This window comes from Schistocerca serialis, chromosome 1 (genome assembly GCF_023864345.2).
Source record: "Schistocerca serialis cubense isolate TAMUIC-IGC-003099 chromosome 1, iqSchSeri2.2, whole genome shotgun sequence".
NCBI classification, from domain to species: domain Eukaryota; kingdom Metazoa; phylum Arthropoda; class Insecta; order Orthoptera; family Acrididae; genus Schistocerca; species Schistocerca serialis.
The window spans coordinates 385,251,259-385,391,237 of NC_064638.1; the positions used below are offsets into that span (position 1 = coordinate 385,251,259).

At 41.5% G+C, this 139,979-nt stretch overlaps 2 protein-coding genes across 2 annotated transcripts; one reads left to right on the top strand and one right to left on the bottom strand.

Moving 5' to 3' along the window:
- Positions 1-29,719: 29,719 nt before the first annotated feature.
- On the top strand, positions 29,720-31,463 carry LOC126470979 (ataxin-7-like protein 3). Its single transcript, XM_050099028.1, has one exon. The coding sequence runs from the start codon at positions 29,879-29,881 to the stop codon at positions 30,881-30,883; it is 1,005 nt and encodes a 334-aa protein (XP_049954985.1). The 5' UTR covers positions 29,720-29,878; the 3' UTR covers positions 30,884-31,463.
- Positions 31,464-38,883: 7,420 nt separating this feature from the next.
- On the bottom strand, positions 38,884-118,644 carry LOC126457540 (carbonyl reductase [NADPH] 1-like). The gene is made up of 6 exons (XM_050093927.1): positions 118,555-118,644; positions 96,239-96,367; positions 96,011-96,142; positions 60,875-61,113; positions 40,433-40,638; positions 38,884-39,267 (listed from the first exon to the last, which is right to left on the bottom strand). The coding sequence occupies exons 1-6, from the start codon at positions 118,567-118,569 to the stop codon at positions 39,143-39,145; spliced, it is 846 nt and encodes a 281-aa protein (XP_049949884.1). The 5' UTR covers positions 118,570-118,644; the 3' UTR covers positions 38,884-39,142.
- Positions 118,645-139,979: the final 21,335 nt, after the last annotated feature.

The following is a 139,979-nucleotide window of genomic DNA, read 5'->3' on the forward strand; positions in this document are numbered from 1 at the left end:
GCTGAAATCGTTATAGGTACAGAAAGCTGCCTTAAGCCAGAGATAAATTCTGCCGAAATTTTTACAAAGGTACAGACGGTGTTTAGAAAGGATAGATTGCATGCAACCGGTGGTGGAGTGTTCGTCGCTGTTAGTAGTAGTTCATCCTGTAGTGAAGTAGAAGTGGATAGTTCCTGTGAATTATTATGGGTGGAGGTTACACTCAACAACCGAACTAGGTTAATAATTGGCTCCTTTTACCGGCCTCCCGACTCAGCAGCATTAGTGGAAGAACAACTGAGAGAAAATTTGGAATACATTTCACATAAATTTTCTCAGCATGTTATAGTCTTAGGTGGAGATTTCAATTTACCAGATATAGACTGGGACACTCAGATGTTTAGGACGGGTGCTAGGGACAGAGCATCGAGTGACATAATACTGAGTGCACTATCCGAAAATTACCTCGAGCAATTAAACAGAGAACCGACTCGTGGAGATAACATCTTGGACCTACTGATAACAAACAGACCCGAACTTTTCGACTCTGTATGTACAGAACAGGGAATAAGTGATCATAAGGCCGTTGCAGCATCCCTGAATATGGAAGTTAATAGGAATATAAAAAAAGGGAGGAAGGTTTATCTGTTTAGCAAGAGTAATAGAAGGCAGATTTCAGACTACCTAACAGATCAAAACGAAAATTTCTGTTCCGACACTGACAATATTGAGTGTTTATGGAAAAAGTTCAAGGCAATCGTAAAATGCGTTTTAGACAGGTACGTGCCGAGTAAAACTGTGAGGGACGGCAAAAACCCACCGTGGTACAACAACAAAGCTAGGAAACTACTGCGAAAGCAAAGAGAGCTCCACTCCAAGTTTAAACGCAGCCAAAACCTCTCAGACAAACAGAAGCTAGACGATGTCAAAGTTAGCGTAAGGAGGGCTATGCGTGAAGCGTTCATTGAATTCGAAAGTAAAATTCTATGTACCGGCTTGACAGAAAATCCTAGGAAGTTCTGGTCTTACGTTAAATCAGTAAGTGGCTCGAAACAGCATATCCAGACACTACGGGATGATGATGGCATTGAAACAGAGGATGACACGCGTAAAGGTGAAATACTAAACACCTTTTTCCAAAGCTGTTTCACAGAGGAAGACCGCACTGCAGTTCCTTCTCTAAATCCTCGCACAAACGAAAAAATGGCTGACATCGAAATAAGTGTCCAAGGAATAGAAAAGCAACTGGAATCACTCAATAGAGGAAAGTCCACTGGACCTAACGGGATACCAATTCGATTCTACACAGAGTACACAAAAGAACTAGCCCCCCTTCTAACAGCCGTGTACCGCAAGTCTCTAGAGGAACGGAGGGTTCCAAATGATTGGAAAAGAGCACAGATAGTCCCAGTCTTCAAGAAGGGTCGTCGAGCAGATGCGCAAAACTATAGACCTATATCTCTTACGTCGATCTCTTGTAGAATTTTAGAACATGTTTTTTGCTCGCGTATCATGTCATTTCTGGAAACCCAGAATCTACTATGTAGGAATCAACATGGATTCCGGAAACAGCGATCGTGTGAGACTCAACTCGGTTTATTTGTTCATGAGACCCAGAAAATATTAGATACAGGCTCCCAGGTAGATGCTATTTTCCTTGACTTCCGGAAGGCGTTCGATACAGTTCCGCACTGTCGCCTGATAAACAAAGTAAGAGCCTACGGAATATCAGACCAGCTGTGTGGCTGGATTGAAGAGTTTTTAGCAAACAGAACACAGCATGTTGTTATCAATGGAGAGACGTCTACAGACGTTAAAGTAACCTCTGGTGTGCCACAGGGGAGTGTTATGGGACCATTGCTTTTCACAATATATATAAATGACTTAGTAGATAGTGTCGGAAGTTCCATGCGGCTTTTCGCGGATGATGCTGTAGTATACAGAGAAGTAGCAGCATTAGAAAATTGTAGCGAAATGCAGGAAGATCTGCAGCGGATAGGCACTTGGTGCAGGGAGTGGCAACTGACCCTTAACATAGACAAATGTAATGTATTGCGAATACATAGAAAGAAGGATCCTTTATTGTATGATTATATGATAGCGGAACAAACACTGGTAGCAGTTACTTCTGTAAAATATCTGGGAGTATGCGTGCGGAACGATTTGAAGTGGAATGATCATATAAAATTAATTGTTGGTAAGGCGGGTACCAGGTTGAGATTCATTGGGAGAGTGCTTAGAAAATGTAGTCCATCAACAAAGGAGGTGGCTTACAAAACACTCGTTCGACCTATACTTGAGTATTGCTCATCAGTGTGGGATCCGTACCAGATCGGTCTGACGGAGGAGATAGAGAAGATCCAAAGAAGAGCGGCGCGTTTCGTCACAGGGTTATTTGGTAACCGTGATAGCGTTACGGAGATGTTTAATAAACTCAAGTGGCAGACTCTGCAAGAGAGGCGCTCTGCATCGCGGTGTAGCTTGCTCGCCAGGTTTCGAGAGGGTGCGTTTCTGGGTGAGGTATCGAATATATTGCTTCCCCCTACTTATACCTCCCGAGGAGATCACGAATGTAAAATTAGAGAGATTAGAGCGCGCACAGAGGCTTTCAGACAGTCGTTCTTCCCGCGAACCATACGCGACTGGAACAGGAAAGGGAGGTAATGACAGTGGCACGTAAAGTGTCCTCCGCCACACACCGTTGGGTGGCTTGCGAAGTATCAATGTAGATGTAGATGTAGATGGCTAGAGGACAAATGTAAGGATGTAGAGGCTTATCTCAGTAGGGGTAAGATAGATACTGCCTACAGGAAAATTAAAGAGACCTTTGGAGATAAGAGAACCACTTGTATGAACATCAAGAGCTCAGATGGAAACCCAGTTCTAAGCAAAGAAGGGAAAGCAGAAAGGTGGAAGGAGTATCTAGAGGGTCTATACAAGGGCGATGTACTTGAGGACAATATTATGGAAATGGAAGAGGATGTAGATGAAGATGAAATGGGAGATATGATACTGCGTGAAGAGTTTGACAGAGCACTGAAAGACCTGAGTCGAAACAAGGCCCGCGGAGTAGACAACATTCCATTGGAACTACTGACGGCCTTGGGAGAGCCAGTCCTGACAAAACTCTACCATCTGGTGAGCAAGATGTATGAAACAGGCGAAATACCCTCAGACTTCAAGAAGAATATAATAATTCCAATCCCAAAGAAAGCAGGTGTTGACAGACGTGAAAATTACCGAACAATCAGTTTAATAAGCCACAGCTGCAAAATACTAACACGAATTCTTTACAGACGAATGGAAAAACTAGTAGAAGCCGGCCTCGGGGATGATCAGTTTGGATTCCGTAGAAATGTTGGAACACGTGAGGCAATACTGACCTTACGACTTATCTTAGAAGAAAGATTAAGGAAAGGCAAACCTACGTTTCTAGCATTTGTAGACTTAGAGAAAGCTTTTGACAATGTTGACTGGAATACTCTCTTTCAAATTCTAAAGGTGGCAGGGGTAAAATACAGGGAGCGAAAGGCTATTTACAATTTGTACAGAAACCAGATGGCAGTTATAAAAATTGAGGGACATGAAAGGGAATCAGTGGTTGGGAAGGGAGTAAGTCAGGGTTGTAGCCTATCCCTGATGTTATTCAACCTGTATATTGACCAAGCAGTAAAGGAAACAAAACAAAAATTCGTAGGTATTAAAATCCATGGAGAAGAAATAAAAACTTTGAGGTTCGTCGATGACATTGTAATTCTGTCAGAGACAGCAAAGGACTTGGAAGAGCAGTTGAATTGAATAGATAGTGTCTTGAAAGGAGGATATAAGATGAACATCAACAAAAGCAAAACGAGGATAATGGAATGTAGTCGAATTAAGTCAGGTGATGCTGAGGGAATTAGATTAGGAAATGAGACACTTAAAGTAGTAAAGGAGTTTTGCTCTTTGGGGAGCAAAATAACTGATGATTGTCGAAGTAGAGAGGGTATAAAATGTAGACTGGCAATGACGAGGAAAGCGTTTCTGAAGAAGAGAAATTTGTTAACATCGAGTGTAGATTTAAGTGTCAGGAAGTCATTTCTGAAAGTATTTGTATGGAGTGCAGCCATGTATGGAAGTGAAACATGGACGATAAATAGTTTGGACAAGAAGAGAATAGAAGCTTTCGAAATGTGGTGCTACAGAAGAATGCTGAAGATTAGATGGGTAGATCACATAACTAATGAGGAAGTATTGAATAGGATTGGGGAGAAGAGAAATTTGTGGCACAACTTGACCAGAAGAAGGTATCGGTTGGTAGGACATGTTCTGAGGCATCAAGGGATCACCAATTTAGTATTGGAGGGCAGCGTGGAGGGTAAAAATCGTAGAGGGAGACCAAGAGATGAGTAGACTAAGCAGATTCAGAAGGATGTAGGTTGCAGTAGGTACTGGGAGATGTAGAAGCTTGTACAGGATAGAGTAGCATGGAGAGCTGCATCAAACCAGTCTCAGGACTGAAGACCACAACAACAACAACATTTTATGGAAAGAAGTAATTCACACGTTTACATGGAGTGCATGTAGATTAAGGTGTGTGTGTGATTTTATACTAATAAAAGGTAAAATAAAGAATCTTATACAAGATATACGTGTTTATTGAGGAAGCGACATAGATGGCGACCACTTTCCTTTAGGCAGTACGATAAGGCTACTATCAAAAAGGAAAAAGACAAAGAAACTCCAAAAGAGGCCACGACATGAGTTGTTCAAAGCATGTCTTCTTTCGGAATATAGTATTAGTAAACTTTATCAGTACAGTCTCCAAGGAAAGCTTGCTTCGCTACCAGTCAATAAATGCGCTGATATAGAATGGAATGATATAAAAACCTGCCTCAAAACATTTGGTAAAAGCGAAAAAAAACATGAAAAATAAAGACTCAGAATTTGGAGCACAGAAATTAAAGAAGCCATAAAGAAGATAACTAGCTTATTTGGGGCTTCTACAGACAAAATCATCAGAAAGCTCGAAACACACAAAACAAAAAGGAATTATGTGAAACAAAGAGTGACCAAAGAACACCAAGAGTCATGGTACTCATTCATAAGCATCTTAGAATGCAATGTACACGGAAGACAGGAATGTGCATACAAGGTCATGAAAGCCCTCAACAAGGAAGAAAAGACACTGCCTCACTGAACATTATACCCAGTGAACAAAGGATAAGAGACACTTCATTGTTATACCCTGACTGATTACCATGCCTGTTTTGTTTGTTTCCACTGCTATCAGCGTGGTACTCATTGTCTCTCGAGAGCCCGTTCTTTTCTGGGCTACTCCCACTTTGGTTTCATTTCTTATGATTGCTGTTTTGTCCTCTGCCACCATTTCCAAACACATTCTGTTTTGCGTCTTCCTGTATCAAATCGAGTGAGCCTATGGTAGCCATAAACTGCTTGAGGCCCATATCAAGAACTTGTACCAGTTTCTTGCATGTTGGCAACTATCCTTTCAATGTACACAGATGGGTCAGGAGTATGACAGGAAAATCTTTTCTACTTCACATACGTTTGACACATATAAGGACGACGCCCCACTCTGCATTGTTGCCAGATTTATTCAAGATGGCGGTTTCAAGATGGCGGTGTCAGATGTGACAATATCGCAATGACGTCTGGGCGGGAAGTTCAAATTTTAGCAGGAAAATAAGTCAATTGGGCTACTTCCACTAACCTGACCCCCTCCTCTCCCCACCCCTTCCCTCCCCAAGAAAACGGTGAGAAGTTCAGATTTTAGTAAGGAGAAAAGGTCACTTGTGCTACCTCCACTAACCTAAGTCATCTGATTGCCACCTCTTCCTTGGAATCGGTGGGAAAAGGATTCAGCCTATGCTGGGCAGCTGGATAGGATGGACGTAAGTCTTTATTTTGCATGTAGTCTTTATTTAAACAGTTTGAGGCAGTAGCTCTATCCAGCGTGTTCACCATGAGGCGCTGTCGTCCCATGCCGGTCTGTGGAGGGGGGGGGGGATGGTGGGATAGAGACTCAGTCTGTGTCCAGCTGCTGGGGGCGATGAAGGAGCGCACTTTGTTTATTTTGGAACAGTTTGTATCTTATAGTTTATTAATACACTGTACAAAATAATCGCTCTGACGTGCTTGGGGGTCACACTACATAGCCTACAGACATGCAAACTACTCGTAAGGCACCGAAATAATGCAGTAAACTGATGCACAGACCTGCAAACCACTTGTAGATCACTGAAATAATGCATGTAAAACGCTCTGCAAACACACTCACTCATTTTAAACTGTTCAAATAATGCGCTACGCAGGACACTGCCCTGTAAACATGCTCACCAGTTATGAACTGTCGAAATAATGGATTCACAAAATAATGCAATAGACACATCCACTGCTCGTAAAATTATCAAAATAATATATGTAAAAGGCTCTGCAAACACGCTCACAACGCTTAAACAGCTGAAATTAATGGAGTGTACAAACACTCAGTGCACATAAAAAACGCTTTAGAACTATCGTCAACCGCAACATATCACTGAACTGTCCACCAAAAAGGTTCCAGCGCATGTACGCGCCGATGCCGGACGTGAGCCACTGCTGGAGAGACAGCTGCAGGGGCGTGAGCCAATGTTGTCAAGGCTCTGCCACCTACAGCCAGCAGGTGAAAGTCACGTTTATTTTAGAGTTCTTCGAGTGTTATACTGATGTCACACGTCTATGCAAATAAGAACCAAGTCACCCTTGCACCCAACCACTGTGACTGAGATGTACCTGCCAGTCCAGTGCTCAGAGAGATGTTTGCATAGTGTCTCACCCTCGCAGATGCAGCTAAGAGGTTCTCAATGTTATACTGATGACGCAGGTCTATGTAAATAAGAGCCAAGTCTCCCCTGTGAACACAATTAAGTAATCTGTTGCAATGCTTCCAAGAATAGTACAGGTGCATACTCCCTAGCGATCCGAATGTCATTATTATATTGATGTCTCATGTATATGTAAATAACAGCCAAGTCCCCCATCTAGACGCGCTATAGAAATCTTCTGCAATGCTTTCAGAAACTGTTAACGAAAATAATCCAGAATAACGTCAAATGCATTCTTCCTGGTGCATTCTTCCTCGCAGAGCCCATCCATCACATATCAGCCACACATATATTTCTGCGACACTTAACGATTTCTTTGAGTGGCTGATGTGTGGTGAACGGGCTCTGCTGTTAGGAGCATCAGGAAGAATACATTTGGCATTACTCTGGACTATTTTTTCGAACAGTTTCTGAAAGCATTGCACAGATTTCTATAGAACACCCAGAGGGGTGACTTGGATGTTATTTACACAGACATGAGACATCAGTATAACACTGACAATCTTTTAGCTGTGCCTGCATGGGTGAGTCACTACACAGACATCTCTCACTTAGCAATTAGGCCTGCACTTTACCAGCAGATACATGTGTTGGCTGGGTAAATATGTAGGTGGCTGGAAACGTTTTGCATGTCCCATTAGGATTGCTAGGGGGGGGGTATGCACCTGTGCTATTCTTGGAAGAATTGCAACAGCTTTCTGAAATGCATTCAGAGAGGAGACTTTGCCCTTATTTACATAGACCTTTGACGTCAGTATATCATTGAGAATCTTTTAGCTGCATCTGCAATGGTGAATCACTATGCAAACATCTCTCTCAGCGCTGGACTGGCAGGTACGCCTTAGCCATGGTGATTATGAGAACACATGCGTGTCCAGAGCGTGAGTTGGCTCTTATTTGCATATACATCTGACATCAGTATAACACTTGAAGAATTCTAACTGTATACCTGAAAAGAGATGCGACTTTCACCTGCTGGCTGTAGGTGGCAGAGGCTTCAGAACAATGGCTCATGACCCTGTGTTCGTCTCTCCAGCAGTGGCTCACGTCCGGTGTCAGCACGAGCACATGTAGGGAACAGTTTGCTGATATATCGTGGTTGATGATAATTCGAAAGCGTTTTTACCTGTACTGAGTGTTTGTGCACTGCATGACGGCGCCCTCTGGTGGTAGAACTGTGTAACAGGTCGGTTGGAATCGGACCTCATGGTGAACACACTAGATGGAGCTACTGCCTCAAATTGTTTAAAAAGAGGCTGCATGCAAAATAAAGACTTATGTCTGTCCTATCCAGCAGCTGAGCACAAGTTGAGTCCTTTTTCCACCAATTCCAAAGAAGAGGTGGCGGTCGGATGAGTTAGGTTAGTGGAGATATCCTAAGTGAACTTCTTCCCCACCAAAATTTGAACTTACTGACATTTTCTTGGTGAGGGGAGGGGGAACGGAAGGGGGTTAGGTTAGTGAAGGTAGCCCAATTAACCTATTTTACCGACAAAATTTGATCTTCCCTTCATGACCTCATTGTGACGTTGCCACATCTAATGCTGCCATCTTGGATCCGCCGTCTTGAATAAATCTGGCAACAATGCAGAGCAGGGCGACGTCCTTGTTGTCCTACTACTATCTGCATCCTCAATTTCCCTTAAAGCGGCATCACAAGTTATGAAAGAAAACGCAAATTGCATTTTCTGTCGTCCCATCCATGAAATATGTAAAAAATTCATGAAGCTTTTGGTGAATATAATGGGATGCACTGATTTCTGCTCCTCTGCGAACGTTTGGAACTGTCTATGTTTAATCAGTGATAATTCATAATTTACTTGGACAACAGCTGATATCACACCAACTTCCATGGCACCAACAGTACCTTACGAACTGCATGAAAGTGGTGGAGCAAAGAAGAAATGAGCGCATTTGGTTAGTGCGGATTGCCTACATCAGGAGCAAGTATACATTCAGGTGCAAATCTACTGTTCTCTTTAGGTTGACAGATCCTTAACCTATTGTTCTGGTAAGTGAATTTTGTCTCCCTGTGGATGATCCGTTCTTCCAAGGAACCCCCAACTTCCAGGCTTCAGTTATTTTCCTGTTCTCCACTTCCCCTCACATCCCCCATCTGGAAATTGGCGGGAAAATGACTCACTCTTTGCCAGAGAGGAAGCGTATCATGACAGGATATTCATATCAGTGTCAATTACATAGCAAAGGAGGTACTGTTTATTTACAAAATTTTGTTTATAAGGGTGGATCTCACTTTTATTTGGTGGAAAAAGCTCATGTCTAGTAACTATATGTCCTAATCACAAAATTACACTGCTGCAGATTGGAGGTGTTAGCTTGATGGAAAATTTTTGTGTAAGTGCTCACCTTGATGTACATGTATCAACTGAGCTAGGACACAATGCCACCACCAGCAGACGTCCCTCCCCCTACCCCTCGCACTCTTCCTCATCATCTCTCCTAGAAAAAATTGGTGGGAAGCAGACTTACTCTGTGCTGGAGAGGACTGATCTCACAACACGAAATTCAAAGGAAAATCAATAATACATTCATGCATATTCTTTATTTAATCAGTCTGCAGGAGATAGGGCTCCCCCAGTTAGGTATAACACACGTCTACACCCCCCCCATGCCACTTCCTGTCATGTAATAGCTGTAATCACTGAGGAGCTGAATGAGTTCCGATGTAGCAGCCATCGTTTTGAGTCTCCCACGTGTGTGTCTATCGTCAGGGCGTTGCCATGGAGGTCAAAACCACCCAATGTCCTAATTATAGATCATGTTCCTTAATACTACCAACCACAGATTAGATTCTGGCTTGCTTTGATCTCGCAGCTCACTAACAAAGCAAACTGTGGTGGCATTCTTTTGATTGGGAAATGCCAGACACGCTTCCTATCTCTGTCTCTCTCAAGAGACCACTCCCTTTTTGCCTGTGCCAACCAGTCTCCAAACATATAGAGATTCTCATCTGTCATCAGAATAGTGTGTTCCTATTGCCTAATGTTGGAGACAAATGGAGATCTGACACAATTTCGGTATCAAAAACAGAGGGAAATAATGCCTTTGCAGTACCCTATCAAATTAATTGGTTAACAATTTACAGGAGTCAAATAGGTCGCTTAAAACACTCACCTTCACCTTGCGATGATCCCTCTTTATAATAAAACATATTTTCAACATTTGAGTATCACATGCAAACCTTATGGATACCAAGTAATGAAACTTCCGCACAAATAGATCGTAGTGTTAAATATAGATGATGTCTTATATGCACCAACATTTGAGAACACAAACACCCTCATCAACTACAACGTTTCCACTAACCATATCTGGTGAAAAAGGACCTACCGATCACACAAATTCGCGATCGCAAAGAGCGCGCCACGCACCGTCGGCAGGGACATCGCATTGTCTCGCGAGCGCCGGTGAAGAGAGACGCCCACCCGTGCGGGCCATGCCGGCAGCTGCAGGCTCAACCACCAGCATCCACATGCCTGCCATACCGAACGTTCACAGGTTATGGAGAGACTGTTACAAGGCAAGTCACCCCTCAGTTTACATGGGGGGAATAATCGCCCAGCGCAAACATCCATCAATTTGAATCTTCTCATCCAATACACACACAACTGCTTCTGTCGCCAGTCACCCAGCTCACTGGCCACTTCGACAGCCCCTGCTGTTGTAAACAAGATCAGACAGTTCGGCGCATTCTTTGTATCTAACCGCCCTTCGCAGGTGAGCTAATCCGAAACTTTCTGTCGCCAAAGCCTCATAACCACTCCTGTAGCCAGGTGCAATTCATTGTGAAACAAACAGCTGTGACTTGGATGTACTCAGTACCTCTAACTAGTTCTACCCTGACATAGACCCCTGGTTAAAAAGATGACCACTTCACCCAATCCAAGACAGCGAAGTTGTTCACCATACACCTAGAATTTCTCTCACAAAATGTAGATTCCTCCCATTTATATAAGCTATTTTCGAAGAAAAAGAAATTGGGGTTTACACGTGCTTTCACATCGCCAAAGTACCGCTACTTGTGGAAATCCTGTACAACTCCATGACATAGGCTATACTTCCTCTAAGTATTCTCTCATCAGGTAGAAAAATGTCTTTTCTTATGTGCCACGTCCTACATCTTAGGACTACAATATTAACCTCACTTTTGGCATGTGACAGAGCGCTAAGATCTACATCTGTCACAGGATGCCTCCTCACTTTCGAACTCTGACTTAAAGTAACCAAATGCTTCGTCACACACATAGTTCTCTTAAGGTAACAGCACAGAGAAGTTGTAAATATTCAGGTTTATACTATGTATCACTTTATAAATTCTATAATATATCTGATTTTATTATGATGATCATTTTGTCCCGTGGAGGTTCCTTTAAAAGATCTCACTGTAATGAAAAAACGCCTGATTGAAACCTCCTCACTTTCGAACTCTCACTTAAACTAAACAAATGTCTCTTTACATTAAAGTCGCTGAAGGTAACAGCACAGAGAAGTTTTAAATATCAGATTTATATGACATGCACTCTATAAATTCGATAATACAGTTGATTTTCTTACGATAATCATCACGCCCTGTGTAGGTTCTGTTAAAAGATCTATCGCAACGAAAAAAGGCCTATTAACACTCCAACTCTCGAATCATATCTGTACTCTCACCCTCAAATCCACCCACCTGGTGACCCGTCATTGATATCAGTTTGATAGGCTGATTAATTACATTGATCAAGAGAGTCATGTTGTGTAGGGAGTATGTTTTTTTCAGAAGTCAGAGTGTTCAAAATGGTTCAAATGGCTCTGAGCGCTATGGGACTTAACATCTGAGGTCATCAGTCCCCTAGAACTTAGAACTACTTAAACCTAACTAACCTAAGGATATCACACACATCCATGCCCGAGGCAGGATTCGAAGCTGCGACCGTAGCAGTCGCGCGGTTCCAGACTGAAGCGCCTAGTACCGCTCGGCCAGTCAGAGTGTACTCACCAAGTAGCTCAAATGGGAATCCCTATGATACTGTCACCCTGCATAAAATAAGTCTTGGTTCTACAGGCACACACAAGAGCTGCTGACGATATTCATGTTAAAAACTATACATAGTTTATAATTCAAAGTATGGTATTGCTTCCAAATGAAGTGGTCTTCCACACAAATACCGCGACATTGAATATAGACGGTAATTGTGGGGTGTGTATTAACAGACTGAAAGTGTGGTGCATGTCCCCAAGGTAATAAAATCATCCTTATTACCGAACTTGGCTAAGTAACGTGGTATTAAACCGATATTTCCATCTCCCTCTTGCTGCTGCTAGATATTTCCTGCACTAACAAACAGTATCTGTACTGCATTCTATCAGTGCCACAGAGGTTCTGCAATTATCCATGGGGTTATAGGCAAGCTAGGATGATGGTTGACTGAGAATGATGCAGTAGATGGTATGCTATATGGGGAAGCCCACAAAAATGCAATTCTAGAGTCAAGTGATAAGAAATGTACACAATATTGTAACCAATATACTGGCTTCTCAAATCTATAGTGTTACACTTTCTGGTAGAAACACTGTCTACGATTTGGAATTGAGCATTATCCATTCAACCACATACTTGCATTGGATCCTATGGAGATATCTTTTAATAATTACAGCTACTGGTGAAACATATTCATGGTACTCTCATATCTCAAAATGAGACACCGTTTTCGAACCAGTCTGCTAAGGACCCCATACAGCAAAATTCCAGCGTGGTTTCTGAGACAGTCCATCTGAATCTTGTAAGACTTCCTCAGTCTCTGTCCCACCATCCCTGCAGCTTTATCCACGAAATCGATCCAGATTAGGACGGAACTGAGCAGAAGACAGAGAGCACTATATCTAAGATCTTCTACACCCTGTGGAGAAACAGGGTGAGCTGAGTTAATGTGACAGAACATGTTGTCATAGCTCCACCAGCAGTGTACAATGTGGAAGGCTAGCGCCATACGAAGCTTTCTTTTGCACCACAAGATAGTAGAAAAAACAGTTCGAGCAGTTATGGTGTTGTTCCTTATTGGGAAAATTAGGAAGACTCCACATCATACGGGAACCAGAAGAAGGACAAGGATTTTGCTACTGCATTGTAGTGCATCTCCAAATTGTATACAGGTACTGCCATCCAAACGAAGTCTACGTACCTGAGGGTGTATTCATGTCTGCCACCTAAACATTCTCACTATCCCTATTATTTCGTACCATTCAACAGAAAAAAGCTATAAACTATAAAAACTCAGCTAATGTCACCTGGTAGACAACTTGATATTACCATGTCACTCTCTTCAGATATATCGAAAGCAAATACCGACTGATTGCTGGCATCGAACATACCTGGCAAGCCTATTAAATATATAGGTATTGATCCAGTGGAGCAGGTAGCCAGTGATCGAAGTCGCTTGAGAGGGTCTCTGTGTTGCTCTTTCATAAGCAATTTGATACATTTTTTTCTGCTGTAACACATCCAAGCACTGTATGACTACACCTTTGTACACCACCAAACATCTGGTTTTTTTCACCACAACTTCGATGTCTGTGTCAGGTACTAAACCGACATTAACACCTTTCGATTCAATGGCTCTCACAGAAAGCTGGACATCACATCGTATAAACTATCTTGCTCTCACATAACGCAGGATGATCGGAATAAAAGACAGAGACAGTGTTTCTTGTTAGCAAAAATGTGGAAGACATCATAGTGTATGGAAACTGGAAGAGTTTGCGATATTGTGACGTGTTTCTAAACAGTTGCCCAAAGGTGATGACCTCTACATTTAATCTCATCTTTCACAGTGACGGGGTGGCAGATGTGTGGGTGTTCCAGTTTGAAGGGACCAAGAGCACTGATTCCATGTATTGCACACATGTACTCCATGACTGTTTTGGTGTTGGCCATCCCCAGAATGTGTTGCTCCTATCAAGACTCTCTCACCTCAGACAAGTGGTGTCAGTCAATCACTGTGAGGTAATGAACAGTGTACCAATGGACAGATGGGACAGAAAAGACACTGGCGATGTATTGTAATAAGCACCACAGTTGATCAGTTGATACCGTGATCAATTTTAGCAGTTTTACCAGTTTTTCCATAATTTCAACACTGACCAGTGACACAGCAGCATGCTTCACAATTTCTATATTATCCCTAAACCACCCCTCCACTACTTTGCTTCTACCATATACTAGACTGTGAATGTAAATACATGACTGTTCAATATGTTCATTCCTGGTTAATTCTCCAACATACACACCAAAGTATACTAGACAGTGTCCTATACTGATGTAATTAGATTATCTACATATTTTTAGTACTTGAATCATAGTGCTCAATTTGCGATTACATTGTCCATCTTTCCCTATGTGGATGTGAGTCATAGAATATTCTCGCATTCTTAGGATAGAGTTGGTGATTGATCTCTCCACATTGTCTCTGACTAACCCTCCCTACCGCACTGTCGACGATTTAATTTGCAGCTGACCAGAAGTAGACCACTACATTTCATGTCCCGTGAAGGAGTAGAGCGAGCCGAGTCTGTAACTGTTATTCAGCACTATTCTTACTCGTGGCATCCATCCAAGTGCACAAGATCTCTCCAGATGCGCGCTTGTCGAGTAGTTCAGCACCCTTTATCGGAGTATAATAGATATGAGACTGTTGTGATGATATAACAGACAGTTAAGGAGAAAACGTGTGATTTATTTGTGATGGAGCTCCAGACAGACATAGTTTAGAATGTTTTACGTAATTCAACTGTGCTCTCAATTGTTCCAGTGTTTGGTGTTCCTATCAAGAAGATGTCAGGAAGAGAGACATGATCATGGAACATAAACACATTCCAAGGGCTACACCAGTCCGCATGCTAGAGTGGCGCAGTTTCCAACCTTTTAGTCATGTGGAATACAACGCAGTTATTATTCCATTATTATTCCTCTTGGTGTTACTTACAAGTTCCCATGTACAAGAAGTTTGTTGCTCCCAAAAAAAGAAATGCAAGAGCTCCCTCATTCCCCCCAGTTTCCCCCAAGTTAGTAGTTGCATGTGGTTACCACCATGTGTTATATTTGGAACAATGTTTCGATGTGGATCCATCTTCAAATGCTATCTCGAATGTGAAGTATAGTGGAACTGCATCCGACATCGCTCCAGATACAATGCATTGCACATCCACACTTGAATACTAACTCAGGTCATGGGAGCCATCCGCAACACATGCACAGATACAGATATACAGAAAACAGAGCAAATGCACTGCAACTGTACAATATGTGGTTGGAAGTCACTGGATGCTTTCGAGTACAGTGCTTCACTATACCATATGACCATAAAAATAGTGCATTTGTACTACCTGCTGACACCTGCACTACATTTACAAGCTATTTTAGCATACGTGGTGAGAAGTGATGTCATGATCGCATGAGCAGAAGGGACATAACATCGATAAGATTACAGAAAATGTCGGAAAATATGTATAAATTGAGGGGAAAATACGCCAAAATGTGGGTAAAATTGAGGGGTAATGAGGAAGTACTTGCATGTCTTTTGCTTCAAGCAGGAAAAATCTTGTACATGGGAACGAATATGGGACAACAAGAGGAATGCGAGAAAAAATAGACATGGAAGCACAAGGAACCAGGGAAACAGTCATTTTTCGTCAACAGCGATAAGGCAGTTGGAATAGAATGTTTAATGTGGATGACTACCAGATGTAGTGTAATAAATTTACATGTATGCGATCACAAGCCCATTTATGATCCCAAAGATATTGTCAACCACCTTATAGATTTTTATAAAGCGTCCTTAGCTAAAGAGCGTTCTATTGCCAGCTGGGGTGACTGCAATATACCACTAAAGTATGGAACACGTGTTTGACGCTGCACAAGACTGTTTAGATGTTTTAAACCCTAACAATTAGTATTTACAATGTGCTTCTCTGTACTCTCCACCAATCACAACCATGCAGTGTCAGCTAACAAACATCTTACAGAACAGTTGCTGTATGGCTCCTTTAACAACATTCTACTGTATGCTGTTGAGGTAACAGCGATACCAGCAAGCTGACTACCATCTTTAATGCTTTCCTGGAAATAGAACCGTCTTCCTCTAAATTGAGATGGATCTACATTGAAGGATGAGATGGAGTGATTCGTTGAGTGGGGTTGTAATGAGGTATCATTTAATGATAGACTGACGATGCATTATAGAGAGAGGGAGATGTTGTTGCACGTCATTTATTACGCATTTTACCATTTTTCCCCACTGTTCTGTCGTGGTGCATCAGTTGTGTGGTATAACTTGCGATCTACTTGTATATAATTGCATGTTCTGTGTGTGACTATGTACTTGCAATCGTTAACAGCCAATGTCTCCATACAACTGTCAGCAAACAGCTTCCAATTCATGTGTGATGAACTATATTCATGGATGGAGAACGTATTCCAATACCATCTTCTAGTCAAATGAAGATGCATGCAAAATACTCAATACCTAATAAAATTACAGAAATTGACTGAGAATAAATAAAAATGAGAACTGAGCGAAATCAGCAAAATTGCGTGTTCTAGAGAAGAAGAGAAGACTCATGCTACATATCCACACCTTAATAGTGGAAAGAGCAGGCATTCTAGAGATGTGGCGTCAACGTGAAATGGCAATATTACCTTACACATGAGCAATACAATCTAACATCGGACCATGACTTCTGTGTGGAAGAGGTAGGTTATCAGGGATGGGGGTAAACTGTGGTAAGACTGTTACATCTCCTCTGGCTAATGATCGCGGTGTTTATTTCTTTGTAAGTAAACACGGTTTCTTCATATGGATTTTCGGCTGCCAACTATCATTTTATAGGGCTGTTGTGAAGGTATCATAATTTTCGAACTATAACCGGGCTTCAACTTTGTAAACAGCAGGCATCAAAAACCTCCGAAAACCTACATAGTGATTGTGTTACAATCAATCGATAATTTCTTTGTTGTGTGAGGTAGATGCTTACCATATTACAGTTTTTCAGCACAGTTTATCGCAGAACACCTTGTGGGGAGAATGTGTGCCACACGTTGCAAAAATATCTCTTACATCGGAATATTACAGTGTTGAATTCCACATGACTAATAGGTTGAAAACCACACCACAGATAAACTAAGATGGCGCCTAATGAAAAGTATAACGACACGTCTGTCTCTACCAAAAAGGAAAAAATCGGCGGTACTACATGCAAGCAATGCAGAAAACGTAAAGCGCAATTTTTGGCTTCATGAGAAGTGCACAAAAGCGAACGCGAAATTCATTAGTGACGAAGTTCTGTGATCATGTACCCACTGTTTGCAGTGGGGAACATCAGAACTTGTAAGTACCATAAAGTCGAAAGAAGAAATAATTAAAGTGCTACAAAGTGATATCGGAACTCTCAAAAAAGAGAACCAGTCTCTGGAAGAAGAAAAAGCAAAGCTAAAAAAGCGAATCGGCAAGCTGCGTATGTGGAAACCCATTACATAACAAACAAACAAATGTGAGGACTCTTGTGTGCTAACTCCGTTACCGAGCAGAAAACAAAACCGTGAAAACTTATATGTGCATATTCCAGCAAAAACAGTGGCAGGAAGCGAAACATGTGGTAATTCCGTAAACTCCCGCGTGCAAACTCCGTTACTGAAAAGTAAACAAACCTGTGTAAACTCTCATGTGCAAATCCCAGTGAAAACAGTGGCCGAAAACGAATTGTGCGGTAAATCTATAAGGAAATATAACTGGAAAACTGTGACGTATAAGAAAAAAGATAAATGTGAAAGCAATCCAGCAAAACAGATCGACAAGCGCCAGAATTGTTATCAACGGAATTCTACAAAGAAGATAGGTGAGTAACGCGTATATAAACAAAATAAACACTGGCATCAGGGAACAGTGCGACGAACTTGGTGTTGTATTTGTTTATCCCAATAAATTTCTTGATGACAAATGCCTTGGTAGGGATGCCTGCACCTAAACAGACTAGGTGCAATGACTTTCAGCAAAATGCTCCTGGACTTATGTAAAATTATAAAAAATAAGGGAAACTGATACAGTCTGCAGGGGGTGACTATCCAAGAATACCATATGCAAACACAAAACGCGAGTGTAATCGTAGTAAAGAAGCAGTTGAACCAACACAGAAAGACATTAAAACGAAAAAAATTACTGTTGGCAAAAATTACTTAACAGTTGTTCACCAAAATATATGTTCCCTAGCAAATAAGACCCAACAGCTAGACGTGGAGCTGAAGTCTACAGAGTGCTCAGTTGTTTGTCTCACTGAGCATTGGTGCAATGAGGCTGCAATTAGTCTTGCAGTCTTATAATTTAGCGTGTGCATACTGTAGGACTTCTATGAAGTGTGGAGGGTGTTGTATTTATGTAAAACAAAATTATCAGTATAAGACCAGAAGCGATTTAGGTGTAATCAGTGAAGAGCAACATTTTGAACTGGCAGCAGTTGAAATTAGGGACCAATACAGGTGTAGGAATTTGATTATCTTATGTATATACAGATCTCCTAGTGGAGACTTCAACAACTTTTTCTCCAAACTTAATCATGTTCTTGACAAGATATCCACTCCAAAGAACCACATTCTCATATGTGGAGACCTAAATGTAGATAAACTGAATCCTGATGCTACATGGGACTCATTACTAAGTCTTGCTCGAAGTTTCAATCTAGTTCCAATGGTTAACAGTGCAACAAGAATAACAAAATACTGAAAGACAGCTGTTGATCAGGTATTAACAGATTTAGGCAAAGAAAACTGTGAGGTGGTGGTAGCAGAACTAGAATTATCTGATCATTCAGATCAAATCATTAATATAAAAGTGGCTCCAGAAGAAACAAAGAAAATGCATATTTACAGACGATTTTTTCTAAACAAAATAGATATGAGTTTGCTAAACAGATAGCAGGACAAACATGGAACTCAATATACTCAGAGGTAGATGCAAATGAAAAATTCAAAAATTTCATTACATTGTTTCAATTAAATTTTGAAGAAACGTTTCCTAAAGTGTTATGACCATTATCAACAGCAGGAAAAAACAAGTGGGTCACAAAAGACATCAAAAAATCGTCCTAAACACTAAAGTACCTGAGCTCCATTAAAAACAGCCAAACTAACACTGCTTTCTCACTCTTTTATAAAAGATATAGGAAAACATATAGGAAAATATTGCTTGTAGCAAAGAGAGCTCATAACTCTGCTGAAAACAAAAACAAGGCAGTATGGAAGATTGTAAAGCAGGAAACTGGTACCAGGAAAATGAATCTACCAAACTTGAAAGTCAAAGAGGAAGGGACTCTAATTAAAGACCCAATATATTTGGCAAACTATATAAATGATTATTTTAGTAGCATAGGAATAAAATTACAGGAAAATTTCTAACAGCCCCTCAGGTCAAAAAGCCAAATAATGGTGTATCACACTCAATGGTGTTATTCCATACAACACAGGAAGCAGCCTACAAAGCAGTCAGCAAACTGAAAAACAAAAACTCAGCTGGTCTGGATGAAGTCCCCATTTTTATAATTAAGGACTGTATCAAGAGCCTACTTCCACCTTTAGTTGATATTATAAATCAGTCTTTCAAGCATGGCTACTTTCCAGACTATTTAAAATATGCTCAATTACTACCTCTCTTCAAAAAAGGTGATGCAGGAAAAATAGAAAATTATAGACTAATTTCTCTACTCTCATGCTTTGCAAAAATATTAGAAACTATTATGAAAGATAGGCCAATGAATTATTTAAATAAAAACAACTTACTGCCTGTTGACCAGTTTGGATTTCGATCAGGGAAAAGCACAGAATCAGCAACAGCACACCTCACAAAACACATTCTAGAAGCATCAGATAAAGGGTATATTTCTCGATCTAACTAAAGCGTTTGATACAGTAGACCACAACATATTGTTAAAGAAGCTAGATGAACTGGGAATAAGGGGACTTGTGAAGAAGTGGTTCCAGTCATATCTAAAAAATAGAAGACAGGTAACTGAAATCTCACATATTTCAAGTCGCTCAAACTATATTGTAAAGTATACTTCAGACCCAAATTATGTAAATATAGGTGTCCCACAGGATAGTGTCCTTGGCCCAATACTATTCCTCATTTACATAAATGACTTCCCACAGAGCATCAAGCATAGACAAACAATATTGTCTGCAGATGACTCAAATGTTCTAATCAGTGACAAATCACCAGATGCACTGAAAGAAAATGCCGAACAAACACTAAACAGTGTACGTGAGTGGACATACAATAATAAACTAACACTAAATTTAAAAAAAAAATGCTATTAACTTCTATGTCTGCAAAAAACCACACTATAACAACTTTAAGTTAAACAATGAAACTATAGAATGTGTAGACTACACAATATTTCTTGGTGTGCGTGTTGACAGTCAGTTAAAGTGGGAAGAACATATTAAAATACTTAGTAACAGAATCGCTACAGCATGATATGCTCTTAGAATTCTGACTGCAGTGTGTGGTACTACATGTGTCAGATCTGTATATTTTTCGTATACCCACTTTGTTATTACCTACAGAATAATATTTTGGGGAGTCAACAGTAAAAATATTCAAATATTTTTCAAATTACAGAAAAGAGCAATTCGTATAATAACGAGGAGTGGCAGTAGGGCTCACTGCCTTGAACATTTCCTAAAGCTGGAAATCCTAACTGTCCCCTGTGAATACATTTTCAGAGTATTATGTATGTAAAAAAAATATTGACTGCTATGTTAAAAATTCGTTAGTATACAGCTATGAAACTAGAAACAAATACAATCTGCATCTAGAGAGGAAAAATAAAGTTAAAACGCAGCAGAGCTTGTTGTACAATGCCGTTAAAATATATAATAAATTACCCAAAAATATAAAAGATATTAACACAATTGGACAGTTCAAAACAAAACTAAAAAAATTTTATTAAATAAAAGTTATTACGCAGTAACAGATTACCTGAATTAAAACATGTAGTGTAATTAAAGTAGCCTGCATTGTAATGCATGAGGAAATAATTATAATAGGAAATCCAGAATTGCACAGTACTACAAGAAAATTACATAAGGATATAAAACTAATGTAAGATACTTTAAAATTGGTGTAAATATTAATTTTATGTGTATAAATTGTAGGTATATTGTCTTGTATTTGATTTTGCTGACAAAATCCGCACAGAGTAAATTGTTACATGGATTAATAAAGAAATCAATCAGTCAGTCAAACCAATCTAGTAGTATAGTGTGTTTAAGTGCAGAACCGTGTAGCCCTTTCAATGTTTTTACATTCCACGATCATTTTCTCTTTCTGTTTTCTTCTTGGTACGAATGCCTAACACCAGAACAACACATCAGAATTGATAGCACAGTTGGTTTACATAAGATGTCTCAAAATATGTCCATCTCGAACTCCATCATACCTAAACCACACATCCAAACTTAACTGTCTATTATATCATCGCAACACTATCACATCTGCTGTACCCCAAAAAGGGGGTGCTGACTTCCTCAACAAGCACGTATCAGAAGAGATTTTGTCACTTGGAGGGTGCCATGAGTAAGATTGGTGTGGAACAGTCTTCACTGAATAGTGATTATGGACTCAGCTCACCCCGTTCCGTCACAAGACTTGGAATTTAGAGGGTTCAGTAACCTTCTACCTCCTGTCAGCTGTAAATTAAATCAGCGACATTGTTGTAGGGAAGGTTGGTCAAAGACAATGTGGGGAGATCTTTCAATAGCCAACTCTATCCTAAGAATGCGAGAATACTCTATGACTCCCATCCACTTAGGGAAAGATGGACAATCGTAATCGCATACTATGCACCATTATTCAACTACTAAAAATATGTATATAATCTAATTACATCGATATAGGACGCTGTCTGGTATACTTTGGTGTGTATGTTCGAGAATTAACCAGGAATGGACATACTGCATAATCATATATTTACATTCACAATCTAGTATATGACACACGCAAAGTAGTGGAGTGGTGGTTTAGCGATAATATAGAAATTGTGAAGCATGCTGCTGTGTCACTGGTCAGTGTTGAAATTATGGAAAAACTGGTAAAACTGCTAAAACTGATCGCAGTATCAACTGTGGTGCTTATTACAATACATCGGCAGTGTCTTTTCTGTCCCATCTGTCCGTTGGTACACTGTTGATTACCACACAGTGATTGACTGACACCACTTGTCTGAGTTGGGGAGAATCTTGGTGGGAGCAACACCTTCCAGGGATGGCCAACACCAAAATAGTGAAGGAGTACATGGATGCAATATATGGAATAAATACTCTTGGTCTCTTCAAAGCAGAACACCTACACATCTGCCACCCCATCATTGTGAAAGATGAGATTAAATGTAGAGGTCATCACGTTTGGGCAGCTGTTTAAAAACACGCCACAACTTCGCAAACCCTTCAAGTTCCCATATGTTGTGATGTCTCCCACATTTTTGTCAGTAAGGAATACCGTTTCTGTCTTTTATTTCAATTATCCTGTGTGTTAGGTGAGAGCATCATAGTTTATACAATGTGATGTCCAGCTTTCTGTGAGAGCCAATGGATTGAAATGTGTTAATGTCGGTTTAGCATCTGACACAGACATCGAAGATGTGGTGGAAAAACAAAATGTATGGTGGAGTAGAACGGTGTAGGTGGATGTGTTACAGTGGAAAACAATGAATCAAATTGTTTATCAAAGAACAACACAGATATCCTATCTTGAGATTGATAGTGTGTGGGATATGATCCTCCTAGATTAAAGGCGACGAAACTTTACACTGGTCTGAGCAAGCGACTTCGATCACTGGCTACCTGCTCCAGTGGATCAATACCTGTATATTTAATAGGATCGCCAGATACGCTTGATGCCAGCAATTAGTCGGTATTTACTTTCGATATATCGGAAGAGAGGGACATGGTAACATCTTACAAGTTCTCTACCAGGAGATGTTAGCAGTGTTTTTGTGGTTTACAGCTTTTTTCAGTTGAATGGTACGAAATAATGAGGATAGAAAGAATGTTCGGGTGGCAGACATGATTGCACCCTAAGGGATGCAGATCTCCTATGGACTGCAGTACCTGTATGTAGTTTGGAGATGCACCATATGCAATAGCAGAATCCTCATCGTTCCGGTTTGCATATGACGTGGAGTCTTGCTAATTTTCACAATAATAAACACCACCATAGCTCCTCATACTGTCTTTTCTACTACCTTGTGTTGCAGGAGAAAGCTTCGTTTGGCGCTGGCCAACCACATTGTACACAGCTGGCGCAGTTATGACATGTTCTTATTTCCACTAAGTGGACAAAACATGGTCCCGTCGCACTAACTCAGCTCACCCTGTTTCTCCAACGGGTGTAGAAGGTATTAGATTTAGTGCTCTCTGACTTCCGCTCAGTTCCGTCCTAATCGGGATCTATTTCATGGATAAAGCTGCAGGGCGGGTGGGACAGAGACTGGGGAAGTCTTAGAAGATTCAGAGGGACTGTCTGAAAAACCATGCTGGAATTTTGCTGTATGGGGTCCTTAGCAGACCATGAATATGATTCATCAGTTGCTGTTATCATTGAAAGATATATCCATAGGATCCAATGCAAGTATGTGGTTGAATGAATAATGCTCAATTCAAAATCGGAGACAGTGTTTCTAACAGAAAGCGTAGATTTGAAAAGTCAGTGTATTGGTCATAGGATTTTGTACATTTCTTACACTTTGAATCTAGAATTGCATTTTTATGGGTTACCCACAAGCAGCCCATCTACTGCATCTGATCATTCTCAATCGACAATCATCCTCCATCACCTAGAACCTCTTGGATATTTTGTGTGAGAAGATTCAATATGACGGATGTTTTCGCTGGACGATTATTCCCCCCACGTAAATTTTGTCAGTTGACTACCTTGAGACAGTCTCTCAACGATCTCTAAGCGTTCGGTACGGCTGGCACGTGGATGCCGAGGATTGGGCGTGTATCTGCCACGATGTCTGGCATGGATTCATGGCGCTTGCGAGACGATGCGATGTTCCTGGGGGGACGGCGCGCACTTCGCGATTGCGAGTTTGCGTGGCCAGTAAGTTTTTTTTGCACCAGATATGTTTAGCGGAAGTGTTGTGGTGCAGGAGAGTGTTTGTTTTCTCTAATGTCAGTGCATATAAGTCCTCGGATATATTTAGTGCTACTTTCTATTTGTGGCGGGAATTTCATTACTTGATTTGTATAATGTTTACCTGCGATACTTAAGCACTGAAAATAGTTTTTATTAAGAAGAACGGTCATCATAAGGTGGTGGTGTTTCAAGCGATTTGATTGAGTAGAGCAAATGTATTATTTCACTCTATTTTTGATAACGAAATTGCGTCAGCTCTCCCTTTATCTCCAGAATTATCCTATAGGAACACATTATTCTAGGAGAGATGAAAATCTCTGTCTGTGTGCTGACTGACATTGGTTCGCATGGACAGACAGGGAGTGGCCTCTTGAGAGAGACAGAGACAGGAAGTGAGTCTGGAATTTCCAAATCAACAGAATGCCACCACGTGTTGCTTTGTTTTGGGGCTACAGATCAGAGCAAGCCGATATATGGTCCGTGGTCGTGACATTTAGCAACGTGATCCATAATCGGTTTTGACCTTCACAGAGCCGCCCTGACCACAGTCACACACGCAAGACACCTGAAACGGTGGCTACTACACCGCAATTCATTCCATTCCTCGGTGATTACAGTTATAGCGTGAAGTGAAGCTGGGGGTGGGGGATGCAGACGTATCTCTACCCAAGTGGGGAAGCCCTGTTCCAACAAAATGATTAAATAAAGAATATGCATCAATATATTATTGACTTTATTTTAATTTCGTGTCGTGAAATCGTTCCCCTCCAGCACGGAGTGATTCTTCTTCCCACCAATTTTTCCTGGGAGAGGTAGGGAGGAAGGGGGCAAGGGGCGGGGGAGGGGGAGGGACGTCCTCTCGTGGTGGCATTGTGCACTGGCTCAATCAATCCCTGCATGTCAAGGTGAGCGCACACACGAAAATTTTCGAACAAGACGACAGCTTTAGTAAGTTTAATTATGTAATTATGACATGTTGCTGCTGGATTTGAGCTTTTCCCACCAAATGAAAGAGAGATCCAACCCTGCGAATTAAATTTTGTAAATAAACAGTATATCCTTTGGTATGTAATTGACGTTCGTTTTAATTTCTTTTCACGATATCCTTTCTCTCCAGTAGAGACTGAGACCTTTCCCCTACAATTTCCAGATGGAAGTGGGGGGAGGGGGAGGGGTAGAGAGTGAAGGATAGGAGGGGAGGGCTGGGGAACTTTTCGTTAGGGGGAGGGGTTAATTAATTTATAGATTTAATTAATCAGTCAATCAAATTGCTGGAGTGAGATGGAGCTATTCAAATAACTCAGGCCTGGAAATGTACTTGTATCAGCGGTAGAAGTTACAAAAGGGGTGAAGGAGGAGGAGGAGGCAGAGGATGAGGAGGAGGAGGAGAGGGAGAGGGAGGAGGAGAGGCTGAAGGAGTTGTGAGGTTTCTTGGAAGGATGGATAATTCCCAGGGGGTCATAGTCCGCTTAGTGATACAATAGGTTAAGGACCTGTCCATCAAAGGAGAACAATAAGTTTGCCCTTGAATGCACGCTTGCACTTGGTGTAGGTAACCCACACTAACACAATGAGGCTGCACTGCTCATGGACTTTCGTTGCCCACATTCTCACGACAGAACTGTTCTCTATTTACCGTATTTATCGGAACATTGCTATACCGATAGCCAACATTCGGTAAACTATTCTGTTCCTTTTGTTTGCCATTTTTCTCCAAAGCTGAAATGCGCTGATAAATTTCGTTTAATTTTGGCGATAGTCCTGACTTTCTTGTTCCACATCGATATTTAATCTATATAAGGTAATTGTTATCTCCTTTTCTACCTTACACTCGATTCTATTAGACAACTCATCTACATTAATAGTGAGTGTCTTGACTCTCCGGTGTCTGCTGTGCACTGTCAAGTCTCAAGTTTAGTTTCCCTTATTTCTCTATCTCTTTTACTCTTTTCCTTTTCTCCTTTTCCAGTTCCTCTGCTTTTTTCCTTTTCTCCCTTTGACGTTCCCGTAGGTCAACTTAGCTAGCAATGACGAAAGGAAATAGTTTGCAGGCGCCGGCAGTGACAGCACATCAGCTGTAGCCACAACCGGCTCTGTTTTGTCTCGGGCATCAGCTGATCTGGCGCCTGTTTGCTGCAGCAGCATCTCAGCACTAGATCCACGCAGCACATTTTGTGTTCTCGTGATTTTGGGTTCCAAATTTTGCGCTACCGAGTCATCTTCCTCATCAGTAAATGGACATTCTTGCACATCTTCAATCATCTCGACCTCTGATGTGGCATCTCTTTCTGCTTCATCCTGCCTACTGGGTCTACCCATGTTTAAAAAACAGACAGTGATACTATGTATACGAAAACATACAGTACCACACTGTAACACGAGACACTTAAGCCTAACCAATAAATACTATAATGTTTAATTACTTTTGAAGTTCAAAAAACCTTAAAATTCTACAATACTGTATAGCTGATAATACAGTTCTCCATAGTAATTATTCGTTTTTTTGAAATAACACTATCTAACTGTGAAGGCTTAACACTTCTGTAGTAGTAAACACTTTACATATTCTGCTCAACAGATTGTACAGTTTCAGCAAAAATTACTTTACTTTAGCCTATTTATTATTTTTGTTTACTATTTACTTTTTTTACTTCAAAATATTGTCTTTGAAATGCTAACTATTGCCATAAAGTGACATATTTAAATCACTAAACTGATAATCCACAAATTACGATAAATACTGAAAATGCCTTAAACTTACTAATATATTCATGTAAACCCTGTCAAAGAGAAATTATTTATATGCTCTCTAGCATTTACGCCTCAGAGAAGCTGTGAAAAAATTAAAAGAAATGTTATGGCTGGTAATGTTGGCCAGCAATGACTTTTATTAACAAATAAAAACTTTTCATTCTGATTACACAGAACAAAGAGTCTCTTTATTATTGTACCATTTCTGTACTGATATTATCGATATGATTCTTAAATTAATTTCAGTCTCTTTTTTTCTTTATACATGCCTCTATTAAGGTCTTTGCATACAGTCAAAAATATTTCAGCAAATAAAAATGTTCACTTTATTTAACATTATCACAAAATTTCGGTACGTAATGACTGTAAAAAGTACTGTGGCACTAGTCTTAAGACTCTCTCACAGTACACTGTGCGCTATCTACAAACTTTATGCAGAGATAATCAATAACTGCATGTAGAATATCAGAGAAGCTATTATTTTTGAAGAACAAAGTGGATTTAGATCAGTTCAGTCATGCACAGACAATGTATTTCTAAATATAGAAAAACGCAGAGAACGCATTGTAATAAACACAGGTAGGAACTGATTTGAAAAAATAATTATTATTAGACAAGGGTGTGGACTATCACGTACCTTTTTCGATATTTACGTTGACTTCATTCTTCACAAATGGAGATCTAAAGTAAACAAAAAGTAACGATTGATTAATACCTGAATGTACTTTTGTTTCCATATTACATAGTTATTATTCAAAAGAATGAATATTACCTCTGAATATCAGTATACCAGCTGAATGAAATTTTCGAGAAGAACAACTTTCAAATTTCTAGCAACAAGACAAAAAAAATAGGATTCCGAGGAAAGTATCCAAAAATTGTTTTGGATAATTCACGTTTAGAACAAGTGTCTCAAATCTCTTCTTTAGGCTGTGCTATAAGTTTGGATTTTGATTCTGATGCTGAAAATAAAATACACAAATTCCAAGCTGTTTGTGGTCCCATTAGAAGAACACTGTGCCACAAAGTCCAAAAAGAAACCATCATGAAATTCTATAAAGTAACGGCGGTTCCTGCGCTACCCTATGGAAGTGAAATCTGGGTTACCAAAAAGAAAAAAAAAGAAAATATAAAATTCAGACAACAGAGATGAGTTTCCTAAGAAAGATGAAGGGCTCCACAAGGAGATATATGATTATAAACGAAGATGTTAGAACAGGAATATTTTCAGTATCAGTGAAAAAATTCAAAAATATCATGAAAATTGGATACAACACATCACGAGAATACCAAGTCACAGAATTCGTCAGTAGATCCGGAACAACAAGCCAAATGAGAAAAGAGATATTGGAAGACCTCAAAAAAGATGGAAATGATTTTGTTTGCAAGTTCAGAACAGGCAACAGCCTAATCCTTGAAAGGAAGGTGATGATGATAATGATGATGAATTGCGAACTTCGCATGATGATTTATAACTGTTTTTACAAGGAATGCACATACACAAAGCGTGAGCTTACATACGTGGATGGTGGAGGCCTCATTTGTATGGAAATGACATGTATTGGACTCAAAATTGCTTGCAGCGTGCTGGGATACCTTATGTATTAGACGAGGAAGACAAGCAACGCAAAAATGAGTGTGAGCCCGAAAAATGTTATTCTGTGGTGCAGAAAAGGAATGTCACACACAATACAAGGAGCTCAAGGAAGAGGAATCTGCACTTGATCAATATTTTAGAAAGTCAAAGCACCAGCTTTTTCATTTGTTACTGGTATGTCAAATTGCACCCAGAGTTGCCAAAAGGAACACAGTGTTACGAGTGGCTATCACACCCAGTGAAAAACTGGTTTATTTGAGGTTAGAATTAGTAGTTGCCGGTCCAGTGTAAATTTTTGTACAATAGTCGTATCTCATGCAATACCTTTCCCTTCAAGAATTACAGGTTTTCTTTACATTTTGTATTTGGCTTTTAGTAGTTCAAGTGCTTTACTTGTTCTGAGATTAGCTTGCAAAGCTACATAAATACAGATCACTCATGCTTGCAAAACTGTTTTACACACACAGTAAATAAGCCAGTCACAAACACATATTTAAAGAAACGACTTTAATACATTACCTAATGTATACTTCACAAAAAAGCATTTTGCCACGGTTGTAATGTCTGAAGATTTCACTACATTTCTACATGAAACATTACAAATGCCTGACAGTATGCAAATGAATTACACTTCGGCCTACTAATCAGTCTGGTTCTACCCATGCATTTTGTTTCACTTCAAGTTGCAACCATATTGCAGTCCATTTCATTGTATAATATTAAGTACATTGCTGGTATGTATAAAAATCCACTTAATATAAATATATGCAATATCGGATAAGTAATTTAGCACGCTCATGTTGTACCATTTAGACTGCTGCCTCAGTGCTTCAGTAATAATTCGTCCTTTATTAGAAAATTATAAATTTTAACAAAAGAAATAACGAAACGAAACAATTTATAAGAAACAACAACAATAACGAACAACAAACAACGGATATCAACCACATGGTATCGGGAGGAATTGAGACTGAGGGTCACGTCACACGTAATCAACGGATGACGTCAGCCGTCAAAACTTACTTTCCGAGAAACCTTGGCAGTGCCGTGACGTGAGGGAACGGCCAGTGTGGATGACGCCATTTGAAAAGCAGTGTAAAATGCTTTGACGTGACGTGGCGACCAGTTTGAACTGGCCTTGAAGCGTAATTGAGAATTCCACCGTCTGATTTCCAGTCGTGGAAGTGGAAGTTTTCTTTGCTTGTGTGGCAGTTATTGTTGGCTTTCTGATGGGAAGATTACAGTGATCACAATTGCTTAATAAAGTCAGTGAAGTGCCAATTTCAAATGCATAGTAACGCTCAGAATTGAATTGATGTAGTGTCAAAGATATTACTTGACCACCGTATCTCAACGAGGTTCTTAGGGATATTTCAGTGTCAGCTGCGCTCCGTGGTGTAAGGTTGTGAGAGTGTGACGTGAGTGTGTGACAACTGTTAGTTCATAGTTGTAAAGCGTCTGTGTTGGGTAGGAGTTCTGCGAACGAAAGTAGTGTTACAGTCATGTCATCCTTTGAAGAAGTTGAAAACGAACTTGATAGAAAGCTTAAAATATTCTTCAGCAACCCAGATAACCTTCAGGCAGCATCAGAAAACGTCTTCGAAAGTCTACTGGAGGAAGTTATCCTTGGTGTTGTGTTCGAAGTGCACCGCTCTGTTAAGACCGGGTTGTACGAAATTGAAGAAGCGATACAGGAGGATGCGAACGAATTTCGAATTGTAGATGCGCCTGATTTGGATATTTTCGGCCAGCAACCAATCAAGAAACCGCAGGAATGCACCTGCCCAAGCTGTAAACGTAGCCTCGCAGCTTTAAGATTTGCACCACATCTTGAAAAATGTATGGGTATGGGCCGAAATAGTTCAAGAATTGCGAGCAGAAGGATAGCGAACAATAGTAAAGAGAGCGTGGGTTACGGTGGTATGATGAGTGATGACGATGATGACGCGGACTGGACCGTAGGTTCAGATAGGAGACGCAAGAAGCGTGATCGCAATGGTACAAAAAGATCCCGAAATCCCAAGGCGATGCGCAACGGAGACGTCAGCTCGGAAACCAGTGTCAGCTCCGACGTAGGCTCACACATGAGCTATGATGGTATGACAAACGAAGAGAAAAAGACGTTGCTGACTCAGATTTGTGGTGTTATATCAGAGCATACAAGAAAGCTTTGCACTAGGTCAATGAGGTGCCCGCAACATACTGATGAGCAGAGACGCTTAGTGAGAGCATCATTAATTCAGCAACAGGAACCAGAAATGAATGGTGGGCCAGAACTGTTGCATGTGGACGGGGATATTGGTGACGAAGGTGATGGACATAGTATGAGAGAGTCTGTGGGTCGCGGTTGGGAACAAGAACATTCAAATACGTCGTCACCAGCAGACTCAGCTTCAACAAGTTCGTCCTCATCCAAAAAGAGGGAGAAAATACCGAAGTCCAAAAGTAAAAGTTCAAAAAATCACAAAGGATCTCCTAGTTTCCATAATTCTCATGCCGAATTGTAAAAATGTTATTTAACAGTATTGTAATGGTACATATAGATTTGGGCAAAACATATAAAAGAAGACACATTAGTGCTCCATGAAAGTGTGCAGCTCCTTTATACAAAACTTTTCATAAAGATTAATCATTTGTACATGTTGATAGCCACTTGTTTTGAAAACTAATATATTTTAGTTGATTGTTCCAAATCAAAAGCCATATAAAAGTGGAGGGTATATGGTTTCACTATCTTATGAAAGTGTTTGTTTTTTTTCCCCATGGTAATTAAGTTAATCTTGAACATTTTTAGTCTCTTTAAACTATGTAAAAAAAAGTTTAGGGTACATTCTTGTACCCTGTGAAGACATCAGTCTGTGTCTTTGAAGTGCAAATTTTTGTTCTCTAATTTTGTGAGAATCCTTAAATAAGCTCTTGTAGTAAATTGTTAATTTTAAATGGGTAGAAACATACTTGAAACTCTGATTTTATTAGTGAGAGTCTAAATCTATGATGATAATTTACTTACATACTCTTAAATATTATTCCTTCCTGCAACTGCCTCCTCATCCTCCTCTGCATTGTAAATCTGAAGATTGTGTCATATAAGTTAAAAAATGTTACACAAGTTTAAAAAAAATTAAAATGACATGAAAATTGAATTATTTTCTCATTCTTACTGAAAAAATAAAAAAAAAGCATAGAGTTTTTGTAGGATTGGTATCAGTGTGCTGCGATGTTTGTGTGAGTACAGTTATGTATATCAAATAACAGTGCATCAAGTTTTTGTAGCATTGATGTCAGTGTGCTTTGGTGTTTGTCTAATGTGTAAGTACTATCAGGACAACAGAAGAGCCTCCTTTCTTTTATCATTTTCCAAAAACTAAACTTCACATTTGGTAATACCACAATGCAACCATACAGTTGTCTTCCTGCCATTAGTATGCAAAAGGGATACTGCCAAAAATATTTTCTGTCTACCACATGTATTAATAGTATCAGAATAAGTGATTGTTTACATATAGTGTATTTGACAGTTTTGCAACATGTTCCATCTACAGTTACATGAGAAATATAAGATGTTAAAATATATCAGTATTATCTATGCTTGCTTTTTGCTTAAGTATCTCATTTGTTAGAAATCTGTTGGTATTCTGTATGTTGCAGGAACTGTGGCAAACCCTGTGCTTTGTGCCTCTCCATCCTGGAAATTATTTACTATTTACGTTAGAGAACTGAATGGTGTGGGTTCTTCACTTTTTATGTGTGTTGATTGCAAAACAATTTGTTGTCATTTATATGTGCACTGAACATAACCTGTGGTTATGTAGGGTTCACCACAAAGCTAATTTGGCCTGTCATAAATTTCAAAGCATTAATGACACCAAAGGGCATAAAAATAGTAAAAGCACGAGACACAATTAAGCAGTTTACATTGTTTATGGACACAGCTGTTGCTGTGGAAAAGCATTTACTTTAGTTTGTATCATGAGGTTTAATTTGATAAAAATTGCCACTGCATGTAAATAAAGTATCTTCTAGTAATCATTTAAGGGAAGACAGACATGCTGATGGTTTTTGTGGACAAATGTCTCATGAGTTTTAAAGAAATCTCTCTGTGAAAGGTAGAGTAATCGCAGAAAACTGCACTGCAAATGAATGGTAAACTTTCTGTATCCAAAAAATTCATACTAATCATTGATACGAACATGTAGAGCTTCCCTGTGCAGGTTAGCATTACATTCCAATAAAAATGTAGATTCTTGTGATCATCTCCCATTGTTTCAGGCAGACAAGTTTTCTTGAATAAGAGAGCCATTTCACTGAAATAAGTTTAGTGTGTCATGCCACCTTGCACTCCACCTGGCTCTCAGGTGACTTTGATATATTCTTGTAGCTCACTTATTTAAATAAAAACTAGCCTGTCCAGTATGTGTATCACTCAAGATATATACCATTCCCATCAATTATCTCAGTGATTCCAGTGTGATAACCTGAAACATATATCTACTAGATCCATGAAATTATGCTGTGATAACCTCCGATCAGATAATGTTTAACACTTGCTGTGTAAGAGACTAGCATCAACAGCCCTTGATTTGCAATGCTCAATACATTTAGGGATAGCTGGGCTGTTTGTTTTTCTGATATGTGAAAGAATGTCGCACAGCTTTGTAAAGCCAGGTGGTCCATGACTAACTGTATCTGAATATAGAACATACACGGTGCAGCTGGTTTTGCTAAGTGTGCTTTGACACCTACCTTTCAATTGACGGCTAGATGACTCAGTTGACTGCTGAGTATCCTTTGGTAACCTCCTACTCATCTCCTTTTCAGTTGCTGTTGTACCAGTCACTAATAAAGGAGCAAAACATAAATCAATGGCAGAATATGCTTGCTGCTGTGTTAAGGCATTATATTTTTCTGTGTACCAGGAACCTTTTAATTATGTGATGCCTAAAGCAGATCACCGCTGCTTTTCCAGGATGTACACCAAAGTGCTATAATTCACTGATGAGCTCTTCACAAACTTTGCCTTAATAGAATCAAAAATTTGTAAATGTGTGGAATTTTGTACAGCCTATAAATTTTACAATCAGTATCTTAAAGTTAACCAAGAAAGTGTGAAATGGAATGAGTTGCAAACAAAATACCGCCACTCCCGTCTTTTATGTGGATCACCTTGTCTTGTTTAAAATAAGCTGCTTTTAAAGATGTGATGGTGAACCAAGTAACTTGTCTCTGTTGGTGGACCAAAAAATCAAGGTGAGTGTGAAAACAGCTATTCTATCCAACTCCCCATTCATACCTTAGTAATCTATTGACTTGTGAAACACTCTATATTTCCTGTTCTTTTTAATACTCCCAGTACTTATTCTCTTTAAACCATTGAAGTTTACAACATCTGTCTTCAGACATTGTCAGTATTTTATGGTCCTGCTTTGGTCTGAAGAATGTGCAATATTCTGAAAGATTGTGATCCTGGTTGCTGGTCAATTCAGAATCTTTGTTGGTAATTGACTACTGGAATGCAAACCATGAGAGAAACAGCTGTTTATTTCTTGTTCACATTAAAGTGACAGATTTCACACATATACTTTCTTACTCAGAAAAAAAGGTGGCAAACAGTTCTAAGAATTTCTACCGTTTTGTTTATTTCTCAATTTGGGGAAAGTTCTACTCTTTTATGATCCCTGTAATATTACTTTGTGATGGAAAAGAAGCTGCAATATAGGCAAGTAGTTTCACTGTGAATTGACATATTTTCTGTAATCCTGAAGGTTTTTTTTTTTCTGGCAGTATATATAGCCATGACTTGCCTGTCACGGCCTATCCACTGAATATATATAGTTATAACAATAAAAGCTCTGTTCAGCTGAATGTACATAAACATTCTTACAATATTACTAAGTATACATCTACAAATGACAGGTATACTTGTCCATTCATATAACTCAAATACTTAAATTCAATGACAAACATTTTTCTGACAACATGACAAGTAGCTGTAAGTTTGCTCCAATGCCACATGACAAGTAGTAAAATTTTTGTAATAGGGTTCAGTGTTTACAGATGTAGAGAACAATTTTCTTTGAAAAATACCTTTGTAATCAAGTTAATATTAAACTATGGGTATCAGGTAAACAGCAGCTATCAGAATATCGGCAGTATTGCGATAGTTTGTTATTAATACAGTATAAATATTATTCTTGCAATTTCTTCATTTTTGTTAATGCATAATTATGACTTATTCCACATTCCCAGAGGTTCTTTTTTTTTTATTAAATCTATGGAACGTCATGAATGAAACAAGAAAGTGGTTTTCACAGTCTTTCCTGGAAACTATGTCTCTGACAAGATACCACTCACCTTACTGTTAACAAATTTAAATCACTCAGCTTTCTGGAGTCAAACAAACAGAAATTGATAATTCAGTCAATAAATATTTTGATTCTTCTGTTCAGTGTACTGATTCACCCCACTTTATTAATGTGGTTGTGATGACATACCGTACAAAATATAGCTGACAATAATGCTTTGTAAAAATGTTTCTTTAATGGATCAATTTCTCTCTTCGTGTGTTGTTACTAAAAGAGTGATAATCCACATTTCTGTACACACTTATGACCGCTGCAAATTAAATCAGGTTGCACTGTTATAAATGATGAGTCAAGCAGTATTGCTTTCTGTGACTGAGTCCTCCTTATCCGAATTGCAATTATGAGCTCTGCCTGATAAAGAAACCATCAGTCTGAATGCACTTGACTTAACTGACTTTGGGTTGGGTTTCACTTTTTCGAAGTCTTAGGCCTCTAACCATGTACTTGGCTTTTATGGGTTGTGCTTTTAATATATAACATCAGTTCTATGAAATGGGTGTTTCCAGAATTTCTACTGAAATATGTGAGATCTTTGTCTTGTCTTTTAAAACCATATCTACCAGAGAGATCAGTTTTTCTCAGAATTTCCTTGCCATTCTTGCATTCCAGTTGTTGACAAAGTTGGTATTTCACTGTATTGATCATAGTGCTACAGAAATAAACAACATATTGGTCCCCACTGTCAGTAGGATATCTGTTGTGTGCACTTCTTTATCTTTGAGGCAGATCCAAGGGTGTAGCCAGAGGGGAGGCAGGGGAAAACAGCTGTGTCATCACCACCACCATACAAAAAACTGTAACTTCGCAACCCAAACTAGCACCCTGCCTCGTCAGACAGATGTATCAATTTGGAGAAAGTCGGAATGTGTCCTGAATGCTAACTAGTAAGTAGCAAATGTACTCAGTCATTTGTGGTGAAATCTCAAAACTATGCTATTCAAAAGAATTAGGGGAATACTTTGTCAAATCTGGTACATAGCATTTACTTTGATACAGGTGGTACCTGTGTTCATATTGCTTGGCTTGAGAGTTACAATTTCAATGTAAATTAAAATCATTTCTCATCTATTGTCTGTGTTATGCATTAAGTATCAGGTGACCCCTCAGAAGGAAGTGAGTACCAATGTCCCAATGTTTCCTAGTGAGGTAAACAGGTGGCATTTGTCGTTTTTGGATGTTGTGTTCAACCAAGGATATGCATTTCAAATGTAAGTTGCACTGATCCGGAAAGGATGGACTTTTGGCCTTGGTGCTGCAGATGTCAATGCTTCTTCATGTGTCATCCACAGGTTGTGTACAAACTATAGGGACACAGGTCAGTAGACAAGGAAAGTTAGACAACGTCGCTGATGTATTACAACATCAAGTGAAGACCGATACCAGACCATTTCTGCATTGCGGTATTGTATGGATATCGCCAGAACATTGCAAAATGATGTTAGAAGGGCCATTTGAGCCGCTTTGTCCAATAAGACTGTAATGGACAGGTTACGAGAAAGGACCTTACAACCCAGACACCCTGTTCGAGACCCTACTTGATGTGACAATGTCCTGCAGCTCACCATCAGTTCTGCCATTCCCAAGTCAACTGGCAACTTCATCTCTGATGAAACCTGTTATTCACAGACAAGTCTAGATGTCCTCTGACGCAAGGAGATGCCAGTGTCCACGTGCGGAGACCCTAGTGAGCGGTACCTGCTAATTGTTGTCCAGGAAACTGACAGATTTTAAAGGTTCTGTGATGTTGTAGGGAGGCTTCAGTGTTGACAGCCATACGGATCTTTTCGTTGTCTGTGGTTGCCTTACCATCAGGCAGATCCTGTTGTACCAAGTGGTGGCTTCTGCATATGGTGATGGCCCTGAATTCCTTCTAATGTCGGACGTATGTGGCAGGCAACAGCAGAAATGTTTTCCAAAGCCTGGATACTGAAGTAACAGAATGGCCTGCAGTGGGTCCCGACCTAAACCCGATTGTGAATGTGTGGGACATGCTTGACAGTCATGTTTACGGTTGTGCTGTTCCATCATAGACTCTCAAAGAACACTCCCTGAAAAATGGAATGGATACCACTGGGTGACATTCACAGACTTATACGCAGGTTTCAGGAAGTGATAAATGCTTATGGAGGACATACTCTCAAAGGCAAGCTCTCGAAGTCCAATGACAGGATGAATGATTGTTTCCACTTTGTTTTCGAAACCTGTTGGACATTTCAGTTCTTTTTTTGTAAAAGATCAAGGACATAATGATGTTTTCTTGTATTTGTGAAAGATAAAGGTATAATTTGATAACATACCCAGTCCTCAATTGTTGCTCAATGGAGTACTGCAGACACCCAAAGTCATGTTCCCCTATTTCTTTTGAGAAGCGCATTTGTCATTCAGAGTAAATTACTTCCCCACCACCCAGCCTCGATCTTGGGTACACTCTTTGGAGGGCGATACTTGATTGTATTCTGCTGAGCACTACGCTCCTCCTGCTGTAATTTGCAAACTGTCAACTTATTTAACTTTAAGATTTTGCCTGCTCATTCTGTTGTGTTTCTTGTCAGCACTGTCACTGCTTTCTCTTTCACCACTAGTAAATTAAATGACATAAACTGCAAGAAATCATAGCTGACCATGAAGGAATTTTCCACCAGGGCTTTCCATGCTTGCACAGCAATGTAACAACGTGCACTTTTTTAAGCTGGAACACAGATGAATCTAATCATGTGACCAAGTTAGTTCTGTTATGAGTGGGTACACAGCTTTGATGAGTAATGCTTGCTTTTGTGTCCATACATTTCGTCTTTCTTACAGCCTCCACCTCCCCTCTCTCTTCAGATCAGGAAGTTCAAGATTCAATGTGTTCTTCTGCATACAGATACTTTTGGAGTAGGATGATAAAAAAAAAGGCCATCCAGAAAGTAAAGAATGTTTCAACATACCAAGATATTCTTTAACAATAATACAGAAGCTGAATATACATGTTTTGGCACATACTTTATCTACTATTCCACACAGTCGTCTTTGACATTAAGGTATGTGTACCTCCACACCAGTTGGTGTATACCCTTTTCATACTATGTGGCTGCCTGCCTGTTCAACCATGTCATGACAGCATCCTCGAGGTCGTCTTAATTTGTGAAGCCTTTACCAGCAAGGTGCTCCTTTGGTTTTGGAAACAGGAAAAAGTTTGACAGTGCCGAGTCACGACTGTAGGGAGGATGCTCTGATATGTCCCACCGGAATTTCTTATGCAGCAAGGCTTGTGTCTGCTGGCAGTATGCGGACATGCACTGTATTCTGGATAGCCTGATGAAGACATTCAAGGGTTGCAAAGTATGTATCACAACTGATTGTTGTGTTTCAGGGCATTAAATCAAGGAGTAGGATTCGCTATCTCAGAATACAGAAGCCATCAGTTTTTGAGTTGAAGCAGTTTTTTAAACTTGTGTGGCTTCTGAGACAACTGAGGATGGCATCACTCTAAAACCGTCACATTACTGTAGGGGTGTTATGGGAAAACAATGTTTCATCTCGAATAACAACCTAGTCAATGAACATGTTACCATCTCTTTTGCAATGCTCCAAGAAAGCTAATGCAGCTCCCATTCCCACAGCTTTGTGCTCACCTGAGAGCATGTGTGGCACACACTGTGCACATATCTTGTGGTACCCTACGTGTTGAATTACAGTTTTGTGCACAACTGAACAAGCCACTCCCTGACATTGTTCATGCAAGTCGCTAAGTTGCCAATTCTCTCAAACAATGCAATCCACCTTTTGGTTAATAGCATCTGTGAAGAAGTGCGGTCATCCTGATTCTCTTCATCATGAACATCTGTTCTCCCATTTTTGAACATTATGCCATAACGCCATAACGGGTAACATGTCTGCGGTGAATGTCATGGGGTCTAACATTTGCAACCTGGAGAAAGTATATAACACCACATACCTCACAGTCGACAGGGTTCGCAACTGGCACAACCATGGTCACAGCTATCTCTGCACTTACCAGATGACAATGTCTGACCAATCACTTGTGGCAATTTTCTGCACCACATTGAACACCACAAACCAATGAGTGGCTGCCACAAGACAGGCACACTGACTGTATGCGCAAACGTTCTTTACTTTCTGGATAGCCCTCGTATTTGAAATTCACTGAATGATACACAATATTTTTATTCAGCAAATGGTACATTAACCCAAAAACTTCCAACTGAATTCATTTCAGTAAGTGTGTCTTTACACTGTTTAATTACTTGCCCAAACACTTTATTTTTTCATTTGTACATTGTTCTTACACTGAAGGGTAACAGAAGCATGAATGTGTGTCCTAACAGAGCAGGTAATATTTTGAGCAAGTATAGTTCATGCAATCAAAGTACAACGCTTTCATTTTAACAGACACATCAGTTAGCACTGTGACGGAACTGGTCCACTGATCCAGTCAACCTCTTTTTTATCGCACCAAATATATTTGCCACGAGGTGATTTTACTCCAGGTGGCAGGAGAGCACAATGTAAAGGTGCAACAGCACCTGAAACAGTGAAAATACACAGATTTAGATATTTTGATTTTATGTAAGCAGTTGAATAAATTGGCAAATTTAGCACATACTGCTGAACAATTACACCTAAACAAATAAATTAAAGAGGAGCTGATGATTACGAATAAAGAGTGTTCCAGTGATAATTTCTTGCAAAATGTCATGTTTTTGGAAAATCTTGGATAAATTAAAAGCAATGGGATGAATAAAGATGATTTCACCAGATGGCGGCAGTACTGAGCAGCTGACAGATACACAGACAAGAAATAGGACAGTAAAGCTATTTTTAAAAACACAAACACACACACACACACACACACACACCTCTTTGAAGCTGATGCCTGACCATCCTTTGAGCTGCACAGTGCAGAGAATGTTTCCATGTTCCTATGAACAGCTCAAGTACAAAAGCTATGCAACAATGTTAAAATCTGCTGAGAGGTTATCTTCAGTCGTGCAATTCTAAACCTTACAATAAGAAAATTAAAAACCTTAATAAAAGCAGCAGATGAGTTAGAAATAAATTGTGATTTATGAAACCCACAGTAATTGTGGAGAAAACACACTAAAAGAACATTTCACCATGAAACGAAGTTCTAAATTAAAGTGTTGTAAATATGTGGCAGTGAAGTAGCTCTTAAAAAAGTAGGTAAGTTTGGGGTTTGACATCTTGTCCACAAAAAGTGCTTTAGGGAAGTAACAATCTCAAGCTGGAAAAAGACCGGCCATGGAAACTGGTCACATCACTTTTGAAGGAACCATCCAGTATTTGCCAATAGTGATTTGGGAAAACTGAGAATAATCTAAATCTAGTTGGCTGGACAGGCATTTCAAGCCCTTTCCAATTAAATGTGAGTTTAGATTCTTAACCACAATGCCACATTCCATTGTCACTTCACAGGAGTACTCTGAGGAAATATTTAAATTTCTGTTTAAGGATGAGATGTGATCTGATCCCAAAAGTCAGATTTCTCCCTACATTTGACTCATTGTAAACTAAAGCTGAGGTCAGGCATCTACTATGGGCTGTACGTTAATTTAAATGTTAAAATACTGCTGAACATTTTAATCTAGTTATGCCATATTACTGATCATACATTTGCTTTCTAAATAAATATGCTCTATTAACTATCACAGATACATTTAAGACCAATACCTTCTTCAATGGTTAATGGTCCCTTATGACTTGTCATGTCAGTATCAACATATCCAGGATGCACAGCATTTACAACAAGATCAGGTCTCTCATCACAGTCAAACTTTCTCTGTTGTATGAAAGTTAAAGCAGTAACTCCAACTTTTGATACAACATAGGCGGAGTTGCCCCAGCCTTCTTCAGAATGTGTATTTTTCTTTGCTGACCTAAAGAAGAGGAAGGATCAGTTAGAAGCAAGGTTAATATGTCAGAATTTAATCCTGTAATGTTTTAGCAAGCAGTACTGTTCATATATTATTTAATGCATTTCATAAAAAATGAATGCCAATGACAAGCAATAACAAGAACACTTAATTATGAAAAATTAATATTATGAGATGAGGGAGGAACATCTCTCTCTCTCTCTCTCTCTCTCTCTCTCTCTCTCTCTCTCTGACTGTTTACTACTTTCAGCCACAGATATAACAAATGTTTCATGCCACTGTTGTAGCTGTGGGCCTACTCTGAGCCTTTTCAAATAAGTTATTGGGTTTGTCTTATTGCACATTTGTGGTCTCAAACCAACATACCATCTCCTGGATGCTGACTGGTTTGTTTGGAGTGAAAGGGACTAAACTGCAAGGTCTTCAGTTCCTTCATCTGTTAAGTGGCAAACCAGGAGTAGAAGTCAAAGGAAGGAGGTGAAAGGCAAATCCTGGAAAGCCTAAGTGTAACTAACACAATTAAAAAAGAGATGAAGTCCAGAAGAAAGACAACACAGACAAGTTGTTAAAAGATCAGTCAAGACAAGGCATTTAAACCAAGAAATGAAAAAGGATAAAGAGAAAGGCAGTCAATGACACCAAAGAGCCCTACCTTATAGGGATGAATAGGAACCGCCTTTGTGGGCAAAAACTTAACAGCAGGTCAGGCAAGTTGTCATTGTCTGCTAACACCAAAGGTAGCATGTCAGGAAGATTAACATGCTGTCTATAAGCAGCCAAGTTAGGGCAGTCTATGAGTAAGGGAGATCAGGACAGGCCATTCTGAGTTCCAGACTTCCAGCAGCTGATGGCTTATAAACAAACAATGGTCCAGTTCTGGGACCCCCATTTCCAGAATTGGCATCCTGCTGGACAGCTTGGCGAACCGGTCAGCTCGTTCATTTCCCGAAATCCCAACATGACCGAGGTCCAAACGAAAATGACAGACCAGCTTGATGGACGTCTGAGACAAGATCCCTGATAGCCATAACCAGTGGGTGAGGGGAGTAGCACTGATCTACAGCCTGAAGGCTGCTAAGGGAGGAACAACAGATTAGGATACTCTTGCCAGCGTAAGAACGAACATGGCTAAGGGCTAATTTAATGGCCATCAATTCAGCAGTGAAGAAACTGCAGCCATTTGGCAGAGTGTGGAATTCACTGCACTAGGCACGTGAGTTCGCAAAGCCCACTCGTCCGTCCGTGAATACCGCTTCCAAACCTGGATACTTCACAAGCGCAGCCAAGAACAGGTGGCGAAAAATCATGGGGTCAACAGAATCTTTTAGACCAAAGGAGACTTGTTGGAAAATCTGAGGTCGGGGCACAAGCCATGGGGACATATGCAAGCCTTTCTGACCAGAGGTGACAGTGGAGAAAGCTGCAGTTCCAAACAGAAACTGGAGGCATACAACAATTGTAAATCCAGTTCTGGATCGCTTCTGTTGGAGGTGGAGTCACTTCCAAGGAAAAGGACATGATAGTTTGGATGTTCAGGGAAGCTACAAATGCATACAGTGTAATTCAGCAGCTTTTGTTGGTGCCTGATAGGTAATGAAGGGACTACAGCCTTGACTAATAGGCTGTTCACAGGGCTTGTTTAGAAGGGACCTGTCACAAGTTGTATCCCACAATGATGAATGAGGTCCAGCATCCGCAATGCTGAGGATGACATTGAAGCATTTGCAAGACTCACATAGTCAAGACAGGACTGAATCAGGGCTTTGTAGAGCCAAAAAAGGGTAGAGCAATCTGTGGTGTCACCGCCAGACACCACACTTGCTAGGTGGTAGCTTTAAATCGGCCGCAGTCCATTAGTACATGTCGGACCCGCGTGTCGCCACTGTCAGTGATAGCAGACCGAGCGCCACCACACGGCAGGTCTCGAGATACGTACTAGCACTCGCCCCAGTTGTACGGACGACTTAGCTAGCGATACAACACTGACGAAGCCTCGCTTATTTGCATAGAAGATAGTTAGAATAGCCTTCAGCTAAGTCAATGGCTACGACCTAGCAAGACGCCATTAACAGTTATATTCTTTATAAGTACCGTCAAGAACGATGTATACAAATGATGGATTAAAGTTAAGTATTCCAGCAGCTGCATACTTTTCTTTATAGCATTCATTCTGTATCCTGTTTCAGACCTCACCCCAGCCTGCGTGAGTTTAACGCGTGCATTTCGGCCTCCTCTCTCAATTAGTGTGCGTAGTGTTGGCTAACTGCCAACACTACACAATCTGCACCTCAGCTAGTGTTACTGAGGCAGCAAAGTGTAATGAGGTGTCACCAGAACTTTTGCTTAAGTTCATGAAGGTGTGCAAGCCATGTCTGCCAGGACTGAAGACCAGTGGGCACCTCAACTACAAGAAGTGGGCAGTATGATGGTGACAGAAGAGCATGACACGAGTCTTGGTTGCTGATAACCAAAAGCCATGGGTGAGAGACCACAACTGTGCCTTTCTTATGGCTTCCTGTAGGCAGCACTCTGCAACAACCATACTAGAGGAGTGATGAAGTCAAAAACCCATCAGCATATAATGAAGTCAAAAACCCATCAGCATATAATGAGAGTGATGCAAGGCCATTGATAGCCTTCAGAAAGATGGGGATACTCAATACAGTTCCTGTGGGGACCGTTCTCTTGGATATGAGGGGGGCAGGGCGGGTACTGAGTGATCTGCCCATTTGACCTCAGAACATACGGTGCCACAGTGATTCTTAGCAAAAATGGCAAAAATGGCTGAAAAAGTTCTGTGTGCCACACTGAAGTGTGTGGGGGTACCAGAGTTCAAGAAGCAAAGATCAAGATGTGCCAGTCAAGTTTCGATGGCTGTACCACAGCCAGTAATCATTGTTGTACCCCACAAAGTGTTATGAGCATTGAAATCGCCCAAGACTAGGAAAGGTTGGAGGAGTTGAGAGAGTAATGCAGGCAGTACACTTTGGGACATAACATAATTGGGAGGGAGATAAACATTACAGATTGTAAATAAATCCTGAAATGCCAATACCAGAACAGTGACAGCCTCCAATGGTGTATCAAGAGGCGCAAAGCCACTGTATACGGAGTCCAGCACATACCTACCAACTCCATCCTACACCCTCTATAGTTGGTACAATTCTTAAAACAACCTCAGTAGCCATAAAGAACAGGGTCCGAGTTGCTGGAAACCATGTTTCCTGGGTGGCAATACAGAATGCAGGGTATTTGCTTAAAAGCGGCTGTAGCTCAGCCAGGTGGTGGAAAATCCATTACAATTCCACTCACTGGAGTATATGACTGAATACTATGGGGGCATTATTACCATTGTAACTATTGGTGGAAGCAGCTGCAGTAGTACAAGTACTGCCAGTATTAACTTTATTAGTTTATAGTCAGTATAATTTACTCACACTGCCCTTTTAGACACTCAAATCAATTTAATACTATTTGTAATCTCAAAATTATTATTTCTTAGGTAACTATAATATAAAAGAAGATACTGTATGTGTGAAACACTGGTCCAATGTAAGAGAGGAACTGATGACCATGATCAGATAAAGTTAAATCCAGAAAAATTATAAAGATACACTATATGATCAAAAGTATCCGGACACCCCCAACAACATGCGTTTTTCATATTAGGTGCATTGTGCTGCCACCTACTTGATATCAGCAACCTCTGTAGCCATTAGATATTGTGAGTGAGCAGAGTGGGGCACTCCGCAGAACTCATGGACTTCGAATGTGGTCAGGTGATTGGGTGTCACTTGTGTCATACATCTGTACACGAGATTTCCACACTCCTAAACATCCCTAGATCCACTGTTTCCAATGTGTCAGTGAAGTGGAAACGTGAAAGGACGTGTACAGCACAAAAGCATACAGGCCGACCTCATCTGTTGACTGACAGAGGCCGCTGACTGTTGAAGAGGGTCCAAACTGCATCAGGATCCACTGCAAGTACTATGGCAGTTAGGTAGGAGGTGAGAAAATTTGGATTTCACAGTAGAGTGGCTGGTCATAAGCCACACATCACACTGGTAAATGACAAAAGACCCCTCACTTGGTGTAAGGAGCGTAAACATTGGATGACTTAACAGTGGAAAAACAATGTGTGGAGTGATGAATCATGGTACACAATGTGACAATCTGATTGCAGGGTGTGGGTATGGCCAGTGAACGTCATCTGCCAGCATGTGTAGTGCCAACCGTAAAATTCGGAGGCACTGGTGTTATGGTGTGGTCATGTTTTTCATGGAAGGGGCTTGCACCCCTTGTTGTTTTACATGGCACTATCACAGCATAGGCCTACATTGATGTTTTAAGTACCTTCTTGCATCCCGCTGTTGAAGAGCAATTCAGGGATGGTGATTGCATCTTTCAACACAATCGAGCACGGCCTGTGGTGGAGTGGTTATATGACAATAACATCCCTGTAATGGACTGGCCTGCACAGAGTCCTGACCTGAATCCTACAGAACACCTTTGGGATGTTTTGGAATGCAGACTTCATGCCAGGGCTCACCGACCAACATCGATACCTCTCCTCAGTGCAGCACTCTGTGAAGAATGGGCCGCCATTCCCCAAGAAATCTTCCAGCACGTGATTTAATGTATGCCTGCAAGAGTGGAAGCTGAGCTGTCATCAAGGCTAAGGGTGGGCCAACACCATGTTGAATTCCAGCATTACTGATGGAGGGTGCCACGAACTTTTAAGTCACTTTCAGCCAGGTGTCCGGATACTTTTGATCACATAGTGTATTTGTGCGTATGCATGTATGTTCCAAACCTCCTCCTAAACAATGGACTGATTTCAACCAAACTTGGTAAAATCTCATTTCCTGTCCGGAAAGAATCACTGTGGGGGTAGGAAACACCCATCTATCAAAGTGTTTTGGGTGAAAAAGCAGTGTAGTCCACAATCTGAGAATACCCATACTTTAGTTATCCCTTAATTGATAATGAGAGCAATTTCAACCAAACTTGGTAAAATCTCATTTCCTGTCCGGAAAGAATCACTGTGGGGGTAGGAAACACCCATCTATCAAAGTGTTTTGGGTGAAAAACCAGTGTAGTCCACAATCTGAGAATACCCATACTTTAGTTATCCCTTAATTGATAATGAGAGCAATTAGAGACTTACAAAAACCTTTAAATATATTTTCCAACCTTAATAAAACTTTTTCTCACTGGCAACCTCCACAAAATAATGAAAGGAAAAAAGTTAGTCATTTATTACATTTTCACTGCCCGTGCATTAAAACTGCCACATGATGTTTGGTTTGTCGGACGCTTAACTGCATGGTCATCATCCCCACATAGACCATGAAGTTTTAATTTATTAGTTGTTTACTACTAGCAGTATTCACAACACATTTTGCAGACAGTATCCACATATGCTGCTGTAAGTACATACTAAAATATATCATTGTACCACATGCAGTTCAGGAGATACGACGTCAAATACTGAGATGTGTGAAAAATTGTTCACACCATGCATGACGTTTTAATTTATTACTTGTTTACTACTAACTCTGTTCACAACACCCCCACAGACAGTAGGCACATACACCACTGGATGTACTTGCAAAATTATATATCATACAGGAAATAGCTCAGGATATACGGCATCACAAACATTAAGTTGCATGGAAATGAAACTGCAGGGCAAAATTTGCTAGACATACAGGTGAAACTGGTACAAATACGCGTGGAATACAATAAATATGCATGAAATATATCTGACATGTGCATATGCAAAGCCATAGGTAAATAGCTCATCCTAAACTCTTGGAATGATTTCAATGAAATGTGGTACACATATTAGTTATAATTTGCAAAGTAATACTGCAGGGATAAAAACCACCATCCTCCTACTGGGGTGAGTGTGGTAACGTGGAGAGAGAGAGAGAGAGAGAGAGAGAGAGAAGGGAAGACGAGGAGAGGGGCAGACAGTGAGGGTGAAGGAGGGGGTAGGCGAAAATAGGAGGAGGAGTAGATGGACAGAGAGAGGCGAGGGGCAAATGGACAGAGAGAGGGGAGAGGAAGAGATGGATAACAGCAAAAGCGAAGAGGAGGAGACAGACAGACAGACAGAGGCAGTGGGAGGAAGAGACAGGCAGAGAGGTGGGTGAAGGGGAGATGGAAGTGGACAGACAAAGGGAAGAGCCAGAGATGGGCAGAGAGAGGGGAGGGGAGAGGGGAGGAGAAGATGGACAGAAAGAGTGGGTGGTAGCCGCGGTGGACAGAGACGAGGAGGGGAGGACAGAAAGGAGGGAAGTGAGGTGGATAAAACGAGAGAGGAAGGGAGGAGATGGACAGAGAGAGGGGGCAAGAGGAAATGGACAGAGAGAGGGGCAAAAGGAGATGGTCATCGAAAGGGGCAAGAGAAAATGGTCAGATAGGGGCAAAAGGAGATGGACAGAGAGAGGGGCAAGAGAAGATGGACAGAGAGAGGAGGACAAAGGAGATATACAGGGAGAGGAGGAAGGAGGAGATGTACAGATAGGATGGAGGAGGAGAAGCACTAATAGAGGATTGGAATAAATAAATAAATAAATACCTGGCCAATGACAGTTTCTTGGCTAGTAAATAAACAAATATATACTTTCTCGCTTAGTCAACACATTCTTAACAATTGCAACATATTCTCATGCTGATGTGTTAAACTAAGGAAGGTTGTATATAGAACACAACATAGATGGCATCTATGTTGCCAGCAATGAGAATGCAACAGGGAGTAGTAAAAGGGCTCAAATCTCAGAGATCAAGCCAGATTATTTCTGTCCTTTCCAATGCCTGTACTTTCAGCTCTGAGTGCTCTTTCAATAAAGTGGATCTGTTTCTGAAGGCTTGGGATTCAACTGTTGTAATGCTGAAGTGAGAACTTGATCACTTTCATGATAAAATTATTACCTAAAAGAGGGAAATTCTTCATTTCTTTATTTGTCTGTCATTATTGAAACAGAACTGTAAAGAGAGAAAACCTCAATTCAAAAAGTTACAGGTGGCAGATAAGCTGGCCTGTACCTCTTCAGGTGGTGAACTCCTCTTCATTTATTTGTTACATGTTTTGTATATTTTATTGTTATTGCCAAACATTACCAGTTGTTAAGGCTAGTCAAGTGTTGGTTCCTGTGATGAGTAAACATGCACATGAATCAGAACAAAAATATACACTGGTGTCCAAAATTAAAGCAACAAACTGCTATTTTCCCTTCCTATGTCTATTTCACGATATAATCATACGAACTGTCAACACATGTCAGTAAGATCGTGTTCTGCACGGAAGATGGCAATCTGGTCGGCAGACAACTACGCCAGCAATGATGTCATGGCACCCATCAAATGGCGTAATGCTTGTTGCAGTATAGTCCCACATCCATAATCATTGTGTACACAGTCACAGATGGTGCAGTATGGCACAGAGAAGACACCTACCAGACTCTCTGTAGTGGAGGGCCATAAGAAGAATAGAAGCAGATAGTCGCAAAATGATGTGGCCTCATGGCTTAAAGTGAATCGTTCTGTTGTTTCTCGGATGGGGCAACAGTTTATAGAGATCAAACTTGTATCCCGAAGGCCAGGACAGGGCTGATCAGATGTGACATCAGAAAGAGAGGACTAGTACTTGTCTGTAAGAATACTGCGATACTGCCTTAGTACTGCACAGTATCTGGCATCTGACCATGTAGCACCCACTGGATGTATTGTATCAAGGCAAACAGTGTACAGAAGGCTTTGGCAGAGTGTCCTTTATTGTCAGATACCTGCAGTATGTGTACCTCTGGTGCCTCTTCACAGAAGATAATGTCTAAAGCGGAGACATCAACATGCCACCTGGACAGTCGAACAGTGGGCCAATGTTCTTTTCACAGATGAGTCCTGATTTGGTCTGCAAAGTGATTCTCAACAGATTCACATTTGGAGGTACAGCAGAATATGATTTCCGGACCCAAACACTGTGAAAAGAGATCAATACTGAGGAGAATCCCTAATGGTGTGAGCAGGGATTATGCTGACCACTCAAAAACACATCTGCATGAAACTGCATGGGTGAATCGGCAAGGTTTAACTGCTGGCAGGTACTGTGACGAGATCTTGGGACCTCATGTGTGATTGTTGCGAGGTACTGGGGGCTCAGACTTCATACTGATTGGCGATAATGCTCGACCTCGTGGAGTATGGGTGCTTGATGTTTTCTTGGAAACAGAGGATATTGCCAGCATGACATGACCTCCTCCCTCTCCCAATTTGAATCTCATAGAGTATGTCTGGAATGCACTCTTGGGAGACGGGTTGCATCACATAAGCAGTCTCTCCAAGACTTGACAGCAGTTCTGCAAGAAGAATAGGTATTACTTCCTCAACATGAGATTGACGACATCATTCATGGCATACCCCATTGTTGGTAGGCCTGTATTGAAGCTAGATGTGGTCACACCCTGTACTGAACACATTAGCCAGTTGTCAGAATGTGTGTGCAAATCCAAATTGGAAAAAATTCAGAACAACATTTTTCTCTACCATTATGCAGTTGTTTGTGATCTGTATTCTTTACATAGTTTCTACTTCACTATCGCCTGTTTATATGGTTTTGTGTCAAAGTAAACACAACCTTGCAGAATTTCCATTTCTTGCTTTAATTTTGAACATCAGTGTATATAACACACACACACACACACACACACACACACACACACACACACACACACACACACACACACACGCACACACATCTCGTGTCCTTTTGTAAGTGCAGGCTAATCTCCGGAACTGCTGTAGGAATTTGGATCACTAACAGATGCACTGACTCACGAGGAAAGCTTTTGTATGTAACATAATTATTTCACGCAAATTGTCTGAATTATGATGAATTCAAGTTAAGATGAGAAAACAGTGCCACTGCCACTTAGCAAACAGCTGCCATAACTCGAGAAAGCAGCAGTGGCTTGAGGCAGCAGAAAGCATGACTAAATTCGCATCTGGTGTGATGCTCTAGTGGTATACCGTTTGGCTAGAAACCGAAAGGTTGTAGGATGGGCTCCTGAATGAGTACTTGAATGTGTACTTTTTTTTCAGTTTGCCTTTTAACCTAGTATTCATCTCTCAATGAAGTGGAGATTCACCACTAAGTGACATCCGACTGATTGCAGTTTTTCAGAACACCTGCATAGTGAAAAATCAAGTGATTCTAAAATCTGTGATTTTCAATTATTTATGTATAGGGTGAAGTGTAGCATGAGATGCAGCTTTACTTTGTTTATATAAAGTAAGTTTTGCAATAGTGCAGCAGTTGGCACAACTTTGAACTTTCTGTTTTCCTTGAGTCAAACTTGGATGTGGGCATGATTCTTTGCATGGCACCGCGAAGAAGTCTGCCATAAAGAGTCCACAACAAAGAATTGCAGCAAGGAGTCTTAACAACACATCACAGTGCATCAAAGCTTCACAAACGCGGCCATAGGTACTTAATGCTACCTGTGCAAAGCCAGGACATGTCACTAGTAAGTTATATAATACTGATGTTATAACTTGATAATTAAGAATGGATACTGTGATAGCAACATCAGAATAGTGGCTCTTTCGATGTGAGGATCAATTTTGTGAAAGTCATCAAGCAAAGTTTGATAGAAATTCATGTCTTTTGCGGAAACCTAATAAACAAACATATAATCAGGTTTAATTTCAATACATCTCATTTAATGGTGAGCAGTGAGTGAAAACTTTATTGTAGTACCCACCAGTAACATGAAAAGACTCAAGGAACAATATTCATTAATGAGCACCATAAATAATATTAAAGTAATGATAAAGTACAGAAGTAATTTCCAGTCGAGAGTAAGGTCACATGTGTAATAATTAATTTATTCTTCACATGAACAATCTATCTTACGGCACAACAGGAAATAGTTATATGTATCAAGCTTGAGAGCAAAGACAGCAACTATATATTCATTAGCTTCCAGATCTTTTGGTATAGAAGGGACAGCAGCTATTGAAATATAGGTCTGTTGGTGGTTAGTGGGTGAAATGTGGAGGGATGAAGCTATCACAGAAGTGGAGGTCAATGCCCAGGAAGGTAGCATGTCTGATTAAGGAGGTTGGTTGAAGAGGATGGGATAGAAGATGGTGAGGTTGTGAAGGAATGAGGATAGGGTGTTTCAGTCCTGAGTCCAAAGCATGAAGCTATCAGACAGACTATGGACTGGGTGGTTAGGAAAGTATCTTCTAGATCAGGGGTGTCCAGCCAGCAGCCCACATACAGCCCAAAGCAAGTATCAAAGCAGCCCAAAAAATGAGCAACTATCACATGATCAAGAAAGAACAGTCGTTTATGTAAAGTTATGATAAATCGAATATTTTCTATTTCAAGCTCCCATCACTTGTAGCTATTCTATCACTGGTTCGTTCCGTCTTTTATTCCTCCCTTTCAGCAATATTGTTAGTGTTAAGTCTATTATGTGCGGACCAAAAATACTGATCCTCTGCCAACGTAGCCCATTTAAGCTAAGAGAATGGACACCCCTGCTCAATATGGACCATAAACAGGTTGATGTTCAAACGCACGTGTGATCAAAAATCCTCATGTCACAAAACTATCCTATTGCCCTTAGCACAATTTCTTTTGTCCTTTTCACTTCCCACTCATGCTCTGTTATCCAGTTCCCCTTCTACAATCATGCTTTCACTTGCCCATTTCACGCATCATTTCTCAACACCATTTCTACGCCAATGGACCCCTGCACCAGTTCAGAAACTTAGGTTTCCCTGGCTAAGCCCAGCCCCACACACTATTCATTAAATGCTGCCTAAGCCATGGAATTCCACCTCCACCCCCCGCCCCTTCCCCAATGGTTTTATCCATAGAAATCCCCATCTCTGGGACCCAATCCTCCTTACATAATAGCCTACACCTTTCCTGATTCTGCCAGTGCCTATCCCTCAAAAACTTGATACACCAAAGAAACCTCTCCATGTCACAGGCATCCCAGTACCACATGCAGTCCTTACTACACACTCCTCACAGACAGACACTACCCCGAAATCTAGTCCACAAAAAGATTTACATTCCATATCCTCATGAATCCCCATCCTCACACCACCCCCAAGTATCAGCTACAAAGCAGTACCCCCCACCCCCTCTCCCTGTCACCCAATACTGGACTAGAATAATTGAACCATGACCTTTGTCAGGACTTTGATGCCTTACCACATGGATCACATCCCTGTGGTAGAGAAGGTGCAAGACCTGTCCAATCCACCCACCCAGCACTTCCTAATCTGGTTCTGTCAAAAGCTTATCCTAACCCATCAGAGGCCAGGTCAGCTGTGAAAGCAGGGATGCCATATACAGTATTAATTCTGCTGCAAACACTACACAGCTCTTTATGTTGGTATGGCTACCAACCAGCTTTCCACAAAGATGAATGGTCACTGCCATACTGTTGTCAAGAACAAAATTGACCACCTGATGGCACAACATGCAACTGAGCACAACATACTCAATTTCAATGCTTCACAACCTGAGTCATCCGGATCCATCCCTCCGCCACCAGCTTCTCTGAGATACGCAGATGGGAGTTATCCTTGCAACATATTCTTCACTCCTGTAATTGTTCTGGCCTCAATATCCAGTAGCCCACTGCTCCCACACCACACCCTCCACCCAATAGTGAACCTTTCCTCTGTTCTTTTAAAAATCCATGTCTCCACATCACCTTCAGTGTGCGCTGCTCCCCACAGGTTCCAACAACAGTGCACCCCACTGTGTACCTATCACCCCTCCCCCTCACAATCCTAACTGACAAACCGGCTGCCTCATTCTGAGCCGCCAGTTGTCCTCCCCAATCCCCCACCCTGCCTCCCACCTCTCTCCCTCTGTCCATTCCATCCAACATCACCCCACAACCTAGTCTACCTGTCAAAATGCAGCACTGTCAAAAGTAAGTGTGTGTGTGTGTGTGTGTGTGTGTGTGTGTGTGTGTGTGCGCGCGCGTGCGCGCGCGCGTGCGTGTGTGGTTTTTTTTACTCTAGCTCAAAAAAGATTACTCCGAAAGCTAGAAAGTATTCCTTCTTTTTGTGTGTTCTTATAGACAACTCAATGCATCTAGTTTTCATTATTGGTTTCCTTTAGCCCAAAAGTATTTACATAAGATATGCAAATACTGTTGTTTTAATTATTTGTGATTATGTCACTCTCTGGCATTAATCAAACACTGACAATCAGTAATTCTGTCACATGTTTGGTGCACAGCTGACACAGTGACACTATGTGTATACATATTTTACATATTGTACTTGAAAATGTCTGTCAAGCTCAAAACCAGTTGTGTAAAGCAACAATAAAGGAGTTTCTTGACTGGAAGTGTGGAAACAAATAAATACTCTGCATATAAACTTGCAAAACTTCCTACAAATATCAAGTTCCTCTCAAGGCTTCAAATATGAATCCACAGAGTTTCTTACATTACCTAAACCAGTATTTCTGTTTTTAAATAAATATAATAAACTTAAGTAACCTGGGCAACTTACAGTATCTTGTTAAATGTGTGTCTTCTTTAGGTAATCAACTATTGTCCAAAAGTAGAGTTCACGTGTTAAAGAAATGATCCATTATTGGGCTCTCATACACCCCATGAACCATGGAACTTGCCTTTGGCGGGGAGGCTTGCGCGTCTCAGCGATACAGATAGCCGTACCGTAGGTGCAACCACAACGGAGGGGTACCTGTTGAGAGGCCAGACAAACATGTGGTTCCTGAAGAGGGGCAGCAGCCTTTTCAGTAGTTGCAGGGGCAACAGTCTGGATGATTGACTGATCTGGCCTTGTAACACTAACCAAAACGGCCTTGCTGTGCTGGTACTGCGAACGGCCGAAAGCAAGGGGAAACTAAAGCCATAATTTTTCCCGAGGGCATGCAGCTTTACTGTATGGTTAAATGATGATGGCATCCTCTTGGGTAAAATATTTCGGAGGTAAAATAGTCCCCCATTCGGATCTCCGGGCGGGGGCTACTCAGGACGACGTCGCTATCAGGAGAAAGAAAACTGGCGTTCTACGGATCGGTGCGTGGAATGTCAGATCCCTTAATCGGGCAGGTAGGTTAGAAAATTTAAAAAGGGAAATGGATAGGTTAAAGTTAGATATAGTGGGAATTAGCGAAGTTCGGTGGCAGGAGGAACAAGACTTCTGGTCAGGTGAATACAGGGTTATAAATACAAAATCAAATAGGGGTAATGCAGGAGTAGGTATAACAACGAATAAAAAAATAGGAGTCTACATCTACATTTATACTCCGCAAGCCACCCAACGGTGTGTGGCGGAGGACACTTTACGTGACACTGTCATTACCTCCCTTTTCTGTTCCAGTCGCGTATGGTTCGCGGGAAGAACGACTGTCTGAAAGCCTCCATGCGCGCTCGAATCTCTCTAATTTTACATTCGTGATCTCCTCAGGAGGTATAAGTAGGGGGAAGAAATATATTCGATACCTCATCCAGAAACGCACCCTCTCAAAACCTGGTGAGCAAGCTACACCGCGATGCAGAGCGCCTCTCTTGCAGAGTCTGCCACTTGAGTTTGCTAAACATCTCCGTAACGCTATCACACTTACCAAATAACCCTGTGACGAAACACGCCGCTCTTCTTTGGATCTTCTCTATCTCCTCCGTCAACCCGACCTGGTATGGATCCCACACTGATGAGCAATACTGAAGTATAGGTCGAACGAGTGTTTTGTAAGCCACCTCCTTTGTTGATGGACTACATTTTCTAAGGACTCTCCCAATGAATCTCAACCTGGTACCCGCCTTACCAACAATTAATTTTATATGATCATTCCACTTCAAATTGTTCCGCACGCATACTCCCAGATGTTTTACAGAAGTAACTGCTACCAGTGTTTGTCCTGCTATCATATAATCATACAATAAAGGATCCTTCTTTCTATGTATTCGCAATACATCACATTTGTCTATGTTAAGGGTCACTCCCAGCCACTCCCATCACCAAGTGCCTATCCGCTGCAGATCTTCCTGCATTTCGCTACAATTTTCTAATGCTGCAACTTCTATGTATACTACAGCATCATCCGCGAAAAGCCGCATGGAACTTCTTACACTATCTACTAGGTCATTTATATATATTGTGAAAAGCAATGATCCCATAACACTCCCCTGTGGCACGCCAGAGGTTACTTTAACGTCTGTAGACGTCTCTCCATTGATAACAACATGCTGTGTTCTGTTTGCTAAAAACTCTTCAATCCAGCCACACAGCTGGTCTGATATTCCATAGGCTCTTACTTTGTTTATCAGGCGACAGTGCGGAACTGTATCGAACGCCTTCCGGAAGTCAAGGAAAATAGCATCTACCTGGGAGCCTGTATCTAATATTTTCTGGGTCTCATGAACAAATAAACCGAGTTGAGTCTCACACGATCGCTGTTTCCAGAATCCATGTTGATTCCTACAGAGTAGATTCTGAGTTTCCAAAAATGACATGATACTCGAGCAAAAACCATATTCTAAAATTCTAGATCAGATCGACGTTAGAGATATAGGTCTATAGTTTTGCGCATCTGCTCGACAACCCTTCTTGAAGACTGGGACTACCTGTGCTCTTCTCCAATTATTTGGAACCTTCCATTCCTCTAGAGACTTGCAGTACACGGCTGTTAGAAGGGGGGCAAGTTCTTTCGCGTACTCTGTGTAGAATCGAATTGGTATCCTGTCAGGTCCAGTGGACTTTCCTCTATTGAGTGATTCCAGTTGCTTTTCTATTCCTTGGACACTTATTTCAATGTCAGCCATTTTTTCGTTTGTGCGAGGATTTAGAGAAGGAACTGCAGTGCGGTCTTCCTCTGTGAAAAAGGTGTTTAGTATTTCACCTTTACGCGTGTCATCCTCTGTTTCAATGCCATCATCATCCCAGAGTGTCTGGATATGCTGTTTCGAGCCACTTACTGATTTAACGTAAGACCAGAACTTCCTAGGATTTTCTGTCAAGTCGGTACATAGAATTTTACTTTCGAATTCACTGAACGCTTCACGCATAGCCCTCCTTACGCTAACTTTGACATCGTTTAGCTTCTGTTTGTCTGAGAGGTTTTGGCTGTGTTTAAACTTGGAGTGAAGCTCTCTTTGGTTTCGCAGTAGTTTCCTAACTTTGTTGTTGAACCACGGTGGCTTTTTCCCATCCCTCACAGTTTTACTCGGCATGTACCTGTCTAAAACGCATTTTACGATTGCCTTAAACTTTTTCCATAAACACTCAACATTTTCAGTGTTGGAACAGAAATTTTCGTTTTGATCTGTTAGGTAGTCTGAAATCTGCCTTCTATTACTCTTGCTAACCAGATAAAACTTCCTGCCTTTTTTTATATTCCTATTAACTTCCATATTCAGGGATGCTGCAACGGCCTTATGATTACTGATTCCCTGTTCTGCACTTACAGAGTCGAAAAGATCGGGTCTGTTTGTTATCAGTAGGTCCAAGATGCTATCTCCACGAGTCGGTTCTCTGTTTAATTGCTCAAGGTAATTTTCGGATAGTGCACCCAGTATAATGTCACTCGATGCTCTGTCCCTACCACCCATCCTAAACATCTGAGTGTCCCAGTCTATATCTGGTAAATTGAAATCTCCACCTAAGACTATAACATGCTGAGAAAATTTATGTGAAATGTATTCCAAATTTTCTCTCAGTTGTTCTTCCACTAATGCTGCTGAGTCGGAAGGTCGGTAAAAGGAGCCAATTATTAACCTGGCTCGGTTGTTGAGTGTAACCTCCACCCATAATAATTCACAGGAACTATCCACTTCTACTTCATTACAGGATAAACTCCTACTAACAGCGACAAACACGCCCCACCGGTTGCATGCAATCTATCCTTTCTAAACACAGTCTGTGCCTTTGTAAAAATTTTGGCAGAATTTATCTCTGGCTTCAGCCAGCTTTCTGTACCTATAACGATTTCAGCTTCGGTGCTTTCTATCAGCGCTTGAAGTTCCGGTACTTTACCAATGCAGCTTCGACAGTTTACAATTACAATACCGACTGCTGCTTGGTCCCCGCATGTCCTGACTTTGCCCCGCACCCTTTGAGGCTGTTGCCCTTTCTGTACTTGCCCTAGGCCATCTAACCTAAAAAACCGCCCCGTCCACGCCGCACAACCCCTGCTACCCGTGTAGCTGCTTGCTGCGTGTAGTGGACTCCTGACCTATCCAGCGGAACCTGAAACCCCACTACCCTATGGCACAAGTCGAGGAATCTGCAGCCCACACGGTCGCAGAACCGTCTCAGCCTCTGATTCAGACCCTCCACTCGGCTCTGTACCAAAGGTCCGCAGTCAGTCCTGTCGACGATGCTGCAGATGGTGAGCTCTGCTTTCATCCCGCTAGCGAGCCTGGCAGTCTTCACCAAATCAGATAGACGCCAGAAGCCAGAGAGGATTTCCTCCGATCCATAGCGACACACATCATTGGTGCCGACATGAGCGACCACCTGCAGATGGGTGCACCCTGTACCCTTCATGGCATCCGGTTGGACCCTTTCCACATCTGGAATGACTCCCCCTGGTATGCACACGGAGTGCACATTGGTTTTCTTCCCCTCTCTTGCTGCCATATCCCTAAGGGGCCCCATTAGGTGCCTGATGTTGGAGCTCCCAACTACCAGTAAGCCCACCCTCTGCGACCGCCCGGATCTTGCAGACTGAGGGGCAACCTCTGGAACAGGACAAGCAGCCATGTCCGGCCGAAGATCAGTATCAGCCTGAGACAGCGCCTGAAACAGGTTCTTCGTCAGACAAACTGGAGAGGCCTTCCGTTCAGCCCTCCGGAATGTCTTTGGCCCCCTGCCACACCTCGAGACGACCTCCCACTCTGCCACAGGTGAGGGATCAGCCTCAATGTGGGCAGTATCCTGGGCAGCCACAGTCGTAGTACGATAGGGGGGATGCGTGGGACAAGCTGGCCGTCCCCGACAAACCCCCATCCGGACCCCCACAGTGATGCCCATTGGCAACAGCCTCAAGCTGTGTGACCAAAGCCAGCACTGCCTGAAGTTGGGAGCAAAGGGGTGCCAACTCAGCTAGCATCCGAACACAGCAGTTGCAGTCCCTATCCATGCTAAAAACTGTTGTGCAAAGAATGTCTGAACCAGTCTAGAGAGAGCACAAACAAATCGACACAAAATTTAAACGGTTATTAAAATACAAGATTGCCTAGTAAATGCAGTAATGCTGCTACTTGCGCACTGCTGACACACGGCTCGGCGGTGGGAGGAGACTACGCGAATTTACACTATTCAGGTACTGAAACGCGATGCTACAACCCTCAAATACTATAATATGCCCGAAATTTATGAATTAAACAATGCAAGTACCAAAAATACACAAAGAAATTAAGAATTAAACTATGTAACAAATGAGTGAGCTAGGAGTATACTACTTTCTGCTGGCAGCTGCTTATCTAACGGCGGCAGGGAGTGTGGGTAAGCTACTACAAACAGCACAGTGAACGCCTTATTGTGGCCAAGATAGATACGAAGCCCACACCTACTACAGTAGTACAAGTTTATATGCCAACTAGCTCTGCAGATGACGAAGAAAATGAAGAAATGTATGATGAGATAAAAGAAATTATTCAGATAGTGAAGGGAGACGAATTTAATAGTCATGGGCAACTGGAATTCAGAAGTAGGAAAAGGGAGAGAAGGAAAAGTTGTAGGTGAATATGGATGGGGGGGGGGGGGGGGGGGGAATTAAAGAGGAAGCCGCCTGGTAGAATTTTGCACAGAGCATAACTTAATCATAGCTAACACTTGGTTCAAGAATCATAGAAGAAGGTTGTATACATGGAAGAAGCCTGGAGATACTAGAAGGTTTCAGATAGATTATATAATGGTAAGACAGAGATTTAGGAACCAGATTTTAAATTGTAAGACATTTCAGGGGCAGATGTGGACTCTGACCAAAATCTATTGGTTATGAACTGTAGATTAAACCTGAAGAAACTGCAAAAAGGTAAGAATTTAAGGAGATAGGACCTGGATAAACTGAAAGAACCGGAGGTTGTACAGAGTTTCAGGGAGAGCATAAGTGAACAATTGACAGGAATGGGGGAAAGAAGTACAGTAGAAGAAGAATGAGTAGCTCTGAGGGATGAAGTAGTGAAGGCAGCAGAGGATCAAGTAGGTAAAAAGACGAGGGCTAGTAGAAATCCTTGGGTAACAGAAGAAATACTGAATTTAATTGATGAAAGGAGAAAACATAAAAATGCAGTAAATGAAGCAGGCAAAAAGGAATACAAACATCTCAAAAATGAGATCGACAGGAAGTGCAAAATGGCTAAGTAGGGATGGCTAGAGGACAAATGTAAGGATGTAAAGGCTTATCTCAGTAGGGGTAAGATAGATATTGCCTACAGAAAAATTAAAGAGACCTTTGGAAAAAAGAGAACCACTTGTATGAATATCAAGAGCTCAGATGCAAACCCAAGTTCTAGGCAAAGAAGGGAAAGCAGAAAGGTGGAAGGAGTATATAGAGGGTCTATACAAGGGTGATGTACTTGAGGACAATATTATGGAAACGGAAGAGGATGTAGATGAAGATGAAATGGGAGATATGATACTGCGTGAAGAGTTTGACAGAGCACTGAAAGATCTGAGTCGAAACAAGGCCCCTGGAGTAGACAATATTCCATTAGAACTACTGACAGCCTTGGGAGAGCCAGTCCTGACAAAACTCTACTATCTGGTGAGCAAGATGTATGAGACAGGCAAAATACTCTCAGACTTCGAGAAGAATATAATAATTCCAATCCCAAAGAAAGCAAGTGCTGACAGATGTGAAAATTACTTAACTATCAGTTTAATAAGTCGCAGCTGCAAAATACTGGAATACTCTCTTTCAAATTCTGAGGGTGGCAGGGGTAAAATACAGGGAGTGAAAGGCTATTTACAATTTGTACAGAAAGCAGATGGCAGTTATAAGAGTCGAAGGACATGAAAGGAAAGCAGTGGTTGGGAAGGGAGCGAGACAGGGTTGTAGCCTCTCCCCGATTTTATTCAGTCTGTATATTGAGCAAACAGTGAAGGAAACAAAAGAAAAATTCAGAGTAGGTATTAAAATCCTTGGAGAAGAAATAAAAACTTTGAGGTTCGCCAAAGACATTGTAATTCTGTCAGAGACAGCAAAGGACTTGGAAGAGCAGTTGAATGGAATGGATAGTGTCTTGAATAGGAGGATATAAGGTGAACATCAACAAAAGCAAAACGAGGATAATGGAATGTAGTCGAATCAAGTCGGGTGATGCTGAGGGAATTAGATTAGGAAATGAGACACTTAAAGTAGTAAAGGAGTTTTGCTATATGGGGAGCACAATAACTAATGATGGTCAAAGTAGAGAGGATATAAAATGTAGACTGGCAATGGCAAGGAAAGTGTTTCTGAAGAAGATAAATTTGTTAACATCGAATATAGATTTAAGTGTCAGGAAGTAATTTCTGAAAGTATTTTTTTGGAGTGTAGCCATGTATGGAAGTGAAACATAGACAATAAATAGTTTGGACAAGAAGAGAATAGAAGCTTTCAAAATGTGGTGCTACAGAAGAATGCTGAAGATTAGATGGGTAGATCACATAACTAATGAGGAAGTATTGAATACGATTGGGGAGAAGAGGAGTTTGTGGCACAACGTGACTAGAAGAAGGGATCGGTTGGTAGGACACATTCTGAGGCATCAAGGGATCACCAATTTAGTATTGGAGGGCAGTGTGGAGGGTAAAAATCGTAGAGGGAGACCAAGAAATGACTACACTAAACAGATTCAGAAGGATGTAGGTTGTAGTAGGTACTGGGAGATGGAGAAGCTTGTACAGGATAGAGCAGCATGGAGAGCTGCATAAAACCAGTCTCAGGACTTAAGACCACAACAACAACAACATACACCCCACATCTTGGTAGTTAGTACTAACACCACTTCTGACCACATCATTACACTCCATGTACATGGTCTGTCACACAGCTGAACAACGCCGTAACTAATACCTATCTGAGGCTAACCTAATACATCCTCCCATCCTCCATTTTATTTCAAATAATCTTCATTAAATACATGTGTAATTCAATAACAGGCTAAGTACAAAAAACTGATATTAACTTGTAAACTGTGTGATATTAACTTGTAAACTGTGTATACCTACTCACTCTACAAACTCTTTCATTAGTTCTGAAAGCTGCTCTTCAGTCAGGTTAGGATCCACAAACTTTTTTCTAAGGTTCTCTCCAGGGATTCTCAGAAGATGCCCAGCTGAACTTGACAAATTGACAACACGAGCACGAGGACGAAGCAGAGGAAACAATGCTTTACATGTCTCCAAAACTCCAAAATAATTCACTCGTACTGTATTTTCTGCTTGCTCGCCAAATGGCTCTGTTGCTGCATTCTTGAAAACAAAACAAAGACAAAAATAATGAGTCAAAATAATTTTGCATACTTACAAAAGTTCTCACTGGCAATTCACCAACAGTTTTAATAGATAAATGAATCAGAAAAAAATCTAAAACATGAATAAAGGCAAATGATATGACTGTACCTACAAAACAAATTATTGTTAGAAATTTCCAGTTAACTTTTTTCAATTTTTTTTCTTCGCTTCAAGTGTGCAAGTTTTGGTTCTGTCTACCCGGTGTCTATGATACAACTCTGAAATGTTGAAACAAATTTCTTGTTTATTCACACCAACACTGTAATGGACTCTGAGAAATATTAAAACTCTATTTCAGCACAAGGCACAAGCAGTTTCATAGTGCTGTGTTAAAAATTCGCTTTAGAATATTGATCATCATGTATTTTTCTTTATTTGGAGTGAGTAGATATACAGATTTATTTACATGAAAATGGTCCATAACTGCAGTAAATTTCAACTTTGTCTGGATAAGAACCTGTAAAATAACTAACTGGAAACAGAATGAAGAATGCCAACTTATTTTGGAAAGTTCACATAATGCGAAGTACGAAGTGCACAGTCTGTTAGCCTACACTCAGTTACTTCTACTTATTATATGCTGCTACATTACTAGTGAATGTGTTTATGCTTTTTTACCTGAAGTGGAAAGTTGTTACATTAATTTTAACCCTCAACTACTAAGTCTGTTGGACAGGAACACAATTACTATGGAGGGGTCTCTCACATCGCCCTTTTATTTTTCATGTCTAAAACCATGGTGATTATATAACTTCATGACTGCTTGCTGTTTGTTACAGTTCTTGGAAGTATGCTTTTAAAAAATTCAAATTTCCATAAACAATGCAGGATTTAAAACACCTGGACAACTAAACACAGCAAAATTTTAGTATATTTTTGAGTAATGTCTTACTAAAATAATAATACACAATTACCTCTCCACTCACTCACGGCTTAACATGAGGAAGATAACATCACAGATTCAGAACATAACTATTAGCAAAAACACATTTCACTTACGAGAAACCATACACAAAATCAGCTTTGAGTTTACTTATCATTGCTTCAACACGAAGTGATTATTGCACCCCTTAATTCTACAAAAGGAGAAAATTTGCCAAAGTAGTTATATATTTTTGTGATGCCTTGGATAACATGTTAATAACTTTCAACATGCACACATTTCATGCAGAACTTTCTAGAATATTCCTAACAAATCAAAATATGGTTATCTTGTTTTCCTCTTCAGACAAGGAGGGCAAAAGACACATGGTTTTCAAACAATTCTTTACGTGTTTGAGGATCATTTTTTATATTAAGTATTCTTGTATGGTGCCACTCAACTCTTGTGGCAAGCATCCAATATGAAGTCTATGCTTCATACGAGTTTCAATAAGATCTCTTGCTAGAGTCTTCATGAAGATCAACCTCATTGCTACTTCTGCCTTTGGATAAACTCGATGTAATACATGTGAACTAACACCATAAGCAACATCCACGAATGTGAAGAAAAGGTCATCACCTTGTTCAGCAACTTAATGAACAAGCCGAGACAGTCCAACATCATCTTTTGTCATGTTATAAAACATGATGATCTCGGGTTTGAGTCAGGATCATTGTTTACTGAAGGGTGCATTGAAGAAATTAGTACTGAAGCTTTGAATTTTTTTGAACACAACAGAAACCAGTGTCATGTCTTCAATAAAACCATAAACAGTTGTCTTTATGCCTTGATTCTTATTTAAATGGATAGATGAAAAAATCTACTTGATTCTTATTTGCTGGAAATTGCTATGGAATCTCCTTTGTGTTTCTATACAGCCTACCAACTAATGTGCGATTCCTCAATGTGTTTTCAATAGTTTTCACCAATCGAATAACAGCCTACATGGGAACACTGCGGCTTTTTTCATGGGTTGAAAGGATGTGACCACCACTGTATGTCTGGAATAAATGTAAGCATTATGTAAGTGATTTGTATGTGTGTCAGTCAAACACTGAATTTTCATGCCATATTTGCCATATACATTCTGAAACCACATCTGCCACAAAAATATACAAGAATTTAACTGACACTCCCTGCTTCACCTACAGACTAGTTAAGTTGATTGTTTTCAATGAAATGCAGGAAGATATTTCAATTTGCTGTTGATTTGTCTACCTTCTTTCTTTCCTTCTTATCATCTGGGTTGTTAAATCATAATGCTAATAATAAAAACAATAATCTATCTTTACTAACATAATGTATGAAAACATCTCTGCCTTTTCCATAAATTGCAAATAATAAGTTAAATGATTCACTTCCTGATTTGAAAATGGCTGAATACGGTAGAGCCCAATTAGTCCCTTAAATTCAATGGCATCAACATCGTCTAGATATGATAAGCATCATTGGTGTATTGTGTTCTAAGCTTAGGTATTTTCACATTTCTCCAAAGATTGATTTTGTCTACAAAATCTTGGGCAAAAACAGCTTTCATATCTCCAAAACAGTAGGTCTTTCTTTGAGCTATGTCGCAGCCCACAGAAGCTGCAAGACAATGTCGTGTCGTCATTCTTACATAAGCTGGTAGCTGCTATTTTCTCCATTAAAAAAATCTGTTTTCACTGAAGAAGTAAACTTCTCCATAATCCAGCTAACACGTCTTCATCACTTTCAGTTTCCAGCTCCAAGTTCATGTTGGGATCATTAAATATATCAATATCAGGGTCATTATCACTGTCAGCAAAGTCTTCCTCTGACAATTCAACAAGGCGTTCTTGAAATTCAACATCTGTCTCATTTAAACAAGAGAAAACACACAGTTGACAACATATGGAACTTTGGGTCTGGCCATGAGTCATGATGGGATAGCCTAATGGTAAGGCAACCACTCGCAATAAGCGGGAATCCGGGTTTGAGTCCTGGTCCATCCCAAATTTTCAGTGTCACCACAGCTAGTGGTTGTCTGTGTTTGCCACTGTGAATAAATATCTTGTAGAAACACAGAAGGTCACATAGACTGTCCTGTTTTCCTCGCTATGAAGAAACGGTAATACTCAACAGAAACAAGACTTGTAAACATAACGGTACATCTGTGACACCTCTCAAGGCCCATAAATATGAAAAAAAGGCAGCAACAACGCAAGAGTATTGGCAAATGTAGCTTACCAGAACAGTCCACTTCGCTTCACAGGGGTGTGTGAAATATCAAGAGAGAAAAAAATTGTAGCAGTCTGAGATGGTCTGTAGCAGATAAGGATTAAGGAACCTATCCTAAGGAAATTTAATCTGAAGTATTTCTCTCTTATCATCAGCTCTGACTACAAGTTCAAGCAACGAATATAATATTGCTTCAATAATTAATTTATCCTCTCCTTGACTTCTAACAGGTCGTACACCAGACAGTTAGTTTCCAATAAGTACAAATTTTTTGTCATGCCACATGGAATACGAATCAAATTAAACTGAATAGTTCCATCCACATTTTATGGAGAAATCGTAAGACACATTGCAAACATACATTGCATACAAGAAAAGTAAGAGATGCTGGGTGAGTAGTATATATGATAATGAATAAAGCTAACGTTGAATGATAGACAGGCACATAAATAAGATTGAAAGTGTTGCCGAGCTGTCAGGCAATGTCCTATGAATTACAAAGATATGGAAATTTTCTTTACAACCATCTTCAGTTCCACAGTCCTCCTGGCCTCAATCTTTGCTGGCCCCCTTCCCACACCCAATTCCATTCCTGTCCTTATATCCACCACTTCACTCCAATAATCTACACTCACTCATTCCTCTCTGCAGTCTCCCTCTGTTAAAACTATTTCTATACACTTCATCCTTTTCTGCACACAACTCCCAAACTCCCATGTGTACTCTATGGTGATCTCACCAGTGCAATGTGTGTGTGTGTGTGTGTGTGTGTGTGTGTGTGTGTGTGTGTGTGTGTGTGTGTGTGTGTGTGTGTGTAGAGAGAGAGAGAGAGAGAGAGAGAGAGAGAGAGAGAGAGAGAGAGAGAGAGCGAGCTTTGCTCCTTCCATTATTATACCCCCTAATACATCAGAAATAAATCTAACGAGTGCTGTTCATAAAAAAAATGATCAATGTAAATCCAAAAGGTAAGGGCAACAAGCAACTGTTCTTCATAATACCATTTCTGATTAAACCTGTCATGCAATAATACACATTTTTGTGGAAAATCACAAAACTAACAAACTGTAAAACACAATACTTCGACTGAGAGTGTCATAGGAAAACATCTTGGTTATAATTGTATACATATTATATTACTAGCACTGACACAGCAAGTCAACATTTTTTTGTAACAAATAAATTTAAGTTTTACATATGTAATGCAGGAACCATGAACCATGGACCTTGCCGTTGGTGGGGAGGCTTGCGTGCCTCAGCGATACAGATAGCCGTACCGTAGGTGCAACCACAACGGAGGGGTATCTGTTGAGAGGCCAGACAAACGTGTGGTTCCTGAAGAGGGGCAGCAGCCTTTTCAGTAGTTGCAAGGGCAACAGTCTGGATGATTGACTGATCTGGCCTTGTAACAATAACCAAAACGGCCTTGCTGTGCTGGTACTGCGAACGGTTGAAAGCAAGGGGAAACTACAGCCGTAATTTTTCCCGAGGGCATGCAGCTTTACTGTATGATTACATGATGATGGCGTCCTCTTGGGTAAAATATTCCGGAGGTAAAATAGTCCCCCATTCGGATCTCCGGGCGGGGACTACTCAAGAGGATGTCGTTATCAGGAAAAAGAAAACTGGCGTTCTACGGATCGGAGCGTGGAATGTCAGATCCCTTAATCGGGCAGGTAGGTTAGAAAATTTAAAAAGGGAAATGGATAGGTTGAAGTTAGATATAGTGGGAATTAGTGAAGTTCGGTGGCAGGAGGAACAAGACTTTTGGTCAGGTGACTACAGGGTTATAAACACAAAATCAAATAGGGGTAATGCAGGAGTAGGTTTAATAATGAATAGGAAAATAGGAATGCGGGTAAGCTACTACAAACAGCATAGTGAACGCATTATTGTGGCCAAGATAGATACGAAGCCCACGCCTACTACAGTAGTACAAGTTTATATGCCAACTAGCTCTGCAGATGACGAAGAAATTGAAGAAATGTATGATGAAATAAAAGAAATTATTCAGATTGTGAAGGGAGACGAAAATTTAATAGTCATGGGTGACTGGAATTCGAGTGTAGGAAATGGGAGAGAAGGAAACATAGTAGGTGAATATGGATTGGGGGACAGAAATGAAAGAGGAAGCCGCCTGGTCGAATTTTGCACAGAGCACAGCATAATCATAACTAACACTTGGTTTAAGAATCATGAAAGAAGGTTGTATACATGGAAGAACCCTGGAGATACTAAAAGATATCAGATAGATTATATAATGGTAAGACAGAGATTTAGGAACCAGGTTTTAAATTGTAAGACATTTCCAGGGGCAGATGTGGACTCTGACCACAATCTATTGGTTATGACCTGTAGATTAAAACTGAAGAAACTGCAAAAAGGTGGGAATTTAAGGAGATGGGACCTGGATAAACTAAAAGAACCAGAGGTTGTACAGAGATTCAGGGAGAGCATAAGGGAGCAATTGACAGGGATGGGGGAAATAAATACAGTAGAAGAAGAATGGGTAGCTTTGAGGGATGAAGTAGTGAAGGCAGCAGAGGATCAAGTAGGTAAAAAGACGAGGGCTAGTAGAAATCCTTGGGTAACAGAAGAAATATTGAATTTACTTGATGAAAGGAGAAAATATAAAAATGCAGTAAGTGAAACAGGCAAAAAGGAATACAAACGTCTCAAAAATGAGATCGACAGGAAGTGCAAAATGGCTAAGCAGGGATGGCTAGAGGACAAATGTAAGGATGTAGAGGCCTATCTCACTAGGGGTAAGATAGATACCGCCTATAGGAAAATTAAAGAGACCTTTGGAGATAAGAGAACGACTTGTATGAATATCAAGAGCTCAGATGGAAACCCAGTTCTAAGCAAAGAAGGGAAAGCAGAAAGGTGGAAGGAGTATATAGAGGGTCTATACAAGGGCGATGTACTTGAGGACAATATTATGGAAATGGAAGAGGATGTAGATGAAGATGAAATGGGAGATATTATACTGCGTGAAGAGTTTGACAGAGCACTGAAAGACCTGAGTCGAAACAAGGCCCCCGGAGTAGACAATATTCCATTGGAACTACTGACGGCCGTGGGAGAGCCAGTCCTGACAAAACTCTACCATCTGGTGAGCAAGATGTATGAAACAGGCGAAATACCCTCAGACTTCAAGAAGAATATAATAATTCCAATCCCAAAGAAAGCAGGTGTTGACAGATGTGAAAATTACCGAACTATCAGCTTAGTAAGTCACAGCTGCAAAATACTAACACGAATTCTTTACAGACGAATGGAAAAACTAGTAGAAGCCAACCTCGGGGAAGATCAGTTTGGATTCCGTAGAAACACTGGAACACGTGAGGCAATACTGACCTTACGACTTACCTTAGAAGAAAGATTAAGGAAAGGCAAACCTATGTTTCTAGCATTTGTAGACTTAGAGAAAGCTTTTGACAATGTTGACTGGAATACTCTCTTTAAAATTCTAAAGGTGGCAGGGGTAAAATACAGGGAGCGAAAGGCTATTTACAATTTGTACAGAAACCAGATGGCAGTTATAAGAGTCGAGGGGCATGAAAGGGAAGCAGTGGTTGGGAAAGGAGTGAGACAGGGTTGTAGCCTCTCCCCGATGTTGTTCAATCTGTATATTGAGCAAGCAGTAAAGGAAACAAAAGAAAAATTCGGAGTACGTATTAAAATTCATGGAGAAGAAATAAAAACTTTGAGGTTCGCCGATGACATTGTAATTCTGTCAGAGACAGCAAAGGACTTGGAAGAGCAGTTGAATGGAATGGACAGTGTCTTGAAAGGAGGATATAAGATGAACATCAACAAAAGCAAAACAAGGATAATGGAATGTAGTCTAATTAAGTCGGGTGATGCTGAGGGAATTAGATTAGGAAATGAGACACTTAAAGTAGTAAAGGAGTTTTGCTATTTGGGGAGCAAAATAACTGATGATGGTCGAAGTAGAGAGGATATAAAATGTAGGCTGGCAATGGCAAGGAAAGCGTTTCTGAAGAAGAGAAATTTGTTAACATCCAGTATTGATTTAAGTGTCAGGAAGTCATTTCTGAAAGTATTCGTATGGAGTGTAGCCATGTATGGAAGTGAAACATGGACGATAAATAGTTTGGACAAGAAGAGAATAGAAGCTTTCGAAATGTGGTGCTACAGAAGAATGCTGAAGATTAGATGGGTAGATCACATAACTAATGAGGAAGTATTGAATAGGATTGGGGAGAAGAGAAGTTTGTGGCACAACTTGACCAGAAGAAGGGATCGGTTGGTAGGACATGTTCTGAGGCATCAAGGGATCACCAATTTAGTATTGGAGGGCAGCGTGGAGGGTAAAAATCGTAGAGGGAGACCAAGAGATGAATACACTAAGCAGATTCAGAAGGATGTAGGTTGCAGTAGGTACTGGGAGATGAAGAAGCTTGCACAGGATAGAGTAGCATGGAGAGCTGCATCAAACCAGTCTCAGGACTGAAGACCACAACAACAACAAATGCAGGAACAGCAATTGGTAGTCCAGTTACACTGTCTTTGTCAGTTTTCACAAGTGCAATGTTCAACATTTTTCCACTGTTCCATAAAGCTGCACTTACACTGAGAAGGAGACCTTATAGACAGGCCCACCTGGATTTTGTTCATACTTATAGTACTTCAAGATCAGTACACATACATCAATTTCTTACAGCAATACAATAAAATTCTCAAAAAAGTCAAAATAATAAGAGTTTTCTATTTATCCTATCAAACAACCCATAGCTCAGGGTGTAGTGATCTACCCCTGTAACCACAGGGTTTCTGGTTTGATTTCCATTACAGGTAGATTTTTTAACTTTTGTTTGGATTCAACATTTATTAATAAATAGAATTCTTAGGTAACAAATGCTAGCATGAATCATAATTTCTTAATCAAAATAATAAATTTTCATTTTTAACTACCATTCACATGAAAAAACACATATTCATAATGAAAACTGGGAAACATCATTTAGAAATTAAAATACTTCTTTACTCGTCATAATTACAAAAATACAAACAAACACAAATATGATATCACTGAAAAAATTAATTTACTACTAACACCAGTTTTTTCATGCAATTACTAATTAAAAATGAAAATACATAATTTTGGTTAAAAATTATCAATCACATCAAAATTTGCTAACGCTTCAATGTGAAAATAAATATGAATTCAAATAAAAGTTAAAAATTTTATCTCTGCTGGGGATCCAACCAGCGATCTAGAGCTTATCAGATTAAAATGATATGTACTCAGCCACAGGCAATGTGGTTAAATTGACAGAAATATTTTGTAGTTAACAGTGCTTTGAATTTTCAAATTTTCAAGCCTAATTCTTTAGGGTATTTTTGAGAATTGCCTTGTTCTGCTTTAGTAAATTGACGTCTATATACAGCAATCCTTCAAGTCCTCGAAGTATGAAGAAAACTGAACAGAGTCAATCCGTAAGGTCCTCTTGCATGTTTAAAACATGTTTATGTGTGAATTCCTATGATCTGCTGTGATAAACCTCAAGCAAAACATTCCACATCGTACTACACTATGTTCAGTGCAGAGGTTGAATAAAGATATGTGGAGCTACATTAATAATCCTTAACAACGATTGCACCATGCTCTTCTATTTGTCTGTCTATCTATCTATCTATCTTCCATACACACACAAAGTTAGCCTCTGTGGTTTCTGTCTGTATGTTCAATTAACCTCAGGCATAGTTCATATCAATTCAGGCCGGCTAGGAAAAAATCTTACCTTCATGGTCTTGGATGTTATTGAATTTAGCATTTGTTTTCTCAAAAAAAAAAAAAAAAAATTCTGATCCGAGATACAGCCCTCAAAAGATAACACTGGCATGTCATTTTGAAGATGTGAATTTTGGAAAAAATTTTAAAATGCTGTACCTCTGAAACAGTTGTAGATACTTTGTTGGGTTTTCTTTTATTTGAAAGATAATTGCTTTACGAATACAAAGAAATCTTCCATTTGGACTTATCCGTCAAATTTCTTTTACTACAGCATTCTGAACTTAAAAATTTATGGAAAAATTTTTTTTTTCGAAAATGCCAATCCATAAAATTTTGATTATTTTTCTGTTGATTAACACCATGTAGTTCTACATTCCCTGAAAAGGAGAGCTTCCACATTTAGGTTGAACAGGTTTTATAAACAATTGAAATTTTTGGCATACATAAAACCTGTTTTATTATCACATAATTACATAACAGACTCATAAAAATCAAAACCTGCCTTATTTAACATAATTTTGGTTTTTAAAGATGAGTAAGAGACTCATTTGTCAAGCATTTTAAATGGTTCCAAAATGTATGTCAAAGGTCCAGAGACTTAAAAGGTTTCAATTTATACAACTTCTGTGCACTCTGTTTTGTACTGAAATTAGCCAGTCAGTGAACTAAATATGTGTTCCACTGCTTCAGTATCTTCCTTTGATATAGAGTGATGCCTTTCTGTTGAACCAATGGGAACTGGAGCACTTACAATCTTCAAAACATTGTGAACAGGAAGTGAGCACTGATGGTGGTGTTGCTGTCCTTCAGTTGGAAACCTATATCAGCAGGTGGTCATTGTGGTAGCATAAAGTTCACTACAATTTCATTTAACTCATAACTGGTGTCTATAATCTCTGCAATCCACCAGTCACAATCATACACAAATGCCACAAACATCCCCCTTCTCAGGCTGTGAATCTGTATATTATCCTGCTGTTTATGAGGTGTTGGCTGAACAAACGAAATTTCTTCTTTCTTGCTCTTTAAAGCGTGTGCAATATGAGTTCGCCCATCATTTTGAATCCAAAAAGTCTTCTAAATTCCTTTCACAGGAGTAGTTTTTTTTTTTTTTTAGATCATTCTTCTTTTTTCTGCTCACGGAACCCTTTGATTTCCACTTTGGACAAAAGAATGAGGGCTGTGGATGAGTAAGATTTCAAGACTGTTGCACATTCATCAGCATTCTCAATTGCAGCTGTATTTGGTCTGGAAAGATTATGTTTTTGTAGCATGGTGCTTCAGCAGGCCGCCTACACCATCACAAGGCCTCTTCCTGTGACCAGAAGCACTGTATACCCAGTCAGTTGGCACAAGCAACTTACTCAATTCAAACAGTTGGTAACGATTTTTAAAATGACTAGGAGCACCATTAGAAATAATGATCTTCTCTGCCCCTGTTTGCAGTTGAAGAATTTTGCGCATTGCTAGCAAAGCATATGCTGAGTCATGTCCTGTGTCTTCACTTATAACTGCAACACTTGTGGCCTTGTTTTCCAAAATATGTCACTCCTGTAAAAAGTGAAACCTGGTCATTACTCCTTGTACTTCTTGTGGGAGAACTACAAACCTGTTCTCAGCAAAATCCCAGTAAAGCACTAAACATAGTTCTTCAGCCTGTACACACCATTTCACTTCTGCAATGTGCTGTTTCAGTTTCTTCAGATGCTGGTGTTACTGCTTTCACTGACCATTTACCAAGTTCATCAGTGAAACTGTCAAAGGCAACACTTTTCTTAATTAGTTTATTTTCCTCCCATGTCACATATGTAATTTCTGCAGAGTTACCTGCTATGTCTTCCAGGCGAAGTGTCTGTAAAGACAGTCCTCCCTTCCAGGACAGTCACCACATTCTTAAAACAAACAAGTCTCTCGCTTTACGTTACACACTACTAATGACTTCACACGCCCAACCAAGGTGTCATATGTCATGTGCTCTTCAAAATTAACACACTAGGTTCAAAATTCATGCAGTACACACATAAACAGACATCTCTAGGTGGGTGTGGAACTACTCACTTAGATCATAGCGTATAAAATTGTGAAGTTGTTTAGTTGCTCTTATAAATTGCAAAAGTTTCTTTAATACTCTGAACTTGAACTGCTTCTACAGGATGACCATAATAGGGATCTGGTGTTCCAAAGACTCCTTTTACAGACCTCACATTTCTTGATTTGTCTACCATGTACTTTGATACTGATGGAACATGGTTCAAAATTGTTTTATTTGAAAATGTCTCTGGAATAATAGTTAAAACTTGCACCTTTTCACTATAGAAAGCACAATATCCAACAGCTGAACTGATATTTGTGAAAAATTCCTGGTGAGAGGTGCAAAACTGCTTTGGTTCATTTCCTTCTGAAGATGGAATTTCTACTTTAAAGAGTGTGGTCAGTTTTCCTGTAGTGTATTCATCCAAGGCTTTAGTAATTTCTCTGTGCTTTCTTGATACATAGAGCTTATGACTCGACTTCACTGACCATGGTTTCTTAACAGGACTAACACCTACCTCTGCAGTTGATTAATTCAGGTATTTAATTCTTCCTCTTCTGTTGCAAAATCTGCATTAATTCAGGTATTTAATTCTTTCTCCGCTGTTGCAAAATCTGCACCATGGGAGGAGTCACCTTGTTCAGATACTATCATTGTTGTTATTCTGTCGAAACATTTAGGACACAAAAAATTGCCACTGGAAACATCTTCTCTTTGAAACAGTCTTCAAATGAGAACACTTATTCCCAACCTGAACAAAGTCTGTTTCTTTGTTTGTCTTATATATCACTTTTATGGATATGCAAATAGTCAGCACACTTCACTATCCTGTGGCCTCAGTCAAAAGACATTTAAAACAGTTCATCCCACAAAACACACAGCAACTGCGTCAACTGGTAAATTCCTCACAAAAACACAGAACTCACTGGATAGTCTCAGATTTCTTAAAAGCCTCTTCAGCAAACAAACTGAATAACTGCAATACAGAAACCTGCAATGAACAACTATGACAAAGAAATTGACAAGGAACTACAACAAAGTTTAAGAAATATCTGCGGCAATGAATGTAAAAAGAAATAACTGCAACAAAGAAAGTGATAAGAAATAACTGCAACAAAGACAATAGAAATAAACACTGTAACAAAGAAATTGATAAGAAACAACCTCAGTGAAGACATACATTATGCTTGAAAAAAAAAAAAAAAAAATCAAAATAAAGCCTGTCCAACTTAAAAGCGAACGCTCTCCTTTACAGAGAATATAGTACTACATGGTACTAATCAACATAAAAAAATCTAACTTTTCTGGATTGGCATTTTTTAAAAAAATCTGTAAATTATAAAAAAATTCAAAAGGTGACAGTAAAAGATCTTTGACAGATATGCCCCAACGGAGGATACAACTGCAATCATAAAGCAATTATCTTTCAAATAAAAAAACCTCTAACAAAATATCAAGAACTGTTACATTTAAAAAAAAAATTCCGAAATTCGTATCTTCAGAATGGTGTTTGCAGTGTCATCTTTGTAGGCCTGTATCTCAGGGCGGGAATTTATTTGAAGAAAACAAAAAATGTGTGTTTCTTACTTACTCCTGAATTTTAACTTATGCTAAATTCAATAACATCCGAGACTGTGAAGGTAACCCCCCTGCCTGAAGTGATACAGATTATTACCTCAGTAACAACTGTAGGGATTCTTATGTGGTTTTCACCAATAGCTAGAATGATTCGCAAGGAAGGTTTGTGGCCACATGTGAGGCATAAGGCTGCCCAGCTGCAGTGACAGGCCGACACGAGCTACCGGCCAATGTGGTAGCTCCCATCTCCCATAATGTCACACACTGTCCTTCTAAAGTCCAAATGTGGATAATATCTGTCTCTCCGCAAAACTGTCCTGGGGTAGTCACACAAGTCTTCCAGCCACAGATATGGTGCTACCTGTGCGCAACAATGGTTCTGTATAATTTTATTTCTGCCTCAGAGAGACCCTAAAGTAATTTGTGTTTGACACCTGTCCTGTCATAAGGAGGCAGTTTATGTAATACATGAGTAACATATTCTCCAGATGCACTGACTGAATTCATCTTATCTTTTAGTTGCATCTTCAACAACGTTAGTCCAGCTTCATTTATGTTCTCACATTTCCAAAGACACCCCCCCCCCTTTTCAACCATTCTTGTGAGGTGTAGTACTAGGCAGTCCATAAGATGAATCTGCAGCATCTTATACTCTCTCCTGAACTGGTACTTGTGGAACCCGAATCAAATTTATTTGTTTCAAATGCTGGTGACTGAAGACGAAAAACATGAAAAACCAAATGTGTTCTGCAAGGTCCTCTACTTCCTCCACTGTGTGGGAGTAACTGATGGGAAAAATTGCCCTACATTGCCGTTCTGAAAGAGGGAATAAAATTCACAATTGCAACATTTAACATTGTGCTACTTGCTGTCATTGATGTTACTACAACTTTTTGTAAGATGACCTGGATTAGCAAAGAATAATTTTACATGGAAGTATATTCAGGAATGGTTCTTATAAGTGAATTAGTTCACAAAAAGTCTAAACTTGCCACCTCATTAATGTCTATGTGATGGGGCAAAGATACTATCATTTGTATTCCTAGTGTGTGATATTCTTCCACTACAGGAAAAAATCATGAAGCCATATCCAAAAATATTCAATTTAGCCTAAAAAGAAATAATTTTAGTTCCTAATTGTACAAGGCACTGATGGCTGTAGAAAACACGTTTGGTATTATAGCCTTGGTGTTTTGTCTTTTCTGAAATGTAATGTGAGAAAACGAACTATTACAGTTCATAAGGAAGTTTTGATTCTTATTGCCTACAGAGTGTTAATGTTATCCAAGAGACACAGAAACAAGATGATTATATTTCATCTATTACCGCACTTCTAAATATACCAAGAGGAACTTCAAAAGCATGTAAACAGACTGACAATTAATTTGCAAATTACTTTTTTAGGCAACAAGGAACTGTACCATGGCAAAATTGTTACAGTTGAACATTGTACAGTACAAGATACAAATAAAGATACAGAAGAGTAATTTGACTCACTGGCTGATATATTTCTGGGTCTTGCCATACGTCTTCCATCTTCTGTTCCTCGCAAATATACTGTGTCAGTAGAAACCTCACCTTCTCTTCTATATTGTTACTGGTATAAAAACAGCTATATTGTTACTGGTATAACAGCAATGATTTCATGAAAGAAGTCCTGATTTAATTTTACATGTTTGTACTCCACACTTTGTACATTTCAGATTACTGCCTTGTTCACTCCATTATCAATTCAGCAACATGAAACACGTGGACCACCCTGTTGCTCAGCATGCTGCCCAATACAACATCCTTCATTTCAATGACTGCTTAACAGTCTGTGCCATATGGATCCTTCCTAGCAACACCAGCTTTTCTGAACTGTGCAGGTGGGAACTTTCCTTGCAATATATCTTATGTTCCCACGACGCTCTTGGGCTCAACCTTCCTTAGTCATTGTCCTCACCCATCTATCCCCTTACCTGTTCCCATTTCAACACTACACAGCCCTCATTTCACCATCACACCCAGTCCTTTACTTCTCTCCATTTCCGCCCCCCCCCCCCCCCCCTCCCTGCCCTCCGTCTAACCTCCAAACTGCATATAGCTGCCCTACCCACTCTCCACCTTGTCCTTGCATGCTCCCCAGCAGCACTTCACTGTCCCGCCCCCCTACCCTACTCTCCCTCCCCCTCCCCGCCCCAGCCTCCTCCTAACCCCCACCCAGTCACCACTCCCATCACGCACTGGTGCTGCTGCTCACAGTGTGGCTTCAGTTGCCAGAGACTGCACTTTTGTGTGTGTGTGTGTGTGTGTGTGTGTGTGTGTGTGTGTGTGTGTATGCTCCGCGCCTGCGTGTGTGTTTCTGTCATCTATTTTTGACAAAGGCCTTGCTGACTGAAAGCTTATTTGTGAGAGTGTTTTTGCTATGCCTATTTGTGACTCAGCATCTCCACTATATGGTGAGTAGCAACTTTCCTTTCATAATATTGTGACATTCCATCCCAGATTTTCCACTGTTTGATTTTAATCTGTTTACCTGTGACACATATGTCTGCCAAGTTTTCTTGCTATATGCTACAAATGTAACAACTGTTACATTTTTTGAATTTGAGTTCTCATTACAAGTGCCTATGTAGAGGCTCACTATATTCCAATACATATTTAAAATTTCAAAGATAAAAAAGCAATAAATATGTTTTTAATTAAATCATCAATTGCCTAATTCATTACCCACATGACTTCCGCAGAGCTACTCAAAACATTAGGTGCATTTCAAAACCATTCACTTAAATGTGCCTCCCTAATCACTCCCTGTACATTGCATCTTTTATTTGATCCCAAAACTCCACAAACAAGAGCTACCGGCCATCCCCTTGTGGACAGTTAAAGCACTCCCACAGCAAGATCTTTTGCCTTGGTTGACCAGCATCTATAACAACTAACTGCCTGCAGTCTCCCTTCCTATAACCAAGACACCATTCAAATCCCAAATCAAAAACACCTTCAGCCATCTATATTTCAACTTTTATTTTATTTAAGCGACCACTTTCAGTGTTTCACTATGCCTTCCTCAGTCCCCCTGACCAATGTGTAGCTAGAATCCATCCTCATATGCAATCGAAATAGGATCCAACATTCAATAGCTGGTAACCGCAGAACACTTTTTAACAACATGATCCCTTCGTTCATCATTAGCAGACTTTTGAGTCGAATGAGTGTATGAAATTCTGCTTTAGAAATAATTTTGTTTGTGACAGGGAATGAGCCAGTGATTTCTTTGTCAACAATGGGTGTTACATGAAAGACATGAGAAGCAGCACTTGTTTGGGCTGACTCCAGCTACACACTGTAAAAATAAAATTACAAACAACTCCAAAAATATGAGAAAAAATTTGTCTGACAACAATAGATAGGTGCAATAAGACGATAATGACAACATTAATAATGCTACGAGTTGAAACTACTGGAAGAGTGAAAAAGATCTGAAATGAGGCTGGGGTGTGTGGGTCAGAGGGAATTGCCACCCCCCCCCCCCCCCCTCCCTCACATTCATGTCAAGAGGTGCAGAACCTACCCTGACCCCACGTGACACAAAACACATATAAAACAATAACATAAAACACAACTCCCTTCAAAATGCATGAAGTAGAGGTCACTGCAAGTAAAAGGATTTGGACAGCTAGACCCTGCGTTCACCGGTGAGCCGTAAAGAAGGGGCATTCCATGAGGATGTGTGCTAGCTTTGGGGAAGTGTTCCGTTGCAGAGATAAAACCATGAGTCAGATGTAAACAATATGAAACTGCCACTAGACAGAGAACTCTTTCTGTGACAATGGCAGCTGTGATCTCCTTGATGGTATACAGTTATTGGACAGAGAAGCAGCCCATCATTCTCTGTTCTATTTACAATGAATCGCAAGTCTCATCGCTCCTTGTAAATCAGAGCCCAGTATCTCCATTACTAGTGTAAGTTGTGTGGTCACTTAACTGGTCAAGCGATCAGCTAGCTCACATTCCCTGAGATCCCCATATGACTCGGGATCCAGAGGAAAATGACTGAGCATGCAGTATGGGGAAGACCATAAGGAGTTCAAGGATACTAGACACTGTCAGATGGTGAAGATAGCATCAGTCAATAGATTAGAGATTGCCGAGAGAGTCACTGCATTCCAAAAAACATGTTGCGAGTTTCCTTCTTGATGAAACAGGGTGTTCTAGCAATTAGCAACTAGATACTTAAGGGCATGTGGTAAAGAGTGTTGTTCCTGACTTTAGGCATATATAAAAACACGTCCTGCCTTTTCTGCACCTTTAGAACAATCAGTATAAATTTTATTTCAGCTCCTTGATAGTCACAGGGGACTACGAGAAACCTACAATGGAAATCAACAGGGGTAACGGATTTTAGAGCCTTGCAATAAATCTAATTGGACCTATTGTCTGGTTACACACCTGGGAAGAGCACTGGTACATTTGAGAGGAAGGAGGTGAAGACAGGTATGAAGACTTTCCAAATACATTCCAATTTGGAAGCCTGACCTAGGTCATTTGTTAGGGGAGGTTGATACTCCACAGAGAGGAACAAAATTTGATAATTTGGTTAGCTTTGATAATTGTCAGATGGTAACTGAATAGCAGCTGGCATTGCTGAAACTGACTTCCACCAGAAGACAGTCAGCAGGTCTCATATGAAAGACACCAGTAGTTAGCCTCATCCCACAGTGATTAACTGGATCTAACAGTTGAAAAGATGATAGTGCTGTCAAATCATACGTATGGCATACTGTCAAGACACACCAAGATCAGTGCTTTGTAGAAGCCTATGTATGTATGAGGTATAGCTAGGAATGCAGAGAGCATTTAAATTTCCACTTGGAACTTGTTACAGTCTGTTGGACGTGGGATAACTATATCAGTTCACTGATGAAGGGGTGGCCTAATTTGGAATTGTATGACTATCTCGAGGCATTGGTTCCCAACGTAGTGCTTCGGCTCTAGATGGAATATGGTGTGGTGCCAAAAGTGCATGACCCATATTTCAGCAAGAGAAAGTTGGACGCCATGGCAGAGGGCCCAGGAAGAGGCCCTCCATATGGCTCCTTCATGTTGACACTCATCTAAGGCCACAGAATCAGAGTGTACCAAATGTAATAGTAGTCAACATAAAGAGCTATGAGAAAATGTATACCATTCGACATTGAGCCCTAAGGGACACCATCCTCTTGGAACTGTGCACTGATGATAACCCTAAACCATCAAGCTGACAAAATGTTGTGGATAAAAAGCAGTTCAACACTTTGGAAACCTTAGTCTGGACTATAGTCAAGATGTGATATCAGGCAGCATCATACACCTTTTTAGAAGTCTATTCTGAAAATGGATAGATTCTTAAGAACATTACAAAGTTTTAACAAATAAAGAGATACTTCATGACTTTGATGTGTTTCGTTTTTCTTTTTGCAACCCTGCACTGGCTCTTTATGATGTTTCCAAGAGTCATATTCCTATGTTATAATAGACAAGACAGCATCATCCTCCAATTCACTTTGACTACTTTGTTGCCTGTAAACCATACTTTTGAGTTTGTGTATGGCTGGATCTCGAAAATGCCGGTTTTTAAAACTTGGGTCCAATAGAGTTGGTCATTTAATTCAATTTACCTATACTTTCTCTTCAGCTCTTTCAATTAAAAGTCCTTGCATTCTTTAGCAATTAGTGAGACTGGGGTGACACTATTAAGTTCTGTTGACAAAACAATTTTTATAGATACAATTCTGGACATTGTAACATACTTTTCTCCACATGCTTCTCTAGCAACATGTTTCAAAGGCTTTCAAAAATCTTTACATTGACTGAGGGTTTCCATCTCTACAGCAGTTGGCATATCAAAGAATATTAAAAAATAATAATTATTAGATTCACACATACCTTTCACTTGTTTTACCAGGCTCAGAGGCACTGCTGACTTTCTGTTGTTTTCTTTCTAGAACAGTTCTGTGAGTTCTGGTGTAAATGAATTCGACATTTTTCCGCAAAACTTCACAGTTTTCATAAACTTTTTGCATTTTGCCATGGTGTCATTCATTGTAGTAATATATGTCCATAATTTAGATTTCAGCAGCAAACGCTAACAAAGCACTCCATGATTGTGAACAACAAACAATATAGCTGATTAACAGATGAACAGCCCCGCTGGACGAAGGACAGTGCAGGCAGGTGGAACGCAGTACCACAGACACAAGCAAATAGTCACTCACTACTTGGATATGTTGTGTAGAATCAATTCAATACGAGTACTTTTCGATCAGTACCCTGAGTAAGTCTTTAAAAGAACTCAGTATTGAAACAAAAGTATTTCCTTGTACTGCAGCATTCCTCCATAAAAACCAGACCAGGTAGTCAGTTGTTGACCATCCCTCCCTAACATCACACAGGTAGAAGGAGAAAAGGTCTTGTGATACAAGAAAAGGTCTTGTGATTCAAGAATGCAGCACAATCGATTGGCCACCATCCACTTGAGCAATCTGTGTAGCACTTTCATAAGATAACTGGTCTACAGCTGTCAATGGAAGTTGGATTTTTGCTTGGCTTAGGAATTGTAATGATGATACTGTCACACCATTCTTAGTCATATATTATTGAAAACCATCAAGATGATCCAGACTCAGGTACTGAATCACTAGATTGTTAATCAAGCCAAAGTCTTGGGCAGTACCACGGACCAAGTGAAAGCTTCTATGCAATAACTATTTATTAAAAGGCAAGTTACATGTCTCGAGGCTGTTTACAGTAAAACAAAGGCAGGTATTTTCCACCTGCTGTTTACGTGCTTGGAAGGCAGGAAGATAACAAGTAAATTTTCACATCACTGTTAATGTAATGCATAATAAAATGTTCAGCAGAGAACAACAGGTCAGTAAACACACTATTATTAAGTGAGATACTGGGATTGGTTATTGGTAATTGGTGCCCTAATAGACCACGCAGTTTGGCCTAGGAGCATGATGTGTGCATTCCCAAAGGGAAATTCCAGTGATTCATTTTCCTTCGTTTGATTAAGAAATGAGCCCTTGCACATAAATGCTTATGGCATTGCACCAAGGAGTGGAGTTCATATTGTAGAAAAACTCTGTGACAGTCCTAGACGGTCACTTTAATTTCTTCAGACTAGAATGGGACAGACTGCTGGTAGCAAGAGCCCATGGAAATGGGGACGCTGTGTCAGCAGTATGGATGATCACAGCAGAGACATCTCTGTGGTCATTGTCACTGACTCTTGGTGGTGAGGGTGGGGGCTACAAATATGACATGGGAGGTATAGGTCTACCAGTCTGCCCTCTGAAGTGTGCAGCATAGTGACTGAACTGATGGATGGCAAAATAGAAGCCATAGGATCACTAGAAAGGTGATCAGTCACAAAGGTTATTGTACACAGACCACCAATTAGACTGGCAGAGAAAATTGTGAAGTCAGTGCCGTGGAATGTGTCTCGAGCTGCATTAAAATGAATAGGATTCAAATGTTGACGTCAAAATTAGAAATTAGTTGCTCAAGCAGGAGAGAGAGGGGAGGGGTGAAGATTATGTTCTGTCAAAAGTGAGGTCATTAGAGACAGAGCGCAAGCTCGGATTACAGAAGGATGGGGAAGGAAATTGGCCTTGCCCTTTTTCAAAGGAACCATCCTTGAATTTGCCTGGAGTGATTTAGGAAAATCACAGAAAACCTAAATCTGGATGGTCTGATGGGGATTTAAACCGTCGCCCTCCCAAATGCAAGTCCAATGTGCTAGCCACTGCGTTGAAGCAGGAGACCTCTTCAATGTTGCTTGAGGCTCTCCCACAGAGGACTGTATGTATTGGAATCTCTGACCAAGAGGGAGAGTGAAGGGAATTGCTGCAACAAGTTTACCATCTGGAATACATTATTTACTTATCACAAGGGAGATAAATATTACTGTGGGTGACTTTAGTAGTTGTCCAAACACACAGAGTTATCATCTTAACATTGCATACATCAGCACTTGGAATATAATGCAAATCATCATATTGACTCTGCTTGATGTCCCCCTCAGGCTTAGAAAATTTTCTATACTAGGCACAGTAATGCCCGAGTGAAACGGAATGCTTACCAGCGAACTGTGTTTCTTGTAGGGCCATGTACGTGGGCGTGCTGAAAAGTAATGCCTCCTAATTCTTTATGTTAAAAGTCAAAGCTTTTTTTAAATAAAATAAATGTTATTAACAGTCTACATCCTTATTCTTCATGTCTACACATTTACTTTTCAACATAGTTACCCCATCAATAAAGATATTTCTCCCAATGAGGGACCAGTTTGTTGATATTGCCAATGTAGAATGTTTGACTTTGTTGACAGAGCCACAACCTCAGCCCTGCTTGCATCACTTCATCACTATCAAAGTGAAGTCCTTTAAATTTTGGAAACAGATCAAAATCGGATGGGGCCAAGCAGAGACTGCAATAGAGTACAATTGATGAAAATGAAGACAAGGCATCAGACTGTTCCAGATGTCACAGCACTCATGTATGATCTGGCATTGTCATGCTGAAGGATAGGTTATTTCCATGTGTGGAAGAGCTCTTCAAATTTGAAACTTGACTAGAGTAAGCTGTTTCTCACACACTGACATATGTTAAACACTGCCATGTAGATGTTACAATTCGAGCCCTCTAGTAGCAGAGGGCTACAAATGTGTAGACATGAAGAATAAAGGCAGAGAATGTTAATAACATTTCTTTTATTAAAAAATCTGTAAGAGTTTTCACATAAAAAAATTGAAGACATCACTTTTCAGCATGCTCTGTGAAGTAGTATGACAATCTTGCAGTTCTGAGATGTAGCAGTTATATTTCTTCCAGTTCCATTAAGTGACCACTCTGTGGGTGTCTTGGGGCGATGAAAGGAGAGGAGAGGAGAGGGAGGCTGTATGCATTGGGATGAAGGGGTGGCCAATCACAATTTGTTACAGGTTGGAGGGGTGGTACATCAAGTGCAAATACACAGTTTCAGAATCAGAGAGGGCTTTCCTTTGTAGCTCTTGAAACTTCTGAGTGCAGTGGGAGTTTATCCATTTTCAGGACAGAGACAGAGGAAGAATGGGTGGAAAACCACAGAGCAAGAGTGCTGCTTCTCTGGCTGAGGGCAGGAGATTGAGATCACCAGTGTTAGTGAAAAGGGAGTCTAACGTGATGTCCGCCTCATCTGAGGGTGAAAGGGCACAGTCATGGTTATCAAAGATCTGATAACACAGATTTTCAACAGTCACTGCAAAACTAGCTACCATTTTGACAACCGATTGTTTGTACTCCTGTATTTTTGACTTATTTTTATTAATTGTGAACATTAGTCAATGACAGATGTTGATCCTGGCAGCTAATACAGGTCAGATAGAGTATGTAAGAAGTTCAATTACACTGGTGCCTCACGCCCACTCAAGCTGCTGGGCTCAATGTGAATTATCCATCCTGGTGTAACCACTCTGACTGGGGTCTCTCTCCATGGACACTGTCCAACCACAGTAACATTCACCTAGCACGATCGATGTTGACCGGAGTTCCAGTGTGCCAAAAAATGATACCAACATACTCCCTCATACGTGGAGAGATCTCAGCTCACTCACCAGGAGTACATTCCCTGTTATCACGCAACTACAACTGTACAGGTACATGATGAACCCAGCCAACAACTGCCTGGTTACCAGGTAATCAATTTTGGTACTTTTGGTACAAGTTTCTCTACGATGCATTCATAGATTCATGATATATAAACCGGGGACTTCTGGAGAGATCAACTTGCGACAGCCAATTCCTGAACCAGGGAATACACAAAGAAATCTGGATCTGTTGCCACAGAACAGAATAATCAAGCTTGGGACTGTCCAGAACTAGATCACACAGATGGCTTCTTATTGTTTACACTATAATTGTTCAAAAAGTGCTATTAAGTTGTCTCGGTTCCCACTTAGAACTTATCTGAAGCAGCCATTTATGCTCTGGTAACATAGAAATGTAAGTGTAGAGCTTTCATCATCTCTGACCTGAGTGAAAGAAAGTGCTTTTCATAGGTCAAGAAAATAATTGATGTTTGCTGAGCATAGAAGTGATGTAGATTTTTGCGTAATTAGTGGGAACTTAGTTCCGGCAGAGCTACTGTCAGAAGTGGGATTTTTATTTATTTATTTTATATTAGTTAAAATATAACTGAGTGCAATGACAAAGTACGCAACAAGACATTTATTTTACTTTCACGTGGAATTATTTTAGTGTGGAATTTTGATGCAACAAGACCTTAAGGCATGGGCATATAGAACTAATCATATGTGAACAGGAAAGTTCAGTAAAATATCTCGCTTGTATAGTGTCACCGAATAATTTTGTTTCTGCTAAGGTTATTGTTCTCCGTACCATATTTTACAGACAATAAGACACACGTTAAGTTTTAACCATTTTTTTTAAAAATAGACCACAACTGTTTTATCCACTGACATACTTGTTTGATTGTAGGTTGTTTTAAAGCTCTCTTCAGTGTGAATTGAATCCAGTGTTGCCAGATGGAAATATGTTTCCCATGGCATCGAATATTTGACCACTTTTAAAACTGGTGGAAATTTTAAATCACACGCTAGACTTTTTTATATTAATTTTGAGTACAAGACGCCTGACTCTCGGAGATAATTTTTTGAAGAAGAAAGTGTGCCTTGAGTCTGTAAAATATGGTATTTTATGATATACTTGTATATATGGTGAATCAGGAGGAAAGGTAGATGCTTTGAGGGGTGATAGAATTAGTGATTCTAAAAAAAAAAAAGAGCTTCATATGGACATATGCCCTGTTCTGAATAGTTTCCGAGATAGAACACATTTAATATCACTTTTGTACATGTTTCTTGAATAACTCGAAAACTGCACCCTCCAGTAAAAACGTGTCTCAGCACAAAATTAAACTATATTAAATTTCCTACAAAAAAAGGTCCTATTCATTTTTTTCCTCTAGAACAAATGGTTTGTGAGAGAGTGCGAGAATGTTGGAAAAACTCACTAGACCCGGATGCGCTGTAGCTTATGTAGTTTTTGTAAGCCAATTTGAGGTAGTTTCCCGACTTGATAGACCACAAGTGTCCCATATCAAACTGTTCGTCTCACCTTGCTACATCAATATGCTACCTCAAATTGGCCTACAAAAACTACGTATGCTAGAGCGCATGTGCGTCGAGCGAGTTCTTCAACATTCCTGCCCTCACTTCACACAAACCATTAGTTTTAGAGAAAAAAATGAATAGGGCCTGTTTTGTAGGCCGTTTTCAAGTTATTCAAGAAAAATGAACAAAAGTGATATTAAATGTGTTCTATCTCGGAAACCATTCGGAATAGGGCATATGTCTATATCAAGTTGTTTGTTCAGAATCACTAATACTATCAGCCCTCAAAGCACCTGAGTCACATTGTGTGTGTGTGTGTGTGTGTGTGTGTGTGTGTGTGTGTGTGTCATTAATAATACTTGGAGGGGCAGAGGACCACTTTAAACAGTGATTTTCAGTTGGGGGGGGGGGGGGGGGGGGGGAGAACGTACAGCTAAATTACATGATCCCAAGAAATATGTTACTGTATTATTTCTGTTAAAGCCTTGCTAACTGAAATAGTGTAATGCAATAATATACAATTTTTTTCAGATTTTCTTATTTTATTCTTTAAAGAGTGAGATAATGTCATACTGTTTTCATAAAGACTGACTAATCTGAAATAGCAATGTTAGTGAAAGTATAAATTTAAAATCAACAAACAAAAATTAGTAAAACTTTGAGCTGTGTGGCTTTCACTCGCCGCCCACAGAGAATCAAGCATCTTATTTAGCATGCTATAATAGTCGTAGGTTCATTTTGAAAATAACAAGGGGTTTTTAAAAATAAAAAACTTCTGAATTTTACACACAACACCAGCACGACTGTACTATTATCTCTAGAGTTACATATAAAAAGAGCAACTGTTGCATTGTTTTACAAGGGTTGGAACCTAAAATAGTGGGAACTATTTATTCACAACCGATACAAAAGAATTACATGTTTGCATCTGTTACTGTCCTTCAAAGTAGTCACCAGCGTTGTGTAGAACCCGTTGCCAGCGATGTGGAAGGCGTAGTATACCATTAGTAGAGCCTGTGCTGTTGATGGTGCGAATGGAGTGGTGTACTGCCTGTTAAATCTCTGGAACAGTTCTGAAGAGAATGCCACGAAGTGGCTCCTTCATCTTTGGAATCAAATCAAAGTCACAAGGACTTAAGTCCGCAGCGTATGGTGGATGGTACAGTACTTCCCAGTCCCATCGAGCGAACAGAGCAGCCACAGCTTGTGCTGTATGCGCCCGTGCATTGTCATGCAAAATGATGGGTTGGTTGTGTAGAAAGCGTCGCCACTTCTTTCGCAAAGCTGGTCACAGGGGATGCTCCAAAAACTACTAGTAATACTGCACATTAACTGTCTGCCGTGGAGGAATATAATGCGTTAGGATGACACCATCACAGTCGTACACGAGAATCACCACAACTTTAGACCGCTCCATTCGCACCATCATAGGAACAGGCTCTGCTAATGGTATAATACGCCTTCCACATAGCTGGCAACGGGTTCTACACAATGCTGGTGACTACTTTGAAGGACAGTAACAGGTGCAAACATTTAACTCTTTTGTATCGGTTGTGAATAAATAGTTGCCACTATTTAAGTTCCAACCCTCATATTTGCAGCTCATTGTCTTCATGTGGCAACTGATTTTTGGAGAAGCCATACAGCACCTAAAAGCTTCACAAAAATAATAATTTGTCTTAGCATACTCATGCAAGTTTTCTTTGTGGTATACCAGATGGTTTGGTATTATTCTGTTGGGAAACTAAATTTATGTATATACTGATACCATTAAGTAATACTTCCTGTGATTTGACTAGGCCTGTCAGTGTAACAGTCTATTAACCAATCATTAGACATTAGATACAAGTCGAGTGGTTAGATTAATAATATGGTTTGCCACTGTTCGGCAGAAATATATATACTTTTTTCCCAATACTCAAATCGTGACAATGCTCCCCTTAGATCTACTTCAGTACAGTTACACGTAATATTGTTAATTTTTCAATTATTCCAACTGTATGTGCCACGGATGGCAAGCAAATTTTAAAACTCCAGATTCAGTTACACTTAAAGCAGGAAGATCGTCTCTGTCTCTCTCTCTCTCTCTCTCTCTCTCTCTCTCTCTCTCTCTCTCTCTCTCGCACACACACACACACACACACACACACACACACACACACACACACACACACGCACAGCTAGTAAATATGCCTAAGTGCCACTTATGAATCATCCTTTCACTTTGTTTGTTGCCTCTAGTCTGAAATATCATTTACATAATAAAAATATTATTTCTTCTAGGGGAGCACTAGCAACATGGGCAAAATATTATAGGAAAGGAAAAATAAAGAAAACTGTAAGCTTAGAAACAGCATTCACGAAATAGTCTACCGAGAAATACAACATGTGAACACACAAATACAACAAGGAATAAAATCCTTTTTTTAAGAGGTGCCTGGGAGAGCAGTGAGCTATGTCACATCCAGGAAGTTAATTGTGCTAATTCAGCTACTAAGTCATTTCTTCTTGTGAAGCACTTGTGGTACTTCCATGTTGTCAGGTGGTCCACATAAATATTGTAACACAACGACACTCTCAAAACCTCATCATCTTTGAAATCATAGATCACTGTTCATCTGCCTCGCAGTTATCGTTAATAACATCTGCTCTCTCACTTTCCCCTGAAACATTTGACAATAAGCAACTGAGCACTTCTGCTCAATATTCTGCTTATTTTTAGTCAATGATAAAATAGCTAAAATTTATAGAAACACATTTAAACTTCTTCGAAGTAATTTTCTTTTTTTTTTCCTACCATGATTCTGTGGCATTACACTGGAAATGCTCTGATGTTCTTACAGTTACCACTGTGTACAGAATCAGAAAAGTGCTGAGTACCTCGCATACATATTCCTGTGTTAACACTAGTGGAAAAATGGTTTATTATCAGATGACAAAAGCCTCGATGAATTTGTGACAACCATTTATTCTCAAATTCATTCACTACTCTTCTAAATCAATAAGCACAGAATAGATACCCCTCACCCCAGAAGCGCGCGCGCGCGCGCACACACACACACACACACACACACACACACACACACACACACACACACACAGAGTTTCTCTTCCAGTCACAATTGAGAAGTAGGTTTCTGGCTCAGCAGCAATGTGAGAGCACTGACAAGAAATTTCTTTGGAAAGCCCACTATTATTGCGCACCTAGCTTGTAGCTTCAATCTAATACAAATAACTGATGAAAAACAGTGCTCTGTTGTAGCATTTCTGTGTTGGTGAAAATTCCTCAATCTAACAAAGAACTGCTTGCAAAGACATGATTACCTTTTAGAGGAAATGTTTCTAATGGCAAACTGCAGACTAACTATAAAATATCAACCAAATAAATTACTATGCAACAATAGAAAAACTGTGGTTTGGACAGGACCAACTTTTAATACTGATAAGTGAAAGAGGAAACAGATAACATTTGTGGGAGTGTTATTCCAATTTATGCATCAGTTGCAAATCACTCAAAACTGGTTGATTCTCTTTCTGAAACATAAGCCATTATCATATTATTTTAGAAACTGTAAACTGAATAGTGAACTGTACAAGCACAAAACAAGATTTTGTATAAAGAACTCTTGAAAATAATTTTTTAAGCCCAAGTGCCTTTATATTTACACGGGAAAGCAACATGTTCCATTGGAGTTTGATTTTATATGTGACACACTACACGAATTTACGCAATCCTATCATGAATCACACCATTCTCGATAAAACCTTTTCTCTCTCTTCTATTGGTCCTGTGTGGTAAGGATACCAGACTATGAACACATACCAGAAATGGCTAGACCAGAGGTACTCTGCACCCAAGAATAGTTTGAACCTGTTTTTACTAACACATATTCTTCAATGAAAGACCTCAATACTGTGGACAGATTCAGCTCCTTGCTAAGGCATCAATAACACCAGCTGAACTCACTACAATCTCAGAACTGACACACACACAAAATTTGGAACAATGTGCTCGAAAAAACAATTCCGATCCTCTATTATGCACACTCTTCATTATTATATATAAATAATTTAACAACCATCTGGTTTATGAGATTCTGGAAGCTACAATGTCATCCCAGCCTTCACAGTTCTCCCTGTTCACTGGATGGTCAAACTTCACTTGTCAACTGTCTGAGCAGATGAACATGCTGTCAAGTTACACTCCTGAAAAGTTTATCAGTGTTGTCTTCAGGCTACCTAAAATACTATAGGGTCATATTTTTAAATGATGGTTATTGAAACACAACGACTTGAAACTGGTGTTTATTAGTTTGAAATGTGTAGTAGTTTAGATTACGATTATGTCTATCTGTTTACTTCATGGACAAGAGGTTGTGACAGTAAGTGTCAAAGGAGCAACAAAAATAAGCAAGTGATCACTTTGATCAGTTCACCATAACTCAAAAAGTTCTGAATTTGCACATGTTCACTGAAATTCAATAGGCTCTATTAAACTTCTCACTCTTCCAAATAACTTGCAAAGTTATTATACTAAAGACCTGGCATTCACCAGTGAGTAAAAGTGTAGTTCAATGTTTCAAACACTCAAGGAATATTTCCAAATCTCAACTACACTATAATACAGCAAAAAGGTTTCAAGTCCTAAACTGACACGGCTGTAACATTATACAGACACAATATCAGAAGTAACACCAACCAACTTTTTTCCTGCTTTCACATGAAGAGATCCACAATAACATTTAATGAAATATAGAACAGTACAAAGTCTCATAACTATAGAACACATCAATATACAGTCTCATAGGGGAGGCTGAGGGCCCAGCATGCTGGGCTTATATTGAGCTGTTGTACACACAGCACACCGCTTGCTGTGTCGTCTGCCCAAGTTGACAGGTGACCTCTATAGGTCAGCCATGGAGGCACTTGTATCATGTAATACGGTTATGCATGCTCACACTATAGGGTTACAATACTCCTTCCACTTTATGAAAAATGGTCACTTTGGAGATGTCAGTGTCTTCACTGGTAGGTGATGACTGTTGGAGCAGCTGTTGTGCTGTCACAGGAGAATGTGGTCTGAAAGAGCACGGGCACCAACAGGCATGGTGCTTACTCCCCTGTGAGAAGCCATAAGGGATGACTGATGATGCCGGTGCTGTACCCATGTCCACATCTGGGCAGGCACTCAGCGATGTAGGCAGCAGAGAAGAAGGCAGTGGTGGAAGTGGGGGGTGGGAAGGGGGGGGGGGGGGGGGCAGTGACAGGGACTGTGAAGATGGAGGCAGTCCAGTGCTACCTGCTCTGCCCAGCAGCACCCTGAGTGAAGACAGTGCTGGAGCCAGAGGAAGAGTGGGCCGCAGCACGGAGGCCAGCGTAAAGGGTTGCAGGGCAGAGGACTCTCTGGTGTGCAGTTTGACACTAGTGGACAGAGCTGTGCTCAACACAGAGAAGGCACTCTTGGCCTGATGGACAACGACTGGTATCCACATAGGGTGCCGACCAAATCTGCAGGCCCCGGGCAGCGGAGCCTGTATGGAATCGCTGCGAGGTGGGTACCACCAGGTGGGCAGGCACTGATCAGACAAAGCAGCATATTGGGCTGGCAACCATGAAGCAGCTCCGGCAGGCTACAGTTGCCAATTGGAGTGAACGTATATGAACTCGAGAACATACCGATGTTTTCAGCTGCTCTGCCACTCCAATGGTGGAGACACAAACGAAGCAGGCGAAGGGCTGCTTTGTCCAATAAAGATGTCAAAGGATTGAAAAGAGATATCAAAGGTTTGTGATCAATATGGAAATGAAACTTGCAACCTATAGGAAAACATGAAATTTTTTGAGCGTACACCCGATAGAAAGGGCTTCTTTTTCTGTCTGTGAACAGTGGTTGTTGCATCTGATTCAGTTTTGGAAGCGTATGCAATAGGATGTTCAGAACTACTCACATATTTGTATGCGAGAACAGTCTTAGGTCATACTGGGAGATGTCTGTGGTCAAAACAAGATGTTGGCCTAGTTGGAAAGTAACCAAGCAAGGTGCAAAGTGTTATTTTGACCTGAATAGAGTAAAATCACGCTCACAGGCAGGTGACCAGTGAAAATGAACATTTTTATTTAAGAGGGCATAGTGGCTGGCCGAACATGGCTGCACCAGAAAAAAAAAAATTATTGTAATACACAATCTTTCTGAGAAACACTTGCAGCTCTTTGACATTGGTAGGACATGGTAAAGTTATAATGGAATCGATATGCTGGCATAAACGCTAGTCACCACCATGCAAGACTTCAAAATCGAGGTAGACGACAGACGGATGAAAAAATGGTGATCTGTCTGAGCTACATTTTAAACCAGCAGCCTGTAGCACTGAGAGCAAAGCACAATATCATCCATGTGGTTAATGCACCATGGAATGGAGGCTGTGAGCTGCTCCAAAAATCACTGGAAAATGAAATGGGCACTAGCCACACCAAATGGCAGGCACTGGTATTTATGTAAACCGAAGGCGGTATTCACTACGAGGACTCGTTCGGTAGGCTTCTGAAGATCTATTTTGGAAAAATACTGGTCCCAGAAAACCGTGCTAAGAGTGCATCCAGATGGGACAAGGAATAGGTTACCAATAATAGACTGTGAACTTACACACACTTTAAGATCACCACAGAGCTGAAGGTTGCCGTCAAGGTTTTTTGACAATTACCAATGGAGTAGATCATTCACTAGAGGATGTAAGGCGGTCTAATTGACTTGCTACCTTAAAGCTACTGGGACTGAATGGGTATGAAAAAAGTGGGAGTGCACTGTCAGTCTCATTGCGATACGAGTCCTGAAATCAGTAGAACACCCTAAACCTTCCAAAAACAGGGAGGAATATTCCAAGAGAGTATGTCCAGTTGTTCATACACAACTTGATCCAATACCAGATGCAGTTCACCAGAAACAGAGAATTCAAAACTTCTGAAGGCGACTAACTCAAAGAAGTTTTCATATTGGCATAATCCACTACTAGGAAGGTCAAAGGCCTAACAACTGCTTTATACGCAACGGGAGTAGAAAACTGTATCAATATGGGTATTTATTGTTTGTTGTAATTCACCAACCAACAAGATACAGGGGATAATACCGGTGATCCAAGATCCACATTGGATTGAGAATTTAACAAAGGCACTGCTACATCTGGGTCCACTTGCTTGCTTATCACACATAACTTCAATGTAGAATTTGTATGGGGCTACAATCATTTGGGAAACACTGTTCACATCCATGTTCATGTCTGGTGAAAGAGGCTGAGAACTGCACACATAAGCAACAATAGTTGCGTGTTGCCAACGTTCTGGGCACGTTCAACTCATGTTGAACAAAACAATATGGGCACAACGAAAGAAGAGCACACAGCTGCTGTTGTGACACTGAGTGCTGCTGCTTAGCATGGCACTGCCCAATGCAGCATGGAGGCCACCACTGCATGGCCACATTGTCGTCTCTCTCTCCATGAGCTAATGATCGGCGGACAAGGAGAGGAAGCAACAGTGGCTACTTCACACCATGCTTATATCTGGTTTCCTTCTGCCATAGATACTTCAAAAGACTACGCGGACTCTAAGAGCAGCATTTTTACATTGTAAAGAACATTCACAATCTTCCCTATCATGAGCCAGTTGTATTATATCAAATCAGCATATGAGTCCTGGTGGGGCTCAATAACAAACTGGCAACAACAGCTAAGCCTATGAATTTCCACTGCCCAAGCTCTGTACAACTGTTACAACTGCTTTTGACAACAGTAGCACTCAACGCAAGCAGCAACAACATGAACACGTTTGCAATGCTAATTAGAGAGCAACTGATACATTTCATCAAAAGACAGACTGGCAGGTTCCTGGAGAGGAGCTAGCCGACACAAAAGGTGATAAACACAGGGAGAAACCCATGACAAAAACAAAGCCTTATATAATTTGGGGTTGGCAGCTCCAAAAGCTTGAGAATGTTGCTGAAGGCATTTTTCATATGCATCAATGTTGCTGGAACCTCGCACGTAAATGATACTGCCAAACTGTTTAGTACCACCGAGTGAGTCTGCCTCTGGTCACTGTTATTCCAGAGACGGAAGAACTTCTTCCACTGAACTGTTGACTGTATGTCAAAACAGAAACATGAGGAGTAGAATACCGCACTCATCGCCAAATATGCTGTAACATTGTACAGACACAAGAAGTAATGCAAACCAAGTTTTATTCTGCTTCCATGTGAAGAGATCCACAATAACACTGAAGTATAGAACAGAACAAAGTCTTGTAACTACAGAAAACAGCAACATACAGTCTCTTATGTGAGCATACAATAAGTAAGTAAACATAAGTGAGTTTGAGGACCCGGCACACAAGACTTATATTGGGCTGTTGTGCACACAGCACAGCACTTGCTACACTGTCTGTTCGGGTAGGCCGGCCACTGAGCCATTGTAGTGTGCGCTGTTTGACTATGCACCCTCACACTATAGGACTACGACAGGCACATACTTGAAAAACTGAAAATGTGCAGCCTTGATATCGCCCAGAAACACAGTGCAAAAGATATCACACAGGCACACTTTGTAAATTGTGATGGTTGGACATTGCGCAGCGTGGGCATTGTAGTCAGCAGGCTTAATAATTTCACTGTGGTTGGAACTTATCTACGAGGGCAAATCAGAAAGTCTTAGCCCCCCCCCCCCCCCCTTTTGAGTTCTGGCAACAAGAAGGTTCTTCACCCAGTCACATACCAGATCTGATATTCTGGTGTGTACTTTTCTTTACTAAACAACAACATGAAACTATATCAAAGGCTATCTAGAAGTTAAATTTAGTCTTAATTTACACTCTCACCCTCTGAAATTCTTGAAAGGGTAAACCAGTCTTAGTTTAGTACAACTGCAGTTTGCGCAACGCACACTAGTCCCTGTAAAGAGGCAGCTGAGCCTACAAATTTGTCATTCAATACAGGTGAAAAACAGGTTCCATAATATTATAACAAATCTGCATCAGCAATTTAGATCTGCAGTTTAGTGCATCTGTCCTGTGATGGTCCTTCAAATCTGGAATCAACTGTCTCTTAGAGTCACCTAAAAGAGGAACCAGTTCTGTTGCATATCAGTGCAGGATCTGATTATATAAAGGGTGTCCAGGTCTATATATAAATAATATAAAATGTAATAATTTGAAAAGTAACTGAGATATTTATTGAGATAGTATGTTTCTATATGTATAACAACTCAAAATATTTTTATACACCTAACACACTTCAATATATGTACCATTAGTGGTGCAACAAACATCTAATTTGTATTCCATTACTGTCCAAGTGTTTTGCAGCATTTTCAGGCATAACATTTGTGACATCTCCACGAATGAGATGGCGCAGATCTGGTAGATCATTGACAGATGTCTGGTACACTTGATTCTTGATAAACCCCCATCGAAGAAAAAAAATAAATCAATTGGAGTAATGTCTCGGCTTATAGAAAGCAAAGCAATTGATGGACTACCTCTCCCGATCTAGCAATCTAGGAACTCGTGATCCAAGAAATCCCTCACAATGTTCGCAAAATGGCATGGACACCATCCTGTTGAAAGATCATGTCACAAGGAAGTTGTGGCACAGCATACAGCTCCAACATGTTTGTGTACATTGTTGCATTAACTGTAGGCCCTGCGAAGAAGAATGAGCGTACAACTCTGTCCTTCAACAATCTACATGCACAGTCACTTTTGGAGAGTCACATTTACACTATCACCATGGGGAGGTTCAGCGTCCACATGTGGCAACTGTGCATTTTCATCACGCTGGAAGTGTGGAATGTAGCTTGGTCCAAGAAACAGGAAATGAGAAACACTTCATTTTCATTCATTTTTGTCAGAATTGTCTCCACGAATACCTTCTATTATGGCCTGTTCTCAAGCTTAATTTTGTGATGAAGCAGCAGTCTACATGCCCGCAGGCACAACCTTTTACGGATGACGTTATGTACTATCAAATGAGTTAACTGTAACTGCCTACATGCTTGTTGGATTGACTTACAAGGAATCTGCTGGAAGGATGTACACATTAATGCAACAGTAGCTTCTGGAATGGTGTGCTTGTCCAATATTAAAAGCAAACTCCCAGTTTCCCAAAGCCACTTGTCCCATTTCTTGATTGTTATGTAAATGGGAACATCGTCAGTTGATCGCAGTCCTTACTCAAGCCGAAAACAACATTGTACCAGTGCAACAGACTTTAGCTCTGTGGGACAAAGCACGCAGAACACCTTCTGCTGTGGAGTCCACAGTGCTACTGATGCATGTTTAGATGATCAAAGCAGTTACATGCATGTGCACGCAGTTACAAGTGTCACAAGTAAACACAGAAAACTTTTTGAGTTACCTTACTTGCAGAATCAAACTGCAAAGAAACACCTCAATTACATCTCACGTTTTTACATTTTCTATTACTACATGTTTACCCCAGACATGCTGTATTAGAAATCAAACCTGTGTGCCAGACCATTGTTCTAAACTGGATTCTTACCTTTCGCGTGCTGTGTCCTATGAACAGTATTATCCATGCACATTTCGCAGGTCAACGCATAGCTTCCACTTGTCAAGAACTCCTCCCCATCCCTTCCAAATTACACACAGAATGGTCATAATGCAGTGTTGTTTGCATGTCTGGGAGATTTTATATAACAGCAAGTTTAACTTCTCCACAGTGTCAGGAGTTTTAACATAGCTGGAACACAATTTTACAGGAATCTCTCTGCTGCAGTTACTACAGCGACGCAAGTCCCAATCACTTGATGACAATGAAATTACGACAATGAAACTCTCTCTCATTGCTATGGCACGCATTTAAGTTCGCAGTGATAACCCCTTATTCTACCTTGAAGTGTTCTGGCAATTCAATAACTGCTGCATGTGGCTGACAGTAGCAACTGGTCACAATTTTTTGACCACATTTAGTCTTCCATTTCACCCTGACTGGCAATCAGTCTCTATTTATACACTAAACAAACTTGACAGCAATAAATAAACAACCTCCACTGGCTTCCATCAAAGTGATCAATAAATTTAAGTAGGAGAGAGTACCAAAAATAGATTGTCTATCATCTCTGCTAATTTTTCATGCTTGACATTACATATGAAATTGTTGTATAATATTGCTTTAAAAAGAAAAAGGTACTGGTTTTGTTATATCAGTATCTGTTTACCTTATATGCTATAGCAGCATTGTTTACAAGTACATCAAGTCCTCCATATTTTTCTTTTATGTAGTCCCGAAATCTTTGTATGCTTTCTAAGTTATCTATATCAAGCTGATGAAATTTTGGATTTAATCCATTCTGAAACAGAAATTTTGCTTAATTATACACACAATTTTATACAGTGATATAACGGAAAAATAATGCAGTATAATGAAGTACGTATGGTTATCACACCTTTTTTAATTCTTCAATAGCCTTCAGACCACGTGTCTCATCTCTTGCCGTGAGGTACACAGTGCCATCAAATTTTTCGCATAGACCACGGGCAATTGCAAAACCAATGCCTTTGTTTCCACCAGTAACCTTAACAGAAGTTATATATTAACATTATAACACTTTTGCACATGAGTGTGTTAGAAAAAAGCAAAACAGAATAACAAACACTGTTAGCAAATTAGCAGAAAGGTATAAAGTTGTCAAATACTAGCATGAAAAGAATACAAAAAATGGAGTACTTATTTGTTTCTTTTCATCAACATTATGGGAACATTGAAAACAAATTAATCACAGAACAATCAGACTATTGTGGTGGTACATAATAATATATTTACACATAGGACTGTATCTGCAGTCAGTTAAGTCCACATTAATTGCAGGATGGCTACATCGCAGTTACATGCCTCTCCGTTACCATTTTCTGATGGCACCTAAAGCTGAGTACTAAGTTGCAATCGAATGACAAGTTAAGGACCTACATCATCTTGAAATGGCAAACATCTTCAACACATTTATTGTAATTGTAACAGATGAACTGATAAAATGGATGAAAGAAGAAAAATGCCACATATCACACATATTAGGCATACAATTGCATTCATCACAGCAACAGAGATAGAAGTTTTAAGTCTAATAAAGCAATTAAAAGTAAAATATTCATCTGTTTTAGATGATGTTATATCACGTCTCATAAAATAATGCAGGGAAAGCCTGCTAAAAAGCTCACACCTGTTCAATGCCACAATAAAGGAATGTGTTTTTCCATATTAATTAAAAGCATGTAAAGCAAAACCAATACTAAAGAAAGGTAACAGAGGTGAATTGGGAAACTACAGACCAATACAAATGATTTCCACATTTACAAAAATCTTCAGAATTATAATACAGACTAGAAATGTAAGCTTTATAACAAAATTTAAAATACTACAATCATCACAACATTGTTCCAGAGAAGATAAGTCAACAAGAACAGCACCAACAGCTTTTGTTGAACATGTTAAGAGTTCACTTGACAGAAACTGAAGACTTACGGAATCTTCATGGACCAGTTTAAAACACATCACTATACGGATCTTTGTTGTAACAGTAGGGGATGTGTGGAAAATGAAATGACATAATAAAACTGTACTTCATGAAAGGGAAGCAATGCATAGAAATCAGGACATAATTGTGGGGAAAATACAACAAATTAAAAATCTGAGCTAAATCTGTCAAATACACTCCTGGAAATGGAAAAAAGAACACATTGACACCGGTGTGTCAGACCCACCATACTTGCTCCGGACACTGCGAGAGGGCTGTACAAGCAATGATCACACGCACGGCACAGCGGACACACCAGGAACCGCGGTGTTGGCCGTCGAATGGCGCTAGCTGCGCAGCATTTGTGCACCGCCGCCGTCAGTGTCAGCCAGTTTGCCGTGGCATACGGAGCTCCATCGCAGTCTTTAAAACTGGCAGCATGCCGCGACAGGGTGGACGTGAACCGTATGTGCAGTTGACGCACTTTGAGCGAGGGCGTATAGTGGGCATGGAGGAGGCCGGGTGGATGTACCGCCGAATTGCTCAACACGTGGGGCGTGAGGTCTCCACAGTACATCGATGTTGTCGCCAGTGGTCGGCGGAAGGTGCACGTGCCCGTCGACCTGGGACCGGACCGCAGCGACGCACGGATGCACGCCAAGACCGTAGGATCCTACGCAGTGCCGTAGGGGACCGCACCGCCACTTCCCAGCAAATTAGGGACACTGTTGCTCCTGGGGTATCGGCGAGGACCATTCGCAACCGTCTCCATGAAGCTGGGCTACGGTCCCGCACACCGTTAGGCCGTCTTCCGCTCACGCCCCAACATCGTGCAGCCCGCCTCCAGTGGTGTCGCGACAGGCGTGAATGGAGGGACGAATGGAGACGTGTCGTCTTCAGCGATGAGAGTCGCTTCTGCCTTGGTGCCAATGATGGTCGAATGCGTGTTTGGCGCCGTGCAGGTGAGCGCCACAATCATGACTGCATACGACCGAGGCACACAGGGCCAACACCCGGCATCATGGTGTGGGGAGCGATCTCCTACACTGGCCCTACACCACTGGTGATCGTCGAGGGGACACTGAATAGTGCACGGTACATCCAAACCGTCATCGAACCCATCGTTCTACCATTCCTAGACCGGCAAGGGAACTTGCTGTTCCAACAGGACAATGCACGTCCGCATGTATCCCGTGCCACCCAACGTGCTCTAGAAGGTGTACGTCAACTACCCTGACCAGCAAGATCTCCGGATCTGTCCCCCATTGAGCATGTTTGGGACTGGATGAAGCTTCGTCTCACGCGGTCTGCACGTCCAGCACGAACGCTGGTCCAACTGAGGCGCCAGGTGGAAATGGCATGGCAAGCCGTTCCACAGGACTACATCCAGCATCTCTACGATCGTCTCCATGGGAGAATAGCAGCCTGCATTGCTGCGAAAGGTGGATATACACTGTACTAGTGCCGACATTGTGCATGCTCTGTTGCCTGTGTCTATGTGCCTGTGGTTCTGTCAGTGTGATCATGTGATGTATCTGACCCCAGGAATGTGTCAATAAAGTTTCCCCTTCCTGGGACAATGAATTCACGGTGTTCTTATTTCAATTTCCAGGAGTGTATAATGTGCTGCAAGTTTCCATACTCCAACTACAGTCAACACTATTTATTCTTTACGTGAATGATTTCTCACACAACGTTGTCACTGTTGTGGACTTCAGTCCGAAGATTGGTTTGATGCAGCTCTCCATGCTAGTCCATTCTATGGAAGTTTCTATATCTATGAATAACTATTGCAACTAAACCTGCTTATGTATTCATCCCTTGGTCTCCATCAACAATTTTAGCCCCCTCCCCCCATATATACAAACTTTTCCATTACCAAACTGATGATCTGTTCATGCCTCAGGATGTTTCCTAGCAGCCACTCCCTTATTTTAATTACGTAGCGCCTACATTTTCTTTTCCTCCAAACTAATTCAGTACCTCCTCATTAGTTAACTCAGCATACCCTTCTAATCTTCAGCATGCTTCTGTAGCACCATATTTCAAATGTTTCTACTTTCTTCTTGTTGGAACTGCTTATTGTTCATGTTTAACTTCTGCACAAGGCTATATCCCAGACAGATATTTTCGGAAAGGACTTCCTAACACTTTACTGTATGATTAAATGATGATGGCGTCCTCTTGGGTAAAATATTCCGGAGGTAAAATAGACGCCCATTCGGAACTCCGGGCGGGGACTACTCAGGAGGACGTCGTTATCAGGAGAAAGAAAACTGGCGTTCTACGGATCGAAGCGTGGAATGTCAGATCCCTAAATCGGGCAGGTAGGTTAGAAAATTTAAAAAGGGAAATGGATAGGTTAAAGTTATATATAGTGGGAATTAGTGAAATTCGGTGGCAGGAGGAACAAGACTTTTGGTCAGGTGACTACAGGGTTATAAATACAAAATCAAATAGGGGTAATGCAGCAGTAGGTATAATAATGAATAAAAAAATAGGAGTGCAGATAAGCTACTACAAACAGCATAGTGAACGCATTATTGTGGCCAAGATAGACACGAAGCCCACGCCTACTACAGTAGTACAAGTTTATATGCCAACCAGCTCTGCAGATGATGAAGAAATTGATGAAATGTATGATGAAATAAAAGAAATTATTCAGGTCGTGAAGTGAAACAAACATTTAATAGTCATGGGTGACTGGAATTCGACAGTAGGAAAAGGAAGAGAAGAAAACGTAGTAGGTGAATACGGATTGGGGCTAAGAAATGAAACAAGAAGCCGCCTAGTAGAATTTTGCACAGAGCATAACTTAATCATAGCTAACACTTGGTTCAAGAATCATGAAAGAAGGTTGTATACGTGGAAGAACCCTGGAGGTACTAAAAGGTTTCAGATAGATTATATAATGGTAAGACAGAGATTTAAGAACCAGGTTTTAAATTGTAAGACATTTCCAGGGGCAGATGTGGACTCTGACCACAACCTATTGGTTATGAACTGTAGATTAAAACTGAAGAAACTGCAAAAAGGTGGGAATTTAAGGAGATGGGACCTGGATAAACTGAAAGAACCAGAGGTTGTACAGAGTTTCAGGGAGAGCATAAGGGAACAATTGACAGGAATGGGGGAAAGAAATACAGTAGAAGAAGAATGGGTAGCTTTGAGGAATGAAATAGTGAAGGCAGCAGAAGATCAAGTAGGTAAAAAGATGAGGGCTAGTAGAAATCCTTGGGTAACAGAAGAAATACTAAATTTAATTGACGAAAGGAGAAAATACAAAAATGCAGTAAGTGAAGCAGGAAAAAAGGAATACAAACGTCTCAAAAATGAGATCGACAGGAAGTGTAAAATGGCGAAGCAGGGATGGCTAGAGGACAAATGTAAGGATGTAGAGGCTTATCTCACTAGGGGTAAGATAGATACTGCCTACAGGAAAATTAAAGAGACCTTTGGAGAAAAGAGAACCACTTGCATGAATGTCAAGAGCCGAGATGGACACCCAGTTCTAAGCAAAGAAGGGAAAGCAGAAAGGTGGAAGTGGGTCTATACAGGGGCGATGTTCTCGAGGACAATATCATGGAAATGGAAGAGGATGTAGATGAAGATGAAATGAGAGATATGATACTGTGTGAAGAGTTTGACAGAGCACTGGAAGACCTGAGTCGAAACAAGGCCCCGGGAGTAGACAACATTCCATTAGAACTACTGACAGCTTTGGGAGAGCCAGTCCTGACAAAACTCTACCATCTGGTGAGGAAGATGTATGAGACAGGCGAAATTCCCTCAGACTTCAAGAAGAATATAATAATTCCAATCCCAAAGAAAGCAGGTGTTGACAGATGTGAAAATTATCGAACTACCAGTTTAATAAGTCACAGCTGCAAAATACTAACGCGAATTTTTCACAGACGAATGGAAAAACTGGCAGAAGCCGACCTCGGGGAAGATCAGTTTGGATTCCGTAGAAATGTTGGAACACGTGAGGCAATACTGACCCTGCGGCTTATCTTAGAGGAAAGATTAAGGAAAGACAAACCTATGTTTCTAGCATTTGTAGACTTGGAGAAGGCTTTTGACAATGTTGACTGGAATACTCTCTTTCAAATTCTGAAAGTGGCAGGGGTAAAATATAGGGAGCGAAAGGCTATTTACAATTTGTACAGAAACCAGATGGCAGTTATAAGAGTTGAGGGGCATGAAAGGGAAGCAGCGGTTGGGAAGGGAGTGAGACAGGGTTGTAGCCTCTCCCCGATGCTATTCAATCTGTATATTGAGCAAGCAGTAAAGGAAACAAAAGAAAAGTTCGGAGTAGGTATTAAAATCCATGGAGAAGAAATAAAAACTTTGAGGTTCGCCAAAGACATTGTAGTTCTGTCAGAAACGGCGAAGGACTTGGAAGAGCAGTTGAATGGAATGGACAGTGTCTTGAAAAGAGGGTATAAGATGAACATCAACAAAAGCAAAACAAAGATAATGGAATGTAGTCAAATTATGTAGGGTGATGTTGAGGGAATGAGACTAGGAAATGAGACACTTAAAGTAGTAAAGGAGTTTTGCTATTTGGGGAGCAAAATAACTGATGATTGTCGAAGTAGAGAGGATATAAAATGTAGACTGGCAATGGCAAGGAAAGTATTTCTGAAGAAGAGAAATTTGTTAACATCGAGTATTGATTTAAGTGTTAGGAAGTCGTTTTTGAAAGTATTTGTATGGAGTGTAGCCATGTATGGAAGTGAAACTTGAACAATAAATAGTTTAGACAAGAAGAGAATAGAAGCTTTCGAAACGTGGTGCTACAGAAGAATGCTGAAGATTAGATGGGTAGACCACCACAACAACAACATTAACAACAACACTTAAATTTATATTAGATGTTAAGAAACTCCTCTTTTTCAGAAATTCTATAACCAGTCCACATTTTATATTTTCTCCACTTCGAACATCAACTGTTATTTTGCTACCAAGTAGCAGGGCTCATCTTCTACTTTTAGTGTCTCATTTTCTAATTCAACTCCATCATCAGCTAATTAAATTTGACTAATTCCATAACTCTTACTTTACCTTTGGTGGTGTTAGTCTTATAACCTTTTTTCAAGACACTATCCATTTGATTCAATTGCTTTTCCGAGTCCTTTGCTGCCTCTATCAGAATTATAGTACAATGTCTTTGGCAAACTTCAGAGTTTTAAATTCTTTTCCCTCTCCAAATTTCTACTTGATTTCCTTTACTGATAACTCAATGTAAAGACTGAATAACATTGGGGATAGGCTACAACCCTGTCTCACTCCCTTTTCAACTATTGCTTCCCTTTCATACCCTATGACTCTTATAATTGTTGTCTGGTATCCGTACAAGTATTAAACAACCTTTAGTTTCCTGTATTTTGTCACTGCTATATTTCAAAGAGTGTATTCCGGTCAAAAGCTTTCTCTAAATCTACAAATGGTATAAATGCAGTTTTGCCTTTCTTCAGTCAGTCTTCTATATAAGCCGCAGGGTCAGTATTGCCTTGCAAGTTCTTACATTTCTCCAGAACCAAAACATCTTTGTCAAGGTCAACTTCTACTTGTTTTCCAATTCTTCTGTAAATAATTTGCGTTAGTATTTTGCAAGTATGATTTATTTAATTGATAGTTCAGTAATTATCACACCTGCACGCACACTAACCTTCTTTGGAACTGGAATATGTATACTCATCTTGAAGTCTGCATACCATACGGAATAGGACAGGCAGTCCAATGAAGGCCGAACACCTACACAACGGGACCATGGAAGGGTTATATTCAGAAGTAATCATCACACACGTTAAGACATTTAACCAACTGGGAAAGGAGATGACCAATTCCCATTTCATAGAACATGGTCAGCCACCCCCTCCCCCCTAGTTTTTGAGTCTTCTGTCTTCTGACTGGTTTCATGTGGTCCGACATGGATTCCTCTCCTGTGCCAACCTCTTCCTCTCTGAGTACCACTTGCAACCTACGTCCTCAATTATTCGCTGGATGTATGTCAGTCTTATGTCTTTGGGACCGATGACCGTAGCAGTCTGGTCCCTTTAATCCCCACAAACCAACCACTCTTATGTCTTCCTCTACAGTTTTTGCCCTCTACAGCTCCCTCTGATACCCTGGAATTCATTCCCTGATGCCTTAACAGATATCCTATAATCCTGTCCCTTCTCCTTGTCAGTGTTTTCCACATATTCCTTTCCTCTCTGATTTTGCACAGAACTTCTTCATTCCTTCATTATAATTCTATCTAATTTTCAATATTTGTCTGTAGTACCACATCACAAATACTTCAATTCTTTTATGTTCCAGTTTTCCCACCGTCCGTGTTTCTCTGCCATACAATGCCGTAGTCCAACATACCTTCTCAGAAATTTCTTCCTCAAATTAAGGCCTATGTTTGATACTAGGAGAATTCTCTTGGTCAGTAATGCATTTTTTGCCAGTGCTAGTCTGCTTTTGATGTCCTCCTTGCTCCATCCGTCATTGGTTATTTTGCTGTCTACGAAGTAGAATTCCTTAACTTCATCTACTTCATGACTATCAGTCCTGATGTTAAGTTTCTAGCTGTTCTCATTTCTGTTGCTCCTCATTACTTTAGTCTTTCTTCGATTTACTCTCAATCCATAGTCTGTAATCATTAGACTGTTCATTCAGCAGCTCATGTAATTCTTCATCACTTTCACTAAGGACAGAATTGATATCAGCGAATTGGATCACTGATATCCTTTCACCTTTATTTTTAATTCCGCTCCTGAACCTTTCTTTTATTTCCATCTCTGCTTCTTCGATGTACAAATTTAACATTAAGGGCAAAAGACTAGATCCCTGTCTTACATCCTTTTTAATCTGAGCACTTCTTTCTTGATCATTCACTCTTGGTTCTTGTACATACTGTATGTTACCAGTCTCTCCCTACAGCTAACCCCTATTTTTCTTAGAATTTAGAGCATCTGACCCACTTTACATTGTTGAATGCTTTTTCCAGGGCAACAAATCCTATGAATGTGTCTCAATTTATCTTTAGTCTTGCTTCCACTATCAACTACAATGTCAGAATTGCTTCTCTTGCCTTTACCTTTCCTAATACCAAACTGATCGTCATCTAACACATCCTCAATTTTCTTTTCCATTCTTCTGTATATTATTCTTGTCAGCAACTTGGATGCATGAGCTGTTAAGCTGATTGTGCTATAATTCTCACACTTTTCAGCTCTTGCAGTCTTTGGAACTGTGTGGAAGATATTTTTCCAAAAGTCAGATGGTATGTCACCAGACTCATACATTCTACACACCAATGAGAATAGCCGTTTTGCTGCCACTTGCCCCCATGATTTCAGAAATTCTGATGGAATGCTATCTGTCCCTTCTGCCTTATATGACCTTAAGTCCTCTAAAGCTCTCTTAAATTCTGATTATAAAATTGGATCTCCTATCTCTTCTACAGTACATCACCTCCTGTTACTTCTTCTATCACATCAGACAAATCTCCCCCCTCAGAGAGGCCTTCAATGTACTCTTTCCACCTATACTCTGTCGCTCCTCGGCATTTAACAGTGGAATTCCCATTGCATTCCTAATATTACCACCCTTGCTTTTCATTTCACCAAAGCTTATTTTGACTTTCCTATATGATGAGTCAGCCTTTCCGACAATCATTTCTTTTTCGATTTTTTCACATTTTTCATTGCAGCCATTTCATCTTAACTTCCCTGCACTTCCTATTTATTTCATTCCTCAGCAACTTGTATTTCTGAACTTCACTGAACATTTTTGTACTTCCTTCTTTCGTTGATCAGCTGAAGTATGTCTTCTGCTACCCATGGTTTCTTTGCAGTTACCTTCTCTGTACCTATATTTTTCTTCCCAAAGTCTGTGATTGCCCTTTTCAGAGATGTTCATTCCTCTTCAACTGAACTGTCTATTGAGCTATTCCTTAATGCTGTATCTATAGCCTTGGAGAACTTCAAGCATACCTCGTTGTTCCTTAGTACTTTCATATCTCATTTCTTTGTGTATTGATTCTTCCTGACTAATCTCTCAAACTTCAGCCTACTCTTTATCACTAATACATTGTGATCTGAGTCTATATGTGCACCTTACAATCCAGTATCTGATTTCAGAATCTCTGTGTGATCATGATGTAATCTAATTGAAATTTACCCGTATCACCTGGTCTTTTCCAAGTATACCTCCCCCTCTTGTTATTCTTGAACAGAGTATTCGCTATTATTAGCCGAAATTTATTACAGGACTCACTTGGTCTTTCTTATCTCCCAGTCCTTGTCCCAAGCCCATATTCTCCAGTAACCTTTGCCCTACTCCTTCCCCTACAATTGCATTCCAGTCCTCCATGAGTATTAGATTTTCGTTTCCCTTTACGTACTGTATTATGCAGTCAGTATCCTCATATACTTTCTCTATCTCTTCAACTTCAGCTTGTGACATCGGCATGTATACCTGCACTATTGTTGTCAGTGTTGGTTTGCTGTTGATTCTGATAAGAACAACCCTATCACTGAACTGTTCACAGTAATTCACTCTCTGGTCTCCCTTCCTATTCATAATGAATCCTACTCCCATTATAGCATTTTCTGCTGCTGTTAATATTACCCTATATTCATCTGACCAGAAATCCTTGTCTTCTTTCTATTTCTTTTCACTGACCCCTACTGCATCTAACTTGAGCCTTTGCATTTCCCTTTTCAGATTTTCTAGCTTCCCTACTATGTTCAACCTTCTGACATTCCATGCCCTGACTCATAGAACATTATCCTTTCATTGGTTACTCAATCTTTTCTCATGGACATCACCCCACTGGCAGTCACCTCCCGAAGATCCGAATGGGGGACTACTCCAGAATCTTTTGCCACTGGAGAGATCATCATGACACTTTCAATTACAGGCCACATGTCCTGTGGATACACATTGTGTGCCTTTAACGTAGCGGTTTCCACTGTGTTCTGCATCCTCATGTTGTTGATCATTGCTGATTCTTCCACCTTTACGGGCAGTTTCCCACCCCAAGAACAAGAGAGTTCCCTGAAACTATGTCCACTCCTCTGTTTTCTTTGACAAAGCCACTGTTAGAATGAGTGTGACTTCTTACATAATCAAAATTTAAGCAGTGGTGTGTTTTGAAACCTGGACCGAGGACATTTTGATTACTAATCAAAGGCGCTACACCTAGACAATGGGCGGAGCCGCTTACGGTTCTACAAACGCACCCACTCCTGTACTTCCTCGTCTGACTGAAACTACCACCCTCACAAGTCTTTCTTCAGGTCACCAAAGAGGTGAAAATCACATACTGAATGAACCAGGCTGTACAGAGTATGTCACAGTGTTTCCTGACCAATTTGCTGAAACATAGCCTTCGTACAATTGGCAAAACAAGGGCAGGCATTATCATGCAACAGATAGAGTCTGTCCAACAGCATTCCAACAGCAGAGGGCAAATGGCAAAACCAACAGTGAAAACGTCCTACATCTCCCCCACCAAAGATATCCAAAGCTGTTCACACAAGTTCTGGAAAAGTCTTGATAACCTCCTTCGACTCCAGCGGACCTCTACTCTTTGAATTCCTCAAGTGTAGAACCACAATCAATCTGCAGCACTATGATGAAACTTTGCACATTGTTTAGTTTTGCAGAAACTGCGACGCACCATAATGTCAAATTGCAGGAATGTTGTCAGATGGGATCACCCTGTTGTATGATAACACCCACATCCACACTATCAATCAATATGGTTGGGAAACACAGCGACATCTCTCATATAGCCCAGAACTTTCATTGTATGATTTTCACATCCTAGGTGACCTGAAGGAAGACATGCCTGGATGTTAGTTTCAGTCCAATGAGGAAATACCAGCTTGGGTGCAGTTGTGGATCTGTCAGCAGCCAACCGTGTTCTATGAAAAACGAACTGACTGTCTCATCTCCCAGTGGGATATATCCCTTAATGCATGTGGTGATTACTTTTGAATGGAACTATTCTGCTGTCCCATTGTGGCAGGTCTTCAGTTTTCCCCTTATAGTTTTTCAAGTTTTTTCAAGCTGGTTCTCACCAAGGTCTCAGTAATTCTGAGGGACTGTCACCGATTCCAAGTGTCTTGTTTTGACTGAGGTCACATAGTGTTATGTCAAATTCTTCTAACAGTATTGTATCTATAATTTCACCTTCAACTACTTCCTTTTCCCTTTTTGTAACATTGCCTTCAAGCTATTTTCCCTTGCATGGGCCTTGTCTATATTCCTTCCAGATTTCAATTTTCCCTTCTTTGCATAGTACTGATCTGTCATCTGAACTCTTGATATTCATACATACTTCAATCTTCCTGTAGATGGCATACATTTTTCTCGTAGATATGATTGATTCTACACCCTTTCTATACCATTCCTGCTACACCATTTTGCACTTCCTGCCAATCTAATTTTTTTAGACATTTTTACATTTTCTCCTTTTGTCAACTAGATTTACACATTACCCCAGGATTTCTACTGAACTTTGTTTTTTAGCCTATTTGATCCTTTGCTACCTTCACTATTTCATGTCTCAATGATACCTACTAATCATCTATTGTGTTACTAACCCCTGTTTCAGTAAATCATTGCCTAATGCTGCCTCTGAAACTTGCAACCACCTCTGGTTCTTTCAACTTATACAGGTCCCATCTCCCTGTTATAACCTTTAATCCTAATAAATTGCGTGGATATACAACGTAGAGCAATAGCGAGTTACATGCTACCAACTCCGAATCTGTCACTCAACTCCCGTGCCGTGACACGCGGCAGGCGCCGTTCATAGCCAGGTAGCGCTCCCGCGCTCGGCCGAGCTGCGGAGCGCCTCTATCGCCGTGTTCGCGTACTGGCTTAGTGGCACTTTTAAATCTCGTGGCACTGTCACAACACTTTTCCCCCCTTGAAAAAAAAAACTCTCACTTCCTTGGAGACACGGATAGTGCGGAGACATCCATGGCCTCTTGGGAAGCCCCGAGAAGATCCCGCGGAGAAACATGAGAGTATGGTCGAAAATGTCCAGGACGGAATCTTGCGCGTGGAACGTGCCTACTGGACGAGATGATGGGTGAAAACTCCGAAGCAGCATCCATAGGTGTCGTGGACCTGGGGGTGTGCTCCAGCGAGATGGGTCTCGGAGAAGGCGGCGTCGCGACTGGGGCCGGTTCCGGCGTACTCTGAAGCGGTAGCGGTAGCGACGTCGGCTGCAGCAACACGCACGGAAGATCGCCAGCAGCGACAGGACTGGCTTCTCGGGCTGGTGGAGGCGAAAGAAGGGGCGGTGGCACCGGCGTGGCCACCACTCGTGAGCGCATCTGGTCGTAATGGCGAACAACCATGCCGTCGTCCATACGTATTTCACAAAGCCGGCGGCCGCGAAGAGCCTTGACCACCCCTGGAATCCATTTAGGGCGAGATCCATACCCTCGTGCCCACACGTCGGCGCCCACCGAGTATTTGCCCGCACTAGGGGACACAGTACAAGGCCAGACAGGGTGAAGCAGGTGCAGTAGAGTGCGCGGTTGGCGGCCATGCAAGAGTTCAGCAGGGCTGCGATCACCCAGAGGCGTGAAGCGATAAGAACTCAGAAATTGCAACAGAGCGTCATCTGTGGAAAAATCACTAAGGAATTTTTTCATCTGGCTTTTGAAAGTGCGGACAAGGCGCTCGACCTCCCCATTCGAATGCGGATGGAAGGGCGGTGCCGTAACATGATGAATCCCTTGTCTAGTACAAAAATCACGGAAGGCCTGCGAAGAGAACTGAAGGCCATTGTCCGTGACAATCGTGGATGGAAGACCTTCTAGCACAAAGATTTTGGACAAAGCCAGCGTCGCCGCCGCAGTGGTGGGCGACGGATATCGAACAACAAACGGAAACTTCGAGAAGGCGTCAATCAACAGTAGTCAATAAGTGCCGAGGAAGGGGCCGGCAAAGTCAGCGTGCACCCGGTCCCGCGGCTGCACCGGATCAGGCCAAGGAGAGGGCATTGTACGGGGTGCAGCCAGTTGTTGAGCACACTGACCACACGCAGCGACCATGTGGGCGATGTCCGAATCAATACCGGGCCAATAAACGTGCCTGCAGGCCAGGGACTTAGTCTGAGAAATCCCCCAATGGCCTTCATGCAATAGTTTGAGAACATCTTTGCGAAGAGAGGCTGGCACCATGACCCGAGGAGATGCGCCACCCGTGGCCAGAAGAACAACACCCTCACGAACAGACAGACAAAGGCGCAAGGCACGGTAGTTGCGAAGGAGATCCGATGCCCGGCCCTTGGTCCTGTCCAGCCAACCCCGTCGAACAAAACCGATCACCTGACCCAGGACTGGGTCCCGCGCAGTAGCCGACACGACCTGCGAACCTGTAAGTGGAAAAGCCTCGACCGCACGACGTTCTTCCTCATCAATGTGGAAACAGAGTAGTTCATCTCGATCGAAAACCGGGTCGGGGCCCATCGGCAAACGCGACAACGCGTCAGCGTTGGCGTGCTGGGCCGTGGCGATAGTGAATCTCATAGTGAAAACGAGATAAGTATAAGGCCCAACGTTGTAGGCGGTGAGCTGCCTTATCCGGAAGCGACGCCGAGGGGCTGAACAGAGAGACCAGCGGCTTGTGGTCGGTGATGAGGTGAAACTTAGAACCATACAAAAAAACGCTGAACTTTTTTAGAGCATAAATGATAGCAAGTGCCTCCTTTTCGATTTGAGAGTAACGCCGTTGGGCATCGTTGAGGGTCTTGGAAGCGTAGGCGATGGGTCGTTCCGACCCATCCTCATACTGATGGGCGAGAACAGCCCCTAGGCCATACTGTGACACGTCAATCGCCAGAACCAAGTGCTAACCCGGATGGAATGTGGCAAGACAAGGTGCCGACTGCAAATGAGCCTTCAGGCGGACAAAAGCCTGCTCACACTTGTCGGACCAACAGAAAGGAATGTTTTTGCTTAACAGCTGATGCAGAGGATGAGCCACCGCCGCCGCGGATGGAATGAATTTGTGATAATAAGCACTCTTGCCTAGAAACGCCTGCAGTTCTTTGACCGTAGACGGCCGGGGTAGAGCGGTAATGGCCGCAACGTGCTGTCGTAGAGGACGTATACCCTCACGGGATAAGTGGAAACCAAGATACACAATGGAGGGTTGGAAGAACTGTGACTTGTCCAGATTGCACTTCAACCCAGCCGAATGCAGAACCCGAAACAGTGAACGCAAATTGCGAAGGTGCTCCTCAGTGGAGGCCCCCGTGACAACAATGTCATCCAGGTAGTTGATGCAGCCGGGAACGGAAGCCGCGAGCTGTTCCAAAAACCGCTGAAAAATGGCCAGCGCGCTAGTGACGCCAAATGGTAACCGCTGGTACTGATACAACCCACAAGGAGTGTTGATGACGAGAAAGTCCTTGGAAGACGCATCCAACGGCAACTGGTGGTACGCCTCCGATAAGTTTGGAAAAGAACTGGCCCCCAGCGAGCTTGGTAAATAACTCCTCAGGACGGGGAAGAGGATAAGTGTCAATGAGGCTCTGAGCATTGACAGTGGCTTTAAAATCACCACACAATCGCAGACTCCCGTTTGGTTTAGAAACCACCACGATTGGCGATACCCATTCACTGGAGGTAACAGGAAGGAGAATCCCCGAAGCTGTTAACCTGTCTATCTCAGCCTTGACAGGTGCACGCAACGCCATCGGAATAGGGCGTGCCCGGAAAAACTTAGGGCGAGCTGTAGGTTTAAGAGTACTGTGGGCTTCAAAATTCTTGGCACGACCCAGGCCAGCAGAGAACACGGACGAGAATTCAGAACACAATCCATCCAGCTGTTGATACGGAATATCCTCAGATATGAGGTGCACCTCATCATCAATGGAGAACCTGAACAACTGGAAAGCATCATAACCGAACAGGTTTTCAGTGCCCGCATGATCCACCACATAAAACGTGAGGGGCCTAACAACTGACTTGTAGGCAGTGGAAGCATCAAACTGGCCAATGATAGGAATTTTCTGCTTATTATAACTTCACAGATTTCGCGTAACTGGAGACAAGGGAGGGGAGCCCAACTTCAAATACGTGCGAGAATTAATGAGAGTTACTGCAGAGCCAGTGTCCACTTGCATGCGAATGTCTTTATCCAGAACACGAACAGTAACAAACAACTTATTTGTTTGAGAAAGCACACAGTTAACATCCATGTCCGATGCCTCGTCCTCGTCGACAGGAACTATAGGGGACTGACACACAGAAGCAATGTGGCCTTTTTTCCTACATGAATTACACGTGGCCCAACGTTTTGGACACGCGGCCCTGTCATGTTGTACGAAACAACGTGGACAAGAAGGAAGTGCGGAACGAACCTGCTTCTGTGGTTGCTGTTTTCGCTGCGAGCGTGGCGGCCCAACGCGACGTCGTTGACGCGAGTGAACCGCCACCACATCGTCGGTCCCCTGGGAAACAGGCAAATTGTCCGTGTCGAAAGTGGTCTGTATAGCGCCTACATCACACCACGCGTCTATTTGCGCACCAGCAGCGTGAGACACTTCAAAAGATTGAGCGATGCTTAGAACTTCCGACAACGACGGGTTTGGCAGTTGTAAGGCATGTTGCCGAACTTCTTTATCAGGAGCAAGCCGTAGAAAAGCATCCCTAACCACTGAATCAGCATAAGACTCATGATGAGTGTCCGTGACAAACTGACATTTCCTACTCGGACCGTGTAGTTCCACCACCCAAGCCCGGTAAGATTGATGGGGCTGTTTACGACACCGGTAGAACGCCACGCGGGCGGCAACGACGTGGGTGTTTTTTCGGTAATAGTTAGACAATAAGTCACACATTTCTTGGAAGGACAGAGAGGCAGGTTCCCGCAGCGGGGCTAACTGAGATAGCAGCTGATAGATCCGTGGGGAAATCCAAGATAGAAACAACGACTTACGCATAGGAGCGTCGACTACGCCGAAAGCCAAGAAGTGTTGCCGCAAACACTTCTCATAATCCTCCCAGTCTTCAGCGGCCTCGTCGTAAGGAGGGAACGGAGGCGGAGAAGAGGAAGCCAGACAATGAGTAAGCGACGTCGACAACGCCTGAATAGCAGCTGTCAGCTGTGTTTGCTGTTCAATGAGCACTTGCATAAGCTGTTCCATGTCTGCCCCGACACGAACACACAAATCCACAACGCAGGAACAAAAATATCCGACCTCGTCGCCAAAAAGTGTTATAACCTTTAATCCTAATAAATTGCGTGGATATACAACGTAGAGCAATAGCGAGTTACATGCTACCAACTTCGAATCTGTCACTCAACTCCCGTGCCGTGACACGCGGCCGGCGCCGTTCATAGCCAGGTGGCGCTCCCGCGCTCGCCGAGCGCCTCTATCGCCGTGTTCGCGTACTGACTTAGCGGCACTTTTAAATCTCGTGGCACTGTCACAACACTCCCTAATTTCCTACCTTTCTCGATTTTTTCTGTTTTAATCTGCAGTTATAAACACTAAATTATGGCCAGAGTCTACATCTGCCCCTGGACATACACAGCTCAAGAAAAATTAGGGGAACACATTTATCAACATCCGGTATGTTAAATGCATTCGGATACAGGAGGTATCCATGGTCTTGTTGCACAGCTTGAGATCTTTATTAACAATGTATGCAACAGCTAAAGCCACTCATCTTCTATGTGTTGTGTTACGGTATCAGGCAACCTCTCAGAAGAAAGTGAGTACAGGTGTCCCAGTGTTCTCTAGTGAGGCACACAGATGGCAGTTGTAACTTGATGACCTTGTATTCAACAAGCACGTGCAAGGCAACATCCTAATGCAGTGAAAGTTACAAGGGCACTGTGTTTGATCCAAGAAGGTGGGTTTTCCATCATGTTGCGGCAGATGCCCATGTCCTCCACCTGTCATACATAGACTGTGGCAACACTAAAAGGAGAAAAACCCATGAGAAGGCCAATGTTGGCCATATCTATGTTGTATGTCTATTGTCAAAGCACTGAAATACAGCCTCAGAATGGCCACCGGAGCCACTGTGTCTGATCAGACTCTTAAGAGACAAGTTAGAGAAAGGACCTTTAAGACCCACACATGCTGTTCGAGTAACCCGCTTGACACAGCATCATCTTACAGGTCACTTTCAGTTCTGTCATCCTCATCTCAACAGGCAACTTCATCATTGGCAAAATGTGTTACTCACAAATTAATCACGATTTTCTCTGACTCAAGGTGATGGCCATGTTCATGTGTGGAGATGTCATGGTCAGCAGTACCTGCCACATGTTGCCCAGGAAACTGACACATTCAACCAAGGTTCTGTGATGGTGTGGGGAGGCATCAATGTCGCCAGCTGTACAGATCTTGTTGTTGTCCACGGTTGCCTTACAGATCCTGTTGAACCATGTGATATGCTGCTGCATATAGTGGCAGCCCTGAATTACTTATCATGCATGATAATGACAGGACCCATGAGGTGAGCATAACTAGGGATGTCTTGCCAATCCAGGATACTAAAGTAATGGAAAGTCCATGCTTGACAGATGTGTTTGTAGATGCCCTGTCCAACATGGCCTCTGTGAGAACTCTCAAAGCCTCTCACTGAAGATGGGAATGATCACAGAGTGAATTCCATAAACTTACATGGGGTATGCTATGTAGGTGTCAGGCAATGATAAACACATGCAGAAGACATACATATTGTTGAAGCTCTCAAAGTACAATGAAAAGCACCTAGGATGAGGGGATGAATGATTGTTCTCATTTTGTTTTTGACAACTGTAAGACGTTTCAGTTCTTGTTATGTAAATGAACAAGGATATACACCTAGTTATATTACACTGCGTACTTAATTTGTGAAAGATAAAGGCATAATTTGGTAGTGTACTTAGACATCAATGATTGCTCAGTGGAGTACAGCAGATGCCTAAAGTCATGTTCTCTTAATTCTTTTGAACAGTATATTTTGCTGTTTAAAATCTGGTTTCAGAATGTATCATACCATTATGTAATCTAATTGAAACCTCCTATGTCACCAGGTCTCTTCCACATACGATTTTTAAACGTAGCGTTAGCGGTGATTAAATTACTATGTATACAAAATCCTACCAAGCAGTGTCTTCTTCCAGTTCTTTACCCCAGTCCATGCTCTCTCTATTCTCTCTGTTTTCTTACTAGCAAATTCCAGTCTCCCATCCCGATCAAATTTTCATTTCCCTTTTGTCTCATCATACATTCTTTCAAGATCTTCATTCATCATTGGCATCTGCAGGTGGAGTTGTTGGTATATAAAGTTATGCTGTCATAGTGTGTGTTGCCTTCTTGCCTGTCTGGCCAATGATAATACATTCACTATACTATTCATAGAAACTTAGCCATATTCCTACTTTCTTCGTCATTACTGGAAACGCTTTTGCATTACCCCTATGTAATTGTGTGTTGATCAGAAGCCATGTTCATTCTCCCACCAAACTTCCCTGATTCCCACAGTATCTAATTTCAACCTACCCATCATCATTTTAAATTTTCTAACCTACCTACCAAATTAAGGGATCTTATATTACACGCTATGACTTGCAGAAAGTCTATTTTGTTTTTCCTGACGAGAGCATCCCAAGTCATCTCCACCCCAAGATCTGAATGGGGGACTACATTACATCCAGAATATTTTTCCCAATGGTGTGCCATCATCATTTAGACATACAGTAGAGCAGCATGCCTTTAGGTAAAATAATGGCTGTTGTTTCACCCTTTTTTGACCATTCACAGTACCAGCACAGCCAGGCAATGCTGAATAATGCTATGAAGTCAGATCAGTTACTGATCAAACTACTGAAAGACTGCTGTCGCTCTTTATGTTTGTCTTGTCTTTATACAGATACCCCTCTGTTCCTGTTGCACCTGTTTGTTGTTGAGGCACATAGCCTTGGCAATGTGCACGGTTCATAGGAAGCTCCCAGACAGTATAATACAGAAACTTATGACAGTTATCTATGCAGCTCAGAGCAAGGAGAAGCTTGAAAAAGAAACAGTCCTGATTACTGAAGATGCAAATGAGTAACTTCTTCAAAACAGTATTTTCATAAATCAGTCTAAAACAATGTATGCCGTGTTTTACACCAGAGCGAAAGGTACAGCATACATATTAATATAAATACAAAGTCAATTAAAGATGCAAGTAGCACAAACTTTTAACAACTATCATGATACCACAGATTTTCCTCATACGCAAAACAACTCACCAAACAGTAGAGATGATAAATCGATTACAGGCACTGAAAGCTTTACTGACATTCAAGCAAGGGTTTGGTGGTATCACCCCTTCTCCAGTCGCATCCAAAAATCTTGGTTGCAGTGAAAGACTGATCTGTAGTATATTCTGAGGTCTAGGTTGGGTTGGAAGGTGATAATTTGGTTGTGAGTCAGCATAGCCAACAGTGTGAATGTCAAATACAGGTTGTGATAATAGACTGATCTGTATCATATCCTAATGTTTACATTTGTGCCATATTTAATGCATCCTTCATCATAAAAACAAACTATGAAGTAAATTCAGAAAACCTATATTAGATTATGGACAAGTCCCTGCTGAGTATTTTGAAGCATATTACTTACATGTTTCACACATAAAGAACAAAACAAAACAAAATTAGAAGGATGTACACACACCTGTACAACTACGTTGTGTCAGATGAACACACTTGCCAGGACCGTAGTCCTGCAGCTTAACTAGGGTGAGTGATTGTGTGGGGTGGAGTGCCTGAGGGGAGAAAGGAGGTAGAGGCATTAGGCACGTGGGGCAGTAATGTAACATGGCACCAACACTGGTGAGTTTGTGTAGCACAAAATGACGATGACATGGAGGAGTAGGCCTAGATTTGAAGTGGGTGACAATGCAGAGAAAAAGAAGTTCATGGGGATAAAGGAGTGGTGATGGACGAGTCAACTTACGATCCTAGGATAGCGTGAGTACAGGTAAGAGGCACAGCATGTTAAGCTGACATGACCATCAGCCAACTGCTCACCGGAATGAATGGCCAGCACCAAACTATCGACAAGAACAGAGCTGACCACCAAGTGGCACATCATGCTTCTGAGTATAACACACTTGATTTCAGTGGAACTGTGACACCTGGAATGTTCCCATCAACACCAACTTCTCTATGTTGAGGGGAACTGTCATTGTGACACATCCTCTGTCCCTTTAATCCTCTTGGTCTCAGTTCGTCCTAGCTACTCCCACCAAGCCCCAGGTCTCTAACTTCCACTCGTCCTGCACCCAAGCCTTCATCCCCAGCCTCCCTTTCCTCTGTTATGTCACTCTTCCCAATCCACTCCTTCACATCATCATCTTGATTATCATCACCATCATCATCATCACTGTGTGCTACATGTTCGCACTGGTGCCCGTTGTGTGTTGCATCCCCATTCCATGCACCTGCTGCTTTCACCCCGACCATAAACCACTCTTTTCCAACCTTCCCTCCCACTCCCTACCTCCTTTCTCTCCCACTCCATTAACCCAAGCTATTTGTTTTCTATGAGAACTTTCCATTACCATACTTAAAAACAATATTTGTAATTCAGAAAAGAGCAGTCAGGTATATAGCAATAATACCACCCAGATACTCCTGTAGACAAGCTATCATGCAGTATAATATTATGACAGTGTACTCACTATATATATATGTATACCAGAATATTATGGCTATGAGAACAAATGATATTCACATTCTTAAAAAAGACATACATGACCATGGAACAAGACAAAAGGAAAATTATTATGCAAGACAGTGAAATTTCAGACTGACAATAAGTGCTCCTGGTGAAGCGGGCGAAAGGGTTTTTAATAATCTACAAACCGCAGTTAGCTAAATGAAAGAAATTAATTTTTTTTAAAATCACGTAACCATCTCTCTCGTGGTGAAATGTTAATACAGTTCAAGTGAGTATTTAAAAGGAAAGTAAATATCTTGTAACAGAAAATATGCAATAACCTTTTATGTGCTTGAAGGTGCAATGCTGTTTTTGGTTGTGCTTTACTGTGAACAAAAACAGTGCCTGGATGGTTCATTTTACAGCTTAGCCCTGTTTTCTTTTATTGCACATTTATTGTTTATACATTAACAGAAATAAATGCAGGAGGGGAAGAAAGACTCAAGGTCTGAATGACCATTTTTGATATGAATGAGCTGGTCAGATTCACAATGTGTCATGTCACATGCCACTTAACATATAACTGGTTAAATGACAATCTTGTCAAACAATGGGAAATCACTTCCATAATGTATGACAATCCTGTAGTAAATAAAAATTCCTACTCCATATCCCAGGGGGCGGAAATTGCCATCTGGAGTCCACGGACAAAGAATAAACAAATAAAATATAATGATGATGAGTAGGTCTTCACTCTAGAACACGAGCGGCGCCAGTCAGAAAGCGTTTCCTCTTTAGTGTGCACAGGTTGGAAACGCATCTGTTAGCCAATGGAAGAATTGTTTCATGCTATCACTGATAGGAAAGAAAAAGAGGTGACGTATTTAGAGTGCCAACTTTGAAACCATTTCATATTCTTTGTAGATCGGAGAAGATTATGCTGACACATGGACCGGCGTCATTAGACCAAGGTGTAGGTTATGATGGAAGACCGCGATTTGGTTACGAGTTGGTAAAGATGGCACATGAAATGTCAGGACACAAAGCTTAGCACCAGTTGGAGATCTCTTGTGTCTCACTGGAAGAACATGAATGTAATGAAACTCCTGGGCAAATTGAAACTCAAACTCTGGCACATGCCATTCAAATGCACGTTCTTGACAGTTGATCTACACGGGCATAAAGAATTAAAACGGGTCTTGCAAACAAAATGGGCGTATACCTATATTTATTTAATCACATGCAATGAATGTGAACAGAAACATAGTATACGATTATTCTCTGTTTTCTGGATAACGTACAATTTAAATTATTTTCAGACTTGAAGTAATAGCTAATTAAATGACTTTATTTTAACATAGTTTTTTTTTTTTTTTTTTTTTAGATTAAGTAATGATACAATACACAGCAATCAAAATGTGTGATAAACAAACTAGCAGACAACTCCACTCCGAAGAATTCGTACTTAATATTTCGACTCCTTGCAGCTGCCTGTCACCGAAGAAAAAACATTTTCTACCATATAATTAAATTTTACTAATTTGTATATGGAAATTGTTCTTTTACATACCACAGCAACCTTCATTTTATCGAAAAAATTATTCCGAAAGCATTCAACTACACTTTTACCGCCAACGACCAAAGTAACTACAGATACAAGGTTGCTATATAGAGCTACAGATAAATAGAACCAAAGAGACAACGGACAACAATAGAACCAAAGAGACAACACGGACAAGGGACACAGTGACTTCCCAATTTTTATTTTAGTATACTTTAGGCCAGTCTACACACAGATCTGGGCATCTGTTGGCGAACATCACATCGCTGCAGGCATCACTTAAATCTGGTTTTTGAAACTTTGTAAGAAAGCTTTCACGAGGTAGTTTGAATATATTGCAAGTCTCGTTGTGCGTGAGGATTATGGCTTAATTACATATTCTTATTGTGGAATAACTGCGTTCAGGCGAGTCCTACATTCAATGCACTTTACTTTAATAATTAGTATGCTTCCAAATTACAGTAATCACAAGAAACATGAAAATAAAATTAACACAACTGAAGGAAACAATTCGTTGATGAAGCTAAGAGAGTGAGAATCTCAGTAAATAATCAACAACGGAATAACATACAAGATAACTCAAAAACCACGGAACGTCCGTGTGCCACGGCAAGGAATAACCATGTCAGCCATCGCTCCTAGCGGCCAGCTAGCGAACTCAGCTGACACTGGCAAGCGATCAGCTGATCCCTCCCTGACAGGTGCGTGATCGCCTCTCGCCACGCAGACCACCTCCCCTTCAACCCCGCTGATGACCTCGATGTTGAGCGCCCATAAGCCACACACACGCCCTTCACCCCACCCCCGATTGGGAAGCGGAGCGTCGTCATCGTTAATTGCCAGGCAGTGCGCCCGGACTGCTTCTAACGTTGCAGCTGCGTCGCTCGGGTTGAAGGAGGTGGCTGTTCAGACATTGGCATTTATCGGTTATGGGGAATGTTACCATCTAAACATTTCTCCAAGACAAGCGCTGGTTTAACTCGGTCGATAGACACAGTGTTTCTCTTGCCATTAACCTAAATGTCCATTGTTTTGTCTTGCTACTACACTGTGTGGTCCAGTATGTGGTGGCTTGAGTGTGGGCTTGTTTCGTAGTATGATGTGGATGCAACACTTCAACTCTTTATGAACGAACGTTGCTTCATGCCATGTCGTGACATTGGTTGCGGTCGCATGTGCGAGATCTGATCTCTCAAATGTGCTATGCACTGCAGTGACTGTGATACGTCCCGGCAGGGTGCTGGATCGACAAACTATCTGGAAACTGTAGTGTTTCTCCATAGATAAATTCAGTAGAGGATGCGTCGAGATCTGGCTTGCTTATAATGCGGAGGCCAAACAGAGGTAATGGTAGGGCTGTCGTCCACTTCTATTCATGACACATGAGGACGGCATTTAGGGTCTGGTACAGCTGCTCGATCATATCATTGCTGGCTGGATAATAACTTCTTATTGTGTAATGTGACACACTGCAAAAACGTAAGCAAATAGGACTCGAATTTGCATCCTCTGTCAGTTGTTATATGCAGTGGATATCTGAAGTGAGTGACCCAGTTAGATATAAACCCAATGGGTAGTGTCTCGGCAGAGACATTATCTAGAGGAATACCTCTGGCCAGTGTGTGAATCTATCAACAATGTTTAACAACTATTGTTGACCTTCTGATGGTGATAGCGGTCGCACGACGTCAACATGTATGTAGGCGAACCTCTCGGTCGATGTGGGAATTTGCCTACTGGTACTTGAACGTGACGTGAAATTTTCCTGTGTTGACAATTCATGCACGCGCAAGACCATCGATGGAAGTTGTTTTGTATCCCAGGCTACACATAACGATTAGATACAAGCTTCGCCGTCGATGTTACTCCTGGATGACACAAATCGCAGAGGCTATGAAATGGTTTTTTGCGCAGTTCTGCCTGAACGAACAGGCGAGTTTTTCGATTGCAGGTATTGCAATACATGTTAGTGTTTGTCTCTGGTCCATCAATGAGCGTTAGCAGCAGGTTTGCCGTAGTATTGTTTAGGCAATCTTGGAGTTCTTGGCCGGACTGTTGTGCTTGAGCCAAGCGTGTGAGATCGATTATTTTTGTGATGGCGCTGACACACGATAAACAGCCTGTCATTATATTGTTCAATCCTGAGACATGTTTAAATGTCTGTGGAAAACTGCGTAAAAAATCCTAGCTGATTAAATTTGTGACGCCGCTGACGTTTTGACTATGTTCTCTTTGGGGCTTGTGTGCTATGCTCTCTCAGCGCGCAACGTTAGTACTACCATGTTTTTCTCGCTTACTTCAGTGTCTAATAAATGCATTTACGATAACTAAAGTGTGTTATTACCGACCTACGATACGTAATAACCACAGTGTTGTCCCCGACATCGTTGTCATGTGATTCGAGTTATTTTGTGCTTCTCTTCATCATTAATGGACTGTGTGCCAGCCCACGTTGTCTTCAGAACAATGGATCTACCAGTGTCTTTTGGTGCTAGTGCCACGCATCCTATTAACTGTGCTTGTGACCATGAGTGGTCAAGTGTACCTAATGCACGTTTGGTTAAAAGTGAACGATTATCTAAGATACGCCCAGCCATGTTGGCAGCCACTTAACGTTAACCGGTCCAGCATGGCCACCGTCAAGTGTGACTACACAGCAACGGCCATTACATAACCATTGCACGCCTCCTAGTGACATCGTGGACGATAACCCAGTTAAGGACGTTGTGGTTTACCCCTCAGCTATGAAGTCGCCTTCGGTTTGGTGTGATGTGCCGAAAAGGTTCCAGAACTGTGATTCAAACATTCCTCTGCATGGTGTTGCTCATTCTTATATACCTAGTTGGCAGCACTCCCCCCACGGCCGTCTCGGCGACGCCGATCGCCTCGAACGCGCACTTTTCTACGACCGTCGCTCCATGGTTACACCACGATCGCCTTCCGCCTGCTTTCGTAACAGTATCGGCCGTTCCGCCCGCGCCAGTTACTGGGTCAGCCCCCCTGTGGCTGCACCGCGACCACATTCTGCCCGCTGTTGCAACAGCACTGGCCGTTACACCCGCGCCGTGTTCATCATCGGGCCGGCAGTTGGGACACACTGTGCCAACTTTTGCATCTGCCCAGTCCATACCGTGTGCTAGATGCGTCCGCCCCCCCACGCAGACCTCAGGTGATACACCGTCCACAGCTACTGCACTCCCAATGCTGGGGGCTTCCTGCCCAGCACACATGGATCTTTGTCTGCCAGTGCTGCATCAACATGTGTTGCCTGGCAAGTATCCTAAGCTGCCTGCTTTGCAAAAAGATAACCCAAAGACTTGTTTCGCATTAGTGGATCACCTACTAGACATCCATGGTGTTTCAGATGACGATGAACGTTTCGTCTGCCTGGTGTGTCACCTCCATGCTCATTCAGACCTCATCAGTGATCTGCTCCTCCCACCACCTACCTCGCACAAATATTCGATGGCGAAAGGACTGCTCATCGAGCGCCTTCTCATCCACTGGCGGAGGCTATCCACCAGATTAATCACGACGAGCACCTCAACGACTACACACCTTTGCAGCTTTGGTGGCACCTCCATGCATTAATTGATGATCAAGCATTACCTGACAGTGCGCTTTGGACTTTGTGGATGGTCAGATTGCCTTAAGATCTACAACTTCACTTGCTATCTCACGTAGCCGACGCCCTTGAGGTTCGCTTAGGAATGACCGATCGAGCTTATGCTCTCATTCGTCACCGACACCGCCTGTCACGGATGACATCTCCATCACCCTCAATTGGCATGCCTGCACCTTTGGTTCCTCACTCTGCCGGCAGACGCCAGCACACTCACCTCAGCACCTCAGCTGCCCGTCAGGAGCTGCCACCTAGTGGCCTACAGGAAGTACTGCCTGCGGTCTCCCGACATTAGCCGATCTCACTCGAGCAACAGCCTGAGCAGCCACCAGCAATGACACAGCCAGCTGTGGCCCCCTCCCACTCCTCACAACCCCGCCTCCAAGCTGACCCGCTATGCTAGTGCCATGTTACTTACAGGGAGGCCCCATGCAACTGTCGCATGCCTTGCACCAACCTAAATGGTTCTGACAGGCATATTTAGGCGCCACATCCCGCCACCATTTTTCACAACGCCTACGTCCAATGCCACACCTTTCGCTCCAGGGGTGCAACTCCTCTACATCATGGACTTGTGATCGGGCACTCGCTTTCTCGTCGACAACGTCAGCGTTATCCAGGCCAAGCACATAGGCACCATACTATCACCTGCTAACCTCGCTTTGATCATTGCAAAACATTGTCCTATCGTGGTCCTTGGCTCCATCAAGATGTTGCTTCGCCTATCACCAGTCCACACATTCCCTTGGACTTTCCATGTTGCTGACGTGGATGAACCTGTGATTGGTTTGGACTTTCTACACCATTACGAACGTTCACCAGAACTGCAGACCACCACACTCCACCGTGCGTCTGTTTCTACTGTCCCATGCACAAACGAGATCAGCAAGACTTCGCTCTCTGCCTCCTTGGCTGCACTTTCCACATGTGCATCTGTGCTCGAATGTACTACTACATGGCTCTCTGATTTGTCGGACGTTCGCACACAAATTGACAAACTTTGCAACCAGAATGATGCATTATGCACCCGCATTGCCTCTGCCTCTACTGAATTGTCACACATACGGTGTATGATACGAGTATGTCACATATCTGCAGAACCGCAGCAAGGTGAACGAACACATGCTCCTACTGCATCTCCTCACCACCTCCTCACCACATTGCTCCTGTGTCGAGCCTTCCACCAACAGCTGCCATTTCCCCATTGCCACAGACGAATCTCCAAGATGCACCTGTTCACGGTATGTGGGATTCCTCACACCACGTGGCTTCTGTGCCATGCCTTCCTTCATCGACTACAGCCAATGCACCAGCCACACCGCCCCGACCTGGCAAGGTCAGTGAACTGCTATTGCTAAAAAAATGGCTCTGAGCACTATGGGACTTAACATCTATGGCCATCAGTCCCCTAGAACTTAGAACTACTTAAACCTAACTAACCTAAGGACATCACACAACACCCATTCATCACGAGGCAGAGAAAATCCCTGACCCCGCCGGGAATCGAACCCAGGAGCCCGGGCGCGGGAAGCGAGAACGCTACCGCACGACCACGAGCTGCGGACGAAGTGCCATTGCATTTGGACCTCTTCTTGCCCCCCTCCTCGCTGGTCTCTCTTCATGGGTATCGACTATCAGTAGTGGCATTTGTCATAGGATTTGCACCACAGACAGTTTGAATGTACGTTATAAGGCTAGGCGCCGTAACGCTTCCAAACTTCTATGCGCAAAAGATATCATTCAGAATTTGTTGGCTTCAGGCGTGCTCCACCCCTCCGATAGCAACTAGTCTTCACCCATCCAACTTGTTCCTAAAAAGAATGGCTCCTTATGCATGTGTGGGGACTACAGGACCCTTGATGTTCACACAACTATCGATAACTATCCCACTCCTCATATCCAGGATTTCACGCAATTACTACATGCTTCTAAGTTCTTCTCTGTTTTAGACTGTTCGAAGACATACTATGAAATCCCTATGCATCTGCTGGATATTCCGAAGACGGCCATCATCACACCCTTTGGCCTATTTGAATACTGCTACATGCCTTTTGGGTTGAAAAATGCTGCACAGATGTGGCAGTAGTTCATTGATTCCATTTTGCTACCTCTGCCATTTGCTTACGTTTACTTGGATGACATACGGATCTTTTCCTCCTCTCCTAAGGTGATTCAAGTCCACCTCGACGCAGTCCGTTCAGCCCTTGCTGCCAATGGCGTGGTGATCAACCATGACAAACCTTTATTCAGTTCCACATTGATTACATTCCTAGGCCATACTGTCTCTGCCGACATCCGCCGACCGTCGAAACCATACTTGATCACCCTCTTCCTGAAGATTATGCTCAACTCCTTCGTTTTCTGTGTATGGCAAACTTTTATCGCCACAATATCCCCCAGGCTGCCTCTGTCCAATTGGACCTCACCAACGCCATCTCCAGAAAAACACCACGGGGAGATGGATGTTGGACTGGGCCAAACCCATGACCGATGCATTTGGTAATCTTTAAACTGCACTCGCCAAAGCGATCACACTCTCCCAGCCTGTCCCTGAGGCCCGTGTTTTGATCATGACTGATGCCAGTGACTCAGCTGAGGGTGCTGTTTACAACAGCACATCGCCGACTCCACCAAACCACTCCGCTTCTTTCCCAAGAAACTGACTAAGAGTCAGTGTAAGTGGTCGGCTTTCGACCGTGAGCTTCTCACAGTGTACAAAGCGATTATACACTTCCGTAGTGACCTTGAGGGGCGACCGTTTATGATATAATCGGAATACAAGCAGGTTGATTGATTATATCAATACTTTTTGAATGCAACCCAAATGTTATAGTTTACTAGCCTCTCGTGAATGCTATTCATAACCCGGCTAAGAACCTTCTGCAGAGATGTTTGCGCCATATGGGCTAAATCTGTCAGCACTCTTCTGATACACGCTATATCCACGGCACGGAGAATCGCATCTGTGTGCAAAACCGCACTGTTGAACTCGGATGAGCTCGCCTGACTTCAGGCTGAAGACATCAATATGCAGCGATTAGTTTCGGACAATGATTCATCGCTTGCTGTCCAAGCTCATGTCCTACATAAGTCGACAAATCCAGTCCTTTGCGATGTCTCTACAGGCACTCCCCATCCCTTGGTACCCTCCGCTCTTTGGCACAGTTTCTTTAATGCTTTACACAACTTGGCCCACCCTGGAACACGGGCCACGACGGGGCTGGTTACTGAATGCTTCGTCTGGCCCAGCGTGAAGCACAGCTGCTGCACTTGGACCAGCATGTGCATCCCATGCCAGCATAGCAAGGTCGGCTGGCATGCTAAGCCTCTATTAGGAAATTTCGATGTTCCAAGAGGTCGCCTTCTGCACGTCCACAGCGACATGGTTGGTCCACTTTTCCCTTCTGAGAGGTACAGATACATATTATCAATCATCGACTGTGTAACCCACTGGGTCGAGGCGGTCTCTCTCATCGACATCACAGCCGAGACCATGGCTCGCTCTTTCGTATCTGCGTGGATCGCTCAGTTCGGCTGCCCTGTTTCCCTTATGACGGATCAGCAACGACAGTTCGAATCCGCGCTCTTTGCTCGACTGTGCGAGCTCTGAGGTGTTACTAAATTCCGCACCATGGCCTACCACACAAAGGCGAATGACCTGGTCGAGCAGTAGCACAGAACTCTCAAGGCCACACTTACGTGCCGCGGCAGGTTATGGTCTGAGGCCCTCCCTTGGGTCTTGCTTGGCATCCCTGTGGCCCACGAAGAAGACTTGAACGCATAATTGGCTGAGATTCTATACAGAGACCCCCTCCTCCTTACGGCAGAGTTCGTGGAGGATGCACCGTCGGATGATACTATGGACCTTCCAGCCCTTGTTGAACAGGTTTGTGTGCATGTCACATGCCTGTGCACTCCCCCCCCCCCCCCCCCCCCGCCACACCCTCATTCCACCCTGCCAGTGTTCGTCCTTGGACCTTGCGTCATGTGAATTTTGATGCTGCACGGTGACTGTGAGAGCGGCCTTGCAACCGTCTTATTCAGGCCCTCATCACATGTTACAACGAGGTGTGAATATGTTCATAATTAATCTAAATGGACGACCACAGACTGTGTGTGTTAACTGCTTAAAGCCGGTGTTGTCCCTCTCCCACCTGCATTCTGACGCTTCTGATCTGCCTGCCGTCGTTGCCGCTCCGCCTCCTGACACTGCGGACCTGACTTTGAGCAACGTCCCGCCGCTTACACAGCAGTTGGCCACACGGGACTCGTGCAATGCAGTTTTCGACGCGCATACTTTCCGCGCCGGCTGCCGTCTTCAACCGCAGCGCTGGCACGACGATTATGAGTTTGGGTGACGTAGCTTCCTTCCTCCATGCTCTGCACTGCCGGGAGGGGGCTCTGTGGCCCCTGTGGCGTAGAGCGTCCTACCTTTGACTATGATTTCTTTGGGGCTTGTGTACTATATTCTCTCAGCGCGCAACTTTTGTACTGCCATGTTGTTCTCGCTTACTTCAGTGTCTAATAAATGCATTTACAATGTCTAAAGTGTGTTATAACTGACTTACGATACGTGATAACCACAAACTGTTTCGGAGAGCATTTGTTGTTGTTCTGGTAGAAGGCGAAGGTTAGAGGTTTATGGTCAGTGTAGATTGCGAATACTCTTGCCTTCAGCAGGGGACAGAAATATTTCACAGCTGCACAGATTGCTAACAATTCTCAGTCAAATGCACTACATTCTTGCTGGACTGGAGACAAATTCTGAGAAAAAAAGTGAGGGGCTGCCAGGCCTCATTGACATATTGTTGCAATGCTGCACCAATGGCTACCTAGCTAGTATCATCCACTAGCACACAGGATGCATCTGCAGCAGAATGAGTGAGAAACGTGGCCTCAGCTATGTTCTTCTTGCCGGCCTCATATGCATGTGTCATTGATTGTGACCACTGCACAAATGCCCTGACTTTTGTTTTCAGACCAGCCAGAGCTACTGTAGTTGGTTCTTGAAGTTCTGCTTGCATGTGGCAGATGGCAGTGGTAGAAATCGAGCACTCCAAGGAGTCTGTGTAATTCTTTGGCTGTCTGTGAGAGAGGAGTATTCAAAATGGCTTCAACTTCCTCAGGCAAAGGGCGTGATCCTGCTGACAAAATAAGGTGGCCCAGAAAATGTTATCTCCAATTGTCCAAACATACACTTAGAGACACTCAAAACAATGCCCTAAAGTGAAGGCACTCAAAAACTTCTGTGAGGTTCCACTCATGTTTCTCTTGCATTGTTGAGAGTATGAGTACGTCATAGGTAGGTGGAACAACATGGTAATCCTTGTACCACTGAATCAATCAGTTACCGCCGTATTTGCGCAGTGTTTCTTAGGCTTAAAACCATGAATAAGCTTTCAAACAAACCAAAATGTGTTATAATAGTCATGCTTGGTATGTCTTTCTCAGAAACTGGGATTTGCATGAATACTTTGGCAAAATCTAACATGCTAAATACCTGTTCCTCACACAATGCTTGGTTATAGTGTCGTAGTAGATGCGCCAGATAACGGTCTGGGGTCATTCTCGTGTTTAAAGTACAGGAGTCGCCACATACCATTCTTTTTTGGGACCAAATGCAAAGGCAATGAGCATGACCCTCTAGATGGGCGGATGATGCCCTCGGTTAGCATAATGTCAAACTCTGATTTAGCTGGGCCTGCGTGAAATTGGAGGGCCTGGTGCAGCATTAAAGTATCATGACGTATCTGTTGCGGAGCCCCTGGAGGCGATTTGAGAGCAGAGAACTGGTTGAGTAGCTTTGCATACCGATGTCCTGTCGTCTGTGTCACTATATCAAATGCAGTTGCGTGATGCTGGAACCCAATGGTGGACAGCCCATTGATGGTGTCCAGTAGCCAAGCATTGTCGACATTCGGGAATCAGACGATAATGCACCAAGTCATCTGCGCCAATGATAGGCTCCATCACACTGCCATTACGAAGTCCCATAACAAATCACGCCTCAGTCCTAGATACAGTCGCAAGTGCTACATGCTGTACATCATGACAACAGAACAGTTAGCGGCTGACAATATGGTGGTTGGACAGTACTTGTGTAGCTTGTCCTGCAGCAGAATGCTGCTATTAGATCTCGCATCTATCAAAAACTCTCGCCCTGACTTGCAATCCATCATGAGTGACCATTCAGAGGGATGACCTGATGCTGACAAACTCACATGGAAGTTTAAATCTGTTGTTTGGTCTCCAAATCGCTGTTGAAATCAACAAAAGCTCGCTGACTCTGACTTACCAGAGAGGGGTGCGTTTGATGAAGTGCGACTCTCTAATGGGACTGTTCTCTAAAGTTATGGCCAGTGACTAGCTCACTCATCTCTTTACTGGGAGCGTCGACCCTGCTCCAGAAGCTGTCATTTAGCTATTTGTTCAGTGCCTCAACTTTGTTCAGTAGACTTTCATAGTTGAGTCTGGTTCCCATCAATGTGCTGTTACACGCCATCGCTGGGTCAGAGCAGGAGTTAGGCATAATTGCTTCTTGAATACAGCCAGCCAGATCGGCTTCGGCGTCGAGCAGCATATCCATCTGTGGCACAACAATAGCTTTCACTTGAGCCAGTAATCTACTGCCCCACAAGGTATGAACTAGTTTGTCTGGAACTCTACATGCGTCGACCTTACTCTTCAAGTGACGGTTTCTTGACCCCAATTTCCTCTAGTGTTAGCAATCGTCGCACTCTCTCTTTTGGTGATTCCGATACCTGGCCTACTAATCTTGAGTTTCAGTACACTTCTGTGTTGGATGGTGAAGCTATAATATCTTGCACTTCGGCAGCATATCGATGATCCAATTGACTAGCTACCAAAGCAAGCTTGATGGAATCAGACGTCACAATGGCACAAAGGAAGCCTCTCAGCTTGCGCAAATCATAATGTTGCGATGTGGAGCCAGAATGGTGTTAGCAGTCTTGAGACTGCGGGTGCATCTGCCTCTGACATGTTTCTGTTATCGAATGTGATGTTCTTGTGCCTTGCAAATCGTCTTCTTGATCAAAAACCACGTCGGGATCACCACTGTCGAAAGTCCTGCTGTGCATGAGGCTTAAGCCCTAATTCTACATTCTTACTGTGGAAGAATTGCGTTCAGTCAGCTCCTACATTCAATACATTTTCTTTTCGTAATTATTGTGCTTCCAAATTGCAGGAATTACAAGAAATACGGAAACAGAATTAACACAAATACAGGAAACAGTTCGTTGACTGAAGCTAAGAGCGAGAGTCTCAGTAGTTAATGAACAACGGAATAACGTTAAATATATAACTCGGAAACCAAGGAACGTACACATGCCCGGCATGCAGTAATCACATGTAAGCCAGCGCTCCTAGTGGCGAGTGCGCGAACTCAGTTAACACTCGTAAGTGGTCAGCTGATCGCTCGATGACAATTGCGCGACTCCCTGTTGCCACAAATCTATCTTCAAGCATTTCCCAGATCCGTTCTTGCAGCATCTCAGTGATGCTCTCCCATGACTAATAAGAGTTTGTGGCTAATCGTGCTGCACTTCTTTGTGACCGTTCAGTATCCTATGTTAGTCCGAGTTGGTATGCTTCCTACACATTTGAGCAACATTCTAGGAAGGGTTGCATGAGTGTTTTATAAGGAATCTCCTTTACAGTCTTATTATATATCTCTTGCACTGTATTCTACCAATAAACTAGAGTATGCCACGTGTTATACACTCCTGGAAATGGAAAAAAGAACACATTGACACCGGTGTGTCAGACCCACCATACTTGCTCCGGACACTGCGAGAGGGCTGTACAAGCAATGATCACACGCACGGCACAGCGGACACACCAGGAACCGCGGTGTTGGCCGTCGAATGGCGCTAGCTGCGCAGCATTTGTGCACCGCCGCCGTCAGTGTCAGCCAGTTTGCCGTGGCATACGGAGCTCCATCGCAGTCTTTAACACTGGTAGCATGCTGCGACAGCGTGGACGTGAACCGTATGTGCAGTTGACAGACTTTGAGCGAGGGCGTATAGTGGGCATGCGGGAGGCCGGGTGGACGTACCGCCGAATTGCTCAACACGTGGGGCGTGAGGTCTCCACAGTACATCGATGTTGTCGCCAGTGGTCGGCGGAAGGTGCACGTGCCCGTCGACCTGGGACCGGACCGCAGCGACGCACGGATGCACGCCAAGACCGTAGGATCCTACGCAGTGCCGTAGGGGACCGCACCGCCACTTCCCAGCAAATTAGGGACACTGTTGCTCCTGGGGTATCGGCAAGGACCATTCGCAACCGTCTCCATGAAGCTGGGCTACGGTCCCGCACACCGTTAGGCCGTCTTCCGCTCACGCCCCAACATCGTGCAGCCCGCCTCCAGTGGTGTCGCGACAGTCGTGAATGGAGGGACGAATGGAGACGTGTCGTCTTCAGCGATGAGAGTCGCTTCTGCCTTGGTGCCAATGATGGTCGTATGCGTGTTTGGCGCCGTGCAGGTGAGCGCCACAATCAGGACTGCATACGCCCGAGGCACACAGGGCCAACACCCGGCATCATGGTGTGGGGAGCGATCTCCTACACTGGCCGTACACCACTGGTGATCGTCGAGGGGACACTGAATAGTGCACGGTACATCCAAACCGTCATCGAACCCATCGTTCTACCATTCCTAGACCGGCAAGGGAACTTGCTGTTCCAACAGGACAATGCACGTCTGCATGTATCCCGTGCCACCCAACGTGCTCTAGAAGGTGTAAGTCAACTACCCTGGCCAGCAAGATCTCCGGATCTGTCCCCCATTGTGCATGTTTAGGACTGGATGAAGCGTCGTCTCATGCGGTCTGCACGTCCAGCACGAACGCTGGTCCAACTGAGGCGCCAGGTGGAAATGGCATGGCAAGCCGTTCCACAGGACTACATCCAGCATCTCTACGATCGTCTCCATGGGAGAATAGCAGCCTGCATTGCTGCAAAAGGTGGATATACACTGTACTAGTGCCGACATTGTGCATGCTCTGTTGCCTGTGTCTATGTGCCTGTGGTTCTGTCAGTGTGATCATGTGATGTATCTGACCCCAGGAATGTGTCAATAAAGTTTCCCCTTCCTGGGACAATGAATTCACGGTGTTCTTATTTCAATTTCCAGGAGTGTATTTACAAGGCAGCTTCTGTGATCATTCCATTGCATGGAGTGTGGTTCAGTTTCAACGATTTCACCTGTACCTCCATGCCACCGACACTAACATCTGTTTTACTCACCTTTGCTGTGGTGTGAGAATTGAATGAGGACAGTAGTGGTTTTCATTTGTAAAGGAACATTTGAAAACGGCGTCAAGTATTTCTGCTTTTGCTTTACTACATCCAATTCCAGTCCCTGTCTTGTTCATCATTGCTGATGGATTCTAATCTTTTGTCAAATAACCTTTAAATCTGACCCAATTTCTTTGAGTTTTTTGAGAGGACTTTCGATAAAATTTTACTATGGTAGTTACTGAAGGTGTCATGCATTGCATTCTAGACAACCATACACGTTTCATTTAGCATATATCAATACAAAGACCTTATGGTTTGTTTCACATCGATTGTGCTCCACTTTTGGCTTCTTAGAAGTATCCTTCCAAAGATTGTATCCCATTAAAGGACACTGCCATCATAAACAGTTCTATTAGGTACCAGATACATATATATTAAGTGTGTGGCCATTTGTTTTAAATTTGAGCCACAGTTCTTCTACACGTTCCTGTCCAGAGCTAAATATCCCTCACTGTAACACAGCACTACTGCGTCATTATCTACTCTACTGAACATAAAAATCTTCCTACCTTAGTTACCCTTTGGACATTGGTATGGTAATTGTTGTTGCTACAACTACTTCATAGTCACGTATACCAGTTTCGATGTGGACGCCCTCAGACAGGTCAGGTCTATTTACTGCCATTAGATCCATAATACTTCCATCACGAGTTGGCTTCGAAACTATCTGTTCTAGACAGCTTTTAAAGAACACATTTGTTTTTGGTTAACAGGATGTCTTCTCAGAAATCACAGCTGCACAGACTAATCGTAACATATGGACTGGAGATCAAAAGAAATCTGGAGTGTGAAACCTGTTTCAGTCAGCTATTTTTTCACTCTAGTGTTTCTTGTCTGCGTATGTACAATGAATTCTAAAGTGTCTGATAAATGTCAGTGCTTTGTAGAGTTTATTGCTGAAGTTGTTGAAATGCATAAGAGCCACCCACTGAAAAAAAGATTTTTCATTGGATTATGAAGTAACAAATTTTATGAATACTTTTTCTTTTTATCTTCATACAGTAGCTCCAGCAATTAATATTAATATCAACATCACCAAAAAACACAGAAAAGTGGAGAAGGAAAGTCATATCTATCTCAAGAAACAAAATAAAACTATTTTACAGGGTGCACAAAACTAGCAAAGGTGAAAACTTTGATACATATCAGAAGAAATGGGGCAGGTGTAAATAGGACTTATGTTGTGGGAGTTCCAGGCAAACTTAATTATGTGTATAGACAGTTTATCCATTCCAGAAATCAAAAATCTCGGACGATTTTTGCCTGTTATCGATATTGATACTGGTAAGATACTGGTCCTGGGAGTTCCAAGGCTTCCAACAATGTTTAAATTTCAGTTTGAAGTCGGATAACAAATGACAAAAAATATTTTTCATGTGATAGAAGCACAATTTAACAATTTTCTGCTTTTTTTCCTTACTTGTACTGCAAGACCTCGCTTCTTCCAAATTTCAGGGTTCTAGGTCAATGGGAAGTACCTATAGGTTCTAACAAGTAAGTTTGTGAGTATCAAATTATGTGACATAAATGGCTGTATCTTTTGAATATATTGACTTAAAAGCTAAAGCTTTTTACACCGCCATGGAACCATAGACTTTAGCATGTGACATAGATTTCAACTTGATATGTCTACCCGGTCCTAAGAAAAATAATTAATTAATTACACATAAAACCTTAAGTGAAATATTGACTTAGAAATTGTTACACCCGATTTATGCAGTTAGTGGGTTTTGCAAACATATTTATCCAGATACGAAACAGACATTTGGTTGTGAAATCTGCTATTCGACCATATGTTAGGAATGACAGAATTTAATTATTGAGGATATAAACAGAATACATTTTAGTTCGAAGAGAAATCTGAAAAGTTTACAAAATTGGCATATAAAAATACGGAGATTACATTATTTTACCACGAAAAACTGGCTTAATAAACGTCAAAAAAGGAACAAATACGTAAGTTCGACACTAATTTTTTTATATACACCATCATGTTTTTGAGATCAGAAGATATTGTAGAAAATAAAATAAGCTCCGATTTTTATCTTAGTGAAATATCGACATAATTTTGGAATATAATAAAATTGGCGGAAAGTTGCATCACAGTTAAAACAGCGAAAAAAGATTCTAGAAAATGAATTTATCTGAAAATTCTTCTAAGTGACATTGACCCCAACACTCCTGTCAACTCAAAATCGCTTCCCACGTTTTCTGATGGTTAGCAGCGGCAGGAGCGACTCTAGTGTGCCTTCCCACTCGCCTAACACCTCTGTCTAGAATTTGAGTTTGTCGTAGGTCACCCAGTCTTCATCAAAGTGGAGCTCCAAATGCTTTTTGACATCTTCGAATTTGGCTTCGGAAAGTTCTACACCAGCTGTGATTAGTGCTAGGTCGTTTCCTTTGCTGAAATTTTTTCTCCTCTTCAGATTGCTCTTCCCCTCTCCAGCTTGAAAATTGTAGAAGGATTCTCCATGAGCTAGACCGATCTTCCTTATTTTGCTTTTCGTTCAAAAATGGTTCAAATGGCTCTGAGCACTATGGGACTCAACTGCTGAGGTCATTAGTCCCCTAGAACTTAGAACTAGTTAAACCTAACTAACCTAAGGACATCACAAACATCCATGCCCGAGGCAGGATTCGAACCTGCGACCGTAGCGGTCTTGCGGTTCCAGACTGCAGCGCCTTTAACCGCACGGCCACTTCGGCCGGCTTGCTTTTCGTGAACAGGATCTTTTGGCTTTTTGAATTCGGAAATGCAAGTTACCAGTAACTTTCACTAATCCTTCCATGTATGTCATAACCACTAGTGTCAACACCGTTTTCGTTGCATAACATTGCTTTAATAATAAAAATGGCTCTGAGCACTATGCAACTTAACTTCAGAGGTCATCAGTCGCCTAGAACTCAGAACTAATTAAACCTAACTAACCTAAAGACATCACACACATCCATGCCCGAGGCAGGATTCGAACCTGCGACCGTAGCGGTCGCTCGGTTCCAGACTGTAGCGCCTAGAACCGCACGGCCACTCCGGCCGGCCTTTAATAATACTTTTCCTGATCTTACCTTTCTGTTTTGGAGACATTTCTTTTCCACTGATCAGGATGCCCCTTCCTTTTCCATTGTCCTCGGTCTCGTTTTGATCATTTGCAGCCACAATGATCAGTTCGGCTTCTTGCAGAATTCCTATTATTTCAATTACTCCCACTTCGTTTGTACTATCTTCTGCATTTTACTGCCCAGAAAATCACTTATTTTCCTCAAAACACTCACGCAAATACATCAAAAGACATCCTACTGATCAGCTGAACTGTGCTTACTGGCGTATATTTCGACAACGCATCGGCAGCGAGAGCTTCATTGTTGTGTGCTCGTTTACTTCAGTCAGCCAACCTAACAATGAATAAGAAAAATATCCCTTTTTATTGTAACAAACTGAAAGGTAGCTTTGAATGTCTAGACTGATAAGTCTGACGTCAGTTTGCGTGCTTTGCATCCGGACATGGTATGGTGACTGCTATGCTTGTTGAACTGGGCGAGTTTTGCAAATGTTGATATTTAGCACACGAAGGCAACGTGCGGTTAGCGGCTTTTGCAACCGAACACGATTTTCTACAGACAGTTTCAACGGGTTATAGGGGGTTTTGCTACCTAAAACCTATTCCTTAGTGTAGGCGCTGAAAAAAATCTATGTGATGGTGTGCTCAACTCAAAATCGACAAAAAACGCATTTAGCGGCATTTGCACCTGGGGTATTCATTTGTTGTCCCACAGGTATCTATACTTGGCCCATTGTTCTTCATATTATGCACGAATCACATCTAAAAATTGTTAATCATGAGAATATAGTAGGCCTACGTATGTGGATGATACAACCCTACTGTTCAAGGACAGTGACAGAAAATCCCGAAATAAAAAGCAGCTTGGAAATAAATGATGATATCCAAAGGTTTGCTGAAATAAATTTACATAACACCATTTGTTAAGTGCTTTGATTAAATTTCAAATCTAACAAGCAACATAATGAAGATATTGTAAGGGTCTACGGGTTGCACGCAGCCATACAGTAAGTAACACGCGCTCACCAGCCGACCTATCTGGAATGCTGACAATTTGCTTGGTCAGTACACGTGCGTCCGGCCGCAGTGCGATGCAGGGAGTAAGCGACTGGCCAGTGTCCGCAGCGCGCCATATTAACTAGCGTGGCCTCGGGCGCGAATATGCCTCTTTTCTTAGTTAACAATAGAGCCTTTCGATACGACCGTAATTAGGACGTCAGACACAGTGATGATTGGTCATGTAGGGTGCGTGTTTTATAAACAGCCTTTGTTAATAAAACTGTTTAAACTTACTTCTCTCTGTTCACGTATTGCCATACCTCAAGGACCCCGCTTACAAATCCTGACAAATATTTTGTCTAATTATCATCTGGGACAACAACACAAACAACTCCCTTATAGAAGTGGTGTCAGTATGGGGGTAATTATGGAAAATCTACAGTCCTGAAGAGGTGCAGCACAACGTGAACTTTAAGCAGCAGCAGCATGAACATCTTCCATCTACACGGGGAGGTCCAATGCTGGAATTCAGGTTGGTCTACTTCAGCTTGGCTAGAATACGAAAGGCAGTGATGGATTTTTATGTTACATTTGAGTGACTCATTGACGTTAAATTAGACGAAATGTCGCAATCCAGTCAAAGTAAATTTGTCGATCTGTAAACTTATTAATGACTGCAAGAAGAGATTCGGCAGTTAAAAGCAGGAAGAAGCAAGCGTAACATTCCGAAAGACTTGTTCATGCAGTACAGGTACAACTACAATAAAGAATTTTTCATTATTGCCATCAGCATCAGTGTTTACCGGAAAACTCGAAGATGATGTGAAGGTGTTTTTTCGTAAACTTGAAGGTGCCGCCCTGTTAGGATCCTGGACAGATTCCGATAAGCTAGTGGTTGCCAAATTAAGAATTAAGGGAGCAGCACAAGATTTCATTAGTGCGGAGCCCACATGCGTGAAAACAGAAGATTACAATGAGTTTAGAACGATTGTTGTTCAGAGATTTAAACGTAAAAATGAGATCAGAGTTTACAGAGAGCAACTTTACAGTTTGCGAATGCGACGAGGCGAATCTATCGAGCAGTTTACCGACACAATTCGAAACATCACCACTCAAACGTACGAGTTGGTAGAAGTCGAAAATGAAAATCGCATTCAGTTGGTAGAAGCCAACCAGAGAGCCTTGGACACATTTATTCATGGGTTGTACAGTGAGGAAGTAAGCAAAGCTGTTCGATTGGCTATCATTGCGGGATGCAGGGTCATGTGTCGAGATACTGTCGCAACAAGAAGAAAGGTAATGCGAACAACAGACAATCTGCCAGATCTTTAAACGAGTAGGGGACGTACGGGCCACCACTCCACCTTCCCTATTCCCAAGGGAATAGGAAAGACATTCTACGTTGAAGTCACCCCGATGCAAGGAAGGAACTTTGTTATTAATTGAGCGATCGGGGAAAAGTGAGTTGCTGGATACAATGCATTGTTATGTTGCTAGAAGTGTAGGTGTCGCTACAAAGGTGAGACAGAATGTCGCAAAAGCCCCGATTACAATAACGGATATGTGCAATGAGGATATTGTTTTGCCACGAGGTACGAAAGTTGCTGAAGTGACGTAATACGGATCCCAGATGAGGTAACAAATGCATCAGTTATAAACACAGATTTTTGTAACAGATCCGCAAAATTATGCGGAGACGAAGTTAATAATGAGCTGAAGCACAAGATTTGGAAGACACCGGATGAACAGAAGAATTTAGCGTCTGTTTGTTGGAGTACGCAGATTTATTCCGAGAACGTGCAAATTTACCTGTCACTCACTTAGTTCAGCATCGTATTCATACAGGGAATGCAGTCTCAATCACACAGAAACCTTACCGAATACCATTTAGTCAAAGAGAGTTGGTAGAAAACATGGTTAAAGAACAATTAGAAGCCGGAATTATAAAACCAAGAGATATTTCAGACCCAGTGTGGTGTTCTCCTGTTGTAATTGTAAAGAAAAAATCAGTGACTGGAGAATCACAGTTCCTTTTTTTGTATTGTTTACCGGTCTTTGAATGCTGTGACCACATCCGACATTTACTCCTTACCAAATTTAGTGGAAACCTTGGATTACTTGGGCAGATCTCGAATTTTTTCAGTATGTGATTTAACAACTGGTTATCACCAGTTAACAGTGCATCCAGGTGATCAAGCAGAAACTTCATTTGTAACAGCAACAGGAGTATACAAGTATCATCGAATGCCGTTTGGACTTTGTAATGATCCAGCTACATTTCAACACCTGATGGATTCAGTTTTACGAGGGCTTACCCCAACAGAAGCACTTGTTTACCTTGATGATGTAATAATTTTTGGTGAAACATGAAGCAGCATACTGAGAGACTACAATCTGTTTTTGAGCGTATAAGGAGCGGAAACCTGTTTTTATCAATAGATAAATGTCATTTTGCACAAAGTGGAGGTAACTACCTTGGTCATGTTATAACCAGTGAAGGTTTTCGACCTGATCCAAAATTAATTGAAGGTGTAAACAATTTTCCTGAACCACAGAATTTGAAAGAACTACAATCATTCTTGGATTGTCAAGTTTCTACAGACGATTTATAGCCATTTATGCCAATATAGCACGTCCAATGACACAGCTACTGAAGAAAGGAGCCACATTTAATTGGTCAACAGAGTGCAAAAAGGCAATGGAAGAACTTAAAACTGCTCCAACCACAGACCCAGTGTTAGCCTATCCGGATTTCAGTATACCTTTTATTCTTTCAACAGATGCATCCAATTTTGCCATAGGTGCAATCTCGTCTCAAGAAGTTGATGGTCATGAACATACAATCCCATTTGCTTCCAGACAATTAAACAAAGTAGACTGTAATTATACTACTACTGAGAAGGTGCTTCTTCCTTTGGTTTTTGGTATAACACAAAACAGATGTTTTTTAACAGGTAGTATAGAAACCAAGATGGCAGGCTAGAGAATACTGGAACAGCCTGTGTTGTTCCAGAATAAGATTTTCACTCTGCAATGGAGTGTGCACTGATAGGAAACATCCTGGTAAATTAAAACTGTGAGCCGGACTGAGACTCGAACTCGCAACCTATGTCTTTTGTGGGCAAGTGCTCTACCATCTGAGCTACCCTAGCATGACTCACGCCCTGTCCGCACAGCTTCATTTCTGCCTGTACCTTGTCTCCTACCTTCCAGCCTATGTTGTTGGATCACTTGTACTAATTGCCCAATTGTCCCTAGTCTGAACTGGTAGGAAATTCAAAATATTCCAACTGTGCTACTGAGCTTCCTCATCCCTCTGACATCACAGCTCCTTGTGCTACCGGTACGAGCCCAATTGTCCTAAGTGCAAACTGGTAGGAAATTCATAAAATCTAAGATGGACAATTGTCCTACTGGTGGCATATTCATAAATCCAAAATGGTGGGCCTGAGGATAGCCTCCAGGCTTGCAAAGTTACTTGTTCTAATTATAAAATCCAAGATGGCCAACCTGAGGGTGGTCGACATGATTCCCAGCTCACTTGTCTGTGGCTAAAATTCAAGATGTTGGAAGTAAAGAATCTAAGATGTCCACTCGTCCTTCTGGGTTTTTCCCAGAGATATGACATCATAGTACAAGTTGGTGATCCAAGATGGCAGACCTGAGGACTGCATGGTTTCCAACTCACTGGTGCTTAGTACATAACTCAGGTTGGCATATAGAGAGCAGCCTCTATGATGTCAGAATCCAACATAGCAGTCCAAGATGGCAGACCTAGACCAATTTGGGTGAGTGTTATTGCACGCTAGTGGAGTCATGTGTGATGTCATTATGATGTGTACATGCTGCATCGAAGATGACAGAGACCACAATTGACTTTTGCGATATTTCAAGACACTAAACGGCAGTTGCCATTTTGCAGCCAAATTGAAAGAGCAGCTCATTATATTCTCAGTTGGTATATTCTCTGCAATTTTTGAAGCTACTGATGTGTCTGCTTTATTTGAAAACGTGCATCTGCCAACTTTTGGAAAAGAGAGCTCACAATATGCTTTGTAAATGGTAAATTTAGGAGTCAATTACATCAACATTACAGTGGCTCAGTCTGTTAGGCAGAGTTATGCAGTGACAGAGGTCGTATGTGTGAAGCAAAATCAGGTCAGATTTTTCTTTAAATATTAAAATTGCCTCCAAGTAGCAGCATGCAGTGCAGTATGGAGTCCACATTAAACTCGACACAAGTAGGGAATTACCTTCAGAAATGGTTTATTTGTCAAAATTAAACACTGAAATGTCTAAAGCCAAAGCATGTCCTCCATATTGTCAACCAACTACACATATCATTGAAGAACAGCATCAGTGTAGCTACATTTACACTGCCCGCAATGCGATGCCGAGCCGAGCGGAGCGATGACGCGCTGAAATCGCGTGAC

What these genes read in the sequence shown, in the direction of transcription:
- LOC126470979 (XM_050099028.1), top strand. Translation starts at nt 29,879, where the DNA reads ATGTCATCCTTTGAAGAAGTTGAAAACGAACTTGATAGAAAGCTTAAA.
- LOC126457540 (XM_050093927.1), bottom strand. An exon ending in CTATTGAAGAATTAAAAAAG is followed by an intron (nt 96,143 to 96,238) that starts GTGTGATAACCA and finishes TTTCTGTTTCAG; the next exon opens with AATGGATTAAATCCAAAATT. An exon ending in CTAATGAAAGAGTTTGTAGA is followed by an intron (nt 40,639 to 60,874) that starts GTGAGTAGGTAT and finishes CCTCTTCTTTAG; the next exon opens with GTCAGCAAAGAAAAATACAC.